Genomic DNA, 144,179 nt, shown 5'->3' with positions numbered 1-144,179 from the left:
ACTGTTTTAAGCCGTGGCATTAAGTTAAAGGATACAACTTTTGGAATCTCGCGTGACTATTCTGCAACCGTTCGTGACGTTCGCCGTAAGCTTCTTCAATTTTCAAAAACAGTTAAAAAGCAGGGTGACCGTGTTCGGCTCGTATTCACCAAACTCTTGATTAACGACGACGCCTATGTTTGGGATGCTGGTAAAGGCGAGGCTGTTCGTTTAAACCACAACGAAAGGCGCGAAGTTACCTCTGAAGCATCTCCCCCCACGAGCGAATGACGTGACAGTTTGTGTAGTCCCATTCCAAATCGTTCACAGCAGTTATCAACACAAAATCGCCTGTCTTTTTGTACCGGTGTTTGTTTTCTGTACACTAACATTAGGAGTGTCTTATCAAAAAATGTCGCCCTTTCTTCTCTTCTTGATTCATGTTGCGCAGCTATACTGGTATTAACAGAAACTTGGTTGAACGACACGATTCCTGATAGCAGCATTCTGGTCAGTGGATCGGACTTCAGCTTTTTTCGCTGTGACAGACTAAACCGAAGGGGATGGGGTGTTCTTATAGCGGTTAAAAGAGACTTCTTTGCCACTCCTATCATATTCAATTCGTTTCTTGAATGTGTTTTTGTTTCCATGACTTGTGACGCGTTTCGTGTAATAATTGCAGTTTTTTACCGCCCTCCTGATATGTCACCCTCATTCACAGCTGAATTTCGTAAAATCCTCGATGAAACTACCATGCGTTTTCCTAATTCAGTTTTATTAATTTTTGGCGATTTCAATTTCCCGAGCATTAACTGGCCTTCACTATCCGTAGCATCCAATGAAATCGAGGCAAACGCTTTTCTTCAGACCTGCCTTGACTTCTCGTTAACTCAATTAACTCCCCAACTCGTTGTACAGTGACGTCTGCAAATATCCTTGACTTAATACTTACCAACCATCCCGACCTTTGTTCCAATATTACTATCTTAGACGGCCTCTCGGATCATTCCATTATAACTCGTAGCATTACTCGTCCCTTGAATTCCAGAAAAACCACCAGCAAAAAAATCAGGTGCTACGCCAGAACCGATTTTGATGCCATGAATACTCAACTGTCTCATTTCTCCGAGCAGTTCTTGAATACTTACCACTCACGCTCCACTGAAGAAAATTGGCTTATTTTTAAAAAAACATTTATCAATATGACTGAGTCCTGCATTCCGGTCTTAACCATTAAAAACAGTTGCGCAGTGCCTTGGTTCACCCGCGCACTGCGCCGCATAAACAACAAGAAAAAGCGCCTTTTCAGGCAAGCAGATAAAAACAGACACTCGGGTTCTTCATTACCGATCACAACTGCTTTCATGGAAGTCACGATGCCTGAAATTGTCATTACTGATGGGGGAATCTTATCTTTACTCAATAAACTTAAAATTTCATCAACATGTGATCATATGGGCATTAACAATACAGTACTAAAAAATACTTCCTTAAGCATTGCTCCAGTACTAGCAGCACTTTTCACTCAGTCATTATCTGAGGGTTCAGTCCCGTATGACTGGCGTATAGGGAAAATTGCACCCTTCTTCAAATCCGGAGTTCGTTCTTCACCACTAAACTACCGACCCATCTCTCTGACTAGCACCATTTGTAAAATTATCGAGCATATCATACATTCTCAAGTTATTAAGTACCTGGAGGATCATAACACCATTTTTAAATTCCAACACGGTTTCCGCAAAGGTTACTCGTGCGAGACCCAATTGGCCGGATTTACTAACGATTTATATACTTCAGTAGACTCCGGGTTGCAAGTCGATGTAGTGTTCTTAGATTTTTCTAAAGCCTTTTATCGCGTTCCTCACCATAGACTACTCCTCAAGCTATCTAAATTTAACCTACATCCCGACGTTCTGGCTTGGATTAAAGATTTCCTCACTTCTAGACTTCAGTTTACATTTTTCAACAATCACTCATCTGCTTTCGCTCATGTAACATCAGGGGTCCCTCAAGGTAGCGTATTAGGCCCATTACTTTTTCTAGTTTACATTAACGACCTTCCCTCGTGTGTATCATCCCGTGTTCGCCTATTTGCTGATGACCTTGTAATTTACCGTACCATTTCTTCTGATTCCGACCGTTGCAGTCTCCAATCTGACCTAGATACTATTAACTCTTGGTGCTTAAGATGGTTGATGCCCCTTAATTTATCCAAAACAAAGCAAATGTCGTTTTCAGGTGGAACCCCCCATTTTGCAACTTCTTATACTATAAGTGAAAATGCAATAGAAGTAACGAACACGTATAAATATCTTGGTCTTCACTTCAGCAATGGTTTAACATGGCACCACCATAATAACGTTATCCTTGCCTCAGCAAACCGCTCTTTAGGACTACTCAGGCGTAATCTAAAACAAGCCCCATCTCATGTAAAAGACTTGCATATGTCACCCTTATTCGTCCAAAAATAGAATATGTCTCTGCAATCTGGGATCCTCATCAATCATATCTTACAAATAACCTCGAGTCATTACAGAACCGCGCTGCTCGCTTGATCTTTTCTGATTATTCTACATTTTCAAGCGTCACAACATTAAAACAGCGAGCTGAACTTGATAAGTTATGCGTTCGTCGCGCTCATGCTCGTCTGTCCCTTTTCCATAAAATCTACTTCCACCCAACACTTCACAGCGATTTCTTTCAGCCTCCATCAGCCATTTTTCCACGCAGGGATCATCCCAACAAAGTTAAGCGTCCACTGTGTCACTCGTCCTTGTATGCACACTCATTCCTGCCCCACACCATATCTGACTGGAACGATTTACCCTCACATATAGCAACTCAAACTGACATTACTAAATTTCAAGAACTGCTTCGCCAACCGTGATGATTTGAATTGTACTGTTTTTTGATATGCATTATTGTGCCCCCACCGCTGTTCTCTTTTTTGCCCTTCATCGTTTTTTCTGTATTCAACTGTACTTAACTAATTCCGTAGAGCAATTTCCTTGTCACCGTCTTGCGCAAGCGCAATCCGTTTATTCGTTCAAATTATTTTTAACACATTGTATTCCTGCCATATTTTGTAGAATTAAATTTGCTTTTCCTTTTCTTTTTTTCTTTTTTTTCCTTCTCGTTCATTTCTATCTTCTTTTTTGAACCCAGGTTTTCTTGTTCTTTTCTACTTTTTTCTATTTTGTCTAATACTGCTTGAACATGTGGTTTCAGTGCGTGTATGCCCCCCCCCTATGTAATACCCTCATTGAGGGCCTTTAGGGGTAATATGAAATAAAATAAAAAATAAATAGAATTTTTAAACATTTGATCTCGACAGCTTGCACAGAGAAAACACTCCTATTTAAACCCTCAGTGATCTGTTTCATTACGCGTTGCAATAAATGATGAACCTGCGGACACATGCAGGCAAAAAGGAAGTGTTTATCGGTGGGTCACGGCCTAGCGAAGTTCCACCATCGTACACACTCCAGCACTTCCCACAAATTGTGTGTCCTCACAGTAACATGCAGAGGATCGGGGCCCTGAGCACTGCTGAGAAAGAGTAGCGGATCAGTGTTTCCAACGCCTTGTGCATAGCTCAAAGTGAAGCTGAGCTTGCCAGCCTGCAGGCAGTGGTAATGTGGGAGAAGCCAATGCCCCTGTACACTGTGAAAAAGTGCCATCTCACATCCCAAACTTCCTTGAAGATAACAAGGTGTGAGCTGGCCCTGCAGACGACCAATGCTGAGGCATCATTTTTACAAAACGCAGTGCAGTGCACCAGGGAGCAAACACAGTGCATTGCCCTGAAAACTGTGTTGCAAGCTGGGTCGAAAAGGTAAATTCACCCAGATTTGGTTGTTCTGGAACAAAACCACTTTATTGCTAGCTTGGGACTGCGTGGCTCATGGCTCGCATGCTGACAGTGGCCTGAATGCTTGCGCATGTGAACAGGTGGTACTGTGAACGCCCTGTTCGGCTGTCAAGCTCCATTGCCCACCGTGTGGTAGCCCGAAGGTTGCCACTGGAGACTCTCGGACACCTACTTCTGACGCCAACAACATTCACCGGATACCCTGTCATGCATGGCAACCAGCTTTATTGCATGCGCGAATATTTTAAGTTTTGTTTGTCCATCTTACAATGCCTCAGGACGAAGAACTGAAGCTGAAGCAAGGATGGTGTTCGAGCACAAGGTCGGTGTGTCAGTTGTTCAGGTATGTGAAAGTTGCTAGACTAGCCACTATAAAGATGACGACACAGAGCAATTGACAAGTGGAATTATGTAACATTTGTTTATAACTGACCTGCCTGATAAAAATACATATGTGTGCATTCATTAATGTTCATTAGGAAGAGAGGAAGGTCCACCAACAGGTGTGAATGGTCTTGCCTAGGGGCGGACATTGGAATGCCTGCTGGTGTGGGGAAAGTGGGATGAGGAGGAAAGACGTCATAGTGGTTGGTTAGAGAGTTTTCTAAAACATTTAGAAGTGCATTTGTGATAATGGGCATTGCATACAATAATGTCACAGCTGCTATAAACTCAGGTTGGGTTGATAATCCACTTGAGGCAGCCGTGGCTGACGGACTCTTCAATGATGGCACAGAAACTGTGTTATTGGAACTAAAATGCCCCTACAAGAGGAGAAACGACACGATCATCAGCCCTGACGAACAAAAAAGCCATGTTGACTACATTGTGTACGAAGGTGGCGAGCTGAAGCTTAAGAAGCGCCACCGCAACTACACGCAAGTCCAGATTGCCATGTATGTCACCAACACCAGAGAATGTTTTTTTGTGTACACCTACCAACAAAGCATAATTGTCGTTGTTGAGCGAGACGAAGTGTTCTTGTCGGGGGCTGCCCTAGGCTCGAGCAATTTTATTTTAATCACTATATCTAAGAGCTCGTTAGCACCTACAAACCAGTGTGCTAAAATTGATATACAGTTGAACCCTTTGCAATAAGCTACCATAAGTGGTGCAATAAGAGTCTTACACCTGTTTATGCTTCTTTTTACTGTAATTATCATTTCATTATTATTTACTGTCCTTATTATGGCCACTCTGTGTACACTCTGCATGTGCATGCTTCTTACTGTTGGCAGTCATGCTTTATTTTGTCTGTGGTTCACCTGCATCCTTGTTTCTGGTTCTCCCAAGTATTATTATATAACAAGCTCTTGTATGTTTAGTGTGGTTATAAAATGTTAATAAAGGTTGACGTATGTCGAGTTGTCTTGCAAACACCAATTTTCATAAAATTCACTTTGGGTATTGCGTATCAATGATAGCTTGCATCTGATACCCACACTGCTTGAGCGTACTGGCTTCTGCCTAACAAAAAGACAACACTCCTAATTTAAAGCATTTATTAACAGAAAATAGTAAAAATAGTGGGATATTCTCATTATAAACAAGAAAAACATGCATTCCCACAATTCCGCTCAATAATGCAGTGCAGTGGAAGCTGCAGTCTATTGGGTTGTTTGACTCGCAACAAACAGGAAAAACATGAACAGGAAAAACATGAAAACAAAAAACAGAAAAAACAAAAAGACAACACTCGTAATTTAAAGCATTTATTAACAGAAAATAGTGTGATATTCACATTATAAACAAGAAAAACATGCATTTCCACAATTTAGCTCAATAATACAGTGCAGTGGAAGCTGCAGTCTACGGAGTTGTTTGAGTACCCTGCACAGTTGCGCAAAATAAATTAATGTTGGAAGGACCAGCTGAAGCACATATAAACTTAAACTTGAAGCTTTGTCTATGTTTACTTTACCAGCAATACCTGCACAATACTGGAGAGCACTGAAAGTTTCCTTAAAGCCAAGGGTGTTATTAAGAAAGTTAAACATTTGTTCGTGTGCCACTGAGTGATGTTTCTTGAGTACTCGTTTCCCTCGTTGGAGGGATAGCCACAACCCACAGATTTTTTAAAGTACCATAGCGAATGATAGTCATAATATTGTATCGTGATTATATCCTTACTCTGGAAGTCATGTGTAGGCTTTCTGATACCCATCATGGTGGAAGCTGAGCTGCTCAGCTGTCGTGCATGATGCTGCAGTGGCTGTTCTGCTAAATGCAAACATCAAATTTAGTTTTGAAGGAGGTACTGTGCTCACGCTAAAAAGCCACAGGTGCCGAAGCAGATGTGGAGGCCACAACAGGCTAGAACGAAACTGAGAAAGTGGCCAGCATGAATCGAATCATTCACAATAAAAGTCAGAATCTAGAAAAACACCACGGGGCACCCATTAAATCAAAACTGGCACCCATTTAATCAAAATGAGATATAAGTTGCCATGCCGTCTCAGGGTAAACAAAAAAAATTTCCCTAAAAAGAAAAGGTCAAGTTAAAAAACTGGCATTGTACGCAATGACGTACCTATGGGGTATTTGAAAACAGCCCCTTTGACTGTAGCAATGTGCTTTCAATTTATGATGGACCTCCACAAACATGGCAGGGCACGCCTTGTTTCCTGTTCGTGCAGCCACGTCCTTATTTAATAAACCTCTCCAGTAGTTTCTGAGTCATGCGACAAGCAGCTAACTGGTAGCCAGTTGCTCCTAGTAAAGCAACAGTCTAACAATGTCCCTGTGACCTGACATTTTAGATGCGACTGCATCTCATTTACTCGCCTTCTCCCTGCATACGGCGTTGTCCGTCCTCACCCCTCCCCCTACACTATAAAAAAATAATAGTTAGCGGCGCCCAGTTTCGATCCCACGACCCTCTGGGCGGAACGCGAGGTGCATGGTGCTCTTCCCACTGCGCCACAAAACCGAGACAGAATCAAGTGCTACGAACGCGCCTTATATCCTTGACTCATTCAAACTACGTCAAGATGCTACTCATACAACGCATGATGGGGCAAAGATTAACACTTGCAATAAAAGAAAAGAAGCTCCCACTTACAGCAACAATGATGGAATAAAGGTCGTTGCGACAGCGAGGCCCCAAGGATACCATTTAGAGAGAATGACCAAGATTGGCCAATAAAACATATTAATCACAAAACATAATAATCATACGCGTTCACGACACGTTTCACGCGATTTCAGAAGCAATACAAGGGAAACACCAAGTGAACCACACGATGCGTCGCATCTACACAGGGTTCCCCTCGCGGGGAGGCGGGCGCAATTTTAAACCTGTTTATGCATAACTACCCACGCGGCACAGAAAGTGTGCCCCAAGACCGGCCCCTCTATGGCCGCTTTCTGGCATGTTCGGCCAGCATCCAGGTTCTGGCAGCCACTGATCATGCGTTGAACGGCCAACATTCGGCAACTCGCGCTGCGGTATTTTTCCGTCCGCCCGTGTCCGGACGCACAACGGCAGCTAACGGGCTGCCAGATATTCAGTTCACTTACGGCTGCCAATGTTGAGAAAGAGAACGGCCGAAGTACGGCCTTAGGGCATCCGTTTTTTCTTCGGGAAGCGGTAATCGGACGAAGCACGGCAAGCGACCGGCCACAGAATATGCGTATTTTTGCGGCAGTTGGTGTTCGAAAGGAGGCCGGCCGTAGCGCGGCTGCCGTGCATTCGTTGTTTCAGCGGTGAACCGCGCGTCCGGCGGTAGAATATTCGTTTTCTTCGGGCAACCAGTGTCATGAAGGATACCGGCCGACGTACGGCCCCAGAAATACGTTTTAGGCCATCGAAATGTCATTTCGAATATAGGCCATCGAAATGTCATTTATTGCCACAAGAAGACTGTGCCACACCGACGGGTGAGCTAAGCCTCGCCAGTCATTGCCGCTACCACGCCTCTGCCGCCGGATTCGTCAACGCATCAGCTCGAGGCTATTCGTCCCCTCAAGAAATGGAGAGCATTGGAGACATCGACCCGGCAGAGATGTCCGATCCGAGATGGAGATGGTTCACCAAAATAACTGCCCTTCAAGGGCGTCGAGCAAGCAGCCACCACGCAGGAGCTAAACCGCCACCATGTCAAGGACTCCCCACCAAAGAAAGGCAAGTACGAGCAAAAGCGCAAGTTATTCTGCTTACAATTAAACTGCGACAAGCAATGTTGCACTATGTTGTTGGTGATAGACGTAGAAGAGACTCGCTCGTGCATTGGTAGGATCAACTTCATGCCCTGAACTACGTTACTTCATGGGATTTTATAAGACTGTCTATTTAAAAAAAAATATTTTAAATTTGCGATAACAACAGAGCCTTGTCACTGACGAAGCCTGGCTGTTAATTTAGGTCCGATGTTTGAAGGTGAGCTTAGCTACTCTTGGGATATGACTCATGTGGTTTAACATTATCGCTAGTATCCTAGCAAACAGGGACTTTGTCAGGGTTTTCTTGCTCAACGCAGATTGTTGAGTTCGCGCACGATTTGGCTCTTACAATAGATAAGCTTAAAGTGGTTGACTGTATATTCTTGGACTGCAAAAAAGCAAATGCTGGTGTTCCATATCACCTTCTGCGTAGTACATTTCATCCTATGAACTGAATGAACGAGTTTTTGCATTGTTATTACTATTGGCCCTATAGCTTTGTTCAAAAGTGCTGTGTAGTTTACCGGACTATAGCGAATGAACGTGATTCCGTATACCTGCAGCTTTATTGGAATTTAATAACATCCTGGTGTGCTGATTCAGAAATGTTTTTGGATGTTAAACAGTGTGTTAGCGGCACCTTTACAAGAAAACCTTCATTCCAATTGAATACGTATAGCGTAAATTATGCTGCTGTGACAACGGCCGTGGAATATAAATACCTAGAGTTTATTTAGGGAGTGGTTAGAGGTTAAATAGGCAGGTTCACACCATGAAAGTTACGGCTGCATATGTTTTTGGCTTTCTGAGACGAAATTTCAGTGAACCTCCATCTAACTGAAAAGAACAACCGTATTTCACTCATGAGCGCTCAATCTTGGAGTACGCATGTGTTTTCGTGGATCCCTACACCAAAGAACTGGTTGATACGCTCGAAAACATACAGAATATGTCAGTGCGATTCGTATTAGGTAATTGGCACGCTCAACTTAGCATGAGAGAAAGTAAAAGTAAACTGAAATGGCAGGACGTGAAAGATCACAGACGAAACCACAGGTTGAACTTTTTTCGTAATATCTATCATTCGAAAACTGGAGTACAAGGGGAGAAGTATGTCCAAGCGCCATTCTACATATCGCAAAGTGGGACCGCTAGCTTAAAGCAAATTATTAACTTTCCTTTAAAGGTTACGCCTTGCGCGATTCATTTTATCTTACATCAATACTGCAGTGTAATCCACGTATGATTGCATTAACTGTTTATATTGACGATTTTCAGCGCGCTTTGTAGAATTATTTTGTTATTTTGTCTCATATTTATTGCTTAGTGTTATGTGTTAACGCCATATGTGCTAAAGCCTCACGATCATTAGGATACTTACGCCGAAATTTGCATGCTTCTCCGTCTAACATTCGTCAAATAGCCTATAAAACATTTGTATTACCACAACTAGAATTCACGTCCTCAGTTTGGTCCCCCTATCAAAAATATTTAGTTGACAAACTAGAAGCCGTACAAAATCGCGCAGCCCGGTTTATATCCAAATCATATGACTTCAGTTCAAGCATAACAAAAATAAAACATAATCTTTCACTCGAACCATTGCATATCCGACGGCAAATCGCGCTTCTATGCATGTTCCACAAATACATTAATCGTGCCAGACCCTCCCCATTATCCACTGTAACCCCTCTTTCCACATCACGCAGATTATTTAATCAACGCAGCTTCACCAGAATCTACGGCACCACAAACTCTTTCAATTCATCTGCTCTCCCACGTGCTATCCGGTTGTGGAACGATCTGACTGATAATATCGTATCGCTGACTAACCCAGAAACATTCCGCCATCAGCTGCACAAGCATTTTTACATGTGAAACCACCAAACAGGAACGCTGGCATTCCTTTCTGTTAGCACCATGATGTTTTCCTTTTTCTTCCTTTTTTTTTTTTGCGGTTGCGGCTACCACACTAGATGTTATTATTGCTTGTTCTTATTGTCTTGCCACTCTTGCTAGCTGTTATCATGTTCTTTTTTTCTTGTTTCACTGACGTGTTGCTGTATTATATATCTAGTTTTTGTATAATTTCTCTTGTTATTTTTTGTTTATCTGCTGTTTTTGCCCCCCTTACCCAATGCCCCCGGGCCTGTAAGGTATTTTAAATAAATAAATAAATAAAAATGTATCTCCTTCTGTAATGCACGCAAAGGCAAGCAGGCATCAAATAAATAAATAAATAAATAAAACAATGAATAAATAAATGAATAAAAATAAATAAATAAATAAATAAATAAATAAATAAATAAACTTCCAGAGGCGCAAGTTTGGCTCCGACGGGTTGAGAACCCTACGCATTCAACCTTGACCAATAAATATATATTGCCCTATTCGTTGCAGTATGCAAGGTTTCCTGTATGCATGCTACCATTGCTATGTTATTGGTTTGAAACAAATTATGTAACTCTAATTTTACGCCTTTCCTTGTGTGAACACAGAGGGATACAACTGCAGCCACCTGGAGCAGGGCGTCATTCGCAACGCGTCTAGAATTTTTTGAACGTAGTATGACATTAGAAGAAAATTAAGTTCTTTTGGACTATTAAGTGGTGTGCACGTATACTCATGAAAACAATATTAAAATAGATTGAAAATGAAAGTACCTGTTCGCTCCTTCTTAGTACAGCCCTGCGCAAGATCATCAGAAAATTTGATCGAGTAGAAAATGTCTTTGCAAGAAAAATGGGCAAAAAGTGGACATACTTTTTTGTGAAGGAGTTATATTAAATGCTCCTGAGTGTTTTGTTGAGAACCAAAACGCCCCCGCACGGGGCACCTTGAGTAATCTTGGTGACGGCACTGGCGATACCGCGGACCCCGAGCCCCCCAACATAAGCTGTGCCCTACCGTGGTGATGTGTTTTTAAGGTGAAGGGTAGAAATCTCTAACGGTGGCCGTCGGAGCCTTGGTCAAGCTCCGGCCGATGGGCTCCCTGTCTGTCTACCAGGCAGGGAGCTCCGGGACCTCTTTGACTACCAGGGTAAGGTCAAAGGAGAAAGTACCCCCGTCTCCCTGCTTTTATACTGATATATGGCTTCCAAATTTTCCAAATCCAAAGATCGGCCCCCTAAAAGGGGCCGCACCGAAGTATCATTTCCTCCGTTGCCAACGACGAGTTTCCCAAAGCCGGACAACTATGCTAGGTTTTTGGTAATCGAATCTAATGATGCGTCGAACCCCCTTGCCACAAAGTCTGTCTTCCTGATCTCCAAATTTCTTGAGGGCATTGTTGGTCAGTCCTACAAAGCCAAAAAACTCAGAACAGGAGAAGTTCTTGTAGAAGTGAATAACAAGCAACAAGCTACAAATCTCTTGACTCAAACTCGCATCGCAGATCTCGACATCAGGGTCACACCCCACCGCAGCCTTAATAGCTCCCAGGGTGTGATCTCCGAGTCAGATCTAATGAATGAAACTGACACCGATCTGTTGGAAGGCCTTAAGGACCAAGGTGTGACAGCAGTGAGGCGTATCATGATTCGTAGAGATAACAAGGAAATCCTAACAAAACATGTAATAATGACTTTTGACCATTCCACAGTTCCTGAATCAGTAAATGCAGGTTTCATTCATTGCCCCGTCAGGCCATACATCCCCAACCCCCGCCGGTGTTTTAAATGCCAGCGGTTTGGGCATGGCACTACCGCCTGCCGTGGTCGACTAACATGCGCCAAGTGCGCACAACACGATCATCCATCAGACAACTGCCCATCGCAAACCCTCATGTGTGCTAACTGCCAAGGGCCCCACGGGGCCTACTCTAGAACATGCGAGAAATTCAAACAGGAGAAGGAGATTATCAAGGTGAAAGTCACTGAGAACCTTACCTTCCCAGAGGCGCGAAAGAGGTTCGCCTCTTTCCCCCTGGGGAGGTACGCCGACGCAGCTCGCCGGGGGGCGGAGCGGCGTCTCGTTTCCACAGGGACCCAGTTCAGCGAGTCTGACCTGGTCCCTCCCCCCCCCCCCCCGGGGTTGCCTCTGGCAGCCCAACCCGCCATCACGCCGCTTGCTTAGGCAGCAGCGGTTTTGGTGGCAACCTCTTCCGTGGGGACCGGTGCCGCTCCCGCCTCTGTCTCCCCATCCTCCAGTGCGTTGGACGGTACCGAGGTGATGGACACCACGGGCCCCGCACCGGTTCCCACCGCCACCGCATCGCCCGTGCCACCTCTGGCGCCCCGGACGCCCTCGGCGGTGGCGGCTCAAACGAAGGGCTCCCGAGGGGGGCCAGGTCCGGGGGGCCCCGTCCGTCGGGTACCCCTCGGACATCCGACGACGACATAGATGTCGGGCCGTTCCTGCTTGCAACGCAGCGCAAGGAACGCGTCCCGACGCCAAAGCCTCCCGACAAGCCAAAAAAGGCGAGAGTCACAGCCCCGAAAGACGACACATAAACAAACACACACACTCCAGTAGCTCTCACACTAAATAATGGGAAGAGAAAACATAATTCAATGGAACTGTAGAGGCCTTCTTAAATATCTTGACAATGTATACGAACTACTGCATGCTAATCAGCCAAGTGTAATGTGTGTTCAGGAAACACATTTGAATTCCAAGCACACAAATTTCTTGAATAGTTACATGGTCTTCAGAAAGGACAGGGATGGCTGCACACACTCTTCTGGCGGTGTGGCCATAATTGCCCGGAAATCCTTAGCCTGCCACCCTGTCACTCTGAACACTATCCTTGAGGCTGTAGCAATACGCTTGATAATATTTAATAGGTTGATAACGGTATGCTCCATATACATTCCTCCTGATGTTTCACTTTTAAGCTCTGACTTCGAGGCGCTGGTTGACCAGCTGCCCGAACCATACATCCTGACAGGCGACCTTAATGCTCACAACACTCTTTGGGGCTCTTCTCGCACGGATGCCCGAGGTCGCCTTATAGAGAAATTCCTTACATCTTCAGGAGCATGCCTTTTAAACAATAAACAGCCTACATACCATAGCATAGGACACAACACATACTCATGCCTTGACTTGGCGATTGGCTCCGCAGTTCTCTTTCCTCTCCTCGAGTGGGCTGTGGGCACTGACCCATACGGTAGTGACCACTTCCCCACCTCACTCACATACATAGGTAAAGGCCCATGCAGTCCATCTTCCCATAATATGTTCAATGAAGCACGAGCTAACTGGAATACATTTACAGAGACATCCAAACTACACCACACATCCATAGGACACCTACACGTCCAAGAAGCTACCCACCTCCTCACGGCGCACATCCTCGACGCCGTCGAAAAGTGTATTCCCCACGCCTCTGGTGCCCCGCGCAATCAGAGGAGGCCGTGGTGGAATGATGACTGTAGGCGGGCGCGAAAGGCCCAGAACAAGGCGTGGGGTATCCTCCGCCGGTACCCCACGTCGGGAAACCTTTTATTGTTCAAAAGGGCTAAGGCGATGGGAAAACGTGTGCGCCGTGAGGCAAAACGAGAGAGTTGGCGCTCATTCGTAACATCCATAAACTCTTACACTGACTCTCGCAAAGTCTGGACACGAATACGCAAACTAAAAGGGCAACAGACACACAGCCTGCCCCTGGTTAGTACAACAGGGGACAAACTGGAAGACCAGGCTAACACACTCGCACAACACTTCGAACACGTGTCCAGTTCAGCACACTACACTAGCACTTTCATTAAACACAAACAATTGGCTGAAAAGAAGTCTTTACTTGACAATGATAAGTCAACCTCCTCTTATAACTCGGTGTTTTCACTTCACGAGCTGAGGACCGCTTTGAGCACTTGTAAACCCTCAGCTCCAGGCCCAGACAACATCACATATACAATGATACAGCACCTGCACTCAGACACTCTTCTAACACTCCTCCACCTATATAACAAGATTTGGCTTTCGGGGCACATTCCTCGCTCTTGGAGGGAGGCCATAGTAGTGGCTTTCCTAAAAGAAGGGAAGGACTCTTCCTCTCCTTCCAGTTACCGGCCCATTGCTTTGACAAGCTGCCTGTGCAAGCTCCTCGAGAAGATGATAAACCGTAGGCTCGTGTACTTTCTTGAGTACAATGGTCTTCTCGAGAGCTGCCAGGCAGGCTTCCGGGCGGGGCGATGCACAAATGATCAACTGGTTTCTCTAGAGGCCTACATAAAGGATGCATTCATTCATAAGCAATACTGTATGACAGTATTTTTTGACATTGAAAAGGCATATGATACAGCATGGCGCTACGGCATTCTTAGAGACCTAAAAGCTTTTGGTATCTCGGGTAACCAGCTGAACACTCTTTGTAGTTACATGTCTTCACGAACATTTCGTGTCAGGGTCGGTTCGGCACTTTCAAATGTTCACGTGCAGGAGAATGGCGTGCCTCAAGGTGGCGTATTGAGCTGCACCTTGTTTATAGCTAAGATGAACTCTCTCCGAAAGGCACTGCCGCCAACCATATCCTGCTTGATGTATGTAGATGACGTTCAAATATCTTTCAAATCATGTAACATATCCATTTGTGAACGTCAGGTCCAGCTTGGGGTAAATAAACTTTCTCGCTGGGCAGATGAAAATGGACTTAAACTTAATCCTTCTAAAAGTACCTGCGTTGTATTCTCAAAAAGGCGGGGCATCCTGCCCGATCCCGACGTAAAACTTTTTGGTGACTCGATTCCAGTAAATAGAGAACACAAGTTTTTGGGTGTGGTGTTTGACGAGAAACTCTCATTCATACCCCACATAAAACGACTTAAACAAAAATGCCTAAAAACAATGAATATTCTAAACGTCTTGTCTCACCAATCGTACGGTGCAGACAAACAACTCCTGCTTCGACTTTATGCCGCGTTGGTAGAGTCACGGTTGGACTACGGAAGCGTTGTGTATGGTTCAGCCACAAAAACAGCACTTAAAATGCTCGACCCAGTGCTTCACTTAGGGCTTCGCCTGTCTTGTGGGGCATTCCGTACCAGTCCTGTCCACAGTCTTTATGCAGAGTGCGACAAATGGTTCTTAGCGTACCAGCGAACTTATGTTGACCTCCTATATGCCTCCAAAATCTCATCAATGAATAACCATCCCTTTAAACCGGTTTTTAATGATACGTCCACAACTAAACTCTTTTTAAACCGCCCATCCATTGCTGTTCCTTTCTCGCAGAGAGTGAGGGACGAGGTGACTATTCATGACGTCTCCATCTTAAACACATTCAAATCATCTCACACTGATCTTGTAGCACCATGGCATCTTCGTCCTGTGGCATGTGACTTGTCTTTCGTACAATACAATAAGAACAGGACACCAAGAATTGGGATTTTGCAGCATTTCATGCATCTGCAGAATAAATACAGGGCTGCAGAGTTTTTCAGCGATGCATCTAAAACGTCCACTGCGGTGTCTTGTGCTGCGCATGGGCCCAATTTTGAAGCATGTAGAACAATGAATGTTAATACAAGTATTTTTACGGCAGAGGCATATGGCATATTTCTGGTTGTAAGTCACATAGTTGAACATCATATTCCTACATCCGTCATTTATACAGATTCGTTGAGCGTCGTCCGTGCATTATCATTCGGAAAGTCATCAAAAAACCATGTCATTAATCTTGTCTTCAAAACGATTATGCTAGCTTATTCTTCAAACCTTGGGGTGACTGTGTGTTGGGTGCCAGGCCACTCTCGCATTGGCGGTAATGAAGTGGCGGATGAAATGGCCGCCAATGCTGCACTCCGAAACACAGTCGACATGGCAACACTACCTTACACAGACCTCAAGCCACACATTAGACAACAACTCCGTAAAACTTGGCAAGCAGACTGGAGCGAACAGACAGACAACAAACTACACGTAATAAAACCACACTTGGGACAATACACTACTGACTCATACAACAGGCACATTGAAGTTACCTTAGCTAGGTTACGGATAGGCCATACGCATGTAACGCACTCGCACCTGCTCACGGGATCTCCAAGACACCTGTGTAGCAGGTGTGGGGAGGGCCTATCCGTAGTCCACATACTCATACAATGCAAGGCACTTGACACAACACGACACAAACACTTCAGAGGACTCTACAGACAACATATTCCCCTACACCCATCGCTGTTTCTAGGTGACGATGCCATGGTTTCTGTGAAACGCGTTTTTAAATATTTGTCAGATGTTAAGTTTTTAAACCTCATTTCCTATCATGCGTAATCACATCTGGCCCTATACACCAGCCATCACCATTATCTTTATTGATCTTACTATGTGCAGTTTACACATTTTATACCTACCTTTTGTGGTAATCACTTGCTTTCATTAAATAACTTCTCTGGCGCTCTTTGCCCTCGTCGGCCTTGCGCCATTAAACACCAACCATCATCATCGAGAACCAAAACGCTTCGTAAAGGCATTCACGCCGGTTTTATATACATCAAAATTGGTCAAGGAACTGTTATAAATATAGTTGATATAGTCATAGCATGAAAGTGTTCCGGAATATTGCCCTAAAAGAAATTGTCTAAAAGCGGCGCAATTTATCTCTCTGAAATTCAACCCACTATAGTATGCGCCCTCCGCCGCCCCCCCCCCTCCTCTTTCCCCGTTTATTACAGGTAAGCCGCCCCACAGAGGATATCAGGACCTGGACAATACATCTATTCAAGCTCTACAAACAACTGAATATTTTCTGTGTTCGGCAGTAAAAGAGGCACAGCAATTAACGGAATGACAATTTGTGAGCACTGTTTAATAAATGCATTTTGCTGTCAACTGAGGCTGGTAATTAGGCAAGGCTGCGCTGAAAGCTTGACGGCTGGTGGTTGCGCGCGAGCCCACTTTGATGTGGCTGCATTGGACCCAAAATGCTAGGTTTGTGCTGCTTCTGCACTGCGCGAATGAGTCATCTGCTTGCGCGACATGCAGTAACCGGCCTCAGTACAGTTAACGTACTGTGGCTGAACTCCAATGCCCGTAGCACGGCCGTATTTCCGGTAGCTTTAGTCCGGCTGGAGTCCGACGACCGCATCTCGGCTGTCCTCCGGCGGCCGTACCTCGGCCGCACACGGGTGGCTTTAGAATGGCCACAGCCCTACGGCTGGAATCTGGCCGTATGACCGTAAGCCGGTCGACTGGCCGACGGACACTGGCCGTTGGACAGCCATGGGAGTACGGCCGTATACGGCCAAAAGGCCCACATTTGGACATGGGCCGAACATGGCTGCCTGAAAACGGCCGGACAGAAAATCACCGGCCAAAGTACACCGGCCTGTTTTAGGCCGAACAACCCTGTGCTGCCTGGGTACAGTGTTCGATTGAAATGTATTTACAATACAGTAAAGTCTTGTTAATTTGAACCACAATGAAAAGCCATCTCAGTTTGAACTAATGCAAATCGAGAATAACTACAATACACCGAGATTACAAAATAGTAGGACATGTAAAACATTTGATGCTTGAAAATACCCATAAATGCATTGCAGTCTGCCTTTCGTCCGTAAAAGTGACGGCCTGCACTTTTTTTCTCTAACAAGCAAATGTAGCAGAAGGCCTCGTCTTCACTTGAAAACTGAAGGAGATGAGTAACTTTCATTCAACTCAACTTCTAAGCGAATGGCTGTGCTAATGCTTTGCCCTTAGTGACAGGTTTTGAGTTTGATTTAAAAAAATGTCATATCGCAGCGCACCACACAGCACACTGCATTCACATCCACATTGTGCGCATCCACATTGTGGTGCACAGTTCGAATTATCCAAGGGGGAACCTACTTTTGTTTGAATAAACAGGCTTTCTTATACATGGACTTCTATGGCGCTTAGCCAGACCAAGTCGTCCGCTTTGAATGATCCATAAACCCGAATTATTGAAATGCAAATCAACAAGCTTTTACTGTAGTAAGTGTTGCACACGCCTACTGTGGCGGCTTAGTGGATAAGGCATGCTATCTGCTTTTTCGGTAACAGTGGAAAGCGAAAACATCCGTGTGTCCAGATTTCATTGCACGTTAAAGATCCTCACATGGTCAAAATTAATTTGGAGCCCTCCACTACAGCCCTTTTCACAGCTCAGGTGCAGCTTCGGCATATAGAACAACTGCAATCAATGAATCAAGTTTTGCACATGAACAAAGAAGCTGCTTGAAGAGTAAAATAGGCTTTCTGTATACAGGCTGCTTTCAAAATTTGTGCACAGTCTATATTTTCGTGCTCAGAAGAAAAAAAATACTGCTATCACTGTGGGAACGACTCTCCTCTTACATTTAGGGCTAGTCAAAGAGCAATGATGTTATGAGTTGATGATGCGAGGCTGGAGGTTGGCCAAAACACAGCACATATGAAAAATGTCCCCCATAGCAGGGATGAGCGTAATCGGCACCCTGTGCTTCAAGATGTCAAACGACTTAATTCTATCAATCACACTCTCCACATGGATGCGCACAGATGCAATGGCATAGATTTGTTCCATTTGCTCTGGTGTGAATGGGACCCCAGTTCCTGAAGAAAAAGGCGGCATAATCAAAACAACTTCCTTGTCAGCCAGAGTTGGTCGAACACCAGGAAAACCTTTGTCGGCAAGTACTTTGTCACCAGGTTCAACCAAATACAGGAAACCAGAGTCTACAGTGATGTGGATGTCTGAACATCATCCACAGTATGACTTCGACTTGAAAACAATTATGCCATTCGGGGCGATGGAGACCAGAAATTTTTGGGGCATAGCACCCTTTGTATGGCGAAAAAAGCACATGCTGTTGCCTGATTCCTGGTGGTGTCTCGGTTTTAATTTCGGTGCAGTCTATTATTAAAGTGCAGTCAGGGAAATGTGCCTGGAAACAGGCTGGCTGAGTTAGTTTGATGTCACACACAGGGAGTTTATAAATCCAATTTTCGGTGACTGCTGCCAGTGTGTGCAGAACCGATTAGAAGGTACGGATGACTGTGGTTTCATGGACGTCAAAGAACTGAAAATGCACTAAATGGCAAGCCTAGCTTCAACTTCATTAAAGAACTGAAAATGCACTAATTGGCAAGCCTAGCTTCAACTTTATTAAGAAGATGAGGAGCTTGTTCTCGACTGAGACATCTGAGCTCCTTTCCCGTACCTCAGGTAATAAACGCAGCAGAATGGGAACACATTGTGGTCCACGCCAGCCACACTGCGAAATGCATCAAGATTGTGCATCAGGCTCTTAAAGCCAGCAAAGAAGCACGTTCTGCTGTTGGGACCGACTGCTGTAGCTATTCTCACCAGCTGTTCAGGCAAAATGTCGGTACCAGGTGACATGGGTGGGATCTCAGCTGTACCCTGAGTGGCGCACGCTCCAGGCCCCTCATCTCCACCGACTGCTTCGCTGGGTGAGTAAGCACCATGCACTCTGGGGTCTCCCTCTCGAAGAGGACACTCAGTGCCTAACCCCGCACGGGGCACCTTGAGCAATCTTGGTGACGGTACTGGCGATACCGCGGATCCCGAGCCCCCAAACATACGCTGGATCCAACCGTGGCAATGTGTTTATAGGTGGAGGGTTAGAAACCACGAACGGTGGCCGTCGGAGCCCAGGTCAAGCTCCGGCGGATGGGCTCCCTGTCTGTTCACCAGGCAGGGAGCTCCGGGACCTCTTTGGCTACCAGGGTAAGGTCAAAGGAGAAAGTACCCCCGTCTCCCTGCTTTTATACTATGCTTTATGGTATTGTCTAAAACCCCCCCCAACCGTGATCGGCCCCCTAAAAGGGGCCGCACCGAAGTATCGTTTCCCCCATTGCCATCTTTGACATTTCCTGAACCAGATCATTACTCTAGATTTCTTGTCATGGAGTCCCTGAATCCAACCCACCCTCTTGCATTTCAGTCAGTCTTCTTGATCGCCAAGTATCTTGAAGCCATAATAGGAAAATCATATCAGGCCAAAAAACAAAGAACTGGTGAACTCCTCATCGAGGTACATGACAAGCAGCAGTCCACAAAGCTTCTAGCTCAGACTAGACTGGCTGATCTAGACATCCGGGTCACACCCCATCGGAGCCTCAACAGCTCGCAGGGTGTGATATCCGAGACAGACCTCCTGAACGAAACGGATGCGGATCTCCTTGCCGGCTTGAAGGATCAGGGCGTCACCGCCGTGAGACGCATCACAATCCGCAGAGACGACAACGAGATTCCCACCAAGCACATTATCTTGACCTTTGACCGCGCAGTTCTCCCACAACACATAAATGCAGGTTTCATCCGGTGCTCAATACGTCCCTACATCCCGAACCCGCGGCGCTGTTTTAAGTGCCAGCGGTTCGGGCACGGTACGAACTCTTGCCGTGGCCGAACGACGTGTGCGAAATGCGCGGCGAATGATCATCCAAGCGATAATTGTCCATCCAATACCCTGTCTTGTGTGAACTGTGGCGGGCCGCATGCAGCGTACTCCCGCAAGTGTGAAAAGTTCCAACTCGAAAAAAAGATCATAAACATTAAGGTAACCGAGAACATCACCTTTCCAGAGGCGAGAAAGAGGTTCGCCTCTTTCCCTCTGGGGAGGTATGCCGACGCAGCTCGCCGGGGGGCGGAGCGGCGTCTGGTGTCCACAGGGACCCAGTTCAGCGAGTCTGACCTGGTCCCGCCCCCGCCCCCCGCTGGGTTGCCTCACGCAGCCCAACCCGGCACCACGCCGCTTGCTGAGGCAGCAGCGGTTGTGGCGCAAACCACTTCTGTCGGGACCGGTGCTGCTCCCGCCTCTGTCTCCCCCTCCTCCCGTGCGTTGGAGGGTACCGAGGTGATGGACACCACGGGCCCCGCACCGGTTCCCACCGCCGCCGCACCGCCCGTGCCACCTCTGGCGCCCCGGACGCCCTCGGCGGTGGCGGCTCAAACGAAGGGCTCCCGAGTGGGGGCCAAGTCCGGGGGGCCCGGTCCATCGGGCACCCCTCGGACATCCGACGACGACATGGATGTCGGGCCGTTCCTGCCTGCAACGCAGCGCAAGGAACGCGTCCCGACGCCAAAGCCTCCCGACAAGCCAAAAAAGGCGAGAGTCACAGCCCCGAAAGACGACACATAAACAAACACACACACTCCAGTAGCTCTCACACTAAATAATGGGAAGAGAAAACATAATTCAATGGAACTGTAGAGGCCTTCTTAAAAATCTTGACGATGTATACGAACTACTGCATGCTAATCAGCCAAGTGTAATGTGTGTTCAGGAAACACATTTGAATTCCAAGCACACAAATTTCTTGAATAGTTACATGGTCTTCAGAAAGGACAGGGATGGCTGCACACACTCTTCTGGCGGTGTGGCTATAATTGCCCGGAAATCCTTAGCCTGCCACCCTGTCACTCTGAACACTGTCCTTGAGGCTGTAGCAATTCGAACGATATTATTTAATAGGTTGATAACGGTATGCTCCGTCTACATTCCTCCTGATCATGCACTTTCGAGCTCTGACTTCGAGGCTTTGGTTGACCAGCTGCCCGAACCATACATTCTTACAGGCGACCTTAATGCTCACAACTCTCTTTGGGGCTCTTCTCGCACGGATGCCCGAGGTCGCCTGATAGAGAAATTTCTTACATCTTCAGGAGCATGCCTTTTCAACAGTAAACAGCCTACATACCATAACATAGGACACAACACATACTCATATCTTGACTTGGCGATTGGCTCTGCAGTTCTCTTTCCTCTTCTCGAGTGGGGTGTGGGCACGGACCCATATGGCAGTGACCACTTCCCCACCTCACTAACATACATAGGTAAAGGCCCATGCAGTCCATCTTCCCATAATAGGTTCAATGAAGCACGAGCTAACTGGAATACATTTACAGAGACATCCAAACTACACCACACATCCATAGGACACCTACACGTTGAAGAAGCTACCCAACTGCTCACGGCGCACATCCTCGACGCCGCCGAAAAGTCCATTCCCCACGCCTCTGGTGCCCCGCGCAACCAGCGGAGGCCGTGGTGGAATGAGGACTGCAGGCGGGCGCGAGAGGCCCAGAACAAGGCGTGGGGTGTCCTTCGTCGGTACCCCACGTCGGGTAACCTCATTTTGTTCAAACGGGCCAAGGCGTTAGGAAAACGTGTGCGCCGTGAGGCAAAACGAGAGAGTTGGCACACCTTCTTGACATCCATAAACTCTTACACAGACACACACAAAGTCTGGACACGAATACGAAAACTAAAAGGACAACAGACTCACAGCCTTCCCCTGGTTAGTACAACAGGGGACACACTGGAAGCCCAGGCTAACACACTTGCACAACACTTCGAACACGTGTCCAGTTCAGCACACTACACAAACACTTTCATGAAACACAAAACATCTGTAGAAAAGAAGTCCCTGCGTGATCACAACAAGTCGCACACTTCTTACAATTGTCCTTTTTCAATTCATGAGCTGAAGGTTGCTCTCAGCACATGTAAGCCTTCAGCTCCAGGTGCAGACAAAATCACATACACCATGATACAACACCTACACCCAGACACTCTTGAAACACTCCTACATCTATACAACAACATATGGCTTTCGGGGCACATTCCTCGCTCATGGAGGGAGGCCATAGTGGTGGCTTTCTTGAAGGAAGGAAAGGACCCTTCCTCTCCCGCCAGTTATCGTCCCATTGCCCTGACAAGCTGCCTGTGTAAGCTCTTTGAGAAGATGATAAACAGGAGACTCGTGTACTTCTTAGAGTACAATGGTCTTCTCGAGAGCTGCCAGGCAGGCTTCAGGGCGGGGCGATCTACAAATGACCAACTTGTCGCTCTTGAGTCATACATAAAGGACGCTTTCATTCACAAACAGTTTTGCACAACGGTGTTTTTTGACCTTGAGAAGGCATATGACACCGCCTGGCGCTACGGGATCCTCAGTGACCTGAAGTCATTTGGTGTCTCAGGAAACATGATGAACATTCTTGCTAGTTATTTGTCCGAAAGAACTTTTCGTGTGAGAGTTGGTAGCGCACTCTCAAGGGTTCATGTACAAGAAAACGGCGTTCCGCAAGGTGGAGTTTTAAGCTGCACTCTTTTCATAGTTAAAATGAACTCCCTTGGGAAGGCATTGCCACCTACAATTTCTTATTCCATGTATGTAGACGACGTCCAGGTATCTTTTAAGTCATGCAATATGTCCATCTGTGAGCGTCAAGTCCAGCTCGCTGTCAAAAAACTTGCCAGCTGGGCAGACAAGAATGGGTTTCAACTTAATCCAGAAAAAAGCACCTGTGTTGTCTTCTCCAGGAGGCGTGGGATCCATCCGGACCCAGACATTACACTTAATGGCGTTTCGCTTCCTGTGAGGAAGGAACACAAGTTTTTAGGAGTGGTGTTGGATGAAAAACTTACATTCATACCTCACATTAGGCAATTGAAACATAAATGTCTAAAGGCTCTCAACATTCTTAAAATCTTGTCCCACCAGTCTTATGGAACGGACAAGAAACTCCTCTTGCGTATTTTCACAAGCCTAGTGGGGTCCCGATTGGACTATGGAAGCGTCATTTATGGGTCTGCAACAAAAACGGCACTGAAAATGCTCGACCCAGTGCTGCATCTGGGTCTTCGCCTTGCATGTGGTGCTTTTCGCACTAGCCCAGTCGAGAGCCTCTACGCCGAGTGTGATAAATGGTCCCTATATCACCAGAGGATTTACATGGATTTGTTGTATGCCTCGAAAATCATGGCCCTGACTAACCACCCTTTTAATTCCACCATTAATAACACATCCTCACAACAACTGTTCTTAAATCGTCCATCCATCTCTCTGCCCTTTTCACTTAGGGTAAGAGAGGAAGCCTCTGAGCATGAGGTACCCTTTTTAGACATTCACAAGACACCCATCACTGATTTTATACCACCATGGAATCTGCGCCCTGTGCTCTGTGACCTGTCTTTTACGCATCTTGATAAGAACAGGGCACCAAGAATTGCGATTCAGCAGCATTTCATGTATCTGCAGGATAAATACAGGGCTGCAGAGTTTTTCACTGATGCTTCCAAAACGTTCACTGCGGTGTCTTGTGCTGCTCATGGACCCAATTTTGAAGGAGGTAGAGCCATGAATGCAAAGACAAGTATTTTTTCGGCAGAAGCATATGGCATCTTTCTGGCTGTAAATCACATAGTTGAACATAGTATTCCTAAATCTATCATCTATACAGATTCGCTGAGCGTCGTCCATGCATTATCATCCGGAAAGTCATCGAAAAACCGTGTAGTTAACCTTCTCTTGAAATCAATTATGCTGGCGTATTCTTCAAACCTTGAGGTGACTGTGTGTTGGGTGCCAGGCCACTCTGGCATCGGCGGAAATGAACTGGCGGATGAAATGGCCGCCAATGCTGAACTCCGAAACACAGTAAACATAACAACACTTCCTTACACAGACCTCAAGCCACACATAAGACAGCAACTCCGTAAAACGTGGCAAGCTCACTGGAGCGAACAGACAGACAACAAACTACACGTAATAAAACCACACTTGGGACAATACACTACTGACTCACACAACAGGCACATTGAAGTTACCTTAGCTAGATTACGGATAGGCCATACACATGTGACGCACTCGCACCTGCTCACGGGTTCTCCAAGACCCCTGTGTAGCAGGTGTGGGGAGGGCCTATCCGTAGTCCACATACTCATACAATGCAAGGAACTTGACACAACACGACACAAACACTTCAGAGAACTCTACAGACAACATATTCCCCTACACCCGTCTCTGTTTCTAGGTGACGATGCCATGGTTTCTGTAAAACGCGTTTTTAAATACTTGTCAGATGTTAAGTTTTTAAACCTCATTTCCTATCATGCATAATCACATCTGGCCCTATACACCAGCCATCACCATTATCTTTTTTGATCTTACTATGTCCGGTTTACTTTTTTATACCTACCTTTTGTGGTAATCACTTGTTTTCATTAAATAACTTCTCTGGCGCTCTTTGCCCTCGTCGGCCTTGCGCCATTAAAACACCAACCATCATCATCATCACTCAGTGCCTAAGGCGTTGCGCTGCTGAACACAAGGTCGCGGGTTCGCTTCCCGGCCGCGGCGGCCGCTTTTCTCATGGAGGCGAAAAGCAAAAACGCCCGTGTGTACGAGATTTCGGCGCACGATAAAGATCCCCAGGTGGTCAAAATTAATCCGGAGCCCTCCACTACGGCGCGCCTCATCGCCTGCGTTGCGTCGGCGCGTTAAACCCTACAATCAATCAATCGAAGAGGACACACTGTACCGCTCGTTGAAGCCACTGGTTCACCCTCCTCGTAAAGCTAAAAAAATACAGAAAGCGGAAAATAAATGTCAGCTACAACCCCATCTAATTCCACAAAAGCAAAACCGCAGGTCTAACATCTGTTGAAGGAATGTGTTTAAATCATTGAGCCAAAAAAATCACCTCAGTGTCGCTGTTAGGTCTTGGTCATGCTGATTTTTTAGCCAAATTTTCCACCACAGTTGTGCTCATAGTTTTGCTGTGATTGCGAACAGGGCAAAAGTACAGTAAAGAGGATGGTTAAATCCTCTTGCTCAATGATTGAAACACAAGTAGCATCGAAAAAAAAAACCTGAAACCAAAGCTTTGACCTCAGTTGTATTGGCTTTAGACGGCATGACCTTAGTGTGTTGCCACACCAAGTACTGGTGCTGGAGTGGCTTTGTTAAGTACATATTTAGGGCATTATTTTTTTCAGGCTGCTACAGCGATACATCCCATGCTGACACACAAAAGGATTGATATGCTGCCCAAACACCATACAACACAATTCGCCTGCCCTGTCAGGAAAACACGCATATTTTTCTTGCATATTTATAATTACCTTTGACGTCGGCGAAGCTTCCAGGGTGTCAACTGTGTCAGGTGACGGCACATCCAGAGACCTTTTCTGCCATCTGAAAGTAGATTGTGCAATGTTTTCAGCATTGCTTGATGCACAAAGTCTGCGAAAGCTTACAGAAAAACAGGCTGATAGCAAAATAAAAAAAATCTGGACAAAACAATAGGGTGAATGGCCACGATAGAAATATCCAGGAGAAGGTGGTAGCTAATAACAGCTGGTTTATGGTTAAATGTCTGGCCGGTCTCAGTTGGTCTCAGCTGGTTACGTAGCCTTCACTAGCAAGAGGTTGCAGAGCTGTGAGCGCACATGAAGGGTTATTCACGCGAAATAAATAAAGAAATAAACCTAGAACGGCGGCGGCAGAAAAGTGAGCAAAAATGCTCAGCTGTCATCTCGTCACGGCACTGGGAATTACGGGGGAAGTAGGTGCATGAGATCAGCAATAAAACATGGAAATCACCATACGGATGCTACATCGTTCAAAGACGCTAACACTTCCCTTTCGAATCGCTCCATACCAATTTTCGAATCAAGAGGGGGTGGACGCTTGTACGCCTGCGGAAAAATTGTTGGGACGTACGCTGGGTGAGTCGGGCAGTCGTTATTCGCATTGCCGACAAAATGCCGGCTGCAGATCCTGGAGTTGTCTTTGGGAACCCAGGGCTTCCAAACCGCCCTGTTCGAGATAACGGAACAATAAGGCACAACAGGAACAATTATCATGATCGCCGAATTCCCTTACTCTTTGCGCTTAACAGCCTGTGCCCAGCGCTCCCGTCGGTCCTTATTCGATGGAAATCTGTCGAGCTTCACCCTCTTGCTCGTGGCAGCTGACGACGCAACAGTACCGTCGATTACGGCGCTTCGAAGGTGGGGCCGTGCCGCCGGTGTCAGCTGGGCTGGTTGCGCTGCTCGCGTCCGCCTCTGCATGCTCCCGCTGAAGCTACTTCTCGCAGTTACCCCAGGCTACGAGAGCAACGTTCTATGCTACTTTCAAACTGTTCTTTTGTCGGCCGTACGCAGGGAGGAAGAATTAGTTATCGTCAGGAAGCGAAATCACCTGACCTAACGAAAGATAAACTATAGATAAACGGTAGGTTACTGACCTAGCGACGCACGTCGCGACAATAGCGGCAGCTCGCTCAAATGAGAGCCGATAAATATGCTGTTTTGAAATAATATTGTTTTGTTTAGGCTCTGGAACTACTTCACGGACTAGTTCACTCAGTATATGATCATATAAACGTAACAAATGTGATTAAAGTAACTGCAATCAAGTTTCGGTTTAGCCTGCCATTGAAAATACATGGAGGGCGGCGCGGGTCGTCTGCTCTTGTACTACCCAGAGGCGTCAGCCGCTAGGGGCGCTGCATGTCGCCAAAAGTCCAGCGCAGGAGGCCTATTACGGAGAAGTTGGGAGGGAATGTGCAGCCGCGTTTACATCAATGCGACAGTAGAGCGTCACATTTCCTATCGGATCACTAGTAATGCGATGCGCTAGCGTTCACATGTAGCGCATTACCCCTGGTGCGATAATGGCGCCATACGGTGTCGCAAATCGAAGGCAAAGCAGTCTTTCCGGCGCTTCCGGAGCCGCGGGGTCTCCCGCTTTTTTTCGCGGCTCGCATGGTTTGGCCCCTCAATTAAGATATTTTTAAACGCAAAGCTGCGCTCGCATGCCCTACTGTTGTTGTCGATGTGGACGAACTTTGACATCCTTCTCCACACTGTCGCTTGCATACAGCATCAGGAGCGTCGCCGCCAGATATGGTTAGCTTACTGTAAAGTGTTCACGCAGCGGGAGTAGCGACGAGTTCGACCGTCAAGAAGTGGGCTTTTGTGCAAGGTGAGAACATAGATTTGCCCTCGCAGAGGTACGAAGAAAATTAATGCTAGTAAGCTGAGTTGGATTGTTGTTGCATCATAACTCAGTCATCCCAGGTGCGGTGGTTATCCAAGTACCTCGCATATTACCGTGCCTCAAAAGGGTCTCTGCGCAGTTCGAGACTTGTTATTGTAAGTGAATCACTGTCTCAATTCTAGCCTGAAGCAAATGTGGCTTTATGCATGTACAGCCTCCCAAATGTTTAATAATATAGCGGGAGCGACGACCAATCGGCATGTCAGCGCCTTATCACGGTGTTCACCGGCAAAATAGCAGAGAGTACACTCACGCGCATCTATTGTGGAAGAGTCGTCTGTTCCGCTGTTCTCCTCAGGGCAATACACGCCCTGTTTTTCTTATCTTGCAAGGTAGTTTCGCTACCGCCAAAGGTAGTTAATAAGAACGTGGGGCACATGTTTTTATTTTTATAAGATTTGTTATTTATTGCATTATACTGCGCAGTGGCCTAAGGCCGTTCCGGTCAGAAAACCTTTCCTGTTCTACTTGCATTTATCTTTTGAGTGGCATTTCTCACGCTCTGCTTGAAGATAATTTTTTTGTTCTGAAATTGTGCTGCAGCGATATTACAACGGCGATGGTTCCAGAACCCAGGTACACCATGGTCACTTCTTTTTTTCTGCAGGAATGCTACCGCAAATGCAAAAGAAGAAAACTGTGTGGATGAAGACGCGTTCTGCAGACTGGTGAGATAATATTGTTACATAAGAGTTCACCGATGCTGATTGGAACCAGAACTTCAGGATGAGTCGTGGTTCATTCAACGAACTAGTCGCACTGATGGCACCATTTATGTCGCCCAAAGAGTACAGTGTGCGACAACCAATTTCATTAAAAAGAAAGAGTGGCAATAGCTTTGTACAAAATGGCGAGTTGTAAATACCGAGTCGTTGCGAATCAGTTCGGTGTTCATAAAAGCAGTGTAAAAAATGTGTTTACATGTTATGCGGTACACTTGTGGAGCATTATCTCAAGGAACTCACAAGGCTGGCTGCCTTTCTCACAAGAAGCGGCAGCTATAGCAAATAATTTCGAAATGAGATGCCACCTGCCAAAGACGTTTGGGGTCATTGATGGCTCACATATTCCTATCAAGGCACCCAAGAAGGGATATTGTGACTTTGTGAATAGGAAGATGTGGACTTCGTACAACATGCAAGCAATAGTGGATGACCGAGGTCGGTAAGCATGAGTTTAGTAGCATTTGAACCAGATGCAGTCCTTGAAGCTCATTCTACAAAAAAGCTAGTCCTTAGTTACGCGTTGTGATTTCTATGCATGTGCATGTCTTGCTGTGAGCGGTGTAAAGCATTACGAGGTAAGGATGAATAGAACATCGTAATCATCACACTTAATGAACTTCTGCTTTTTCATATTTCGCAGTGGGACATGCAACATGCCTGGTAGTTCTGCCGATGCCACGGTACTTAGGCTCTCTTCTCTCTCCCCAAAGAAGTGACCAACTGCTGCCAAAAGAAGAAAACGTTTTCCAAGGCCGACCAGTTCCTTTCATGCTGCTGAGGGATCCGGCATATCCTTCTCTGCCATGGATACTTAAAGGCTACACATCATCCCAGGGAAACCTGTCTAGGAAACAAGAATCGTTTAATGTGTACCATAGTAGTGGACGCAATGTTGTGGAAGTCTTTTCTAGAGTGTTAAAAGGGCCCTGGCGTGTAACCTTGAAGCAAGCCGATATCCGCTATACGTTTATGGCAAAATTCATACTTGCATCATGCATATTGCAGAATATTTGTGAGGAGAGGGGAGACACTGTTGCTGATGTTTGGATAGCAGATGGGAGACTCTGAGCAAAATTTGTTTCAGCAGCCTGCGACCAGACCTGCCAGCCCAACATCTGCTTGTGGGCGGCCGGACTTTTTGTGTGATTACTCAGCCCAATATTTGCCAATGCCATCTCCAACTTGGTGAATGTTCATGGTATTTTCACCAACCGATAAATAAAGGAAATGCACGAAAGTACAAGTTTATTGGACAACTTGACAGCATTTTCTGTGCTTGTGAGCTCACTTTGTGCCTGGACACATTCTTTCTGTTCGAAAATAAAACAAAGTTCGGTGTCGTACAGGATTAAGTGTCACGTACGTCTGCTGGCATGTTTAGAGACTCTTTGGAATATCCGAACCGTTTTGCACAATGAAGTGGACTTGCTGCAGAAGAGGGCTGGCGGTGGCGTTGCTTCGCTCCTTATGTTGAATATATGGCTGGGGTGTTTGTCCAAAAGACCATGTGGCATTTTCTCACATCTGTGGAATTCCAAATGCTGGTGATGGCTGCACGAATGTCTGCGGAGGTTTACTGATTAGTTGCGCTAACATGCTTTGTGTTCCTTGCAGAAACGAGGCAGTTATTTGCGTCATTGCTCCTTTTAAAAACTCATTACTTTCCTTCAATATTTCTTTTTGCTGATCGAACATCAAGTTAGGATTGTACTGAAGGATTTCAGCATTTCTCCTGCGCTGTTCTTGTCAGAGGTCAGCAAGCTCAGTATTTTCCCCACCTTGGCCGCTTTGTTGGTGGCATGCACCTGGTCCTCTTGTTGCTTGCTGCACAGAATAAAGCCACAATTGTGAATGATAAAAGTTTATCCTAAAAAATAAATGAAAATTTAAATTTCGCCTCTAGGTTTCTTCCAACAAAGGATGACTTTTTTCCATGTTACTTTTACAAACGGGAACAAAGGCGAGAAGCGGATACCAAAATTAACTACCGCAATGTGATGTATCTGTTCTGGTTTACGGATGTATGACAGTTGTACACTCGTTGGCGAATGACACATTCTAGGTTTTGCATTATCTGCTTTGTAAAACCACCGGCTTGTATGGATTCAGCTAAGCATATTATTGCAAAGCTTTAACTCTGGGCTCTACATGAGAAAGTAGATGCAATGCAACCCAAGCATAGCCTTCAAACCTGTCATTTAGTTCATCATATGCGCAAAGAAATTATGAAAATTCGTATTAAGAAAAAAATGTAAAAAAACACCGCTTACAAGTTGCACTGCCTTGAGACGAGTAGGAGGGGCTGCGTTCAGGCGACCGGCTGGTGTCGTCGGGGGAATGGGCTCTGCCTTCAAGTTCAGGCGAGGAGTGCTGGGCATCACTTATTTCTGCAATGAAGCATAAAATGCCTTAGCGAACCAGTAAAAAACAGTGAATCCTACTATAACAAGTTCTGAGAGACAATTTCGAAAAAGCGAAGGTTCGATGAAATCAAGAAAAGCAGTCGGCAGAACCCACCTTCCGTTAGGTGTTGGCGCCAATGCAATTAGCATGCAGACGGTTGGCATGTTTTCATGTGATATTTTCCTTTTATATTGCGATACTATCGGTGCTGTCGTGTCCGTCATGTTTAATTTATTAAATTCATAAATAAAAAGGTCTATGGCACGATTTAAACAAAGCCCCTGTAGCACAGAAGTAACCACTAGGCTGCGGGCCCTTGCAACAACACGTTTTCAGCAAACGCTTTGCGCGTTTTCTGAGCGCCGACGCTACCGCTACTCTAAATTCCTATACCATAGATGTGCGACGCCTCCTGCGTCGCGCCAAAATGTCGCACCCTCTTCGCATAAAGCAATTATCCTCGAAGTTGTTGCGCCGTGCGGGAGCAAGCGCGAATCAAACGAGAGCCTCCACAGCGCTGCAAGTGGCGTCACTGCCGTTGCAGAATGTGTAACCGCCTAGCAGTTTTCGCAGTGATAGTAGTCGCTTCGAAAATATAATTCGTTCTTTATTTGCACTAACGACTCCTTTTTACGGCTCTGCAGCCTCCGTGGGAAATATGAACAAAGAAAGGTGTTCTGTTCGTTATTCCTTTACGCCGTTGTTTCATTATTACTTTACACCGAAGGGCGCGAAAACAATAAATTTACTTACCTGTTGTTGGGCTGTTCGCAGCATCGTTGACAGAGTCACTATCTACGCCGTATTCTTGGGCTTCAACCATAGGGCGGTGGGCAAAGACCACACTCATTTCATTGTACCAGCGCCACTTCGATGGCGCCGCACCACTCAGCTTCTGCAGCTCCCTTTCCTACACTACGCAGAAAAGAACGATATTTCAAGCCCGACTACTAAGCGGGCCATGTCGTCCGTGAGGTCTGTGAACTCGCTACGTAAGAAATAAACAGCAATACCTCCTTTGTTGTACTTCTCTTTCAAATTCTTCCAGTGCGTCCTGAGCTGTTGCCACATCCAAGTATATCCTAGACGACACATTTCATCTTCAACGCGCATGAAATGGAGTTGGTTGCGCTGACGCCGTTAGCCTAGCAGCTCGCCTATTCTCATGGAAATAATTATGGCAAGAAACGCTATTAGAGGTAATTTTTAACTTGCAGTGGTGCAGGTCAGTGCACTGCAGTGCGGCCCAGTGCAGTAAGGTCATGACGTCACGCTTCACAAGGTGCTTATCCAATCAAATTATACGAACCGTCGTCTGCAGGAACAGCAGACGACGATAATAACATTGCGCCACCGCAGACATTTTTCAATACAGTAAAGAGAATGAAACCATTTTAAAATTGTTTTTTGGTTGTAGTTAACAACATATATCCACAAAACACACAGTCACAGACCTCACCCTCATCGTGCGTTATAAAAAACCGAATGTGTCATCTCAGAGAGCAAACACGGATGCTGTGAGAGCCCTCGCCGCAGAACTTCTCGCAGACAGTTCTTCGTCTGACGAAGAGTCGGGCTCCACAACAGCCATGCTAATGCATTACCTGTGCATGATGCTCTACAGGGTGCAACGCAACCGAGTGCCCTTGTACGTGGAAAGGCTGGTACCGGGATATATAGACTTTGAATTCCAGCGACATTTCTGGCTACCGCGCGACGCGGCCAAGCACCTCATCGAACGGTTCGCGGCGGCTCCTTTTTACCCCAAGGCAGTGCATGGAAGACCGCGAATGTCGCCCGAAAAAACATTTTTGATTGGGCTGACGTATTTGGCCACGCAGATGACGATGAACCATATCGCCGACAAGTTTGATGTGGCCAAGTCATTGGTACAGAACAGCCTCAACCGTCTGCTGGACTTCTTCTTCAGCATTTCAGAGGAAGTTATCCGCTGGGTGACAGAGACCGAGCGCGAGCCCAGCTTTCAGGCTTTCGGGACCATGGCAAAGATGAAAAGCGGCAAGCAGGGATTGCCGAACGTCATCGGCTGCATCGATGGCTGCCACATCGAAATACCGAAGCCAGCGGTGTCCGAACACTCCTACTACAACCGCAAGAATTACCTCTCGATATTTCTGCAGGGAATACGTAACGAACGGAAAGAGTTCATCGAAGTGTTCGCCGGCTATCCCGGATCTGCGCATGAAGCCCCGGTCCTCAAGAAACGTTTCTTTGATGAGGATGCTGCTGCCAAGTGTGAAGGTAAGCGCTAAATATTGCTCTGTTGAATTGAAGAAAAGGGTAGAAAGCAAGACCACTAAGTTGCGTACGTGCGTGGGTGCGTGCGTAAGTTCGCGTACATATGTGACGAGGGTTCTCGCAAAATGAACGTACATCAAGCACATGACAGTCCTCTCCGCCCGATCGGGAAAAATGGGGCACAGTTCAAGAGGGGAAAGCCTATGTGTATAGCAACCGAGAAGAAACTCATATTTTTTATTGTGGAACCACAAATCGGCTGAATGTAATTCTATACTTAGAAATTCAGTTTCTAGCTCACTTTTACCTAGATTGAGATATCGTTCCGGCTTGCAGCTATTACTTCTAGTGAGTACTGTTCAGTCCAGCTGTAAAAAAACTCTGCACGGTAGACATATTCGTCTCTAGCTAGACTAATATTATTTCTAATTTCAAGCTGTAGATTCCAGCTAGAAATTGTAAATGTAGACAGAAATGAAGCTGGAAAGTATTATGTGTTGCTACGAATGCGCTTCCCATTTTCACAGGGGCAACATGGGAAAACTTGACGGAAGCATGAGACGCCCCCTTTGTAAATTGACTACATTGACATCTGTTTTTTTATAGCCAGTAAGGCTAAACAAATGTATGTTGGTTGGGCTAAACAAAATGCCATGTCTGTGTTTTTATTTTGTTGCAACACTGAGGTCACGCGTCTCCAGCTTATTTTGGTTTTCTTGCATGGTTAATAAGCATGCATGCATGTCGCTCAAAGCTCCATTATCTTTGGTTTAGGCACTCACACACTGAATGAGCCCCAGCCTCCGTAAGCCTTTCTTATAAGGAGGGGCTAAGCAGGCTAGAGTTTATCTAACTGTTCGATAAACTGTTTGCAAATATCCTAATGGTAATATCAACCTTTTTCTCTGAGTAGAAAGAAATAAACTAAACATATTTGTCAAGTAAGTGCCAAACGTAGGTCTTGTTAAAACTATACTATCGTACTGGTTAGTGTTTGTGTGTGTGTAATCCTCCTCAGCACTGTGTCAGTGCTTTGGCACGCTAAATTGCTTTTGCTCAAGACATGCCCTGACGTGGAAGAGTTGGTGTTAGGTTGAATGTTTTGTTTCCAGCTGCTTGCTCACCGTCCTCCTAGCTTCATTGTTCCCTGAATACTAATTCGAAAGCACAGCTTGCTAATGTTCAACAGTGTGTTGCACGTACAGTGCAAGGTTCTATGTAACAAAAGCATAACAACATTTTCTTTTCTTTTTAAACATGGGTACAGGAGCGATATATGCAGAATGATTAACACAGTGGGGTGTTTAGAAGGTTTTCCTTGCGCGCAACATTGATGAGGGTCATTACACTGATTCGTTCATTTTTGGCATTCGGCTTCCAGAAATGTTTATACATATACTGCAGTTTCATTCGTGATGTGCTTGCACATGTGTAACGCAGGTGGCTACCTCCTTGGGGAATCAGTGTACCCTCTGCTGCCCTGGCTCCTTCTCCTGTACAAAAGTACAACAAAAGGGTTCGCACAGCACGAAGAGGACTTCAACAGGCAGCACAGCCAGCAAAGGCTCACCACTGAGGGTGCCTTTGGTCTCCTGAAGAATCGTTTCCGGAGGCTCCTCTACGTCAACCCCCTATCCATCAAGCAAGCCGTCCTTACCATCATTGGGAGCTGCGTGCTGCACAACCCGTGCATACGCACCAGTGACAACACCGAGCTCCCCAGAGCAGGGCTGGATGTTCCTCTTCCTGACGACAACAGCGACCTTCAGCCTGTGCGGGAGACCTCAGGGACGAAATAGCTCTGCGTTTGTAAGTTCCACTCAAACCACCCCGCTCTACGCACGCAGTATTGTACACAGCATCGTGCGTACACGTAGCAAACCACTGCGTTGAGCAGTGGGAGGGTCGGTTGACCAGCTCCAACCCGGATCACCAACAACATCTGGTAGACCGGGCGAGACAGGCCGCCAAGACCCAGGGCTTCCTGGACTAAGGAGGTCCCCCACCTGGCGGTCAACCCAACAACATTGACTGCTCAATTAAATGTTTATTCCTCCTCCTCATCACTTCTAGTCATTTTGGACAAGACAAATCACTGCGCTGTATGCATCCTTTGTACACGCATGGTGCTAGGAGTGATTGTCATGTTTAGTGCCTTACACAACAAAAGTCTGTTTTCCATCAGTTCTAGCAGAGCCCGTCAATGCTTTTCAGGACGTGAAACTTCGCCGTCAAGCCATTGGAGAGCTTCGTACGCTGCCCAGGGAGGCCGCGCCGCAGCGCTGGCGTTTATGGGAGGGCAGCCGGCGAAGCGGTCGGAGGGGAGTGCGGCGAGTAGTAGCAGACGCTCCTTGTGGTGTTAGCAGGGCTCGTTCGCTTGACCTGTCGCGTAAAGCTGAAATGGTTCGATTGCTTTATCAGTGCTGAAAAGTGCTCTGTGAACGATCATGCCACGTACTTGCTGCGTGCCTGGCTGCAGTTCTGGCTACAGAGGAAACGACGAGAAGGCATCGCTATTTCGCTTTCCTTCGGACGCCGAGCAATCCGCGAAGTGGAAACAAGTCATTCCCCGGCAGGAAGTTTCCGGATTTTGTTTCAACTCACCCCACGCTCGTGTTTGTGAAAAAACTTCGGCACTGCTGACGTCCTTGGTATGCCGAGTGCGTCGTGAATGCAGGAGTCGTATCACTGCGACGTGAGTTACCAAAGCTGCGAGCAGGAGCGGTTCCAAGTATATTTGAAGCCCTCCCCGCATATCTTCCGAAGCGGGAAGCTCGCCCCAGGTTTTTGATGCGGCAGCCGCCTACGAAACGACGCCGTGTCTCGCCAGATATCCGCAGAACAGGGGACACATCGAAAAACTGCAACCTAAGAACAGCGAACGCAAGTTTACGTGTGAATGAAGGTAAGTTTCTCTGAAGTTGCCACTTTTGTGCAGTGTCAGCAGAATTTACAGTTATAAATTGTAAATACAACGGCTCGTTTTAAGATCATACCTTTTTAACATTGCAGAGGATGAACAGGTAACACACACAAGCGTGGATAAAGCCTGCCAAACAGAGAAGCCAGTGCCTTCATACGAATTAAAAACGTTGAGGGCGCAACTTCGAAGCACGAAGCGTGAGCTTCAACAGTGTCAATTTCAGATTGCGAAAATGGCAAGTCGGACAAAAAAACTGAGCGTATTGGAGGGGAGGTTTCAGAAACTGTCTAATCGCGAGAAACTGATCTTCGACCAGTGCCTAATAAAGGCACACACTACGTCAGCGAAGGCGGCTCGGTACGTTTCAACACGTGGCCCCGCAAACGAGCCTGATTGTACACCAACTATGCTTGCTTCCGAACATTTTCCGGGTTTTTTTCAATGTGCCTGTAAATGCATTCCCTACAAAGATTAGGGTACTTCTGCACTGTTGCATAAATAGTGTGTGAGAAAGTAGTGGTAACTTTGCGTTTTTGAAGAACATTTTGTCGAAGAAGACGGCCAATCCCTATGGTACGGCTATGTGCAACGAAGAAGAATAGGGGAGGTGCTAAAGGGATTGCGGCGAAGGAGACGGTGTGTTCTGGATTGCTCGGCGGTGATCGTGAGCAAGAGGGCAGCCTGCGGACGGACGCCGCTATCCACTACCGGTTGCGCGACCGTGATTCCCCTGCGACAGCCTAGAAGGCAACGGCCAGGGAACGACAGCACGTACCAGCGCCCCACGACCTGCCCACGTTCGAGGAACTTCCGCCGACGCACCAACGAAGCTCCAGCCAACCTTCACCCTCCCGAACAGCTCATCCAACACGTGAGACTGTTGGAGTTGACCAACTTGACTTCTTAAAACGGGCTCGTGTTTTTTTAAGTTAGCAGCCCTAGTTAGTTTTCTTTTTCCGTCGCCCTTCCACTCCGCGTGTTCTGCCATAACGCAACCCTATAAAGTGTGACTTTTCCAGTTCTTCCCTAACTTGCAGTGGCCTGTGTCGTTATTGTAACGTCCGTAATGCTGGGGATTGTTAGGAGCCTGTATTACATCACATAGTGCCTGCTACAACCAATGCACGAATTCTTTGCACACTGCCTGTTGTAGACTGTGTTGGTTTGTTCTATGGCCGGATCTCACACGTAATGACTTCTCTCATTTTCCCCTTACATAGACTGAATTAGTTGCACTCTGATTGCACGCACATATGCCCTTTGATTATAATTTTGTGTTGTTTGGTTGTTAGATTTTTACCAATGCGGCTGCTCGTTAGCATGTTTGTGATTGCGGCAACCTGCACTTTTTACCCTCAGATACAAGAAGGAATGGCTGTACGATTGCCTGCTAGTGAAAATAAAATCCACCCCTGCGTACACATTCCTCCACGAAAATCAGTATCTCCCCCTGCCACATCCTCGTACTTTTTACGCCTACCTAAGAATCCTGAAAGCTCATTTTGGGTTTGACGAAAATTTGTTCACTGCACACAAAGAGCAGCTGCGACAAGCCCATGAAAGGGAAACGCGAGGTTTGATACTGCTTATTGCATTTATTTTACATTAACTTGAGGTTGGATGTCGACATATATATTTTACTAAAACATTTTTTGCAGGTGTCCTCATGTTTGGTGAGATGAGTGTGAGGAAGAGTGTCCACCCGAAGGAATCGGACATGGCACTTCTGGGGAAGGTCGACTTGGGTGAACACACGAGACCCACCGACCTAGTGAACACACACATACACACACACGCGCGTGCACACACACACTTGCGCTTACACGCACACATATAAATCTGTTTCCCGAGAGGGAACAATTTCAAGTTTCTTACCTGTACCGTAGGCGGAGAGCTGGGATCGCATCGAAGCGGAGCTGCTGCTTCCGTCCGCAACCCATAGTTTGCACGAGGTTCGGGTTAATGCTGTATGCTTCGTTGGCGAAATCCCGCTCACAAACGTAAATGTATCGCCGAGCATCCGACGGCGTAAGTCCGATGAGCCGCAACCAAATTTTCTGCAGCTTTGGTTCTTGAGGCACCAAATGCTTGCTCCGGTCTCTATCGCTGTCTCTACAGCCAACGACGGGACACCGTTTGCGCCCATCCTTTTTCCTTCTCATTTCAAGGGCACAGTGTACTCACGGCAGACTCGCGGGAACGTTCACAGCACAGTACGCGCCGTCGACGGAACCCGGTTTGCTCAAACTAGGGAAACCCATACGCTCGCAAGCACTCGCCCAGACTCGCTGTACGCCATTTTTCGAACAAACGCCAAGCAGGTTGCCAGAGGTTGCGGCGTAGATGTGTTTGGTGCACAGCGCCACCGACGACAGCGGATTGCACGGGAAACGCGAAGGGAAAAGATTTTTTTGCCATTTTGATCATTTTAACTGCGACCTCAACAGCACGGCCCGAGTGACGTGGCTTACCCATGCCAGAGGTGCATAATGAGGAAAATTAAAGGGAGCGCAGTTGCTTTTTAAGCGTCTTTCACAGCGATTTGCGCGGTTACCGCTTCATGTACTCGTGTAATATTTGGCTCAGGTATTCCTGGGGGTGCAATTTATAAGTCGCGCAAGTTTACTTGCACTGCTCAAAAACTGTTGCAGGGTTCCTTTAAGGAAAGACGGGGATAAGAAGGGATTTGAACTAACACACACTTTGGTGTGGCTGAGCCCCTGTATGTACACCGCGCTATGAATGCGAATTCTGAATGTAAGAAAAAATGTAAATTTCTGGACAACCTAGTAATATCGCGTAATGATGTTATAATAACACAACTGCAGTGATATCGCATGGATGTCGAGAAGCAGGTTATATAGAGTGAAACATTGTATGGACACCGCATGAATGTCCAGAAATGACATTGGATATTTTTACCATTTGTGGATATTCTATGGACTTTCGTGGTTTCTGGGAAATTACGAATGCCGTTAGCTCGAGAGTTCGATTAGTTTAGCTCGAATTCTTCTACGAACGCTCTTCTAGTCACACCTCTTTAGCGACGTTCACATTGCTGCGGCGGAATCGCAACAAAGCAAGCTTCGGTCGCAGAAACATCATAAAAGCGCCAGCATGCTGTTTGAAGACCCTTATAAGACACCGCGCCACCAACCTTGGATGGGCTGTCCTTTCGCTGCGTGGCTGGTTGCGATTTACTTCAGTCGCACCCTTGTAACCGCAGCCTGGGTAACGAAAAGCATTCCATATTGCGTGGTTTTTATAGCGTTCATTTCACGCGGCGTGGATTTTCAGAACTCATTTAGAGGTTGCAGCTTCCACGGTGATCGGAGTGTTCGACAAATGAACTGCATCACCTTTTTTTCGGATTTTGAATACAGTAAAACGTACAATAAATACATAGGATCTTTGCGGTACAGCCACAGTGATCAAGAACGTGGACTTGCGTTTTGCGTTTAGAGGAAGCGACGAATGATGTCAATTCACCGTAGCATCTTACTGCGTCACCTGGTGCCTTTGTTGTGAGCCCCACTATGGTCAGAGAAAACTCTACCCAAAGAAAGACTGTCGACGCCCATTCTTCGACGTTGATGATGATGATGATGGTTGGTGTTTTATGGCGCAAGGCCAACGAGGGCAAAGAGCGCCAAAGAAGTTATTGAGTTTTCATCAGACCGTAAGTACTAAAACATGTAACTAAAAGTAAAGGTGATGCAAAACAAAAGACAATGGAGATGGCTGGTGTATAGGGCCAGGGTGATTACACATGATATGACAAGAGCTGCAGAAAGTTTACCTCAGCTAAAAACTTAAAAACACGTTGACTAGAAAACATTGGTTCGTCGGCTAAAAAGTATGATGGGTGCAAAGGAATGTGTTGTCTGTATAATTCAGGGAAATGTTTGTGTCGTGTTGTGTCAAGTGCCTTGCATGTGATTAGTATGTGGACTACGGATAGGCCCTTTCCACACCTGCTACACGTGGGTCCCGAAGTACCAGTGAGCAGGTGGGAGTGCGTCGCATGTGTGTGGCCCATCCGCAGCCTAGCCAGGGCGACTTCAGTGTATCTGTTGTGTGAGTCAGTTATGTAGCGTCCAAGTTGTGGCTTTATTATGTGTAGTTTGTTGTCTGTTTGTTGACTCCAGTGTAATTGCCATGTGTTACGAAGCTGTCGTCTGATGTGTGTCTTTAGGTCGGTGTAAGGTACTGTTGTAACGTCAACTGTAGTCATGAGAGCAGCATCACCAGCCATTTGGTCGGCGGCCTCATTGCCAGGGATTCCACAATGCCCTGGTACCCAGCATATAGTTATTTCAAGATTTGAGGCATATGCAGACATTAGTACCTTGAAAAGAGCATTTATGACATAGTTTTTAGATGACCTTCCTAATGACAGTGCCTGTACAACGCTTTGAGAGTCTGTGTACACAATGGACTTGGGAATTTTATGTTTGATGATGTGGTTTGTAACGAGTAAAATGCCATATGCTTCTGCCGTGTAAATACTGTTATGAAAATTCATTGTTTTGCTTACTCTAAAATTTGGTCCGTGCGCTGCACAAGATACCGTAGAACCAGTTTTCGACGCGTCGCTATAGAATTCTGCGCACCTGTACTTGTCCTGCAGGAAGAGGAAGTGCTGCAGAATTGCATTCTTGGGTACCCTATTTTTTTCTACAAGAGTGAATGACAGGTCGCATGATACAGGACGAAGATGCCATGGTGCGATGAAATTTTGAATGGGTGTCTTGTGCGTGTCTGAAAGAGGGACCGTGAGTGCAGAAGCCTCCTCCCTAACTCTGAGAGAGAAAGGTAAGGAAACGGATGGCCTGTTTAAAAAGAGTTGCAAGTTTGATGTATTGTTCATGATGGGATTAAAAGGATGGTTGGTAAGGGACATAATCTTAGATGCATACAGCAGGTCAACATACTCCCGCTGATGCCCTAGACACCACTTGTCGCACTCGACATAGAGGCTTTCGACAGGGCTAGTGCGGAAAGCGCCGCATGAGAGGCGAAGGCCAAGATGCAGCACTGGGTCGAGCATTCTCAGTGCGGTCTTTGTCGCCGACCCATACACGACACTGCCGTAGTCGAGCCGGGACCCCACCAACGCTGTGTACAGACGCAGCAGGAGTTGTTTGTCGGCCCCATAAGATTGATGCGAGAGAACCTTAAGAATATTCATTGCCTTTAGGCATTTACATTTGAGCTGTTTGACATGAGGAATGAATGTAAGTTTTTCATCGAATAAAATGCCTAAAAACTTGTGCTCCTTGTTCACAGGAATTGGCACATTCGCAAGAGTGATGTCTGGGTCCGGGTGGACCCCACGCTTCCTGGAGAATACAACACACGAGCTCTTTCCGGGATTAATTTTAAAACCATTCTTGTCTGCCCAGCCGGCAAGCTTCTTGACGCCGAGCTGGACTTGACGTTCGCAGATGGACATATTACATGATTTAAAAGATATCTGCACATCATCTACATACATGGAGTAAGAAATTGTAGGCGGCAGTGCCTTCCCAAGGGAGTTCATTTTTACTATGAAGAGAGTGCAGCTTAGAACTCCGCCTTGCGGCACGCCATTTTCTTGCACGTGTACCTTTGACAGTGCAGAACCAACTCTGACGCGAAAGGTTCTCTCCGACAAATAGCTAGCAAGGGTGTTCAACATATTACCAGACACACCGAATGACTTCAGGTCAGTAAGAATCCCATGACGCCAAGCGGTGTCATAGGCCTTTTCTAGGTCGAAAAACACAGTTAAACAGAACTGTTTATGCACGAAGGCATCCTTAATATACGACTCTAGTGCCACAAGTTGATCATTCGTGGATCGCCCCGCCCTGAACCCTGCCTGGCAGCTCTCGAGAAGGCCGTTATACTCCAAAAAGTACACGAGCCTCCGGTTTATCATCTTCTCAAGAAGCTTGCACAGGCAGCTGGTCAGGGCAATGGGTCGATAGCTAGCGGGAGAAGAAGGGTCCTTCCCTTCTTTCAAGAATGCTACAACTATGGCATCCCTCCAAGACTTTGGAATGTGCCCCGAAAGCCATATCTTGTTGAAAAGGTGAAGAAGTGTTACAAGAGTGTCTGTGTGTAAGTTCTGTATCATTGTATATGTAATGTTGTCTGGGCCTGGAGCTGAGGGTTTACACGTGCTCAGAGCAGCCCTCAGCTCATGTAGTGAAAACAGGGAGTTGTACGAAGTCTGTGATTTGTTGTTGTCGTGTAGGGACTTCTTTTCACAAGAGGCTTTATGTTTCAGGAAAGTGTTCGTGTAGTGTGCTGAACTGGACACGTGTTGAAAGTGTTGTGCGAGTGTGTCAGCCTGGTCTTCCAGAGTGTCCCCTGTTGTACTGACCAGGGGCAGGCTGTGTGTCTGTAGTCCTTTGAGTTTGCGTATACGTGTCCATACTTTCCGTGTGTCTGTGTAGGAGTTTATTGATGTTATGAATGTACGCCAACTCTCGTTTTGCCTCACGGCGCACACGTTTTCCTAATGCCTTGGCCCGTTTGAACAAGAGGAGGTTTCCCGACGTGGGGTACCGACGAAGGATACCCCACGCCTTGTTCTGGGCCTCTCGCGCCCGCCTACAGTCCTCATTCCACCACGGCCTCCGCTGGTTGCGCGGGGCACCAGAGACGTGGGGAATGGACTTTTCGGCGGCGTCGAGGATGTGCGCCGTGAGGAGTTGGGTAGCTTCTTCAACGTGTAGGTGTCCTATGGATGTGTGGTGTAGTTTGGATGTCTCTGTGAATGTATTCCAGTTAGCTCGTGCTTCATTGAACCTATTATGGGAAGATGAACTGCTTGGGCCTTTATCTATATATGTAAGTGAGGTGGGGAAGTGGTCACTGCCATATGGGTCAGTTCCCACACCCCACTCGAGAAGAGGAAAGAGAACTGCGGAGCCAATCGCCAAGTCAAGACATGAGTATGTGTTGTGTCCTATGTTATGGTATGTAGGCTGTTTACTGTTGAAAAGACATGCTCCTGAAGATGTAAGGAATTTCTCTATGAGGCGACCTCGGGCATCCGTGCGAGAAGAGCCCCAAAGAGTGTTGTGAGCATTAAGGTCGCCTGTCAGGATGTATGGTTCGGGCAGCTGGTCAACCAGCGCCTCGAAATCAGAGCTTAAAAGTGAAACATCAGGAGGAATGTATATGGAGCATACCGTTATCAACCTATTAAATATTATCGTTCGAATTGCCACAGCCTCCAGGATAGTGTTCAAGGTGACAGGGTGGCATGCTAAGGATTTGCGGGCGATTATGGCCACACCGCCAGAAGAGTGTGTGCAGCCAACCCTGTCCTTTCTGTATACCAGGTAACTATTCAAGAAATTTGTGTTCTTGGAATTCAGGTGTGTTTCCTGAACACACATTACACTTGGCTGATAAGCATGCAGAATCTCATAGACGTCGTCAAGATTATTTAGAAGGCCTCTGCAGTTCCATTGAACGATATTTTCTCTTCCCATTATTATGTATTAGAGCTACTGGAGTGTGACTATTTATGTAGGGTCTTTCGGGGCTTGGATTCTTGGACGGGGTTTTTTTACCTCCTCTGGAGGTTTAGATGGGGGGACCCGTTCCTTCCGCTGCGAAGCAGACAGGAAGGGTCCCACATCCATGTTATCATCTGATTTGGAAGGGGTACCCGGCGTACCGGACCCCCCGGACCTGGCACCCTTTGCGGTGCCCTTCGTTTTGGCCGCGACCGCCGAGGGCGTCAGGAGCGCCCCGGGTGGCACAGGCGGTGCGGCGGAGGTGGGAACTGCTGCGGTTTCCTCCAGCTCCATCTCCTCCGGGCCCTCGCATGTGCTTCGGGCCGGTGGAGAGGAGGAAACAGAGGGTGCAGCAGCATCCCCAACGGACGTGGATGCCACCACAGCCGCTGCTGACTTAGCAGGCGGTGCGGTGGCGGGTTGGGCTGCCAGAGGCAACCCAGGGGGGGGCGGGGGCGGGACCAAGTCCGACTCGCGGTACTGGGTCCCCGCCGAAACAAGACGCCGCTCTGCCCCCCGGCGAGCTGCGTCGGCGTACCTCCCCAGGGGGAAAGAGGCGAACCTCTTTCGCGCCTCTGGGAAGGTAAGATTCTCAGTCACTTTTACCTTGATGATCTCCTTCTCCTGTTTGAATTTCTCACATGTTCTAGAGTAGGCCCCGTGGGGTCCCTTGCAGTTAGCACAGATGAGGGTTTGTGATGGGCAGTTGTCAGATGCGTGATCATGTTGTGCACACTTGGCGCATGTTAGTCGACCACGACAAGCATTAGTGCCATGTCCAAACCGCTGACACTTGTAGCAGCGGCGTGGGTTCGGCACGTAGGGTCGGACCGGACATCTCAGGAAACCCGCGCTGACCGATTCGGGAAGTGTTGAGCGGTCAAATGTCAAGATTATGTGTTTAGTAGGTATTATTTGGTCATTTCGTCGTATCGTGATTCGCCGCACAGCTGTTACGCCCTGATCGCTAAGGCCGTCCAGCAGATCTGCTTCAGTCTCATTTATTAGATATCAGAGATCATGCCCTGGCAGCTATTAAGACTGCGATGGGGCGTGATCTTGATGTCGACATCGACCATGCGCGTTTGCTTCAAGAGGTTACAGGATTGTTGTTTGTTTTGGACTTCAATTAGGTCTTCTCCCGTTGTGAGCTTTTTAGCTTTGTACGATTTGCTTACAAGGCTTTCAAGAAACTTGGAAATGATAAAGACAGACTGGGAAGTGATGGGTTTTGATTTATCCAGGGATTCCATTACCAGAAGGCGCGAGAAATTATCGGGCTTTGGAATGGAGATCGAAGACAGAGGAAAAGATACTTCGGTGCGGCCACTTTTCAGAGACCGATCACGTTTGGGAGGGGGTTTAGAAAATGCCATGACACATTGTAAAGCAGGGAGATGGGGGTACTTTCTTCTTTGACCTTACCCTGGTAGTCAAAGAGGTCCCGGAGCTCCCTGCCTGGTAGACAGGCAGGGAGCCCATCGGCCGGAGCTTGACCAAAGCTCCGACGGCCACCGTTCACGGCTTCTAACCCTTCACCTTTCAACTTCTGGCCACGGTAGGTGACAGCTTAAGTATGGGGGGCTCGGGGTACGCGGTGTCGCCACTCACCGTCACCAAGATTACTCAAGGTGCCCCGTGCGGGGGTTTGTGGTTTCTAACCCTCCACCTTAAAACACATTGCCATGGTTGCATCCAGCTTATATTTGGGGGCTCGGGGTCCGCGGTGTCGCGAACACCGTCACCAAGATTACTCAAGGTGCTCTGTGCGGGGGCTGGTTGATCATGACAGTGTAACAAAGCGTAACCATGTAACGTTTTCGTTCAGTATGTTTTGGAAGGTAGAAGAGAAGTCGTTGGGCCTACAGACGAGCGTAATTTTTTTCTGGTGGACGTCGACGACTACGAGCGTGTCGTGAGAAATGTTTTGGCTCGACAACAGTGAGACGCAGGGAGATTATTCGAGGCCACCATCGTTCACACGACCGCTGTTTTTACCCTTAAATTGTGCATAATAGTGTCTGAGCACTGTTTAGCAGTTTTACATCTGCCACTAACTGCAGAAAGTAAGGAACAAATGTCGGCATACCGGCGGAAGGCGCGAAGGTCCGCTTCACCGTTTATGGTGCCGACGCCGAAGAAAATGGCTCATATTGGCACTTTCAAGCGAACATAGGTGGCGCGACGGGGTATCGAAAAATGGAGGACCGGATGACGATCGGGAAGTCACGTAAGCACGCGCGTCTGGAGGGTGATGATGATGATGGTTGGATGTTTATGGCGCAAGGCCAACTGGGGCAAAGAGCACCAAGACAATAGTCATATATGAGGGGTGAAACCTGAAACACTACGAAAAGTCAGCAAAAACACAAGTAAAATAACAAAACGACAATGAGCATGGCTGGTGTATAGGGCCAGGGAGTGATCACGCGTGGTATGAAATGAGGTCTAAAAATTGAACTTCTTCTAAATATTTAAAAACGCACTTGATAGAAAACATGGGATTGTCAGAGAGGAAAAACGCTGGGTGTAGTGGGACGTGTAGTCTGTATAGCTGTGGGAAGTGTTTGCGTCATGTTGTGTGAAGTGCGTTGCATTGAATGAGTATGTGAACTACAGATAGGGCATCTCCACACCTGCCACACTGGGGTCTTGAAGACCCCGTGAGGAGATACGAGTGTGTGACATGTGTGTGCCCTATCCGTAGCCTAGCAAGGGCAACTTCTGTGTATCTGTTGCGTGTGTCAGTGGTGTATGGTCCCAAGCGTGGTTTTATAACGTGTAACTTGTTATCTGTTTGTTCACTCCAGTGTGTTTGCCATCTGTTGCGAAGTTGGTGTCTGATGTGTGGCTTCATGTCTGTGTATGGCACTGTTGCAATGTCCATAGTATTCAAGAGTGTAGCTGCAGTGGCCATTCGATCTGCAGTTTCGTTCCCGGCAATTCCAGAGTGCCCTGGAACCCAACAGAAAGTTATTTGAAGGTTTGATGCATATGCAGACATGATAGCCTTAAAAACGTGATTGATGACAAAGTTTTTAGAATGCTTTCCTGACGCAAGTGCTTGTACAACGCTAAGAGAGTCCGTGTACACGATGGATTTTACGATTTGATGTTGGACTATGTGATTTATTACCATTAAAATACCGTATGCTTCCGCTGTGAATATACTGCTACAAAAGTTCATTGTTTTACTGACGTTAAAGTTTGGCCCATGCGCAGCACAAGCCACAGCAGTTGCAGTCTTGGACGCATCGCTGTAAAACTCTTCACAGCGGTACTTATGCTGCACAAACAAAAAATGCTGCAGAATCGCAATCCTTGGTGACCTGTTCTTGCTAAACTGCATAAAAGACAGGTCACATGACACAGGGCGGAGATGCCATGGTGGAATTGAATCAATGATGGGCATCTTGTGAATGCCTGAAAACGAGACTTCAAGCTCACAGGCTTCTTCTCGCACTCTTAGATGAAACGGCATGGAGATTGATGGACGATTTAAAAAGAGTTGCTGTGAGGATGCATCATTAATGGTCGGAGTAAAAGGATGATTTGTCATAGACATGATTTTTGAGGCATATAAAACGTCGATGTACACCCTCTGGTGATCTAGGGACCATTTATTGCATTCTACATAGAGACTTTGGACAGGGCTAGTGCGAAAAGCACCACATGCGAGGCGTAGCCCTAAATGCAGCAACGGGTCCAGCATTTTTAGTGCCGTTTTTGTTGTGCACCCATATACAACACTGCCGTAGTCCAAGCGGGATCCCACTAGGGCGCTATAAACCCGCAGAAGGAGTTGCCTGTCTGCACCATATGACTGGTGAGAGAGAACTTTGAGAATATTCATAGTTTTTAGGCATTTTTGCTTAAGATGTTTCAAGTGTGGGACAAATGTTAGCTTGTTATCGAATATTATGCCTAAAAACTTGTGCTCCTTTTTAACAGGAATTGAAACGCCATTCAGAGTAATATCTGGGTCCGGATGGATCCCGCGCTTTTTGGAGAACACAACACAAGAACTTTTTCCTGGGTTGAGTTTAAAACCATTCTTGTCGGCCCAGCTGGCAAGTTTTTTAACACCAAGCTGGACCTGACGTTCACAGATTGACATATTACAAGATTTAAAAGATATCTGTACGTCGTCTACATACATAGAGTAAGAAATGGTAGGTGGCAATGCCTTCCCAAGAGAGTTCATTTTAATTATAAAAAGAGTACAGCTTAGAACTCCACCTTGCGGCACGCCGTTTTCTTGCACATGAATCCTTGACAGTGCGCTACCAACTCTCACGCGAAACGTTCTGTGAGACAGATAACTAGCCAGAGTGTTGAGCATATGGCCCGAAGCACCGAAAGACTTCAGGTCACTGAGGATCCCGTAGCGCCAAGCGGTGTCGTAGGCCTTCTCGAGGTCGAAAAACACAGTTACGACATACTGTTTATGCACGAAGGCATCCTTAATATATGATTCAAGAGCTACGAGTTGATCATTCGTGGATCGCCCCGCCCTGAAGCCTGCCTGGCTGCCCTCGAGAAGACCGTTGTACTCAAGGAAGTACACGAGCCTGCGATTTATCATCTTCTCGAAGAGCTTGCACAGGCAGCTCGTCAGGGCAATAGGACGGTAACTTGAGGGGGACGACGGGTCCTTTCCCTCCTTCAGGAAAGCTACAACTATAGCCTCCTTCCAAGAGTTTGGAATGTGCCCCGAAAGCCAAATCATGTTATATAGGTGTAAGAGTGTTAGAAGAGTGTCTGTGTGTAAGTTCTGTATCATTGTATATGTAATGTTGTCTGGGCCTGGAGCTGAGGGTTTACACGTGCTCAGAGCAGCCCTCAGCTCATGTAGTGAAAACAGGGAGTTGTAAGAAGTCTGTGATTTGTTGTTGTCGTGTAGGGACTTCTTTTCACAACAGGCTTTATGTTTCAGGAAAGTGTTCGTGTAGTGTGCTGAACTGGACACGTGTTGGAAGTGTTGTGCGAGGGTGTCAGCCTGGTCTTCCAGAGTGCCCCCTGTTGTACTGACCAGGGGCAGGCTGTGTGTCTGTTGTCCTTTGAGTTTCCGTATTCTTGTCCATACTTTCCGTGTGTCTGTGTAGGAGTTTATTGATGTTATGAAGGAACGCCAACTCTCTCGTTTTGCCTCACGGCGCACACGTTTTCCTAACGCCTTGGCCCGTTTGTACAAAATGAGGTTACCCGACGTGGGGTACCGACGAAGGACACCCCACGCCTTGTTCTGGGCCTCTCGCGCCCGCCTACAGTCCTCATTCCACCACGGCCTCCGCTGGTTGCGCGGGGCACCAGAGGCGTGGGGAATGGACTTTTCGGCGGCGTCGAGGATGTGCGCCGTGAGCAGTTGGGTAGCTTCTTCAACGTGTAGGTGTCCTATGGATGTGTGGTGTAGTTTGGATGTCTCTGTAAATGTATTCCAGTTAGCTCGTGCTTCATTGAACCTATTATGGGAAGATGGACTGCTTGGGCCTTTGCCTATGTATGTGAGTGAGGTGGGGAAGTGGTCACTGCCATATGGGTCAGTGCCCACACCCCACTCGAGAAGAGGAAAGAGAACTGCAGAGCCAATCGCCAAGTCAAGATATGAGTATGTGTTGTGTCCTATGTTATGGTATGTAGGCTGTTTATTGTTGAAAAGGCATGCTCCTGAAGATGTAAGAAATTTCTCAATCAGGCGACTTTGGGCATCCGTGCGAGAAGAGCCCCAAAGAGAGTTGTGCGCATTAGGGTTGCATGTCAGGATGTACGGTTCAGGCAGCTGCTCGACCAGCGCCTCAAATTCAGAGCTCAAAAGTGCAAGATCAGGAGGAATGTAGATGGAGCATACCTCAGCAACCAGTACTGGAGTAATGGAGCATAAGTGAAATGTTTGTTGTGTATGCACTGCTGTGTAGGAAAATGCACGCCACCACAGCACTCTCGAGGAGGTGCTGGCAAGGCTACCAGTGGTAGAGGAGGGGCAGACAGCTGCGCTGGAGGCGATAGCTGCAGGGTTAAACCTGCAGCTATTAGCCATTGAGGCATAAGGAGTCCTAATGAAGGCCCTTTTGAACGTTGTGCAGGAGCTATGTGCTATAATGCCGCTCATCATGCTGATTACTGCGGCTTACTGCGAAGGGGTGCCGCTAATGCGGTAGTGTGGATTTGCTGGCTTAATGGCTAGTCAGCCAGCTGTTCTGCTCAGCTTGTATGGGCATAGTCTGGAGAAGGCCCGGCAGTGCTACGAAGTGAAAGTAGTCGAGTGCGGTGGCATAGACCCTCTGTTGTTGACGGATGACGAAACTTCGTTGCTTTCGCTGAGCGGGCAGCTTGTACCCAGAGTACCAGTAGGTTCCTGCAAGGACCAAAACTGAGACAAGTTAGAGAGCATGTCATTGTGGTGACCAAGGTAACTATTTTAACCTTTAAGATCTACATTGCAAAAGGAAACGACGTTGGCACACTCCAGTATATGAAGCTGGAGCTAATAGAATGACTGATACATACATTTTGCTTTCATGTGTTTGTTTTACTATCTTGTAGTCGATCTCTCCTTTGGCTATACTATCCATCTTCTGCCGCCTAATTTCCCACACCAGCAGGCGTTCCACCATACACCCCTAGGAGCGACAAACTATGCATGCTGCTGGACTTTCTCAACTTTCTCGTCAGTAAATTAATTGATTTTGCATTTTCTGTGTACTGGGTAAAAGTATGCTCATTTACTAAAGAGGAGCAGTTACTTGGTCATACGTGTTGCATGCGAAATGGTGATGATGATGATGGTTGGGTTTTTATGGCGCAAGGCCGACTAAGGGCAAAGAGCGCCAGAAGGAAGTTTATTTAATGAAGTGAAGTGGTTACAAAAAAAATGTCAACCGGTCATAGTAAAATCAGTTACAGATAATGGTGATGGCTGGTGTATAGGGCCAGATTTGATTATGCGTGATAGAAAATGAGGTTTAAAAACTTAACGTGTGACAAATACTCAAACACACGTTTAACAGAAACAATGGCTTCGTCACCTAGAAACTGCGATGGATGTAGTGGGATATGTTGTCTGTAGAGTTCTCTGAAGTGTTTGTATCGTGTTGTGTGAAGTGCCTTGCATGTGAGTAGTATGTGCACTACGGACCGGGCCTCTCCGCACCTGCTGCACTGGGGTCTAGAAGATCCCGTCAGCAGATACGAGTGCGTTGCATGGGTGTGCCCTATCCGTAATCTGGCCAAGGCGACTTCAGAGTATCTATTGCGTGTGTCGGTGGTGTATGGTCCCGATTGAGGTTTTATTACATGTAACTTGTTGTCTATATGTTCACTCCAGTGTGTTTGCCATGTTTTGCGAAGTTGTTGTCTGATGTGTGGTTTCACGTCGGTGTAGGGTAATGTGGTTATGTCTACTGTATTCGAGAGTGTAGCAGCAGCAGCCATTCGATCCGCTGCTTCGTTCCCGGCAATACCACAGTGGCCAGGGACCCAGCAAAGAACCAGTTCAAATTTGCGTACATACACAGACATAATACCCTTCAATGTTCAATAATGTTCAATGTTATTGTAAACATTATTTGAGAGAAACATTGCAATGTTTTGTATTTTGCTTTTGCTCTTTAACCAGGTCAAGCATTTTCAGGCCCTTTCTGCACCACAACTTGAGCCGTGACGTCTGATTCGGCATGATGGCCTTGTGAAGTCTGCACACTGCACATGAATGGCTGGACTTGAAGCATGCTCACACACAGAAGCGGTGCTGTACTACATAAAAGCAGTGTCAAGATTCAATCATGGTCAAGCGAGCACTGATGTCCAAGACATTTGGCTTCCTGCGAAAATGTGCCACGCACGCCATTTTCAAAAATGGAATTTCCGTCTGCAAAGTGCAAAAGAGCAGTCAGCCTTTAATAAAAAAAGGTGCAACTGGTGGACAAGCCAAGAGAGAAGGAGTTTGCCTCCTTCCGGAAGGAAGCAAGCAGTGCATAGGCAAGGGCAGCCATATTCTCAGTGACTGAAGCCTACAATGACAAATTCATCCCAACGACGGCCAGATACTCTTCAGCTGTACTTGGAGGCCTATCAAGAGATTGTACAAAAGAACGGGATGCAGTAATTGAAGAGTGCCAGAAGTTCTCTGCCAGCTCTGCTATTGAAGATGTAAGTGCTTATGTATCATGAAGAAGCCATCAGTATCACCATTAGTTTTTCAAGTTTACTTGTTAACAGTAGGAAAATAAAGCTACTGGCCAAGAGCATACCAACAGCCTGCTTGGCAGAGTCCTAACTGTTTTATTTCAAATATACCCCTGAAGGCTGAAGTCAGCAACAAAACAGTGCAAGTGATTGGGAACAGTTGTACAATTTTTTGTGCTCCAGCAGAAGCCAAAATAATGGCAGTGAAGAAAATAATTCTTGAAAACAGTTGTTTTAAAGAAGTATAAATGCGTTCTTACACCTTAGAGAGAGAGAGAGAGGGAGAGAGAGAGAGAGAGAGAGAGAGAGAGAGAGAGAGAGAGAGAGAGAGAGAGAGAGAGAGAGAGAGAGAGAGGTGAACATTTATTTACCATAAAGGGAAAGGAGTAAGAGCAGAAGCAGTCAGCCTCCCAAGTCCAGGAGTCTGTGAGCCCGCACTGATTCCAGTGCCCGGTCGATGAGAGCTCGTTGCTCCAGAGGCCAAGCTGCTCAGCGCAGACTCCGAGTGCTCACACGAGATGGGTTCAGGAAGAGTTTAGGGTTGTATGGGCATGAATGCAATAAGTGGCGGGTAGTGAGAGACATGTTGCAAGTGCGGCAGTCGTGTTATAAGGTATTCAAGTGTTTAAAGATTGTTTTTTTAGTATAATAGCCTAACATAAAAATGCAAGAGGTTAGTATGCCAACTCTTTTCACGTGATCTTCGTGTATGAATATGGATGCCAAAGCTGATATTCACGCAGGAAAATTATCTGGTTTTGCATACACTCGGCATGCTTGCTTTGGACTACTATGTTCGGCTTATCCTTCCACATCTGTTCTTGGCTTCCTTCGTTTTAATTAAAACCCTTGCTAGTAAGTGTCGGAAAAAGCGAGCTTGTTGCAGAAATGTTAGAAAAGCGACAATCTTGACAGCAAGAACATGCGCTATAGCTTTGGGTACTTTTTAATGATATGCAGGTCTGCCATGAAGTTGAGAAGGCAACAAAAGATCAAGCCAAATCGACCACGTGGTCTGCTTTCCGAGCAGGAAGAGTGACTGCGTCCAACACTCGAGCTGCATGCCTCACATCACTGACGCAACCGTCTCTTAGGTCTCATCAAAATCTACAAATTTTCGTTCTTCTTTTCACTGCACTTTTGGCCCACTTGCAGTGTCTGTGTTGCTCCACGCCTAGGGAGGGGGTAGTGTGGTCGGCTCCCCCCTGAAGTTTCCAGACTCGGACGTGATGATCCGTAATCAAAGAAACCAAACATGGAAAACAAACAAAACAACAAGAAACCGTCAACCCACCCACAAAGTCAGCCTCCCCCACAGGCTGCGGCCGTACTGGCCTGGTCCCAACCTCTCCCGCAGGCTATGCCTCTGGGGAGCGCGGGGCCCACCTACCTCGACCAACCAATTTCTGAATCAATATGGAAATTTCCCCGGCTACACACAGTGTGACAGTAGGCCGAACCTATCCGCCCCGTCTCTCTGAACACCCTCCGAGTACAGAACACCTTCCCTGGGGCCCAGAACGCACTTCCTCACCAGGACTACTACCCAATACCACTACCACAAGATGAACCGTGGCAGAATACACGACAAGGTATAATTATAATATTTTACGCCATGCCACTGTATGGGAGGCTCGAGCCGTTCGAGGGTGAAGGGTCCACCTGGCCGGTCTACGAGGAACAAGTCGGCATGTTTTTCCGGGCGAACGACACACCCGAGGCAAAACAGCGCAACATCTTCCTGGCCAGCTGCGGGACCCGCGTCTTCACTCTCATGCTCGACCTGCTCAAGCCGGCCACACCGCATGACAAGTCGCTGGGCAAGCTGCTCGCGACGCTACGCTCGCACTTCAGCCCGGCTCCGTCCACGTTAATGGAGCGTTTCTGCTTCAACAACCGGAGCCGCCGAGACGGGGGACTCTCGGGCAGTTCGTCGCAGCGCTGCGAGGGTTGGCGAGCGGCTGTGCCTTCGGGGACCAGCTCGACTCGCTGTTCCGGGACCCTTTTGTCTGCGGCATCAACGACCCTGCCATGCAGACGCGACTCCTGGAGCTTCCCGACCCCGCGCTGGCCGATGCCGTGAAGGCAGCGCTGGCGATGGATGCTGCGGCCAAGGATGCGGGCGAGATAGCACGTGCGGCCGGCTCACCGTTGACGGAGGCGGCAGTGAACAAGATGGCGACACGGCATGGCAGGTGCAGTCACAGCGGTGGTGACCACCCCCCTTCACAGTGCCAGTTCGCGAAAGCGGAGTGCTTTGCTTGCGGAAGAACTGGGCACATTGCTCGGGCGTGCTTAGGGGGGACGACGGCGGATGGACGGAAGCAGCAGCCGGCGTCAAGCACAGGTTCCGCGCCAGCCCACAGGCAAGGAAGTCAGCGCAAGGGTAGGCGGCGCGGGCGTGCGGCAGCAGCTTCGGGTGCAGCGGCTAGGCTTCACGTCGTGGCCGAAGACCCGCAGATTTCCGACATGTGGCACGGGGGCACAGTGCAGCCGTCGGTGCCCCCATGTCACGCTGCACAGCTACTCCGGACAGCTCGCCCAGGTCGAGGGTCAAACCCAGGTCAGTGTTCGGCTTGGCGACAGGGAGGTCACCCTCCCCCGGTACCTGACAAAGGGCCGTCACCGACGCTGCTGGGCCGGAACTGGATCCAGGCGTTGGGCGTGCGGTGGAAGACGTCCCGAGCCTCCTGACCAAGTTCCAGGCCGTTCCAGCCCGGGGTGGGCACATTCACCAGCACGGCGGCAAGCATACATGTCCCAGAGGGAGCCCGGCCCCGGTTTTTCAAGCCGCGCCCGCTGCCGTTCGCCCTGAAGGACAGGGTAACCCAGGAGCTGCAACGGCTGCGAGACGAGATCCTGGTGCCCATCAAATCTTCGGAGTGGGCTGCTCCCATCGTGCCAGTCCTGAAGCAAGACGGCAGTGTAAGGATCTGCTGGGACACCAAGGTCACCATCAACCCAGTCGCTACGGTCGAGAAGTACCCGCTGCCACGTATTGAAGATCTCTGGTCGGCGCTGTCCGGAAGACAGAAGTTCACGAAGCTACACCTCAGAGATGCATACTAGCAGCTGGTGCTCCAGGAGTAGTCCCGGAAGTACGTCACCATATCGACAACGTTGGGACTCTTCCAGTACACGCGCCTACCGTTCGGTGTGGCCTCAGCTCCTGCCATTTTCCTGGTGACCAGTACCGACGACGAGGACCACCTGCAGAACCTACACAAAGTCCTGGCACGATTGCAGGATGCCGGGCTGAAGCTCAAGCTGGAGAAGTGCGTTTTCTTGGCCCCCAGCGTTGAGTACCTGGGCCACGTCATTTCCCAGGCAGGCGTAGCCCCGGCACCCCGCAAGGTTGAGGCTGTGCTCAAGGCGCCCAAGCCCCAGAACAAGAAGGAGCTGCAGAGATACCTGGGCCTCGTAAATTTCTACAGGAGCTTCCTGCCGAATCTGTCGTCGCATCTGCAGCCGCTCCATCTTCTGCTTCGAGTTGGACAGCAGTGGGCCTGGAAGAAGGAGCAGGACTTGGCCTTCCAGCGCAGCAAGGAGCTCATCACTGGGGCTCCGGTGCTGGTGCACTTCGATCCGGCCAAGCCTGTCGTCCTGACTGTAGATGTGTCGCCGTACGGTCATGTCATGTGACATGTCGTTTAACTAGTTAATGCATAGAAAATTCTCGCTACCTATATCTTGTTGGGTGTCTAGTGAAGCAACCAGGAAAAGTCAAGCCCATTTCCATGAAGCTGCATTTTGTGTGCAAATGCAATGCAGGTGTGCACTGGCTGCTCTCCATTACAACGAGAATGCTGGGAGGGAGCAAGCCAGGACCAGTAGTGGAGACCTGCGCTGGAAGGTGAAGAACCCAGGGCCAAGTAGAGAACATCACAGCATCTCTGCCATCGCTGTGCCACCCATATATGGTATGTACCATTCAGTAGAGTGGGTACATTTTAAATGCTTTCTCTAAATGTTTAAAACCAGTTGTGACACGCAGCTACATGCTCAATGTGAAAAATAAGTGAATTGATAGAGCTATAAATTTTAATCACTTTTGTTGATATCACTAGAAAGATCCTTCTTCAACTCTTCGTCATTCTCCTCAACAAAGACTTGCTGACACTCCTTGTGCCAATGACGCTTGGAGGTGCTCCTCTCGCTCCTCTTACTACATTCATTGAACCATGCCTGAAAATGCTATGTTTATGCTAATAAATAATCATTTTCATTTTTTGTAAGCTTGCGTTGCCTTGTGTTTGCAGGCTACATCGAGTGCCTGATGGAAGCTAAGGAGGACCACGTGGACACCAGACAGCATGACAGTCTCTTCACCACAGCCACCACCACTGGCCAGTTCCCTCAGCCCAAAAGAGAAGGAAGTGCTGATTGCCAAAAAGCTCTCTCGCCACAACTTGTCTTAGGTGTTGGTTGGCCAAGTTGGGTAGGGTAAGGTGACAATGCCTCGACTGGTAGACACACTTATTGTGCACAAGGCTATATCATTTAGAACTAGCCGGTGACTGACCGGCGTCATCCATGCTTGGCGTCTCTGCACGGGTCCCCCAAAGCTGCTCAAATTCTTAGGCTTGGTCCCGTGTGACGAAGATCATTCATTCCACCTCGCAGACTTCATTCCTGGCAGGTGTGGCATCAGCAGCGGAGAGAAATGCTTTCCCAGCTGAGGAGTGTAAGTGTGGATATTTGTGGCAACAGACGGTGCAACTGACCGGGGCACAGTGCCAAATACTTGACGTATTCAATCCTCTGTACAAGCCTTGGAATAATTCTGCGCTCGGAGCAAATCCAAGCGGGAGAGGTAATATCAAAAAAGGCATTATGTTCAATAAGCACAAAAGTTGTTTTTGTTCTGATTTTGACCTTACTTTTTTTTGCATTACGTCAACCCACGATTTATAGCAAAGCTTATTTATCATTACCATCTGATCTGCTCTATATGGCACATATATTATGCAACTATCTAACTACTGATAACTTCTTTTCCAGAGTGAAGATGTCAAATCCAGGAACAACACGGAAAAGAAAGGCTTAATCAAAGGTCAAATTCCTGCAATCTTCAGTAATTGCGGTCAAATTCCTCACGACAAGCACTCTGGCACCAAAAAACACCAGAGAAAAACAACACAAAACCCTGCACTGTCTTGATGTCTGGCATGTAGCAAAAGGTACCATAATGTGTTGATACTACTGTGCCATTTTAAACTGATTTCTGTTGCTGTATCATTGCTGGGAATTCAGCAAACTTACATTTTGCTTCAAGGGGCCCTAAAACCAAACTACGAATTTCGTCCTTCATCTTTTGTACTTCATCTTTCGTCCTTAATTATTCCGGTGTAATGGGGCGACTGATTCAGCGCATTATATTCTTTGTGCAAGTGAGGATGGGAATACGTTTTTGCTGCTGTTACATTGTAGGAGTGGAAGAAACTCGAAGCCGCCTCAAGGCGAGCGAGTGAAAGAATCGAATCTATACCCACAACAAGAGAAGGATGCCCATGTAGGGCGCCTATGCACAAACGTGTAGGCACTCAGAGCAGACAGACAGCCATTTTCAAAGCAAGCAGAAAATGCAACAAGCTCCCATAACCCACCTGCAATGCGTAAACGCAGGGATTAGCAGTCGTGCCGGGACGGCTGCCAGTCTGCTCTGAATGCCGACAGTCCAGTTGGGCCGTATTTATAGATGAAGGGGACACCACCAGCGGAGTTGCCAGGAAAGCAGGCGCCACGTTCAGTTAGGGCGATGAGTCGATGGCGGCCCGTGAAGATGGGATGGCCGCAGTGCAACTGCGCACAGCTGATCATAGTATCTCGCTATCCGGTGGTGATATCAGGTCTGGATGAGGTACCCTGTCAGTGCCTGCAATGCGTAAACGCACGGATTAGCAGTCGTGCCAGGACGGCTGCCAGTGCGCTCTGAATGCCAACAGTCCAGTTGGGGCCGCATTTATAGATGAAGGGGACGCCACCAGCGGAGTTGCGGGAAAGAAGGCCCCACGTTCAGTTGAGGTGACGAATCGATGGCGGCACGTGCAGATGGGACGGCCACAGTGCGACTGCGCGTAGCTGATCGTAGTATCTTGCTATCCTGGATGAGGTAGCCTGTCCGGCCTGAATGAGGTACCCTGTCAGCGCCTGCAATGCATAAATGCAGGGATTAGCAGTCGTGCCGGGACGGCTGCCAGTCTGCTCTGAATGGATGCCCTTGCTGTCTCCACCAAAGCGCTGGGAGACAAAACGCCCAGTTCTATTAAAGAACTCACAAAGGTGCTAACAGAAATGTTCAGCACCATCATAGTGGCCATGACAGAGGTTAAAACTAGCATCAGTAGTTTCGAAGAGTCTCTGAAGTTTCACAGTAAGGGCTTTGACGAGTTCAGAGCTGAGCTAAAGGCTGTCCGGCAGGAGTTGAGTGAAGTTAAAAAGCGCAGTCTTGAAGACGAAAGTGAACGTCATCAACTGATGAAGGAACTCAGAGATGCAAAGAAAGAAATTGTAAACCTGAAGCAGTACTCCCGACGGACTAATCTAGAACTTAAAAGAGTACCGTTAAGTGAAAAGGAAGGCCTTGCCTCAGTGTTCCGCTGTGGAATCATGATGTCGATGTGGTGCATCACTTCGCCACAAAAGGGGGCGGGCTGCCCAACATAATCGTCAAATTCAACTATCAAGCTACCCGTGACAAGCTTCATTACACCGCCCTGTTCATTCGTCCATCCTTTGCTCCTCATCCCGCCCTACGAGGAATTCTGCTGCTGGTAATTTCAACCTTCCTCCTACCTTCCTTCAACCTTCCTGGAGAACGACGACTACAGTTCGTCGGTAGCAAAATCGAATAGATTGCCCCAGGATATAAAATCAGCTGTTAACTTTCCCTTAAAATAAAGAAACATTTCCTTGCAATCCTTAATGAGTCTCCGTCACCCCCCTAATAGTAACAAGATCGTTCAACTCTTGTCTACAAGTATCACTACGTCCACCAAAAGTTTACTGCGTAGTTATTACTCATTGCCTTTCTTTTGTGTGCGTATAAAAATTGCATGTTTCTGCTATCTTACCCAAGTTTGAGTATGTGAATACATGTTTGTACAATGCCCTGACCTTTTTTTTTTATATTCGCAATGTTTAGTATCTTGTATTTCGTATCCTGTTACAATGCCTTGTATTGCAACGTTAGACCCTATACTAGCCTTTGGCTAAGGGTCCAAGCAGTTTTTTTTAACTATCATGTTGGAATTGAAAATAAAGTGAAATGAAATGAAATGAAAAAGAGCTAGCTGTACGATGTTAAGCAAATGGACACAAGCCATCATCAACCACATACGCTGGTGTGCAATTGCTATTAAAGGATATGGCGACGTGATTGCTGCAGCGTGGCAAACCATGCTGAATCACCTAATAGGCATACATGAAGGGCACGCTGACCTGTACCAATGGTGCCTTCACAAGCCCTCGGACTTGGAATGGCTCAGTGCTGGTGAGCAGAATTCATTTCAGCTGCTTTAGGCCATAATGTTTGTTAAAGTGTAGTACCAGAAAGGAAGCTCACACTGGACTGCTGAGGTTTGTGACAGGATTAGCCAGCAACACATGTGAAACATAAGTGTTTATAATTGCCGGGAGGGAACTACAGATGCACAGCAATAGAAAACTGAATGAGGCGCACGCTCTTTTCTCATAAACATTTTTCATCTCAACATTATCTTTGATAATGGCAGGCCAAGCCAGCCATTAACAAAGAGCTTTCACCTTTTCCAACTCCCAAAAAGACACATTTTAATCATTGCATCTTATACTAAAACAATAAATTATTGGGACCAGTTCATAAAAGGTCTCTACGTAGGAGGAAATATTTTCGCTGCGGTCAAGCTATTCATTTGCCGTGCAGTTCATAATAGTAGAAAACTTGCACCAATATGCTCATTCAATGTACCCTCTCTCACCCAACTGAAAGTTCTTCACTGATAGCTTTCTTGTTGAGATTTTTTTTTCATACCCTTTTTCTTTCTTTGTGGTTGTATTGGGATGCACCTCAAAAACCTCAAGCTCATTCAACAGGGTCAAGCATTAGCACAAAGCTAGCCATGCTTCCCATTTTCAGATTAGAAAGGGGGGAATATCTGTCTCATAGTGGCCGTGCTGGGGGGGAAATACCAATTGTGAAGAGCAAATGACATGGTGTGGCTTACACACCACTGTAATATTTTTTTAGGAATGGTAGTTGTTAATTCTAAATAAACAATCGGTGTCCAGCTCACAAGAATTCATGCTCGTTTCATTTACTGACATCAGCACTTACGGTATGCAGAAACAAATATGAAGTTGATACCGTTTACTCATGTGGAGCACCATACATTGACAGCATGAGCCCACAGTAGTGGGAACTTATGCTCAATTTTATGACAGAACAGGCACTTCTCGGCAGGGACGCCAGTGAGCTGAGGCCCGACCTGAGGACCCAGACGAGGCTCCTCAACGGGGAAGGACTAGGCAGCCGCTCGGTGGACAACTGGCGGCATTTGTTGCATCAGGGGTGTGGCTGCGGCATGCGCTGGAGCCTCTAAAGCTGTCACCGAATTCAGGTGTGCTGACCTAAGGGGTTCTTCACAAATGCCGCTTTCATAACTCGTGCGGAGTACGCGCGCATCAAGTTTACGCATGGAGGTGCGTCGACTGTGCACCAGTAGTAATATAGATGCATGAACTTTAAAGTTTGTGAAAAGTTTCTAGGCCATGCCAAAGGTTCATAGGTCACACAGAATTAAAAACGCAAGCTAACCTTTTGAGACAAATGTTTCATGCCAGAAATTCGGCAAAGAGCATCTGTTACTGTAATGCAAGAATTCAGCCACACGAGAACACTGAAGTTTTTGCACTTCATTCTTTTTAACCGATTACTTTTGCCATGACGGAGAAAATCTTGTCAGACTACATTTCAGTGCGCATGCACGATATAAGCATACCCCTTTAAACACGTTAATGTTATTTTTCCATGACACGGGCACAGGTGCAGGGGAGTACCACATGCTTGACGGCCTGGATGATGTCGCCGTCAGGGTCATGAACATAGGTGGCGTTGAGTCGGTGGCGGTGGTGGGCCCTCGTACACGGCGAGTCATGGGCCTGCTGCCTTTCCTGTCGCCCAGGTGAGTAACAAGATCAAATGAATAGGTGCATGCATTGAGGCTGCAACAAAAGCTATAGCTGCTTAAAACAATGAAAAAAAAAACATAAAAACTGAAAATGCACACTTGGCAAATAGGGTCTTAAATACTCATGGCCTACAATGCACCTGGAAGTATACGTGACAAGCACGAAATTCCCTATCAATTTTTTGTTAGACATTGAATGGATGGCAAGAAATTTTAAGCAGGAAAAAACCATGGGATCGTATGTTTATATTCTCTTGCTGGAGGCTGATGTTGGTGGTCACACCACTGCCCTGTTCATTGTTTTGCCATTGAAAAGTGAATACTGCTCTGACCACTGATTGGTTTTACTGTTATTGGATGGGGAGGTCATCTTCCAATGTGAAATCAAATGTTCAGAGTTGCATCATGCAGGGGGAAAAAAGATGTAATGGGCAATCGGTTTTTTTCTTGATGCCTATAGAGGCCATTATGCATAAACAAGGATAGTTGCCTCATATACCAAAACTCTGTGTCAAAACGTGGTGCTTGCAGGGAGGGAGGAGGCCATTCATTGCAGCAATGTGCCTGAAAACAGCCATCTGTAATACGTATTACCCCAGAAGCATCAGAGATGTGCACTTCCTGTAAGCATGACATCCATGCCTTAACAAAAATGCAGAGGCTTGCAGTATACAGCACAGATCATTTTTCACCCACAGGCGGCCATACGAGCCAGGGTCTGCCTGATAGCAGCAGCCCAGGGCTCCTCCTGGAGTCTGGAAGTGCTGCAGGGTGAAAACGCGGCTGCGGGCAACTCACCCCCGACCACCCACCAGGTACGAGAGGTAGACATCAGTGTCTGGATTAGTGACAGCGCAGTACATGCCCTAACTGACGTCCCTCTCGAGTAAAGCTGTCCACCCGCCACCACAAGCATCTCCACAGGCTAGCTGCCAGACACTGGCTGACCATGATTACGTCCCAAGCCTGGCCCCACCTCTTTCCCCACCAGTGTCAGAAGGCGAGAGCTTCACGTATGTAATGCTCCCAAATGAAACATGTTAAATGCTTCATGTTGCAAGTTTTTTTTTTTGGTGCTAGACATCTATTCATTGATGGCAGTGCTGTTTCACAGGCAGCGGCAGAGTGACCATGTATGCAAGTTGCATTTTGTAAAACAAATTACTATTCCCCATGGGTGTGTCAAAGGCACTCTGAATTCAGCCGTTATCCTTTATCGCAGTTTGTCCTTCCATATATTACACTTACTCCATGCACTGTGCCCATCTGACCTAACCTCACTTTCATCTGACCTAACTTCCCTTCTCATTTTAAACTGGCAAACCTCGATATAAAAACTACGGGTAACATAAACGCATAAAAATAACCTTTCCATAAATTAACGTTTATCAGTAGCGACTGCCGATTTGCAACCATGAAAAATAAAGTTCACATAAGGAAATGTTCAAAGGCCAGCAGCACCTCATACTCTTGCGGGCGATGGAACTTTTCCAAAACACCTTTTTTTACTGGTTCCCTAGCATATGTTCGGCAATTAATGTGAAACTAAAGGCGTGTATTGCGGGTGGAATGACATCTCATTACTAATGGAGCTGATTTTTATTAAAAGAAAAGACTGTGTTTGCAAATTCTACCACATAAATGAATGTGGTAACACAAACACACCACAAGCTATAAATGCACTTTTGCATTTGCAGTCCTGCAGCCCCCCGGCACCAGCCAGACATGGTGGCCCCTTCTTGCACCAAATACACCACCAAGAAGCAGGCACATATCACCCCCTTCACCGCAAGCTCTGCCAAACCATGGGTTGCCACCCCAGCACCGCATGCCGCCACACCGCCGCAAGCCACCACGCCGCTGCCAATCTCTTGCTCTTACTGTACCAAACTGTCACAGTGGTGCGAGGAGCCCGCACGATGTTATCAATCACCTTGGCAGCAGACCATTGGCGCTTGATCTCAATTCAGCGCCAGCAGCTTGCTGCCGAAGAAGAGTGCAGGGCACCACTTCAGAAACACCTTGAAGCAGGGCGGCAAGAAGCATGCTGTGTTCATAAGTACATACCTGGGCACAGCAGAAAGTTTTGGCTGTAGTTTTCAAGTGTGAATGCGCATTAGACCCGACGTAAACATGAAAGTGTAACAGGAAATCGTGCATATGGAGGCAAGTAGCAGCCACACTCACACTAAAAGTACCAGGCGATGAAATACGCAATTTCACGTAACTGTTGCTCATACCCTTTCGTGCAGTTTGGCTCCTTGTGCTATGTGAAATGGTAAATGTATTATTGCAATGCAGAATACCCAGAAGGATGCCATTTCATTTCCGTGAAGGTTAAAAATTAGAAAGGAGGTTGAATAAAACTTCACATGCTTCTTCGCCTGCATGGTAATGGCAAAATTTGAGCTTTAAAACTGTGAAAAAATAAGTGCTTTCTATTGCGCCGTTCGAAAAAAGGGTTGGCAAGGGTTGTGTGCACTACAGACACTGTTCAGCACTGTATTGCAAAAATGGGAATTCTGGGGGGACGAACGTGCGTTGGGAGTAGCAGGAATGCCTTTGTACGTCTTCACCTTCGTGGGTCGGCAGCAACGAAATGGGCGAGTGAACGACGCTGCTTTGCCCTGCGTGCTCATGAAGTAAAAAACACGGTGGTTGTGCGAATATAAAATGCTCAACATGAGTGCACCCACTGTGAGCCTGTCAGGGGCAGATGCGTGGACGAGCGACGCAGGTATGAAGGCAGGCGTGAAAGAAGCAAAACTGCTGCTCACCATTGAGCAAACCAAACTGGAGCGGGCGAAGGCTGAGCTAGAGATGATGAAATTGCATTCCCAGGGGTTGGCACTGGATTATATAAAATAGGTTCATTCGTTTCGTGGACGGTTCCATATTGTTGAGCAATGTCCTGCCGCATATGCCAAAGGACGAAACATTAGTACTGGTTGGTTTGATGCAATAAAATTGCTGTTTAACTCTCTCAAGGTCCCTGAAGAGGCCAGGCCCGTAAGGCTAATGCCTTACCTGACCGACAGAGTTAGAGCTTTGATAATGACATGCGGGGTGAAGGAGACGCTGCCTTAGTGAGTTGAAGTCATTGATGCGGAGGTAACTCCATCTGCGCTTCGCTGAGTACAGACAAATGTTTTGAGTTGGCAAAAAAGGCTATGACGCATCTTGGCGCGGAAGCTTCACCGCCACTTCTCCTATTACGTTAATAACAGGGGTATTCAGAAAGTGGATGATCTGATAGCCGGTTGTGGCCGACAAACTGAAGGCAGCGCTGCCCAAGATGCTGGGCGACAGGTGGCACTCCAGGAGAGCAAACAATGGTTGCGCTTTGATGAGCTAGCACAGGTCGCGGAGGCAGCAGAAGCAAGTCAAGAGCCCCGTACACCGTATCTGCCGCCGATCTCTAACACCCTGAACGATTGGCGATGGAGAGGACAAAGATCTGGTGGTACTGAAATGGCAATGTTCAGTACTCTGTACATGACAGTAAATACCCGCCCCGAGATTACATAAAACATGATAGAGGGCCAATGGCTAAGGCCCTAGATCCACGCCAATGCTTCCGCTGCAGCTGATGCGGCCATCTCATAAGAGAGTACCAGGAGACAGATCCTAAACTGGTTGTACAAGTGGTAGCAAGCTCGGTTACCCTGACAAATTCAATCAACGGTGTTGGTAGGCCAAAGACTAATGCTCGACGAGTGAAGTCATCCCCGACTGGAGACGCATGGGTGATGTCAGAACGGTCACACATTTGGGCTTGCATATACTCAAGCTGACATAACTGTAGTGAGAAAGTCACTCCTTAACGTGCAATGCCCCGACATTCGGGGGACAGTGATCACAAAGGGAGCCTTCGGGCGCAGCGTAGAAGGGGCTAGCGTACGCTAGCCTTCGGGTGCTAGCGTACGTGCCATTCAGACTGGACAAACAAGGCTCGCATGCCTCACTGCTTTGTGCAGTTACTGACAAACTGACGAGGGGGGTAGGGTTCCTGCTGAGAGTGATCACATCTGCTGGTGAAACACAGGGACACGGAAACAGTTGGGGAGCAGCAACTTGTTACTGAGAAGCCGACGATGAATTTAGCAGCCAGAGTAGACCAAGGAAGTGAGCAGCACAAAGAACCAAATCCAGTAAGCGTTCCAACAGAACAGTTGGGAGAGGAAAGTGTGAGAGCCTTATGGCAGCACACGCAGGGCAATGAGCTGCTGCAATCGAGCGGCGTTCATTCCTCTGTGTAGTACGTTTTGTTCTTTCGGGTATTTGTTGTGTTATACATATATATGTCTTCCTTGTTTTTCTGTGACCACTGCTTTTGCGAGTTTTGTGATGCCATTGTTACTAGTGTCATGTGTTTTCGTTGTGCATGCGGTTTTCCTTTTCAATTGTTGTCATTGTTTACGCATATTACCTTACCCGAAGCTGTAAAGAAAATGAAGGGGAAAGCTTCTGCAAAAGAAAAAGGGTGAAAGAGGACGGTGTCAAGGTTTTGCGTGCCAGGACATAGCAGGCAGGGTAGGTGAGGGGGCAGAAGTGGCGACGAGAGACGAGGAGCGAGATAATTGAGGCTCTTCACTTTTCGTACCGATTCATGTTCTGGCCTTGGCTCGCGGGGGAAAGGTCAAACTGACCAAATTCTAAGGAAATGATTTTGCTCGCCCTGCGTACCACTCATTGCCGTTATTTTATTGTTTTGTTTGTTATTTTGGGGTGGGGAAGAAGGAGTTGCTGGCTTGAGGTGGTGACAGCAGTAGGAGTCGAGAGGCGGACGTCGACAGAGGCCGGCCCGGCATTTGGAAAGTGTTGAGAGTTAAGTATGCACCCGCCGCCTTTGTTCTGCATACAAGCTAAGTGTGAATTAGAATAAACAGCGTTTCAGTCTCGTCCATGTAGCCACTGAAACAGCCTGATGAGTCCCAGTGTTCCCTAACAGGTTGTTCCCTGACAAAACCCGAAGAAAATTAACTGACTCACCACATCCGAGAAAACATTAAAAGCCTTGTGTGTAGTGTCCACAGTATCACCTCTTCAGCTCCTAAATCAAGGCCTCAAAAAAATTTCCCATAGTTCTTATTTTTTACTTTTTTTTGCAGGCATAGCATGGAACTGCTTGCATTAGTGGCCCACTGGTACTTCTTATACCCCAACAACGGCAGTCCAGGGGAACACTGCCGTCACACCTACATTTATCAAGGTTCCCAGCTGGAGGAGTGTGGACAGCCCGACTTTTCAATCTCCGGTTGCCACCATCAATGGTACTGCTCTTCTCTTCCTTCCTCAATCCTCTGGCACCAGGCTTTCTCTTGACAGCTCACCCAATTAAACCTTTCAGCCATAAAGCATGCCTCAATGACGACATGAAGCTCTACAACTACCATTTGTCTAAAGCAAGACAAATTGTTGAGAATGCTTTCGGGAGGATGAAAGCCAGGTTTCGATACTGCATGAAGAGACTGGAGTGCAAACTGGACACAGCTGAGGCAGTCATGCGTGCTTGCTGTGTGCTAAACAACATCTGCGACGAGAACGGTGAGTACATCATTTCAGGTGGAAAACAGTGATACAAGGAAACCTGCACATTGTTGCAATCTTGCAACCTCACTACTAATACCTTCACTGTTATACCTGGATCGGTGGTTGAATGTGCTGCCTCTGCCACCAGCACCTAAGCACCTCACACTTGGCCTCGGCGTCCAGCGCGAGAAACACGTTGTAATTGGGGTCGCCAACCTCGTTGTAGTACACGTATTTGCGCACATTTACGAACGAGCGCGAATTGGCCAGCGCTTCCTGGATCGAGTAAGTCGTGGGCAACAGCCACGGAGTGCTGGTGACAAATGTGAGATACTTTAGACCGTCTCTCTTATTGCGCAGATCCCTCGGATTAAACAGATCCACCACTGCGGACGGACTCGAGCACACCTTAGCCGTGGCCAGGCACTTGCCAGACAGAGAGGAGGCGATGCACAGACCTGCTCCACAGGCCAGGTCATCGAGTAATTCGTGCGTCCATCGAGGATTTTCTTCCGTTATGGGTGTAGTAACGAATTCGTCCGGGACAGCATGTCGCGGCGACGCGTATTTGTCTCTCAACGCGACTCTCGTTACGCCTTCTTCGACGACCACCTTTATTAGACAATAAAGCGCCGGAAACACGTAGGCATCGTCTCGCTCCAATTGCTCCGCGTTGTCGCGCATAAACTGTTTGATCGCGGTTGAAGCTGCAGAGCGCCACGACGAAAGCGAACGTGTTGTACACGTAAAGTGTAACGCCTGAAAGTTGTACCCAACCATTTATTTATGAAATTTTTATTATTAACGCTGGTCTGCTGCTTTCGGTTTGCAGTAGCCACACCGCCATCGGTTAACCTATGTATTACGCACTACAAATATTATTCGCTCAACGAGACAACAAATGCCTTGGGAGATGTCATTAGAGCTATATTTGGCAGAAACGTGCAAACGTCCTTTTTTTATCGTTTACCCCCCGCATCCGCCAAGTGCACGATCGTGACATCAGCGGACATGCACGCAGCCGCGAAGACGCTCAAGAGTTTGGATTCGTACGACTTGGATATGCAGCTAAAATTATCCAGCGTCACAAAGACAACAATCCAAGACGCCATCGTGCTCGCGAATATAGTTAAACGAGTTAAGGATGAAATGTATCACGCCATGCGCGACATTGACCTTAGTCACATTGACGTGACTAATTCGGATAAATTTAACACCGAACGCATGCTGGTAAACCCCCACCTGCGAACAATATAGTCTACTGGATCAAGTTGCTATGTTTATCAAATCGGTATGGAATGTATAATCAGCACGTCGCCAGACACGACAGGAGTCTGCAGTTCGACCTAGCCAATATGCAAATAGAAAGTATCAGGCGAGCCACGCATTACATTAGCTTTGTGACACATTGTCGTGGCGCCGGCGGCGGCCCCCCGTGTGTTCGGGTTCATCGCCTTCTGTTAACCTCGGTTAGAGGTGACGGGTTATGTTCTTTTTTTTACAAATCGGTCCCGGCAAACATAACAACATTAGAAAGGATACAGTCATACGGCGTGCCGTTTGACAATAGGAAGTATGTGCCCCGCCAAAACATTTGTCGCGCCATTGTCATTGCGCGACGGAGAAGATCCCGCGCGGCAGCTGCGGCGCAGCGGTTGATTTATCGCTACGATCCGTTTGTCACGCGCCTCACCAGACGGCAGTACATTAGGCTGTTTGGGGGCGGTGCAGCGGACCTTATTATGCCGATAACCTTGCGCTCCGCATTTGTCGGTCGCCCGTAAAACATGTCTTTATCATTTTTTATGCGCGCGCCCGCCCCCGCTTGCTGTTTATGCATGCACGATAAACGCCGCCGCTCATTTCGCAGCAGACGTAGAGAGGAGGCAGGCGCCGCCGCTACTATCTTTTCTTAAAGAGGTCCGCCCGCTCAGTTATCAGACCAGACGCAGTGTCATGCAAGTACTACGAGTGCGGAAGCGCATAGTGGACACCGGCGTGCCAGCTGATTCACATCTCTCCACTGGAAACAACCGTGTGTACAAGCATATTTCTTCGGATGACAGATATCATTATTACCACATGGAGCCAAGAAACGAGGAAAGAGATGAATGCAGTATACTACCGGAACACGTGTACCGCGACTCAATGAAGCGCATGGCCGACGTGTACGAAGCTGCCCGACGCCTGGAGGATGATCAGAAGAAGAGAGAATGCTATCAGCGCTTCGTGTGGTGCGTGCTGCTGACTGCGATCGTGGCCATCGGGACCAGTCTCATCTACTACATCATCACCAATCATCACTCTGACAACACTGCCGGTGCCTCTTCCAAGGACGTCAAGCTGGCTCAACCGATTCTTCCGCGCGGAGGGGTCCCGCTGGAAAAGTTTTGGACGGACGCCGTGAGCAAGCTCATCGACACCAGATCCTACATGAACCCAATGTATTCTCTTCCGACCGGCCCAACCGTCAACGATGGTGTGGAACTTGTGGACGTGTACCTGTATTGCGAGCTGTTGCGCATGCCGTGTACGTACGCGAACGAATTGGTGGGAATGGCCATTTACGAATTTAATTCTCTTTACGCTTGTACCTACAATGTGAGATTTGAGTTGCTGCAGCCTCGGCGGCAGCCGCGAGGAGTAAAGAGAAATCGCTCCACCGAAGAGTATTATTACGAGCCTACCATTGCGGGCTTTGATCGCATGCGCGCAAAGCAGTTGAGGATAGTTCCCAGAGTCGGCGGCGTGTGGACGATCAACAGGAACGAGTCGCTATTGAAGTATCCGCGATCGTTGGTACGGGCTCCTCACCAACCCACGGTGAGGTACGGTTACATTTTTCCGGATCAGGTGCAACAGGACCCGACCGTGGTGGTAGAGACTATTGGCAATACCAAGGACCGCACTGTTACTTACTACGAAGTTCCGTTCGAGACTGTAATTGGCAGAACTACGCTGGACAATATTCATAGAATAATATTAGAGGGAGTGTTGATGCGGCATGCTTCGCTCCATAACAAGAGTAACAGCGCAGCGAGCAGGGCGTGCGATCGAGACAGAAAGCAGGAAGAAGTGCTGCGGGTGGAAATGTTGTTGCGATCGGATTATTATTACGTGGAAGGGTTGACCGAAATGCTGGGTCACATGCGTTCCGACATTTTGAAGTCGTACAGCTTTTTGACTTGGGTGAACGAACAGTTGTTTGCAAATTATGTGAAACTGGCCGACATAGCTCACAACCGTTCGCAGCTGGCCCAGTATTTTCGCAACGGGGAATCGCCGTTGACGACTGTACAGCAGTATAAGTCGTGGCTGCCGTTTGGAACGATGGTTCCCACTAGGTACTGGCAGGACATTGCCGGAATCGGCGTGCCCAAGCCGCACTACAATTCTACGATAGCCTTTGGCGTACCCGGCAGTTCCACGCATATGCACATATTGGTGGTCAAGGAATTTGGCAAGTGCGCGTTTGACGTGGACGAGATATTGCCGCCTTACCCCTGGATAAAGCGATACTTTATCAATGCCCGCAGCGAGGAACGCGGCCTTAGCTTTGTAACGAGTGCGCGGAACGTCAATATTACGCTCCACTTTTTAGGAAGCGTTGAAAGTGGTGTGACTATGCAGGACCGCGTGGAGGATCAATTGTTTGCAGTCAATTACGATTACATTGTACAGGTGAGAAAGGAAAACAACGTGACCGTGGTGAAATTTTTCGAGGACCTGGACACGATGTTGAAGTACGTGTGCGCGTTGCAAGACGATCCTTCCGATATGTATCTCGTTTAAACGTCCGTTGTTTTGATGCAAAAATAAATTGGCGCCATCACTGGCGTCTGTAGGCACACAGGTCGAGCTGAGAGACCTGGTGTCAGCGGTACGGCCCCCTCCTGTCCCAGAGGCTGGGCTGCCCCAACGCCCGGCACTGACTCGGTCCACGCAGGTGGACCGAGTGGACCGATCAGCGCACTGCTCACTCCCGCAGCCCTCTACACAAGTCGGGCCAGATGCCGTTGTACCGGCTGCCGATGGGGTGAAGGAGGCTTCGGGGCTAACACGCAGCTCAGCGGGTTCTGCCCCGGCTGCACGGTCGGCTCCCCCTTCTCGGGGGACGGTCGACACGCCCCAGAAGAAGGCGCCGCCGGGAAGTGGCACTGCCGCAGGTGCGGCTCCTGCACGGCAACGGCCTGGGGAACCCCCCGACCCTCGAAGGGTACCGAAGGGCCGCGGGAAGCCTGGGCGTCCTGCAGGCGACAGTAGGAACGAGGGAGAGGAGGAGATGGACGTGACTTCACCCATACCTCCTTGAATACAAAAGAGCAAACCCGAAAAGACTGGTATGGTGCGGGTAATACAGTGGAACTGTCGTGGGCTATTGTGTAACATAGATGACATTCACGAATTGTTGGAGAAGTCCCAACCATCTATTGTCTGTCTTCAGGAAACTCATTTATCTCCTGTGCACAATAATCCTTTCAGAAAATACAATCTCCACCGCAAAGACAGGACAAACTCGCTTGTATCTGCTGGAGGAGTGGCAATCGTCACTCCCCAGTCGATCCCAACGAACAAACTGAAGCTTCAAACCACTTTGGAGGCAGTAGCCATAAGAACGCACATTGGAATAGCCCTCACGATTTGCTCCCTGTATATTCCACCAACCGCTCCAGTGACCCAGAACGATCTGTCCAGACTCATAGATGAGTTGCCTGAGCTCGGTCTCAATCTCCGCGTCGGAGCAGTGGAAAAGCTCGGACTCGGAGATCACGCCTTTAGATAAGTTTAGCGATCGGTGCGTTGTCACTGTCACGTTCGTGTTGTCGATTTTTGCAAGTTGCACGATTTTTTCACTCTGCTCTCTGGTGTGTACTTCTACCAGTACATCTCCATTCTGGAGTTTCCTGGCGTTGTAGTTTGTCCCGACTAGCTGATTGAGGGCCTTGGCAATTGCAAAGGGAGACTTTGTCTGCATGGGCTCCTCTACTCCTTGAACCACAAAAATTCGCGAGAAGTTGTCACCGTTTTTTTTTTTTTGCAGCAGGTGCTGGGAGATGACTTCGGTCCGGGCCCTTTTCAGGGACCGATCAAGAGGTGTCTTATTTTTAGCCATGTGGATAGCTGGTGTTTTTCGGTGGCCACGCTGGCTGCCCACCACGGAGCCCAACCAGGGGAGCGTGCAGGTAGTCACGCTAGCCATACGTGGCCACTATAACTTTATGAAAAGTGGTCTAGGTAGGCCATTTTACACAAAGTTAACCCTTGCCGCCTGAGGGTAAAAGGGAAAAAACAGGAAAAGAGTAGGTGGCAGGACAGGCATGGAAAGATGACAGAAAAAGAGAGAGAGTGAGGGAGATAGGAAAAGGCGACTGGCTGCTTTCCCCAGGGCGGGTCAATCCTGGGGTACCGTCTGCAGGAAGCGGGGGCCAAAGTGGCGTGTTGCCGCCACCAGGGGGCCGTAAAGGTCCAAAACAACCCTGGCTTTGGCTCAGCCACCAGGATGCCCTTTTCCCTGGACACGGCTAAGCCACGCACAGCCGGGCGTGGGTGGGTCCAACCCACATGGGCTCGGGGTCCGCGGTGTCGCCACTACCGTCACCTTAAATAGACAAGGTGCCCCTGCGGGCCATGCATGACTGTGATGACACCAAGCGCAACATTGTGTAGACGGGCCAGGTACAGGTGCACGAACCTGACGTGACGGCAGTGTGCGCGGAAAAGGTCAAGCACTTGGTCAAAGCCGCCGGCTTTTAGCCCGAGCAAGTGGACGACACTGACAGCGTGGAATGCATTCATGGAACAGATGTATACAAACTATTCAGCGTTAGGACAAATACTGAAGCGGCCATCTGAAATATGTGACAATGCATTGCGAGATCAGCACACAGAAAATGCTTTCCTAAAAATGCGACACGAGAAGGAATCCCAACATTTCAGCAAAACCCTTCAATCACAATTCTGTAATCCTTTTTCGCCTAGGCCCTTCACTTTGGCCTAAGCTTAATTCGAAGTGGGGAAGTGTGGTAAGGCGACTGAAGTACGTACATAGCTGCAAACAACCTGTTCGTAAGTTGGAACATGCATAACATTATGTGGTAAAAAGTACAGCTCAGTCAAACATGCCATACATAGACCCGACAACAGAAGATCACAGCTGGGAGAAATTAAAGCAAGGAATAAAATGAAACTGAAGCACAACAGAAGCTGGTGAGGGGGAACAGCTGAGGACAAAACTAAGCATTAAGTGACATGTGACAGGGGCCGCTTGAAGCTTGTGGAAGATGACACGATGTTGAAAAGGACATGAACTGGCTCATAGTAATGATTGCAGAGAGAAGCGCGATGCTGAGCTATGTACCGCAGCAGCCGAGGTCCCTAAGAACCTCACCAGGTTGGCACTTGGCTTGCCGCATTACATGCTCATGTTGCAATTCATTTGGACACGATCCTGCCGAACCACTTATCTCATGTTGAGCAATCAATTCTAGGCGTGCATTCAAGTAACACGGTAAAAGAAGCATAATAAGGTTGGACAATCAGCTACATCGGGGAGATACAATTCAGCAGCATTTAGCCTACATCACTGGAAGTCGGATGTCCTTTATATAGTGGGATTGTTGTGGATTGATGGGAGATGGGAGATCAATATCCCGTGCTCCGGGATATTGATCTCCCCGGCACAGAAACAGAGATCATGGAACTCATTGAGACCCCCATCACCATCCTACGGGCCACCTTACGAGGCTCCTCAATGTTTCTTACATTCCAGGGCCCAAAGGCGCCCAACACCGTTTACATCCGCGGCGTGCGGGTCCGCGTCCAACGTCTGGACCCCCGCCCTGTCCAATGCGAAAGATGCGGCCGCTACAATCACCTCACGTCAGCGTGCCGAGGCGGGCCACGATGCGGCAACTGCGGCGGCTCGCACTTAACTCCCTCCTGCACCGAACATACGCAGAAATGTGCGAACTGCGGGGGCAACCACCATTTCTTGTCCCCCAAATGCAGGCTGTGGAGACGAGAGCGGGCCATAGCCACTCGGGCCGCTTCCGAAAAGTTGCCGCTCGGCGAGGCAAGACGCCAGTATTTCGCCCCAAACAACCACCGCCGCACACAGCCAGGTCTTGAAAGCGCCTCGCCCAACCACCCATCCCGCCCTCCTCCCAACACACAAACCCCCCCCCCCCCTTCCCCCCCGCCCAGCCAACATCCCCTGATCACACCCAAATCCTTTCCACAGCCGCCGACACGCTGTACGTGGCGATCGCGATCCTCCCACATGGCGACTACTAACAACATCACCCCCGAGAGGCTGCCCCAGCCGCACATCCTACAATGGAACTGCCGCCCCCTACGGCGGAGGCACGACAATTTCCACCTCTACCTGCAGCGCAATCAAACTATTGATATTGTCGCAAAGCCGAGGTCTGTTGATGTCTGTTCGTTTTGAGCTCAGTGCTCACCGCCAAGGCTCTTGCTTCCAAGTGCTTTGTGTGAGAACGGTTCAGACGCGGCGATGCCCTGGCCTCCTTTTTTCTGAGAAACAGCTCCGGCGCGTGTGCGCTCGGACTGACCGGAGTACGCGACTGTTGCGGGGAGCGAGCTATCGGCCCGTCTCGGGTTACCGCACTACAGTGGCGTCTCCGACCCCCCGTTGCGTCTACGCGGGCCGCACTGTGCTCCGAACCCTCAGTCTGGTTCAAACGACCACCTGTCTTTTCCCCTTTCGAGTTTGTATGCACTACTATATTCCCACCAGTAATTCTTTTGCCGGAAACGCGCGCCTTCGAGTTTGAACTTTGTGTCTTCTGTGATTGGTTCCTTTTTCCTTCAAAAAATGTGGCTGATTGGAGCTAAGAAGCGTCTCGCCGATTGGCTGCAGAAAGCCTTGTTCCATTAGGTCCGCACGCTCCAGAATGCACTTTTTCCCCCAATACGTCCCCCACCGGATTGCTTGAAGCGAATATAACGCGGCTCCGCTGGCTATTGCGGGGGCGGCAGCTGCACCAGGGGAGCCACTTGCTGCCGGTCGTCGGGGCCAGACGCCGGGAGCCCTTTGCCCGCCAACTTTGTTTCGTTAAGTACTCTTGATTGCCTGTTTTCTCCTATTTTCATGTATCAGTTGTAACGTTTTGCCTCTATGTTTTAAATCGAAGTGTCAATAATTAAACAAGTTAACCTTTTGAACCTCTAAAATCTTCCAGTGCTTCATCACCGAACTCATCCTTCAACAGTAGCGGTGCTGGACCAAATTACGCCGTTACAAGTGGTGGAGTGTGCGCGGTATCGACCACCCCACTCTACCATCATGAGCTCCTCATCCCCCTCTTCGAAGGTTAACTTGTTTAATCGAACACACGAAGGAAACCAAAACTGTTGCCTTCGTTGTCCTGCTCGACATCCGAAAAGCATTCCACTGCCTGCCACACGAGGCCATCCTGAATGCCGTCCGCGGATGCGCCATTTCGGGCAGAATGCGCGCATACCTAGAGGCTTTTCTCCGCGGGAGACAACTCCGTGTGAGTCTCGGGTACGACCAGCTCGGCCCTCCCCATCACCGCAGGAGCCCTCCAGGGCAGCGTCCTATCTCCTAGCCTTTTCAACCTCGCCCTGGCCTCACTCCCCGCCGACCTGCCCACCTCCACTGAAAACCCGGTGCACGTCAGCACGTACGCCGACGATGTGGCAATCTGGTGCACGGCGGGCACCAGAACGTACTCTCGGGCCCGCGCGACAACGCAGCTTGCCCTGAACGCGGTGGTTCAACATCTCACACGCCTCGGCCTACAAGTGTCCTGCGAAAAAACCACAGCGCTGGTGTTCCACCCCAGAGCCAGCGCAACGCGGAACACACCACCGCTGCGCATCGGAGACACAGACCTCCCGTGGCAGCACACAGCCCGCTAGCTGGGCATCACGCTCGACAGGCGCATCGCCTGGCTGCCACTGGTGCAGCGCCTAAGGGCCCACCTGGTCGTGGTGCAACACGCCGTCAGGGCAATGGTCGCCAGAGGCAGGGGCTGCTCGCAGGAGTGGGCCCTCCGCATTTACGACGCTGCGGGGGTGTCCCACCTGCTCTACGTGCTGCCGTTCGTGGCTCTAAACATTACTAATTGGCGCAAGATCGAAACAGACCACACAGCAGCGATCCACCTCCGCCTCGACATGCCCCGCAGCTCCAGGGTCGTCGCCACGCTCACGGAGGGGAACGCGTGGCCGGCACAACTCCGCGTACAGCAAGCGGGCCTGAACTGCATTTACCGCCTCGCCCGCAAGCCCGACGGAGCCGTGCTACTACGACGCTTACAATCACGACCTACTGTTGTCAGATGGTGGAGGGATTGGCACCAATGTGCTGCACCCCGGAGCAGCAAAACTCAACCAACCATCATCATTCAACTCCGATAATGCCACTCAGGGTGGGGTCCCCCCCCGGAGCGAGCGGGAATCTTTTGATTTAGAGTGGCGGCCCTTCCCTCTGGGCGCAAGGATGGCGGTGTGAATGCCCATCACCGTCGCCGGCAGACTTGCGGCCGCCCACAGAGACCTGACAGGTCAAGCGCAGCCTCCCCCAGCCGCCACCCCCTCCCCCCGCACCACGCAAGCAACATCGATGTCCGAATCGGCCTACCGGGCGTCTGAGGGAAGCGCCGCGACCCCCCTCCCCCAGGCACTCCGCTTCGGCGCACTGGAGGTCATCGACTCGGGCGGCGCGGGGCATATGGAATTATACACGGACGGCGCAGTGCTCCCCGGCCCGCCGGCCAGCGCAGCGGCGGCGTGCGTCGCCCCCCAGATCAACATGGCCAAGCAATGTGGCCTGCCCTTTCCAGCCAGCACCACCACCGCCGAGATAGCAGGCCTCCATCTAGCGGCTGACCTTGCTGCAGACCTCCGCCCGCCAAGGGTCACAATATTCTGTGACAGCAAAGCCGCCCTGCAACATCTACAACAGCCCCACAAGCACGCACCCACTGTCGCAGCTCTGCACGCCAAACTGACACACCTGGCCTCGGGGGGCTGTGAGGTGTGTGTCCAATGGGTGCCCACGCGTGTGGGCATCGCCGGAAATGAGGCGGCGGACCGCCTGGCAAAGGCAGCCCACTCAGGTGATACACCCATCACCACAGCGGTGAGCCAGATAGACGAGGCAGGCAGCCTAATCACAGAGGAAATTATCAGGAGGCATCTAGACACCCGGGTCGCCGCACGCAACGCCCCAGCTCGCATCCCCAGGAAGTTTGGACACCAGGAGGCCGCGCTCCTGAGCAGGCTTCGCACGGGCTGCGCCATGACAAACGCGCGGCTGCAGCTTTACAAGAAGCGCGACAGCCCCGTCCGCCCCCACTGCGGGCTCTACAAGTCGATGGCCCACTGCCTCGGCGCGTGCACTACCTATAACTCGGAGTGCGGCCGGCTGCAGCAGGCATACGCGCGCAAAGGAGGGCATGCTGTTCAAAGGAGGACATGCTGTTCCCTCCTCGCCTACCTCAACGAGACCGGCCTGGCCGTGCGCCTCTGAAGCAACCCCATCGCCTCACCCCTCCCACTCTGTGGTTTCCCCGAGCTGCTGGGACCATACTTTTCTTTCTGTTTTTTTTTTTAATTTTTCTTTGTTTTTCTGTAGGACCACCCGTCCCGCTGGGTTTCATTCAGGCCCCTGTACGCACCCATGGCGTAGTGGCCGGTGGGGTGGAGGCGCTCGAATAGACGCTTCCTGCCGCATTCCCCGTCTTTGGCCCACTCCTCTAGCCGCCGCCGCTCCTTCCACTTCGCCTTCACGGCACCCTCCACGCTCGGCGCCTCTCTCTGCGTGCATTTGCGCTGCAGCTGCCGCCCCACCCGAATTCTCGAATTCACACTCTAACCTGACCTTAATTTTCTTTTTCGTCTAGTATTTCCCGCTATCCCCTCCTTTTTACACCCCTTCCCCCACCCCTGGGCCTGATAAGGTGTCGGCACCCACACACCAGACAGTTTCGGACCCCTTTCCCTCCCTCTTCCCTCCCCCCCACCCCCCCCCCCCCCCCCCTCAAAACCTCATCGCATCGCACACGTTTCTGTCTGGCGATTGCTACTCCATCGGACTCTCGAGCACAGTTTCGTAAACATGAAACACCAATTTTAAATTTAAGTTAGTGTTGAGTTTGAATCCAATTTTTCTAGGCTGCGAATATTTGGTGTTAATGAGTGCCATCCAGATTCTTCATAACGCCCGTGCAGCTTCATTGGATCATAATTGCTGCCATCGTGCTTTAGAGAGGTATAGTGGTGCATTTGTGTGTGATATATAACTGCGCCAGAGCGATTCATGCTGGCTTCGAGACTAACACTAACTGGCTTTTCTCTTGATCTCTGCATGCCACTTGGTGCAACATAATTGGTTTCCCCCCCGGGCAGTAACCATCAGTAAACATCTGAACAACGTTCTATGAGTTTTGGGAAACTTGTTAGCTGGTAGTAATGTTATTGAGTACATTTAATTTTCAGACCGCTTCTGCACAACAGAGCGTGACTGCGTCCTACGGAACAAAAGAGCAGCTTCATGTCTTCTGCACTGCTGCGACATCAGGCCTTGCGTTTTCAGGATTCGACTCCCCAAACCCCGTCGTCCGCCAGAGCCCCCCTAACGACGGGAAATGACCAAGCAATTACAATCGTGCACTGCGGAGCACCAATGAGGGCTGAAGCTGAACATACGCCACACGAGGTAAGTTTCAGCTCCCAGTGGAGGACTGAAGAGCTGAAACTCAAGGGAGAAGCTTCAAACCCAACTCCACATGTAAGTCGCACAGTTGAGGCGTGGACACCAGTCGTGCGCTATAACTGCAAAAAGGGGGGTCACTTTGCAAATAGTTGCAAAATGGGCTCGGTGTATATTACCACGGAATATTCTGAAGAGAGTGTGTGCCTTTAGAAGCCGCATACAGAAGATGCTATCGAACGGCAAAAAAAAAAAAAAAAAAAGAGGGTGTTGCATGACTCATGGATGTTGCTCGCCTGAGTTGCATTGCTCATCAAGACTTCACCAGGGAGTGTGCTTGGATTTGATGCATAGCTTGGAAGAAAAGTGCATGTCTGCTGATTGAAAAAGTAGCTCTCTCCAGCAGGTGCTTCAAGCCTGCCTTGTGATCGACAAGGTCAGGAACGGGCTTGGCAACGGGCCCATCTGGAACAAACACCACAACGAAGCCTTCACCAACTGCGTGTCCTTTCAGTGAACTGCCCACTGAAGCAGCGGTGTCAGTACACTTGCCTGAGCACTTCTGCCTATTTTGTAAAACGACTGCTGAACTTCTTAAAGGAAGAAGACGTTTCATGACGAAGCCATGTGCATGATGCAGCAGCGCTGAAAGGCTTGTTTACTCTACGAGAAGATGAAACCTGCGTGGTCAGTAGAGCCACCCATGTAACAGGCAGAGAGGGTAGTGGTAGAACCAACAGCCACTCAGGATAGTGGCATGCCGGTTCTGTGGGCAGATCACGATTCACAAGAGGGAAGCATAAAATCTGCTGGATGGCACGTTGAGGGTTTTGAATATGCGGAAGGCTCAGTTTTACCTCCCATGTCAGACCCTTGATAGCAACTTCCCCAAGTTGAAAAGGAGACACTCATCACCGAGCAGAGGGCAGGTTTGTCCCTGAAAAGTTCTGATCATGTAAAAGAGGGGACAGCAAAAAAGAACGCTTCGTTTTTTTTTTTTTACTTTATGAATCATCGAAGGTCACAGAGGCCAAGTGCCCCATGTACAATCGTCTAGTGCCTAGTACCAAAAAAGTACCAACGACACCTCCTTCATCTCGCACATGGCAATGCATGGGTCGATTACTACGAGGTCATGAAGACAAAAACTAGACTATCTCATTAGTACTACTGGCCAGGCTGTTGGAAAGACAAAGAGGAATTTGTTAAATCTTGCGACACGTGCCAGAAGGTAGACAAATCCACCAACAAATGGAAGGCACCCGGGGTGTTGGTTTTTGTGGTAGGGTGTAGGTTGCTTTCTCTGCATAGCACATACAGCTCTAGACTTGGGGAATTCAATTGTTTAAGGGGGACCACAAGGTAGTGCACAGGGTTTGAGTGTGGACCGGCTAAAATGAACAGATGTTTCATTGGAGCATCTAAGGACCACATGGATACCAAATCCAGGCAAGCTCCACACACTACAGAGTGACCAAAGAGACATTCTGGAGATCGGTCCAGGTAGCCTAGAAATAAACCTGTCTGGCAAGCCCAGTTTGTTTGGAAGGTGAGGATGGACACCTCGAAGACTTGAGGCAAAAAGGGTAGAGCATTGTGAATCCACTGGTCATTCTGAGGGAAGGAGAAGAAACAAATGCATGGGCCCTGACTCTGACTCAACGGAACAACCAAGTCATTCGCATCCAATACAAATTTCCCCTCAGTGGGCACGGCAACTGACCAAAGACCTGCTGGTGGGTATCACAGTGTTGTAGAGCTTGAATTCAGCTAAACTCACAGGGCGACCTTATAACTCACACAAATGATTGGCATAGCCCCGTTCGACGCAAGAATTTCAAAACTGGCAACAGCCATCACTCAGTCAATCGTCGTTCGAGAGCCCCAGAGTCCTGCACAAGTATGGGCGGGCTGTCAACTGCAATCAAGACCGCAGTTTCTAGTGCAAAGGCTGCTGTTCTACTCATGAAATTTTGAGCTGATGTTGCACCATTCTCCACAAGCCAACTGCATCACTGTTTGAAAACTACAAATTGTTACCATCACCAACGGTGATGCAACGGCCACATGCAATTTATAATACATTGTGGGTGGCGCGCTGTGGGCTGCGTGAGGCTAACGCTGGCCTCACATGATATGACTGCACAAGAGGACCTCCCCCAGCTTCTCTCATCTCCAACATGGATACCGGGCTAAGTACTTTCTGTGCATGTGCTTCTGCCACCAATGATTTTCTGCTGCTTAAAGGGAAACTTAAGCAGTTCTCAATCTGCTGAATGCACAGAAATTTGGAAGCACCGACCTTAAATAACATACCTACGAGGTGTTTTTCTTTTGTTGTTGTTGTTGTTGATAGTAGTTCTCTCCAGCACGCGCTTCAAGCATGCCTAGTGACCGACAAGACCAGAAATGGGCTTGGCAACGAGCCCATCTGGAACAATAACCACAGCGACGCCTTCGCCAACTGCGTGTCAATGCGTGCCAACTGCGTAATAAGCGAATAAACGAGCACCAACACCATGCCCCCGCGACGCACACACGCAGAGGAGGAGGACGGCAGGAGAGTGAAAGGGGTCATGGTAACATCATCACAAGGTGCAACCGGGAGCACACCCCTGCCGCTGGTGTGCTCAGTGTGCCGTCCTTTCCCCGTGCCCTCTGCTGTTCTCAACGCGGGGGCTGGCAGCAGTAGCATCATCGCGGCTACAGCGGGGAAGAGTTTGCACTACACGACGACGTTGAGCGTGACCTGTTCCTGTAGAACCACCCAACAGCAGCAGCACCAAGTCGTGACACCTGTCTCTGCAGCCATCGTCACAACCATCCCCAACGCCACCATGGGGGTGTACGTGCCAACGCGTTGTCTCCGCTGTGGGGTCACAGTGTTCAACCGCTGTGCTGGTGCACAGTTGAACTCGACCGACCTCACCACAGTGGAGACGTTGTTCATGGAGACGGTGGCTGCAACCACAACACCGGAGAGACAGGTAATCGACTTAGTCACGTCAGCCATGCCAAACGTCAGAAACATGTATCTGGGGGAGAGGTCGAAGGTGGTGGACTCTGTCATCGTAAAGTTTGTTGCTCGGTTCAAACACTTGCACAACCTCGTCACGTTGCTTCCGCGGTATAGTTCACGGGTTTCGCGTACCAACTTTCTGCAGTCAGTAATTGCGGCCTGTCCGGAACTTCACCGCGTGTGCTTGACGAGGCGTTGGGACAGGAGGGACCCACAGTGCTTTACTTACGGTGTTGTTCCTCCACCCACCAAAAGCGATTACGTTGTGTCACGTGTGCGCTGGGGTGTTGACGAGCCGTCAACCTCTTCTGCTGCTGCTGCTGCGCCATTCACACCTGCATACGCAGCTGCATTTTCGAGGTGTCTCATGTCGTCTTCACATCCTCCCCATGCCACAGAGGGTCTCTACATGTTTAAACATTAGTGATCCATTTGCTGTTTTCCTTTTTCTGAGTGATTTTTGAGTTTGTAAAAATGCATTGTTTATAAGGAAAAACAACGTGCCAAAAGCCTTGTCGTTTTGTGAAAAATAAATCATGTTTTTTCTGAACATACCTTTTACGTGTTCATCATCTCTCTCTTTTTTATGACCGACCGAGCGAAAAAGAAAAGTGACCACACTTCGGGTAAAACCACAAAGTAGAAAATATTTTATTTTTTTGCCCTTTGAAAAAAAAAATGTGGAACATTTTGGCTAGGAAAAATGATATTAGAAATATGTGAACGTCATATAATAACATTTGTTTGGGGGGGATAAGACTACCTTAGACGAAGACGACGCGCAGCATTATCGTCATGTCTTGCGGACCTATTACCAAGCACTACGACACGTACTTTGAGATGCCAATCGTTGGCTCTACCTTATCCGGTCCACTTGCCAAACACGTTGCCAACATCGCCAATCGTATGAAGAACGAAGGTCTGCTATGCATGGCGGTGCAAGAAGACAAAGTATCAGTTGAATTTGCACGCATTCGCTTCAAAGTCTTCGATCGCAAGTCTTTCGACAAGTATGCCATCCCGATAGGCATGACCCACGTCATCTCTCGAGTTGTCAAGACGTACCTAGATAACTGGCACATGCAACGAACCAAGCGGTTGTACAGGAACGCTTCGCTCGATTTTGTCTGCACCGGAGACCTGATAGTGAAGCGAGATTACGAAGACGACCGGATGCCCTTGCTGCCGCATAACGTGTACCTGACCCTGAGTCCCGTCAACCGTAACGCGTTTGTCGCGTTCTACGAGGGCCTCGTTTCCACCATTCAAGACATTGCCTTCAACGTCATCCTTGTGAGGAACACGGAAGCCGACAAAGTCAACCTCAACATCATGCCGGTGAATGGCAACCTCGAGGGCACCGGATGGATGCTGGACGTTGAAGCCAGGCCGAATCCGACGGTTCTACTGGGCATGATGAGCAGTGCGAGTGAAAAGTTGGACAAAGATATAGTGTACAACTTTATAGAATTGGCCAACTACACCGAAATTGTGAACGGCGACACTGCGTACTACAAGTCGCAATGCAGTAATTACGTGATACAGGTGGGAGAGAGGATGTTGGGCATGATTAACCGCATCCTGTCTCCTTTGGCGGAGCGCGAACTCGACTTTGGCTCCATCATGACCAGCGTCTTCAGGAGGCTGGATCGAAACATTGTGGGCTCCGTGACTCCGCAATACTCCGAAGTCTACGACGTGGCTCACCAAGCAAACCAGTGCGGACTGTACGACGATTACGTTGCACGCAGACACTAAAACTTGATGGCAAAAAATAAATGTTTTTTTGTGTTTTGAGCAAGTATGGCTGATGTGAATCCCAATAATTCGTTCAAACGGCGAAATGGCAAACTCTATGCTCTCTCCACTGCCATGCTCGCTCGTCATTACGGGATACCTTCCACCTCAATGTGTTCCGATGTATTTTTAAAGGCCATCGGGCAAATGAACAACTATCTGAACGCCCTATTCAAGGTTAATACTACTTCGATAATACACGACCAGGATGGCGGTTATAACAATTTATTTGTGCTAATGGAAAAGCACGCCAATGTCAACTTCCTGTGCGACAGAGGCAGTTCTCTAATGTTGCGAAACGTTTCTCTTTTCATATTTCTTACCCTCATTCAAAGCGGTGTGCACGGTAGAGTATTACGGGGCATAGAATATCCGCGCATTTCTTCGGACGATGACGGAACAGCCCCCACTTGTAAGGACCTAGTGAGAGGTTCCGCTGCCGCTGCAAAAAAAAGACGCCGAGATAACATACTACCGAACATTTCGGACCTTCGCTGTAAACTTCCCATTGTCGGCCCTCTGCCATCAGGATCGGGAGACGTCGATCTCATCGTCTATTTCTTCAAGAACAGGGCTTACATCGCGTATCATAATGACAAATACAACTCCGTGTTCATATTTACCGACGCCGTCGTGGACGTGTTGCAAATGGGTATTGGTCACATTGACTGTCCCATAAGCTCGTTGCGAATGCGCAAGAGCCTGAAAAATTCACATGGGCTGACCCCCCCCTGTCGAGAAGGATGATGATGATGATGATGATGATGATGATGAGGATGATGATGATAATGATGATGATGATAACATTCCAATTCCTCACCGAATGACCGCGTTTACCGCTTTGCTGCACGAGTCCATACAACACGTGCACAGGATCATCTATTTACTGTCGCGTAAATTGGGCGTCCAACACTGGGCCGCTCCTCCTCGCGATTTAAAGACGATCGCGGCTTGGAACGAAATCCTGCACTTTACCGGCGCTTACATCGAACCACATTGTCCTAGCCAACTGGAGCACGCCGAGTATGCGCGGAGAGAGGCCATGACGCAAACCGAGAGAATCGCGGAGGACATGGAAAAGATGAAGGTGCAGAGCAAACACATCCCGGTGGACTCGTTCAATTTCACCACGATGTCGGCCAACTACTCGATTGGAAACATGCTTGTGGACGACTGGTTCGATAACGAGTCTCCGCGATATACGAGTACGCACGTCCTGTACGCAGATTTATGCCACACTCCGTCAGTGAAAGTGAAAGACGACGACACGCATAATTACGCCTCCGCGGTCAGGATCGAAGAGGATTACAAGTCTGCCAATTATGACATCAGCGGTTGCACGTACGCACCGCACGGATTGCGAGTAACAATCTCCACAAACGGCATTTCCTGCGAGAGCATCATCTACGACGTGGAATGCAACGATCCGCGGCGCATGCTGGGTAAGGTTGCGCTGTACCTGTTTTTCGCCATGCACGCGCATCACGTGCGGTCGCTGGACTTGCGAACCAAGGGCAACGTGGTGATTCTGGAGCACGACACTAGCGACACGATACCACACACGCTACTGGACGTGCTACTCGGTCGCGGCCTCAGATTGTGCACTCAGATATCGGTCCTCACCGGCGATCTGGAAACGGTTGTCTCCGCGTGCGCCGCGAGTTTGGCAACCACGGTAAGGCTACTCGAAGTCGAGGCGAGAGGCGACTTTCGCATAAGCGGGCCCGACGCGTACTGCGCCGCTCCGTACGCATGCTCTGAACTCGAAATTCGCGTGACATCGCTGCAGCTATCCCAACTGCGGTGGAACTGGTTCGACAGACTGTCCAAGCGACTCCCTCCAAACCAAGCTCGCATACACGTGGTAAAGACAAACGACCCAGCTTGCCTGCTGGAAGTGGAAAGAGTGACAAACGCAATCGCATTCGGCTGCGTGCCCGACGAACTGCGCGAGATTGCCATCACTACCAAGTATCAGAACATTGTAAACATTCACAGCGTGTGCAAACTACTATTTCCACCAAACAACAACACCACTTTCAGCAAGTTGAAAGTGCTGAAACTCCACGGATTTATATGGAGCGAAGAAGGAGGAGAAGACGGGTTCACGTTCTTCGAGCGTACGCCAAATCTGCAGGTGTGCTCCTTTAGGTGCAAAGACAGAAAATTCGGGGGCGAAAGCGACGCCGCCTTCCTCGCCGACCTCGTGGGCAAGAGGCTGCCGCGCAGCGTCACTGAACTGTGGATAGACGCCATACCCCCCGAAGGTAGGCCCAATTTTTTCGAGGCGGTCTCCGGCTCCGGCTTGCGCACCGTGCACTGCTCGCTGAGCAAACATTTATACGCCGACATGGATCCCCCCCAGCTGCGCAAACGTTTTTCCGTCGAGCCCAAGGGAGACGAGTGTGGCTACGATTTATTCAATGCCACGAGCGGAACGTTCACGTGCTACTCGGAAACAACGGCGCTCCTCGAAGGCACGGGACTGACCTCTCTGTACGTGATAATGGACGAAGAGGACGATTTTAGCGATAACGCGATGTACTGCCTGTACAATTCGGTTTTCAGAAGCAACGCCATCTTGCCCAACTTGACGTCTCTGACCATTCGGTTTGGCAAAGCTAAAAGGATGAACATGTGGGACTCTTACTTTGTAATGGACAGGCACGACATTGGCGTTTCTCGATACGATGACGACAAGTGGGTCGTTGAGTGTGACAGGCTAACTGAATGCGAATTCACCCAAGAGCTGGTAAATTCTTCGACACTCCACGAGCAGCTGCGCGAATTGCGCCTGCTCTTTACGCACAAGAACGTGGACAATGCCAGGCGCGTAGGCGAATGGGTTGCCAAACGCGCCGAGCGCCTGTGCTCGTTTGCCTTCTGGTCGCTAAACGACGATTGCACAAACGAGCTCTGCGATGCAATAATGGAAGCTGGAGGGCCGTGTCCGAACCTCACCCGCATATCCACCTGCGTTACCTCCGCTACCTTCAAATCCACCTCTGCGCTGTACAATTCGGTTGCGCTGAACAAGGCGGAACTTATTCACGCGCTAAACCTTACCCTCGAGGTTTGCACGGGCAACGAGTCTCGCGGCGAAGACAAAGACTGGAAGTGGATCGCGTTTCTCGCGTACAGGCAGCATCCTCATTTCCTGCAAATGTTGAGGGAAAATTTAATCGAGTATGACGGGGCCAACGACCTCATTGATTTCGTGAACGGGCGTTTCGGACCATCCTTTAGTGAATTTATGTACGGATTAAATAACATTTCTAGCAGCAGCAGCAGCAGCAGCATCCAAAGCAACGACCCTCTCATCGCTCAGCTCATAGGAACCGGTTACAGTCCCGTGTGGGCCGAAATTTCCAAACACCTGGACTTGGGAAAAACTTTGCGAGTGGCCATACTGAATGATATGCTCACCTCAAATCCGCCGCCGCCGCCGCTGCTGCTACTGCCGCCGCCGAAATCGAAAGACTTGAAGGGCCTCATGTGTTGCATGCACACGTCGAGCAGCGATAATAGCATACCCATCGAACCTCACATAGTCGCGGAGCGAGAAACTTTAGATGCAATAAACAATTTACTTGTCAATAAACAATTAAGTGCACGTGATTGCAAGTACAATCACGTGCACTTGCAACATACAGGCGGTGCAAATTGTATAACCGAGCTCATGCGTGTTCGTCGTCGGTACCGGCGTTCTTCCGGCCCATACAGAGAGAAGACGGAGAATTGGGTGTGAACACGCAACGCGTCAGTACAAACATGGACAAATCGGTATCCGATATTTTGTCCCGAACTGACACGACTCGATTAGTTTCCGTAGTAATGCAACTTGTAAGAGAGCCTGTATACCGCAAACACATATGAAAGCACATTTTCTACAAAGCATAAGATAACGCTACATATCCCAACCGTAACACGTACATATAGATAAAGCGCGACACAAAAGATTGGAGATGGATGGACTCTTACCGACACCTTGTAAGGCCAAAGGAGAAAGTGAGAAAGTCGTTAGGGCCTCGCCTTTTTATATTATCCCACGGGGACAAACAACAGGTGGTTTTTTTATTATTCAAACCGAAAAAGATAGATAATGCATACCACAGCAGAACAAATAGATGTCAGTGACACATCCTAGTCACACGTAGGCGTCTGGGGAGATGAAAAAAAAAAGACGCTCGCTGGCGCCAGCGATAACGTAACCTCCAAAACTTACTGACTCACATATTGTTATCGCTATACTAAACGTGCAACGACCGACTCACGACACGACGGGGGGGGGGGGGAAGAGAAAGTTAGCGACCGGTGATAACGTCACACACATAGTGGTGGTTGGTGTTTGCGCCGGGGGTTTTCGAGATATAAGTCGAGAGCCGAGACGAGAATATTCACTCGATGAGTGCTCACTCAACATGATGTGGTAAGTTTGTACTGCATTTTAATTTTTAAATTGTCTACAAAGATATGGAGAACGGAAGTATTTAAGCCAACATTTTGCGCGTTTGCAGAGTATGCAGAGTGGCCATCCGAAACATTGGCAATACCCGGCAGCACGTCAAGAGCGGCAGCAGCCGCAGCAGCAGCAACAGCAGCAGCAGCACTACTACTACTATCCTGCGCCGGTGACGGCGGCTGCGGCGCAGCAGCAGCAGCCGCAGTTTTATCGACATCCTGGGCTTCAATATCAGCAGCAGTCGGCGCCGCCGCATCTGAATATTTTTGCCGCCGCTGCAGCAGCGGCGGCTGCAGTCGTTTGGTCCCAACAGCAGCAGCACCATCCCCATCACCACTATCACCCCCACTACTTGGAGGCTCACGAGCGGCATCGGCAGCAGCAGCAGTATTTGGTCCCCCCGCAGCAGCAATTTATTCCCTCGTATACTACTACACCTGCACCGCCGCCGCTGCCTCCAGCAAGTTCGCCAACAAGTACAGATATTTTACAGAGCGTTATACGCTTGTGTGATTTGCCAACCGAACCGCAGGCGACATCGCCACAGGTTGAGGACGACTTTCAAGAGTTTGCAGAACGGGCTACAATTGCGGCGCAGTGTTCCAACAGTCCAGAGTGGGTTTTCGAAGACAATTGGGAATCGTTAGCCACTATGCAACCCACGGCGGCGGCAACGGAACAACAGCAGCAGACACGCGAGAACGGCGAGGAAGCGGTGGCCGCCCTGCCGCCGCCCAAGCAGACTGCAGAGGAAGCAAAGGCTACCGAAAAGGAATTGAGCCACCGCGAGGAAGCAGTCGCCATTGCTGCAGGAATTCGCCGTCAACAGCCCAAGCTGTCTATAGCTAAGCAGACTGTATTGAATGCCGCACCATTGAGTACATTCGAGAATGAATTGAGTCGCGAGGACAAGCGCATGCAAAAGGATCTGTGCGCTATATGGTCACAAGAAGAAGAGAAAAAGGCGAAGGACGCATCTTCTTCTTCGTGTAGAGACATTGTCAGTCAGGTCATAGACGACTACGAGAAGGAAAAAGAAGCACCGCCTGCTCCCCCTCCCGCTCCAGCTCCTACTGACGACGCTGCTGTGGCGAAAACAACAACAACCAAGAAGAAGATTGTCAAGAAAAAGATAATACGAAAGGCTACTGCACCGGGTGATATGGCTAGTGAAACGCCGGCGCCGGTAGTAAAGAAGAAGGTCCTGAGGAAAAAAGTGGCTGTGATGAAAAAGGCGGCCGAACCAGTAAAGAAACGTACGGTTGTTCTCAGGAAAAAAAAAGTTGTGGTAAAAAGAAACGCCGCCGTCGCACCAAAAAAGAATGGAGCTGCAGCAGAAGAGCCGCCTGCCAAGCCGCCGCCTGATGTTGTGGAGAAGCCGCCAGAGAAGGAGGAAGAAGAAGTGTTGGAGCAAACAGATGAATTGGAAAATGAATTGATTGAAGCTGCGCAAGAGTCCGAGAAGCAGCAGCAGCAGACCCTCCCACCAGAGAAGGATGAAAAAGAGCCGGAGCCTCCTCCTCCAGCGCCGTCGGAGGACGAGGAAATGCCAGTAGTGAAACCACCACCACCACCAGCAGCAGCCAAGCCCAAGCCCAAGCCGAAACGGAAACGTGGACACCGCGGCGGCAAGCGCTCGTCATCTGCTGCAATCATAGTGGCACTTTCACAGAATGATGACCGCAGAAAGCCTCCCACGGACGAGGCGATGGCCGACTACAGGCAAAACATGACCTACATCGACCCAAACAGAGACAGCGACACGTTCTTGCGTGAATACAAGGCTTTCATGAGGAACATTCCAGTGGAATATCGGACCCGAGCCGACACACTGTTTAAAAAGTTTATATTGCATCACGTCGTGGACCCCGATACCGGAGTGCTGCCCGATGAACCGGCCGTAGACTCGCTCAATCATCACATCGTGAGCAAGACGGTAATTCCAGCGCTGAAGCAGCTGTTGCAAGTCGTCCCGGATGCCGCTGGAGACGTGCCCAAGATGATGAAGGCTGCGCTCGTGGAACGGGCCCAACCTACTGTGCAAGGCACCCTTGCTCACATTGCCATTGTTCAGGGCATCTTTGAGCAGAGCGACGAATACGTGACGCTCAGTTTGTTTGATCGGCTGGTGCTCGCCTACTTGCGCATGGTTGCCAAGGTGCACGGACTGCACACCAAGGACGACATTCAACGAGCGGCCAACCAGCAATTTGCACAGTTCTTCGGAACCAACGATTTGCTCGATCATCGCGTTCGCCGCAAGCACGAGCACAAGGCAAAGGAGCGCGAGAAGCGACAGACAAAGAAGACCGCCGCCGCCGCCGCTGAGAAAATAGAAACGAAACAAGAAGAAGCCGCCACAAACAACGAGAGCAAAGAAGAGAGTACGGAAGAGGAAGGGGTTGTTGCCGCATTTGTGGGTAACAAGAAAGAAAGAAAGAGGCTCAAGTGGTTCAACAAACAACGCGAGAAAAAGAAACAGAAGGTTGCGGAACAGCGGCGCGCTTCGTGCAAGCAGCTGGCCGCAAAGATGAAACAGACGCGAGAAAATCGGGCTCGTGAAATGGAAGAATGGGCGCAGCAGAGGCGTAAAAACGATCCCTCGTACGTGACAGCTGACAAGGCCATATTCGCCGGCTGTTTCGACCCGGACTCTGGCAACGTGGTTTGCCTGCTGCCACCGAAAAAGTACGTGTCGCGCAAGGTGGAGCGAGCTCGTTTGGGCCACTGCGCCAACCCCAATGCTCCGTCTGACCACCATTACGTGTACACTCTGAATGGCCGCTTCGAATTCACGTTTGCGGCCATCAAGACCGTGCTCAATGGTCTGTTCAACCGCATCAAGGGGTGGCTCGCTCCGGTGATGGCTCTGATGCCGGACAAGGGCTACGCCAAGACTTTCCAGGAGCTGTACTCTCGCATGTGCGTGCGCGCGGCAGAATGCAGGGGCTACGTCGATCTAGTGTGGGAGTGGATATTTCCCACAGTGGACGACTGCATGAAGCGGTTTGCCTCCCCGAACGAAGAAGCCGCCGGCGCCGCCGCGAGTTCTTCGCCGCCGCAAGCAGCGGACGAGGCGACGAAAAATAAAAGGCGCAAGAAGCGCAGTAACGGAGGAAAGAATGTTGCTGCGGACCACCACCACCAGGATGCCGCCAAGAAAAAGAAAAGAGCCAAGAACGACGAGGTGCTGCAGAGCATGACGAAGAAGCAGGTGGCCTACGTGTTTTCCGCCGCGCTGACCTTTCGCGGCAGTTACGAAGACTACTGCACCAAGAAGAGCGCAGTGATGCTCCACATCAACCGCGACCACTGGACGGCCGTGTGCAGCCGCTTTGCAGACGTGTTGAAGCGCGTAGAGGCGTCTGCAAACGTGGACAACACGTTCATCTACTATCTGTGCAAGAGGATAGTGTGGGGGTCGGCCACGCCCGAAGACGGAGACACGCTGGGCAACGTCATCTTGGGCGGCCACACGGATGCGTACACGCTGCCGTCCCCGGTGGGGGGAGTCGAGTCTTCGGTGTACGAGCACCCGGACGTTTCCGAGACGGCGATGCATCGGTTGTTTCGCGAAATGTTTCCGCACCAGCACCTCATTGACTCTGTGACCGAGCTCAACCCCGACATGTTCTCCACGATCATGGACCCCAGCGTCAATCTGTCCGAGAGCTCGAGGAAGCTCATTGCGCACGGAGTCGTGCACTTTTGGGTGTCCATCGTGGCGTACTACATGAGCTTCAGAGCAATGTATAGCAACAGACTGTTGCCGCCTCCCCCCCCGCCACAAGAAGAAGCGATGGAAGAGGAATTGGTCGTGGTGCAGAAAAAGGAGAGGGTGATGACTATTCGAAACCGAAAGAAGGACGAGGAGCGCAAGCAGAGCGAAATCAACAGTGCGATAGCTACGCTGGCCAAACACGACGTCATCGTGCCACAGAAGACGCCGAGAAAGCGCAAGTCGTCCGTGAACAGCAGCAGCACGACTGAAGACAGCAGCAGCGTAGTAGCACTGGGTTCGCCCGCTGACCAACGCACTTGCGTCATTGTGTTTTGGTGCGGCAGCGAAGGAGGGGCATCTGCCGTGTAGCTGGACAGGCTGTATCACGCCCTGTCGATCGTGCTGAGGCTACACGCCGGTCACGGGGACGTGAACCAGCGCTTCAAGATGCCGTTTGCCAGCAACGTGTTCCTGTACGATGTGTACGAAGTAGCGAGCTCGCGCATTAATCTGTTGGACACTATGAGCACGAAGATGGAGTACAACACGCTGCACCTGGTGTTTTGTCACTCCAAGGATGCAAACCGGCCCCCGACTGTCGTCTTGCCAGAAGTGAACTCGAAGCAGCGGACGCCGGGCAAGCGGTCAGTGTCGTTCATTCGAGTGTCTGCACCCCACAAGGTCGGCGAAGACACCGGCAAAATGATGTTTGTCGACGACAAAAAGGACAGGACGAGAAAGATTTCGCACGATGCCCGAGAAGAATACTACATCTCGAAGGAGGCTGCCGCCCACCCCATCGGGGTGATTGTTGACAAGGGCAAGAATAGCGTCGCCACGCATCAGTTTACCGACTACATATGCCCCTTGGCCATTCTAAATATGATCAGGAGAAGATGCGGCGACATGATTGCCAGTGACTCGCTGAGGATGGAGATGCTGTGGCAAAATTATTTTGTCACGAGCAGCGGGGACGTTGGCGAGGACACCATCACAATGACTACCCTTGGTCGCAACATTTTGCGCATCACTCGCTTTTTCGACGGCCACACTTCGGACAAGGTCGGCGTGTACATGAGGGCGCACAAAAATGCAATCTCGGCAACCGTGGCTGCTCTGGGTGCCGCCGTTGAGCAGCACTCGGAAGAGAAACAAGACATCGAGGAAATGCAATGCTGCAGCAGCGCAAACGAAGAGGAGGACGATGAAGTTGTGTTGAAGAAGCACTGCCGCAAACGCCGTCAAAAAAAATCTACAAGGAATGCTTTCATCCCCGGTCTAGACTGTGAAGAAGACGACGAGGTTGAAGTCGAAGAAGACACTCCCCCACAGAAGAAGACGAAAAAGATGAGTGAAGAGGTCAACCAAAAAAATGACTTCCCAAATAAACGAAGGTGCACGTCAGAAAAAATCTGTGAAAAGGAAGACAGTAGTGACAGCACTCCAGTTGAAACAACAACTGAGGAGGAAGCAGCAGCAGCAGCACCTGCAGAAGAAGAAGCAGCAGCAGCAGCTAGCAGCAGTAGCAGCTCAAGTGAATCAGAAGTAGAAGAAGAAGAAGGAAAAAAAATGGAGCGTGTTGAGAGTGACCGCGCCGTTCCCAAGGAGATTGTCAGGGAATATGTGATTTCCGATTATGCTCCGCCACTGAACGAGGAGCAAAGGAAGAAGAAGCAGCAGCAGCAGAACAAGGCCAATATGGATAACTGCGATGAAGTCCCTCCTGCTGAAACGAAGGACGACAGCACCCCAGAAGCCACTTCGTAAATAAAATCTCTCTCCCGTTTTTGACAAAGATGAGAGTGCGGTGTTTATCAAGATGCTTGAAGAACTATCACAGTCATTAGACGCCATCCTCGAGGATATAAACGCGCAGGAAAGCGAGTTGGAGGAAGAAAAAGATGATGACACGGCGGAGGAACAGTGTATCGAAGCCATCATCAGTGCTCTCACCGAAGTTATACGCATCAGAAGACGCAAGAGACAAGCAGCGGCCGGCGGTGATATGCCCGTCAGACGCAACCTAATGCGTGACTTCGAGGCGTGCAGTCCAACTACTACCTGTAGCAGCATCGACGGCGTGTCTAAAGTGGAACCTCCTCCTCCTCCGCGGCGACCAGTGAAGCCGCCAAGAACAACGTCCATCGACATCACCAAAGTCAAGAGAAGATTGACGTTTGAATGATAAAGGCCCCCAAGAACAACAACGAGATTGACTATTGAATAAACATCACTTTATTTTTTGTTTTTCACTCAGAATCTGACGAGTTGTTGGTGTGCTCATTTAACATGTTGCTCGCATTGTACACATAATTTTCGTGTAGAGTTTTGGATCTATGCATCAAAGATTTCCCGCTGCTGTTGCTTGTAGTGGTAGATGGGGCGCCACCGTTTACTTGACTTTCGTAAAAGGTGCGCAGAATGCCAACTACGCGAGCAAAGGAGTCGTGATTGTTTTCGTTTACGCGGAAAGAGATGCAAGTGTCTATGGCGCACAGGACGTACACGTGAATATCCTTGATTGGGTCGTAGTGGGAAACGCAAGGCAGATTAGCGGCCAGGTTGGTAAATCTTCCGTATCCGCTGTATGCAAGTTCGTCTTGCTGGTGGTGGTGTGGCGGAGTCCCGCGAACATCGCTGACAAGCGAAGTAAAGAAACTTCGCAGGAACGAGCTGAAAGGATTAGACGATTTAGTTGCTGCTGCCGCAGCTGCTGCCTTTCGGGCCTTGATGCGGTTGATGGATCCGTTTTCCACTGTTGCCGCGGCGTTTTCAACAATGTTGACGAAATGGCGAGCCGGGACGCGGTCTGCAATGCAGCTGTACCAGTCGTCTTGCTCGTTGTCGGGCGTACCGTTGGGGTCCCTGCACACTATTGCATACATGGCCACATGGGGCTCGAGACGCTTGGCCAACCCGCTGTGATTCTTCATTTTTGTGTGTGTCACTGAATTAAAAGAGGTGAGGAGTTTGAAAAGGCTAAGTGGTTATATTTTTCTTCGGTACGCCCCCCAGCCACGGTGCGTATCTGGCTGCGTATAATTGAGTATCGTATAGCCGAAACGCAGAAATTTCAGGGTCGTGCGAAAACGTTATAGATAGGTTGTCCTCGGCTCCTTCTGTTCGAATGGATGCCGGACACTCGTTGACGCTATAGTAATCCACACCGCTGGTGTTCCAGGTCACTTCTGGAATGTTGGGTAGTGTAGCCTCGCCGGCAGCGCCTCTAGCTGTAGGAGGGAATAGTCTAAGTAGAGTTGCATTATCAGCTTCGTCACTCGTACTCAATACATTTGTTAGACGTGTCTCGGTGGTGTCGGCATTATATACCGCGCGATTCCATATTGTTTTGGCAGCTTCGATATTGGGAACGAGAATGTCGACTAACTTTAGCACAAATTCACCACTCTGTACAACCGCGGTCACTTTATCTTGGTTGGTAGTACTGGTAATTGCTTCGTTGAATAATTTAGTCTGTAAATCATTACTACCTTTTCCTATATTGGCGACAACTTTGTTACTATTGGTATCACAAGAAAAAAGAAAATTAAGTGCGTTCCTCCAATGTAGCGCATTATCGGCGTTGAGAATTTTTCCGAGTTTCTCGCAGACAGACGTCAGTGTAGCTTCTTCGTAATTTGGTATTTCGGCACTTTTAACTTTTACTTCACGAACTATACCTTCCCAGACGGCTTGCTTAAAACATCCCAGTTTGGCGAGCAGTGCAATGATGGGAGGGATCGAATTATGCGCTTTTACTGAATGCTGTTGTATTAGAGCATTCACGTTGTCCGGGGGATCGAGGTCATTGAGTGTTGTAGCAGCATATAGAAAGAGACATCCCGCGTTGTACACTTGATCGGTGTATACGTATTTCAACGCAATTGGATTCTTCAACCACCTGTTGCTAAATAGAATTTCGGCCAAATTGTGTTGCTGTTGGTTCACGAGGAACTCCCACACCGAACCGATGTCGTTGCGATTTTGAAAAATGCGCTGTACGATTTCAACGGGAATCTTTATCGCCGGATACGCGCAACACGCAACACAAGCAGGTAACAATTCGTGCCAGTAATCGGCAATACTTAACTGCGGCTGTCCAAATAAAATCGGTACCGGCGTTATCCTACCCGAAGATTCCCTTATTATCTTTGCTGGTTTCGGAAACCAATACCCGAGGCCATTTTCGAGTGCCTCTTCATCCAAAGTCTTCTTGGTTTGAGTGTTACGTTTCAATCGACCTTCTTCGTACACATATTTATCTTTGTTGTAATACAAATAGTCGGGCGTATTTGTCAATCTAGACCGTAAGGAAAACAGCCAAGCTTCCAATAATTCTTTCGTTTCAGCCGTTGTCGTCGCCGCCGACATATTTTTTTTGCTATCGTAAAAAAAATTGCAGTGCTAGGTATCGTAAAAAAGTGCAAAGACAAGTTACGGGTGTAGTCGTAAACCAGTGTGTGCATGCATAATGTAGCTCCGTCAGCGTGGGGGGGGGGTCGTAAACTTATCTGCGGAGGGCACTGTATTCTTATCAGAGGGGAGCTGATAATGCTCCTCCCTCCGCCGCTAGGGGGCGCGCTCCAGGTGTGTCGTAAAGTCTGTTTTTGTGGCATATCTCACCGCAGTTGGGGGGTCGTAACCTTTTCTGCAGGTGGTAAAAAAGAAAGGCGTGTCGAGCGGGCGTGTAATATGATATCTCAAAGTATCCTAAAGGCGCCACCCTGCTGGCTCCGCCCCCAAGTCGGGCGAAATATAAACCCCACGTTTAAGGGGTTAGCTTTCACACACCCGGGCCTTGCGGGATCACTCTACAGTCGCCTGATTTTTGTGCTGTTTTTTTTTCATCTCTTTGAGGGTGCGCGTTACTTTGGGCTTTTTTTTGCATGCTTTGCATTGTGTATAATTTTTACATGTGTGTTTTTTCTTCTTTTTTCCAGCTGCTGATGGATCCAAGACCGGAGGTTAACATGACTCAGGTCACTGAACCTATCGTGGTGCTGGACTCGTCAAATGATTCATCAATCCTGGAACTTGGTGGTGAGTTATACAATACACATTTTAAGTGAATAATTTGCTAATGCGATTTTTTTCTCTTTTTTCCAGTCACCGAGCCACCCGAGGCAATTGGTAAGTGCGGCAAGAAAAGGGGGGAGGGAGTTTGCACGTACTCAATACATCACTTTTTCTGCACAGCTGGGCCTTCCACCGCACCGGCTGACGCTGACGTCACCACCACCATTCCGTCAAAGTTTGCCATGCACTTGGCGCATCTGAACGAAATGGCAGGATGCTCGCAACTGGTGAGTGCATTTGCGCAATATCTCCAAACTATAATCGCGATTGATGTTCCTATCATACATCCGGCAATTACGTCCTCTTTGTGATGCTTGTGGTCGGCAATTCGGCTTACCGCTATGAGTAGGGCCCAAGTAAAGAGTAGAATTTGAATCACAAATGATATGACTTGGCGTTGTCTCACTTGCAAGTACACTATTAAAAATGTGGCTGTGTATGCGGCGAGGGACGAATGACCGGACGGGAAGGATAGGCGCAAATTTTTCATAACGTGGTCGTCCGCCGGCGTATCGTTTGTACACGTGTAGCTTCCGCCGAAAAGCAATTGGGTGCTATTGCATTCGCGGGGCATGCACACCGGCAGAAAGTGAGGCCTGGGTCTTCCTATCGTGTATTTCAATAGTTCTGTTATAAATATCGTCAGGACGGCTCCGGTGAGAAATTTCAGGCAGTAGAAATGTGCTTCCAACCACCATTTTTTCCGTTTCAAGGCAGATATTACGGCGATTATCACGGGAGGTACTCCGAAGCAGGTCAGCATTAGTTTGATGCTGGATACCGTGCTGTCTTTGTAGGGCAAATTAATGGTTGGGTCGTTGCACGATATAATCCAGGCATTCGTGATTGGTCCACGTAGGCTTCCAAATCCAAAGTGGCAAACTAGCGAGAGTAAAACGTGAGGAATGTGGTGGTATATAAAAGTAAATCAAGGCATTATTTTCCCCCCTTTTCAGAATCGTAACTGCCACATCTTCAATGAAGGGTCGAATGTGTTTATCTTCACGTTCGACATCGGCGAAAACGAAGTCGTTCGCTTGTATCCCGGGAGCCCCTCGGTCGTCGTCGTTGACCCCGAGAGGAGGAACATCTCCGGCAGTGTACCCCTCCAGCTACTGCTAAGACACGCCAAGGAAGTTTGCATTGAAGGAACCGACCCCGCCTTCGTCATGCAAGATGACAAGGCTTCGTTTGGGTCGACCGCTTCCAAATACATTGTACACCAGTACATCAGGAATCGCGTTTGCAGTGGCTATTTAAGGGATTCACTGATGACCATGGCGTGGGCACAGTTGCGCGCGGGTGTAACGTCCAGCGAGGCCGTCTTGCGTACGACACTGTTTCCAGACTACGAGTTCACAACTTATGAGAGAGCTGTGGAGGCCGTAAGGAACAGTGCTGACCATCTCATTGAGGATGCTATAGAAGAATGTCAGAGAGGTCCAAACGGAGAGGTGTATTTGAGAGTGTATACTTATTACACTTTGCTGAGGTTGTACGTGTGCGAGCTCATCCTGAAATATCACATTGACTTTGAGTCCGTCAAATTGACTGACTTGGACGATGCGTTTTGGCAGGGAGAAAGGGCGTTTGCCTCTAAGATGGTGTTCCCAATGAGGGAAGCTGCTCGTGTGTACGGGGACGTTTCCATTCGAAAAGGTGAGGTGGCAGATTTGTTGCACACCCTAGTGAGCGCTACTATGGCGAGGCCGACGCGTTTGCGCAGCAGCAGCAGCAGCAGCGAGGAGGGGGCCGACGATGAGAGCCGAGTAGTGACTGAGAGGGTCGTTGATGCGGTCTTGAAGACGTGTTTCAAATTGGCCAATATAAAGAAAGTTACTATGAAGAACTTGCTGCTCGTGTCGGGTAATCTCATGCGGAGCAGCACGGCGTGGGGTACCCTGGACGCCTTGACCATTGCCAACTGTTTCCTAGGCGGGCATTCTCTCAGTAACGTACTTGCCTTCGGCCTAAAGAAGAGCGTGGGTGTCATTGAGCTGTGGGACGCGCCTCGCTGCATGTATAGCGCGGAGTTTGAGCGAGCGCTCCGGGACAGCACTCAGGACCACGAAAAAAGTCTACTGCATTTCGGCTTCAACTTCTCTGTGGCTAGCGAGGCGCGCATGCTATTGGACGCACTGCCGCCGCAATCCACCGATGATCTGAAGGTCCGTTTCCCCAGTGAGGTCAATCGCGTAAAGGAGGTGTTTTTCAAGTACGTTGCCAGCCACGTGCTCACTCTGGTGAGCATTCGCAGCACTCTGCACATTAGCTCTGGGTGCGCGGACGTGCAGCTGCTGACGTCTACGTTGCATCAACACCCGAGCAAGAAGCAAATGAAGAGGCTAATGCGGGTCGAATGTAGCAGCACCGACGGCAGCAGCAGTGATGTGCCCGTGTACTTGAGGAGTGAGCGCGTGGCTTGCAGGCTGGCCAGACTTTACGGCAGGGTGCACGAGCTGATTGGCATTAACTTGACCGGGGACGAGGCGTTCATGGATATTGATTACACCGAGCAGAACGACAGGTTTCACATTACGGGACCCCAAACCCCAGTCGATGTGCCGTTTAGGTACGTGTACCAGGTCAGCATAGAGTTCAAATCCAGCCCCCAACAACTGAGCGGCAAACACCAGCATGTTTGCGTCGTGGGCACGTCTTGCACCACCGGACAAGTCTACGTGACCGTTTTCACTCGTATGATGTGCAAGGACAGGAAGGAGCTGTGCAACTTGGTCGACGTAATTGGCCCCGATGGCCTTAGGGCGGTCAGGAGTGGCAAGGCAGATTTGGTGCTGCGCCTGCGCGAGTGCAACGGACTCATGCTCCCAAAAGGGATGGGACTGAACGACATTTATTTCAAGAGATTCAAAGAGTATGTTAGTAATGCCACTAGCATCGAGGTACAGTTCGTGGAGCGATTCAACCATGACAGTAACCGAGACAACAAGGCGGCCGCGCTTTTGCTTTGCCTGGGCAAGATGGCTAGAAACAAGCTGGACGAGCTCAAAATCGAGTGTTTGTACTCTCAAAAGCAAACTGTGACCGCGTTCATGACGGGCGCCACGCGGGAAAACATTTTCACTGCCTTTCGCGGAGTCACGGTAGACTCGCTGATTACACGGAGAGTGGGTTGCTGACGAGGCCATCAGATCGAGACTGAGCCAGGAGTTGGGAGTGCTGTTCATAAACAGGGAGGGTACATTTCCAATCGCCAAGGACTTTCTGAGCGCTCTGTGCTACGCCACGAACGATGCACTCCCGACAGACTTGCGCGAGTTGCGAGAGTTTGTGCGCTCCAGCTGCAGGGTGAAGAGCATGGGAGTTGCAAAGGTCGTGGCTAGGCACGCTTGCACTTACAGTCCGTTGGGCATTCCCATGCTAGAGCTGGCCATGGGGGCCTTGTGTAAGGATGATGTGGTGGTGCCCGTCGAGCCCATTGCTATAGGCACCGAGTTCATTGGCAAACAACAGCTGGCCACGTACACCTCGCTTCCAGCTTTGGCAGTTTTCATTTCTGAGGAAGAAAGGCGCGCGGTAGCTATGGAGAGGCTAGAGCATGACACCTCACTTTCGCGATGGGTTGTTCCTCACCAGCACTTTGATGTCAATGCAATGTGCACTTTCCGCGTTAAGAGGAAGTGTGACGCCACTGAATCCTCCGTCAAGCGCTTCAAGAATGAATAGACCACTTTCTTCAATATAGGCTCCTTTTTTTTCCTTCTTGCTTACAGCAGCAGCAGCCGCAACGGCAGCAGCAACAGCAGCAGCAGCAGCAGCAGCAGTAGCAACAGCAGCGCGCCAGTAACATTAGACATTTCAAAAAAAATATGAAGAGGCTATATATTAAAAATTTTGGAAAGGAGAGAAAGAGAAAATTATGGATAAATGCTAAAAATCGGTCGCGTTTGGGGGGTAGAAAAAGGTCGCCGGAGGAAGCAGCAGCAGCAGATGATGATGACGAGGAGTTTATTTCCGGTGGCTGCGGGGTCACTGGCGAGATGATCGTGAACGACAGAGTCAGGGCAGCTCACGTTGCTGCGTGTAAGGTGGCGTCAACCGTTGATGCGACCATTAGGATGACTATTGACAACGCTTCTACAACCAGGTTCGAGTTGAACGCTTCCCACTTCGTGCGCCTGACCGATGGCTCGATCCAAAGGTACTGTTACCTCCCCGAGACGCAGACGTACTTCAGGTGCGGCGTAATTGACAACTTTGTCGATAGCGTTTTCGTCCTGGAGCTGTTGCAGTTGCCCCTCATCGTAGACGCTGTCAAACTTGACTATTGCTTGCAAAACATGCAGGGGGGTCCAATTGACATGATCTACCTGAATGGCAAGTGTAGCGAGAGCGATTACGACATCAATGCCGCCAAAAAGTTGGCCGCGTCCAGAGTCACGAGCAGCTCGATTTTGACGAGTTTGCGCAGACTAAACGTGGACAGTTACCCGAATCCCGACAAGATCACTAGTCTGATTGCAGACGCGATACTGCCGGACATGTGCACGAGGGAGCTCGAGAGGCGAGAAAGAGTTCGGCAATCCAAACTCCCCGTAATCTTGGTCGGATGCGGGCCCTTTACCCAGCCGGGAGTAATGTCCGACTTGGACATTAACTTCACTTTTTCTCTGTGGGGAACCGAGGTGGAGAGTTTGATCAAAGACTCGCGAGAACACGTAAACACTGACATGATGGCCATCAGGTTTGACAATTTTTTGCACGCCTTGTTGAAGAATTACAACAAGCTCACGCTGAAAATGGCCGACTTTAACGCGTTGGCAGTCCAGTATATACAGGACGAGGTTCCCCATTACGAGGATCAGGTGGTAGAACCGCTGCACTTGGCCAAACTGGGCAAAAAAGCGTTGTGCTTCTCCGAGGTTAACTTTGCGGAGTTGGCGCGGCGAGCCAGGTGCGAAACGATGGAACTGCAGGAGCAGCACTTGCACTTCACCAAAGACGAGACGGATTTCAGGGCCTTTAAGGAGACACTGGTGAACAGATTCAGCGATGAATTTGACACCGAGAAGGAGCGCAAATGCATAGACGCTAAAACAGTGTGCGCGCTACTTAAGGTAATGAAGTACGTTCACTCTCCACACGTGGTGAAGCTCGAGTTCGAGTCGTGCATTTTCGGCGGCTCGTACGGCGCTCTGGACGAGCTTGTCTTGAGCGATAACGTTACCTTGAAGAGCATGACGCTGAATAGGTGTGCATTCCCCTCTACCGCCGCGTTCGCCTTGCTGTTGGGCATGATTTCTTGCGAGTCCATTTTCATCGATAACATGAGCTTGGCCTACTTTTTGGATTTGGACGTGTGCGCCAACATTAACCCCAACATAGTGGAGTGTAGGTGGACAAAGAACAGGAACCCCATGGTTCTGTTTGCCACTGCCAATGCCAAATCCGAGCTCTTCCCACAGTGCAAGGCGTACAGGGGAATCAGGTACATGGAGGAGCAACTGCTATACCCGTATTTGGTTGCCTGCATGATGACCCGCTATGCGGTGATTAAGGATCGCAGTCACAGAGTGGATCCCATCATGCTGACGAACATTGCCAAGTGCATTCCAGTCGGCGCGTCTTTCCCCATTGACTTGGGTGTTGCCATGGACAGGGTAAAGCAGCAGCCCAACAGCAAATGTAGCAAATTATTGGATGAGGTTTGGGTAGTGAAGAACACCTCCTCGTTTACTATTCAAGACGAGATTCACATGGTGTACGGGGCACAGAAAAATGAGCGGGTTGTAGAACTCGTCGAGAGCAGCAAGCCCGACCGCGCCGCCGTTTGCTACCATTTCTTTGTCAACTTTGGCGGTCCGGACAACATGTACGTGACCGGCAGCAAGCCAGAGCTCTACAACATTGATCCGCGCGAGTTTTCACAGATTCACCCAAACAGAGTAACTCTGCTTAACTAGCACACTTGGATGTTTCCCAACTGTCAAGTGATTGTGCAAGAAATGCTGCGTGATGCGCGAGACGTGCGCATTGCAACCACGGAAAGGGGGCTCTTTGAGACCGGAGCGTTGGAAGTGGTCTGCGACTGCATCGCAGCGTGCAAGCTAATTGGCAGGATCTCTTTCAATGTGTATAACGAGGAAGAGGCATACCAGAGCGTTCTAGAGAGTCGCGTGCACAAGCTGCTGGAAACGATGAACACGGGGTGTTTGTACACGATAGACGCGTATTTTAACGGGAGACCGACGCTGTCTCGCGATATAATGGATCTGCAGCGCGTGTACAACCGGATACCTTCAGTCATCTCTGTTGAAGGCACGGTACCGACCAGTAAGCCCTTCATGAGCACGGTGTTAAATTACTTGGCCGGTTGCAGAGGTAGTTGCGAGTGTGACATGTCAGAGCCTCTCCTGCGCACCATAAAGGAAGTGCTGTACTTTTACCACGGTGAGGGAGATACCTGGTACTACAGGTACTTAGACGAGCTTTCCAACGGAGAGTACTCCCCTCTCTGGAAGGATGCCATGCTAAATTGTACCATGGCACTCACAGACACGGTTGACGTTTGCAACGGCCTCATCTATGGCATGATGTTTAACATTGAGTGTGGAGAGTATGAAATGTTGGATGTCCTCCGCAGAGTGTGTCCCAAAGCGACATATGCGGATTTGCGCGGTGTGTTTCGCCTGTCAAATGTGATGAACATTGTACAGAAGTTGCTTGTTGGCTGTGAAATGTAAAAAATGTACAGAACTTGTTATACTCGGTGAAATTAAGAACGGCGCGGCCCGCAAAAAAGCCAAACCCCCGGATTTAAGTTGTAACGAGTAGTAGTACCAGAAGTGTGGTGTAGTTGTATTATATAATATATATTGTAACGAGTAGTAGTAGTATCAGAAATGTAAAATATATGGAGTGTGGTGTGTGTAGTTTGTATATTAGCCTTGTGAAGATGTAAAAATGGCTTAGTATGTGGACAATAAAAGATCATCGCTCTCTTACAAAACGTTTATTTATTTCTTCCTAATCCCGTTTGAATGGGTAAAAGTATGCACAGAGACAGGTCTTGCATTCACCGCATAACTCTTCTTGTTCTTCTTCTTCGTCGTCGTGTATGTATCTCAATTTGGGCGTTTTCGAGTAAAGACAGCCACCCAATACCACGTTACTAAACGTGCGTTCGTCTTCAACAAAGGCGCGCGCAATTGTAGAAAGCGATGCAGGATCGGTTTGCGCTGGCCTATACAATTCGCCCCGCTCGTTCACTATTATGATGTGGTCATCCTCGTCTAACATGCAACATTTTTCCCCATTGATTAAACAAAGTAAATTGTTTATGGCATCTAAAGTTTCTCGCTCCGCGACTATATGAGATTCGATGGGTATGCTATTATCGCTACTCGACGTGTGAACGCAACACATTAGGCCCTTCAACTCTTCCGGTTGCGGTTGCGGCAGCGGAGGCGGGGGTGGATCATTATTATTTGAGGGGGGATTGAGCATGTCAGTCACTATGGCCACTCGCAAAGTTTTGCCCAAGTCCAGGTGTTTGGAAATTGCGGCCCACACGGTACTGTAACCGGTTCCTATGAGCTGAGCGATGAGAGGATCGTTACTTTGGATGCTGCTGCTTTGACCGGCGGTGGAAATGTTATTTAATCCGTACACAAATTCACTAACGGATGGTCCGCAACGCCTGTTCACGAAATCAATGAGGTCGTTGGCCCCGTCATACTCGATTAAATTTTCCCTCAACATTTGCAGAAAATGAGGATGGTGCCTGTATGCGAGAAACGCGATCCACTTCCAGTCTTTGTCTTCGCCCGGCGACTCGTTGCCCGTGCAAACCTCGATGGTAAGGTTGAGCGCGTGAATAATTATTGCCTTGTTCAGCGCAACCGAATTGTACAGCGCAGAGGTGGATTTGAAGGTAGCGGAGGTAACGCAAGTGGATATGCGAGTGAGGTTCAGACACGGCCCTCCAGCTTCCATTATTGCATCGCAGAGCTCGTTCGTGCAATCGTCATTTAGGGACCAGAAGGCAAACGAGCACAGGCGCTCGGCGCGTTTGGCAACCCATTCGCCTACACGCCTGGCAGTGACCACATGCTTGTGCGTAAAGAGCAGGCGCAATTCGCGCAGCTGCTCGTGGAGTGTCGAATTTACCAGCTCTTGGGTGAATTCGTATTCCGTTAGCCTGTCACACTGAACGACCCACTTGTTGTCGTCGGATCGAGAAACGCCAATGTCGTGCCTGTCCACTACAAATGACGAGTCCCACATGTTCATCCTTTTCGCTTTGCCAAACCGAATGGTCAGAGACGTCAAGTTGGGCAAGACGGTGTTGTTTCTGAAAACGGAATTGTACAGGCAGTGCATCGCGTCCTCCCTAAAATCGTCCTCTTCGTCCATGATCACGTACAGAGTGGTCAGTCCCGTGCCTTCGAGGAGCGCCGTTGTTTCCGAGTAGCACGTGAACGTTCCACTCGTGCCATTGAATAAATTGTAGCCACACTCGTCTCCCTTGGGCTCGACGGCAAAACGTTTGCGCATCTGGGGGGGATCCAAGTCGGCGTATAAATGTTTGCTCAGTGCGCAGTGCACGGTGCACAAGGCGGAGGCGGATACCGCATCGAAAAATTTGGGCCTGCCTTCAGGGGGTATGACGTCTATCCACAATTCAGTGACGCTGCGCGGCAGCCTCTTGCCCACGAGGTCAGCGAGGAACGCGGCATCGCTTCCGCCGCCGAAATCTCTGTCTTTGCACCTAAACGAGCACACCTGCAGATTTGGCGTACGCTCGAAGAACGTAAACCCGTCTCCTCTGCGCAGCTGGAGTTTCAACTAACGGCCCTTGAGGTGACCGTTTATGATGACCACCTAACCCCGGCACTCGCAAAGATTCTGGCGCGGTGGAGCGAGACCCGTCCGGACTGTGTCGTTGTCCTAAAGTTCCTTGCAAGTGCTACCTTTGCGGCGTCGTCAGCGTGCAGTGGTGTTTCGGTCGACTGTTCCAAGATCGCACACCTTGCCCTGCACGTTGACGACATGTCAGCAAAGTTTGCTACCGCCCTCGGTGCCGCCCTGAACCTCCGACCCTCCCTCAGTCTACAAATCCACGCAAAGTCATGGCGGCTGACGGACGCGGGGAACCTGCTACTGTTCAAGAATGAGCCACGGCAGGTCACGCTCAACACCCCGTTCGTCAAACGTGTGGCCAACTTCCTCGCAAGTCTCCCCGCTGGATGCCGTGAATTGGTGCTGCCACAGTTCGGGAGCCGCACGCCCACCCCCGACCTCTTCTCCCAGCTCACGGCGGCAAAGGGGGACCGCGATGAGAATTTCCAGAGGGTCACGGTGGGGGAGTGCAAGGTGACCAAGGACGGTGGGATGGCGAGTACTACTCTGCACTCGCTACTCGCCATCACGGCAGATGTTCTCTGCATAGAGCAGAGATTTCCTGCCGCCACCGTACCTTTCCCCGTGCCCTCTGCTGTTCTCAACGCGGGGGCTGGCAGCAGTAGCACCGTCGCGGCTACAGCGGGGAAGACTCTGGACTACACGACCACGTTGAGCGTGACCTGCTGTTGCAGAAACACCCAGCAGCAGCAGCACCAAGTCGTGACCCCCGTCACTGCAGCCATCGTAGCAACCATCCCCAACGCCACCATGGGGGTGTACGTGCCCACGCGCTGTCTTCGCTGTGGCGTCGTAGTGTTCAACCGGTGTGCTGCTGCACAGTTGAACTCTGTCGACTTCGCCACGGTGGAGACGTTGTACGTGGAGACGGTGGCTGCAACCACTACCTCTGAAAAACAGGTAATCGACTTGGTGACGTCAGCCATGCCTAACGTGAAGAACATGTATCTGGGGGAGAGTTCAAAGGTGGTGGACGGAGTAATTGTAAAGTTTGTTGGGCGGTTTAAACAGCTGAATAGCCTCGTAACATTGCTGCCGCGCTACAGTTCATGGGCGTCACGTAACAACTTTCTCCACTCAGTAACTGCGGCCTGCCCTGAACTGCACCGCGTGTGTTTGACGAGGCGGTGGGACAGGAGGGACGCACAGTGCTTCACCTATGGCGTTGTCCCTCCACCCACCAAAAATGACTATGTAGTGTCACGAGTGCGCTGGGGGTCTGTGTCTGTTGTTGATGAGCCGTCTACCTCTGCTGCTGCGCCGCCGCCAACAACACACACAACATTCACACCGGCGTACGCAGCTGCTTTTTCAAGGTGTCTGATGTCTTGTTCTCATCCTCCCCATGCCACAGAGCAGGAAATGTGCAGGAAATGCAACGTACACCTCTGTTTCACTCCAGGAAAGGATTGCATGTACAAATTCCACACTAACCAGTAAGAAGCATGCAGTGAAGCCTACCTTATGACTCGTGCCTAGTGTTGCCCACAGGCAACAAAGCCGTATTTTAGGAACTATAAGCAGAATAATTTTTCTTTTTATGAGATATGCTTATTCATGTTGCAACAATTGTAAATATGTAAGAAATAAATGTTTTTTGCAATTATTTTATTGTCTCGTCAATAAAGGGTTAAAGAACGTCGAGCTGGAATTCTTTCCAGCCAACTGCACCTCCCTCATTCAGCCCCTCGACCAGGGAATAATTCATAGCGTGAAGTGCTCGTATCGCAAGCGCCTCATTGAAAAGATGCTCTTCAACCTGCAACTGAAGAGAGAGACGAAAATCGACGTTTTCACGGCGGTTGAAATGCTCGCCATTTCGTGGCAGGTGACCAAAAGGTGCTGTGGCCGGCTGCAGTCTCCCCGCGTGCGCCTTGCGAGTCGCGAAGAAGGAATCCCTCGCCTGCCTCTGCTGCTGCTATGTTTCTGCCGAACACGTACCACTTCAGGGCGCTCAGGCTGTTCGTGACAATTCTCGGACAACAGTGACACAGGCCTACCCGAAGCCCGAAGGATCGACGCATGGAATCAGCTCTGCTGCCAAAACGCCGTTGTGAAGGCCTAAGGAATTGAGAGAACCTATTAAAGGTAGAACTTGCTCACGGTACATGGACACAACGGTTTCTGACACCCCTGCCATGTGAAGTAGCTGAAGTGATAGCGAGAACGTCAAAGCCAGCCTGCTGAAAAAACACAGGCTTTCAGCCGAAGCTTTCCACCAACATTCTAGAAGCTCAAGCAAAAACAACAGCGATGGCTATCGGGATTTCGCGTATGGCCTTAAGACTAACCTTTTAGAGTGGCTTAAAGCAGCAGGGGTCTACAAAAGCCGTGATAGAGTTGTCGAGTGCGGTTGCCTTGAGCAATTTTATCAAAGCATCCCTCAAACGGTGAAGCTGTGTTTCAAGACAGGGAAAATGTCGGCACAGTTAAAAGAGCTGCAGAGCTAGCAGAAGAGCATGCTACGTGCAGAAGGTTGAGCACGGATGAGGGTGCATCACACCCTAGAAACGCGACACGGAGTCATGTGCCTGGCAGAAAGAACCTCCCTGCTAGAAGTTCTGAGCAGGCGGAGGCACCAAAAAGTCTGCTGGAAAAGTGTGAAGATCTGCCGAAGAGAAAGGGCGCAGACACAGCAGTAAAAGAGAGTTTGAGGCTAGTAGGCCATTCACTGCCACAGCTGGAATGATGTCGGGCACTTTGCAGCCAAATGCACAAAGCCTAGAGTAGCATTCTCATGCATCGATGATAACGGGCAGGCCAAATAAAGACGTTGTTTCTCTCTCTCTAGAGCTCGTTAGGCCATACCAATGGGAAAACTTGCACTATGCTTTGGGATAGCACCGCAATGACGGACGCTGTCCATCCGTCCTATGTTGCAGTGGGGGAAGTCACATGAATAAAGCAGGCGGTGGAGGAACACAGCATGCCTCTGCCAATGGCTCGGGTGAGGATCTGCAGGCCATTTAGAGAACTCATCACTGAAGCCAGTCTTGAAGGCCACCTCACTTCAATACCCGTACCTCTTCTCAAATCGATCAGATCAATTACTAAATAAGAAGGCCAGAAACTCGGAAATGGAGTGGTACAAGCTTTACAAGGTCTAAAACTAACCAGGTCGTCTCTCAGCTGGGTCAGATTCCCGAAAAAAAAAAAGTTCCTGCATTTTCGCAGTCGCAAGAGCTTAAGTGTAACAAAGAGAGACCGATTCCCAATTGTCGAAGTTCCAGATGGCACCACCTGACGCCGAGATCCTGGAGGAATTCGGCACCTATGCAATCACCCGTGAGGACATGGAGGCCGAGGAAGCGCTCTTCGCCTACCAAGGCTTCGATCCCGTCCACATCGTCCGCAAGCTCCAGGAGAAGGGCGGAGCAAATTCACTCGGGACGTCAAGTCGATGATTGTGCTTGCCCTGACAAGGGGCACCAAGGTCACGAAGATCATCGGGAAGGTCAGCGATGCCAGCAAGACCCGGCTGGAAGAGCTGAAGGACCGCTACAGCCTGGTAGACCAGGCGAAGACTCGTGATGACATCACCACCGCTAGGGTTGCCGCCTCCCTGCCCTCCTGGACCATCCGAGTGGCTGCAATGCTGGGTGATGCCCTGCCCATGAGCCCCCGCAAGTTCCTTGAAGAGTCCAGGCTGGAGATCCCCGCCCCTTTCCATAGGGGCAATTTCCCGCATGGAAAGGGGCGGCTCTCCATACAGCGTTCGACTCAGTCAGCCATTGCACTCTCCTGACGTCTCTTGAGGAGGAGGGGGGGGGGGGAGGGGGGGGGCGGGCGCATGGTAACTACGTGGCCGCAGTCAGGGATTTGTACTCAGTCCAGACCGCTACATTTTCATCTAGAGGGGAGTCGGACGACCGACAAGTTTACATTCAGAGGGGCATTAAGCAAGGGGATCCACTACCACCCTTCTTATTTAATCTCTGTTTGGACCCTCTGATACACGAGTTAAACTCGTCGGGATTTGGGTAACACTGCAACGGTGAGACTGTGTCTGCTCTAGCCTATGCTGACGACATTGGCGCCCTCTGGTGGTGCGCCCGTGCACTGTGTGCGCTTGTGTTGTATTTAGGTTGTACTAGATGTCGTTGCGGTGGGACGCACGTGAGGGGAATGCTCCAATCACGTGAGTATGCGTGTGTGGTTGTGCCGTCCTGGTGTGAAATAAATCATTCTTTGTCTGGGGTTGAAGCAGTGAGGTCGCACTCTTCTTGCGGGTTGTGCGCGAGCCGGCGCGGTGCGCCTTCGCTCCCGTCGCTGCTGAGGTCGCTCGCCGTTGCCCACGACACAACACTTGTCGCCTCCACTCTCGAGGAACTGCAGGAGACCCTAAGGATTGCACAAGATCATTTCAAAATACTCGGTTTAGCATTGAACAATAAGAAAACCGTGTACTTTGGGTGGACGTACGACTACCACCGGGAAAAATGGTTCGACTACGGCATCCCGGGGCTTCGTCTCGGTGGTGCTGTGGCTGCTCCGGTTGCCCAGAATGTACCCATCTGGTATTTGGGAGTCTATTTTTACATCAACAAACCACCGCGGGTTTCAGTTGATCTCATTCAGCCAGAATTAGAACTTGTCAGATCTTTTCAACTGAAACCCTTCCAAAAGCTGCACTGAATCAACACGTTGATCCCAAAATTGCTACACGCGTCCTCCGGCTCTCTTGCAGTTCAACAGGTCGGAAAGAAGAACGACCTCGAGATGAGGCAGGTGATTAAGAAGCTGCTACACCTGCCCGCCAGGTTTCTGGACATCACGATTCATCTCCCTCATAGAGCAAATGGCCTGCGGGCGCTGGAGCTGGCACGTGCTGCGGCGGAATGCCAACTCAAGGCTTTCGCTAGGCTTCAGCGCCTAAATTCTTCCACCGTCGACGCCATGGGGCTTCGATGGAGTGCCGTGGGGCCCTGAGCGACAGCTTGGGAGTGCCTCACGGTATCTCTGGTGCGGCGGAGCTCCTCGCAGCAATCGACGGGGCTCGGAAGGAACATTGGAGACAGTGGAAGGCCTGGTATTCAAACTCTTTGCCTTCGCGGGGGACCGTTTGGGTAACAGGTGGCTTCGGCCGGGTGCGGGCCACATGGGCGATGGTGATAAGATGAAGGTAACTCAGGCTGCGCACCAACCTGTTCCCAACGAGAACCATCTCCGACAAGCATGCGGCCGACCCCAGAGCTCGTCTCTGCAGGCGGTGCGGCCAGAAGGAGGAGACAGCTTCCACATACTCCAGGAGTGCACTTTTGTCCAGGCTCCGCGGAGCTCTCGTCACAATTACATCGAATCACAGATCATCGCAAAGCTACGGAAACATCATCCCAGTGCGACCGTCTTGAGCAAACGACTCATCACGGACAGGGATGGCGTCAGGCTTCGGCCCAACATCGTTCTTGACCTCCCCGAAAGGGGTATACGTTTTGGATGTAGCCGTTGCCTGGGACGCGAACACTGGTTCCCTCGAGCACGTGAACACCGGCAAGTGAACCAAGTATGCCTCACTCATTTCTGCACTTGGTCCCAAGCCCGTCTCGGTCTTGGGTTTGACTTTCGGCGCCCGCGGGCGCGTGTGTGCTGGAACGAGGAGGGCTGCCAAGGAAATCGGATTAACGGACGGGGATATTGGCTGGCTTGCAGCCCGCACAATGGTGGGCAGTCTCAGCTGCCTCAACCGCTTTGCAAAATTGATAACCGTTTATGTGGGGGGTGATTCCTTGGTAAACACCTCGCAAAGGCACAGTTGCTTTAGTTCTTTTCCAAGCCACTCGCACATTTTGCCTATGTAATACCTGCAGCTTTTTCAGCGCGGCCACTTTTGTGGACCAGCCATATTGGCCTTTACAGCCCCTTTTGGGTCTTTTGCCTTCTTTTACCTCATTCACCCCATTGTTCTGTTTATTTTACCTAACACTACTTTTACTTTTTTTTGTTATTGATCACTGTTTTTTTCCCCCACTTTTTCTGTCTCTTGCTATACCTCTCCTATATCGCAATAACTCCATCTTCATGAATCACGTGACTATTCATTGTCTGGGGGAGGGGAACGGCTTTTTTTTTTGTGCCTAAAATTTCCTGACATGACTTCTATCTACTCCGTGGTAGATCCACAGCTCCTTCCAGCCCTGAGAGGCCAGGTTTGGGGAAGAAAGGGTAATTGATTATACCGAGGTCGCTTGCCAAATGCATTGTCGGCCAACCCCAAGCCACCACTCCGCCTATTTTGTCCCGTTCTGTGTTCTAGTGTTCTTGCATGTTCAGTTGCTTTTGGTTGTGTGTGTGTGTGTTTTTTTTTTATTTTGTTTCTAGTTTTTCCACTGGGAGGAGTACCACCATGGTGGGATGGGCACCTCCTGAAGATAAACAAAAATTTCTGCTCAACTGCGGGGGCCCCCAACCTGGGTGCCCCCAACCGCCACGGCGCCTCGTGCTCGCGGCATCAACCAGAGCCAGTCTCCCACCGCCACCTTCGGTTGACATTTAAGATCACTGCCAAACCGGAAAATAAAACGTGAAAAGCCAGAGATGCACAAGCCAACCTGCCATTGGAAGCAGTTGAGGACGAAAAAGAAATGACAGCGACATGGTAAAAAGCGCACTAAAACGAGGACACAAGAAAAAGGCGGTGACACAGGACGAGCGCTAGTGAGCTTTTTTACCATGTCGAAGTCCCATCACCAACTAGCCCAAATTTCTGCCCTGAATATAAATGACAGGCTGTCAAAGTCAGGTAGATACCCAAGGCTATGAGCAAACAGAGACTTCGATCACTGAGCCGGTAAACAAAGCCACCAGGACGCAAAACAGCTACCAAAACAAAAACAAAATAACACTACCAGGACCCAAAAGGCAAAATCGGCACTTGATCGGTTGGTCGTGCCTAAAAGATACAGAGAGGACATCTTGTGTCTCTGCCACGGCAGTGGCTCGTCAGAACATCTTGGAATCAATAAAACAAAGGAGCAGCTATTAATGAAATAAATAATATTGGCCAGGATGTTTCAAAGATGCGGAACACTATGCGAAATCATGCGATACCTGCCGGCGTGTGGGCAAGCCAGGGAAGACATGGTAGGCTCCGCTGATAATTGTGCCAGTAATCTTGGAACCTTTCCGTCGACACAATAGGTCCTTTGACCAAGACTAAGTCAGGCTACAAGTACCTGCTAACTACGCTGTGTCCAGCCACAAAGTTTCCCGAAGCCATTCCATTGAAAGAATTGAGCTCCTCAGAAATCGTTGAAGCTCTTCTGTCGGTGTTGTACCCCAGCAAGGGAGTAATGAAAGCCCTGAAAGACTATGAAGAGCACTTTACGGCCATCAACGCTTGGTGCATGGGCAAAATAATCACGATGAAGTTGCCGCTTCGTTTACTTACAGCATATCTAATAAGTAAGGTACACCGCTGCAGCCTGTGAGTATGCGAGGAGCACGAGGACGGTATATACAGAATGCTCACCGAGAGGTATGCAAGAATGAGGCAGTGCATCTACCTTCAGCAGTTTCCAGCCGGAAGTTCCAACAGGCATGGAAGCAAAACTTGTGCTGGCGTCAACCTTTCATGAGAAATGGACACACTAAGATAAGCTGTATGCTTAAAATGTTTTGGCTCACGTGCGCATGCTTTTTACTCAACCCGCCGATCCCAGAGCTCGTCTCTGCCGGCGGCGTGGCACGAAGGAAGAGACGGCCTTCCACATACTCCAGGAGTGCACGTTTGGCCAGGCTCCATGCTGCTCGCGTCAAAACTACATCGAGTCACAGATTATTGCGAAGCTCCGGAGCCGTCACCCCGATGCGACCGTCACAAGTGAACAGGGACACGGACAGGGATGGTGTTAGGATTCGGCCTGACATCATTCTTCACCTGCCCGAAAGGGTATACGTTTTGGATGTGGTTGTAGCTTGGGATGCGAACGCCGGCTCCCTCGAGCACGTGAACGCCGGACAAAGAACCAAGTACGCTTCCCTTACTTCTGTACTTGGTCCCAAGCCCCCCCCCCCCCCCCCACCACGTCCAGGGAAAAGGATCCCCTTTTCCCTGGACACGGCTAAGCCACGCACAGCCTAAAGCGTGGGTGGGTCCAACCCACATGGGCTCGGGGTCCACAGTGTCGCCACTACCGTCACCTTGAACGTACAAGGTGCCCCTGCGGGGATCAGTGGTGAGGTTCGCTCCAACGTTTTATCTTTCATGGCAGCTAATCCACACGCTAGCACGCGTACCGTGAGTGCACAGCTCGGTGGGTCGAACTCAACTGCCTGGAGGATTTTGAATACAGCTGGACTTCACCACTATCATGTGCAGTTGCATCAATCCCTGCATAGTCAAGAGACCTCCAAAACAGACTAGACTAAACATAGATGCACAAACCACGATTTATTTTTTTCTGTTCAAATGTATCCACTCCAAATTCGACAGCCCGAAACTAGTGAGCTTCTGCTAATTTAAGGGCGCCAATGCAAGCACTCCGTCCCCACTTGTGCTTTGGTGTAACGACCACAGATGCTGTCACCTGTATGCCGCATGCAACGTGTGTATAATCATGACTTTCGTGAATCCTCAGACCACTTTTCAGGCAATATGAAGTCTTTCAAACGTGCTCCTAAAAGTGCAAGTATACGAAGTTCTTCATGCCCCCTCAGTACGGTACATAAGGGATCAAGAGCTCCTGTTTTTGTTTGTATGCGTGTGCGCGTCCTCATGCGTGCTGTCCATACATTTCAATGTGCTTTGCATGTATTTCACAACATCTGTTTCCTCCAGCATGATACGACTATTCGAATGTTTAGAACATGAGTGCTCGCAGGTGCCTGTACTTTTTCATGAACCCTATCTTCGTGCATGCTAATGTACCCAACCGCAATGTTCATATCTTACTCGTATAATTTGTGTGCCAGTGTGTTTATGTGTGTGTTTGTGTGTGCGTGCGTGCAAGTGTGTGCGTGAGTGTGTGCTTGTGTGTGCGTGTGGTGCTACACTGTACTTCGTGATTTACTGCACTTCACAACCAGTATCCCTATTTCATTGTTTCTTCTGTGTCGCCCTGTACTTCTAGTGTACCACCCAAGAAAGGCCTAGCGCTGTTTTGGGCACTCCCAAATAAACAAATAAATAAATGAATAATGGGAGCTGCTGTCGCTAAGAGATTCTCAGCTGCATATGCTGAGAATAACGCAAGTCCCTCTTGCAGCTACCATGAAATAGGTCAAATGGATGTTCATGGCAAAAGTAGAACTAGCAGCAAAGCCACTGATGATGCTGATGAAAGTGAGCCAGAAATTAAAGCTGCACACGGTACAAGCACAAGTGAAGGAGCAAATGACAAAGCCTCAGAAAGTCACAGAAGCATTGAGGAAAATGAAGGTGATGTTGGTGACTATGCCTCAGAATGTGACGGAAGCGACGAGGAAACTGAGAGCGATGCCGAGACAGAATCCACAGATGACCTCAACAAGTACTTCAAAAAACTTTCTGAGGAGACCTTGCTGCACCAGTCAACAACGAGAGCAGAACTTCTGGTTTTAGGCTATGTTGTGAATGCTGAGCGGACCAGGGCTCAAGTCAGAGGGCTGTTGATTCTTATCAGTTCTCTTTATAAAAGAGATATAGTTCCAAGAACAACTTACTCTTCTAGAAAATTCTGGAAAAAGAAGGATGCCATTCAGCTACAGCCTTTTTGTCAAGCTTGCAAAGATTACCTCGGCGCTTCACACGAACTGATGAAGTCACTTGCGACTCGTACGGCACAGAAAAACATTCCAGAGCTCGGTACATTCAGGGCGCTTTTTTGCTGTTTGACCAAAAGCAACAAATTACAGACCTATTAAGGCAGGTCACTAGCATTCTGCTTGAAAACCTGGAGAAGTTGGTGTCCCAGGCTCAGATTCCAGCAATGTACTCCCGCACTAGCGAGAGCAAGTTATATCGAAGTGTCGGAATCAACAAAATATGACATGCAGTGATTCTTCAACTTTGACTGTCAGGACTGATAAGGAAACCATATTTGAATCCAGCAAATGCTCACTCGGGTAAAGTGAACTAGAAGGGCTAGTGGACTTACTCAGCCGCCCAAGCCATGCATTGCAATGGCCGTTCTCATGTCGACAAATTTCGTTTCTCCTGGAGTCCGCAGGGTGGCGCCGCTGATCCATACAATGGAAGCAACGCCGTGCTGGTAGTGTTGTGTCGTGCCAACGTCATGAGAGTTTGCGTCACTTCGCTTGCCAATGTGCGTGTGTAATTCCGAAAATAAGATGCCGTAGACGTCGCGGGTACGTAGTGTGCTTGTTATAGCGAAGTTACGTCGTTCGAGATGCCACCACGCCGGCAAAACCATTGCTATGCACCCGGATGCCAAACGGGCTACGTTCACGTGAAGGGTGCTATGAAGCCGTCTCCATCGCCCCGAAGGATTTAGAGTTGCGCAAAAAGTGGCAAAAGAATCTCCATCGGGCAGTCAAATTCTTGAAGATACGAGTGCTATTTGCGAACGTCATTTTGAGCCTGGTTGCGTAGTTCGGCACTGTGTGCATACCGTCAACGGCGAAGAGATACGCACCGAGCGCGGGAAGCCAGCACTCAGAAGTGACGCAGTCCCTGCAATTCTACCGAATTCGCCCGCGTACTTGACAAAAAAAAAAAAAAAAAAAAAACGGTGCATGAAAGGGCCCCTCGAAAAAGGAAGGCAGAAAATAGCGGGACGCCGGCGAAGCACATGCTTCGTTCTGGTAGGGAAGTTGACGTGTCGGCACCGGCTACACTGATGCCGCTGCTGCTGCTGGTTGCCGAGCAAGGATCGGAGGCATGGTGTTCGTTCTAAATTTACTGTGTACATGCGTTGCTTGTAAATAAATATTGCACAATTTTTTTTTCACAGATGAAGATTCTTTCCTTAATCGAAGCAAATCTGTCAGCAGACTCTTTTGGGTTCGCAACTGTCGGTGATGGTGGCTATTTTGAATGCAATCTTTGCAGGCATGGTGAAGTACAAGTGCAGGGACCAGCCAGCTGCTGGTAGGACACACTCTGGCATCATACCGGCAATGTTGGAAGCTGTTCGTGTGGATGCAGTTGTCGGCAGACTTAACGGGCCATCACCTCTAACAAAACTGATATTCTCAACCTAGTGCAGGGCTTCCCCCCAATTGCATGCACTGCGTCTTGGAGAGTGTAACCAAGCAGCTCACGAATTTGCGGCTCCCATGCACCAGTTGTGGTGGTTATATTGGGAAACAAAGTAATGTTCAGATCGCAGGGTGTCAGCTATTGAGCCAACTGTAACTTTTTCAACGCATGGACAGCCACCAGCTGCAGTTCATATAGAAAAGCCATGCTACCGGCTGCTGTTTTAAAGCCTTTCTGATTTGTTAACAGAAGCCTATGTGGTGTACCATGCCCCTTTCATTAAGGCTATGTTTTTCCTGCCAAAAGATGTTGTAGTGGAAAGGGAAATTGCTTAAGCTGAGAAGCTTCTACGACTTTAAATGTCCATGCCTTGCAGCCCCTCCCCAAGGCAACACGGATATTTGGCCCACTTTGGGCCATGCCTACATTTCCTTTACAATAGGGGAATGGCCAAGCACTACAGCTTGTTTCGACATCTATGTTCCACTGCAAATTGCAGAAAGATGCTTAGTGATGCAAACGTATCAGGCACCTTGCACAGAGTTGGACATTTCAGCAAACATATCATCTGCAAGGAAAGACCTCCACAACCAATATAAAAATGTTTCCAAACATCTGTGCTTGGACTGCTGCAGTCACTTCTTCCGGTGCCTAAATGCCTGGCGGCATTTTTTCATGGTTTATTTTAGGTTCATCCCCAATGTGTGCGAATACTTCCGTGCCCAGATTGGCAGTATTGTTGTCCACACTGCTGTCTACTCGGTGCCCAGAACTTGTTCCTGTGCTATGTGAAAATGTCAGATGGGTGTTACTGTTACGTTCTCAGTATTTATGCTTTTAAGGGCAGCATTCACTTCCACTGTCAAGAACTTGTTACAACACCCCTTGCATGGGATGTATCGCCTGTTTTGATTTGTCAGCATCCACCACTGTCCAAAAACCACAGGCTATTTCGTTCTGACGACACTTCTCAACAGGCAAGGCAAGAGAGAAACTGGCTGTCTGAATGTGAATGCTGAATCATGAACCAAAGCTATATTAGGGCTCTGAGGCATGCCAGAGTGGATGGCACTAGATTAATTTAGACCCCATGGGATCTGTAATGTATGCTGATGACACAGGATAATTGTTTTTCACTTCCAGCACAAAAGTCTATGTACATGTAAGGAAAATGCACCACGTAGTTTTACGGTAACTGTTTTAAATTTATGAACCGGCGGTACACCTAGGCTATAAAGCCCCTCCAAGGAAGGAGGCTACGTAATACTTTAGACCACCTGAGGATCTGTAACTTGCGCTGACACATCAATGCACACGCATTTTGTAGCAAGGACCTGTGATGCCTTCGGCATTGCTCTGATTGTAGTAAAGGATGTTTCCAATGCAATCCTCAAATCGAAGGACAGGAAGACTGTGCAATCCTCAAATGAAAGGACAGGAAGACTTTATTCAAGCATTATACTTCCTGGCTAATAATGCCATTGAGCAGGATTGTTCCAGGGCGAACACCCTACTGCTGCAACTGCATCCAATGAAGAGAACAGTAAAAGTAATATCTAAGAAGGTTCATTGAGTACCATGAAAGGGTGCAGGCTACTTTACAGAAAGTGGTACAAGTTCAAAGCTCTCTCAGTGGTACCAGCAAGACAGCCATAAAAGGATATGAGAAAGTATTAAAGAAGTTCGAAACTTCACAAGGTGTCAACTTTTCAATAGCCCTGTTTGGCCTATGCGAGAAATTAGCGACGATGCTGCAATGGCCAGTTTACCACGTAGAAGCAAAAGAAGCAGCAGAGGCTCCTTGTGACCACTTGGCAAGGCTACAGTCCGACACCTCCTTTCACATCCTACGCCAGCAGACAAACCCAACAGCAGGAGAGTAAGGCCTAAAGGCACCTCATGTGCCCAGAGTTTCACAGCCGCCCAGAAAGCTTCAATTCTCATACAGGCCTGAGAATCCTGCAGCGCCTGATGGCAAGTCAGCAAAGCGAAAAAAAAAAAGTTTTTGCCGCAACTGATCGTATTAACAGCGAGATCCAACGGCGATTTCAACAGTCCGGCATGGAGCGGCTGATTAGCCACGAGCGCATTTTCATTGATGCTGCTGAAGGTCGAAACTTTGCGACGAACGACCTAAATGAGCTTTTAGGAGCACATGCTGCAGATTTTGACATCAGGTTTTCAGCACAACATGTACTTCTCCCACTGAGTGACAAGAGTCCGGCAGCAAGTGAATGCATCTTACGGATTCTGCAAGGAAAGTCTGCAAATATGCGCATGATGGACCAGGTTGTTCGGTACCTGCAGCTCCTATTTTCTGTGCCTGCGTCAGCTGCGTCACGAGAGCAGCAATCGTTCAGTGCTCGGAGCCGAATCAAACTTTTTCGCGCAATCGACTGATGCAGAGGACACTGACACATCTATTCCTCCATGTGCACAATAGAGCTGCGGGACTGTACTTGGATGCCATTATCAAAGAGTTTGTGTCTATAATGGCAGAACGAACAGCAACCTTTGGTCTTTTTTGACAATCTCTCCTGCCCAATGCCCTCTTGTAGCGCCAGCCGTTAGGCTTGCCGACCTGCGATAATAGCTTTGCACCTACTGCCTACATTCTTGTCAACTTGCAACACATTTGTGTACTCGAGTCAGATCACGTCTGCTTCACTGCGACAGCCAATGCAAAAATATTGAAAATTATTTTCGGCAGCTTTCGAATCCATTTTGTCATTTGCACAGTTCATGCATGTTTTCGGTACTTCTGAAAATTCCAACCATTTTAAAAGTGTATATAGATGCAAAATAAGCAATCACAATAGTGCACGCCGCTACCACGTTTGTGTGCCGTGCAAGTTGCGGGTGCAAGCCTGCCTCGGACAGATCCCAGCATGGCGCAGGGCGACCGGCGCAAGGGCGCCTTGCTGTTGGTGATTCATACTTCAGTGACTACAAAAGTTGGGCGTAGCGACTTGCCTCAGCAGGCAGAAGCCGCAGCCAAGATCTCCTCTCCCCTCCCTCTCAGACTGAACGGGCGTCACTGCTAGTGACTTCTAACGAACTCTAAAAAGAGTGTTGTGTGTCTCAGTACTATGTTCGTGCCGTGTGCACAAAAGCTTGGGGAAAAGCCACAAAGCCATTACGGTGAGAGTATAAAAACCGCCCTTCCAGTGGATAGTTGGTCCATATTGGAGCAAGGAATCAATGCTGTCACTCTGATCAAGTCCTGTACAGTAACCTCGCCCAGAACAGTATTGTTCTTGTATTCTCTTGCCACACAGTAAACCATTAAAGTTTGCCTTTGGCTTTTTGCCGTCGTCACCAAGGCAGCAACCTTTGCTAGCCACTCTTCACAACGCTAGCTCACAACGGAGGCAAAAGAGCACGGTTCGGGGATTCCTTCCCGAATGCAACAGCGAGGATGCAAATATGTAAAATGTAATACGGATAAAAGGAATTAAAGCGTTAATAATTGATTTCATGAAAATTATACTATTCATTAAAATAAAGTATAATACAAGTAAAAAAATATTGTGAGACAATAAGAACAAACATACAACCCCCCCCCCCACACACACACACTACCAAATAAAACATTCTGGAGTCCCTGAACAGGCTACAGCCACTGCTGCCATTACGTGCAGCTCCTGCATAGCTCTGCGCGCACAGAGCGGAGTCCTTGCCTGACTGTGACTCCACGTGCTCCCCGTGATGGCCAGTCTGGGGACTGCTTCCGAGCCCCTCCATCCAAAGAGGCCAGCATCAGGGGCTGGCATGCAGGCAGCTGTCTGGCTCCCCACACACATATCCTAGAACATGTCAAAAACAAAGCAATAGTTCACTCCATGCTGTCAATGGTAGTATATTACAAAGGGGGGAGGGGGAATAAACTGTCACACGAAGGAAATGTGAAAGCGTTCTGCGCAAAATTATTAAACATCCGCTCTCTCCTGCCCCCTCACTGTTGTCTCCTAGTAATGAGGCAGCTTGGAAACCAATTTTGCTTTCACTATAACTCTGGTGAATGAAAAAAAAAAAAAAAAACAGCAAACTAACGAAAAGGACGTAATAACAAGGTAGCTGCAGTGCTTATTTTTTCCTCAATTCTTTTTATTTTGCTCGGCTAAGAGCACGGGTGGCAATACTGGTGCAGCTCCGGATAAAAACTACATTCAAAGAAACGTTACACGATCCCAGGCTTGTTATGAGATAAGTTCCACAAAGTATGCCGACATACACTGCCTTGTTACTTTCATCCACACTGAACACAGAGCCACAAAGGGACCAGCTCTAGATGTGTGCAAGCAGTTTTGTTTACACACTTTGAAGTCCTACCTATGTAAAGCCCGATGCAGTTATGTTTAGGCTTCATTTCGGTGTCACTTGACATGAAATTCTAATTTGAAAGGGTACCAGTAATTATAGAAGAGTACTGTCCCAAAATTTACAGTCTCAGATGTGAATAGCCTCCTTTGCATGAGGATGCACTTTCTAGGAAATTTTTATTTTAGTCAGTCTGTCACATATAAATCACATTTTTTTTTTATGCGTAAGGAACGGAGCTCGGCAGCCAAACGGTTGACATCATGCACACTAACAGCGTGTCGCAACAGGAGCGGCGCACACGTCAGGGTAAGCCGTGAGGGCAAGACCTGACTGCCCACGCCAATTGATGAGGGCACCTAGAGAAGCCATGTCCAAGTATCAAGAGCAGCTAATTCTCCCTGCCAAGAGAGGTTCGGGCCTGCCATACAACCAATATTTTACAGCCACTTTTACTAGTGCCATAGAATGAAAGCTCAAAGCACACTTTTCACTTCTTTGCTTGAATCCGCAAGCTTTGTTTTCTCGAAGAGCTCCATTGTGACAAGTGATAACAAGCTGTGGCAGGCACTTGTGCCAGTTCTTCGTTGCCACCAGAGCCATGTAGCTGATGGCCCCACCGGCACTTTGTTCATGTGCACCACAGCTACCTAGAACCGGTGGTTGCTTGAGGCTGTTGTGTGGAGACGCTTGGCCACCCATCCGGCTCGCCTGAATGAATGGTACCGACTGTCATAGAACACACTTGATACAAGCCTCAGAAGTTGTGGCCAACTGTGGCTCATTTCTCTTTTTGTTTTTTACATTTTGAATTTTGAATATATTGATACTGAAAACCGGAGAAATGTGAGGAAACATTCGTCAAATTTGGGAAAATTTCTTTTCTGGCACATATTCAACCCCTACATTGTGCATTGCTGTGCTCGTGAAAGTATCAAATACAAGGCATTCGCTAGTACAAATCATCGCAGTTTATTTCAGAAAGTTCAATCGGAACAGTTTTTTGTTTAAGCAGAGGAAAAAATTTATGAATTTCAACACCGACATTTCACCAAGCTTTCCACAGAGCGTCTTCGCTGCACGGCATGCGCCTGCCTTCATGAAATACGCCCAAGACAGTGGCTTCGCGCTGCAAGAATACTTCGAGAGAGAGAGAGAGAGAGAGAGAGAGAGAGAGAGAGAGAGAGAGAGAGAGAGAGAGAGAGAGAGATTTTTTCAGTGGCCCTGGTGGTGGCGCGCCCGTTCTACGATTACATGTGGACAACGGCTGGCTGGACATGAGTAGTGCAATCAGTGTATCTCATTCCCGCTAACACGTACAAATAAATCTGTTCAACGCGATGACTCGGTCAATGTTCGCTTCCTAATGTTCGGTATACACAGGAGAAACCACGCATACGTCTATCTACCTCTTTCCAGAGAAGCCCAATTTTGTAAAGAACAGCACGCGTACCAAATTGCATGACAAGGCAGTACAGGCCAGATCACTAGCATGTTTCACGTTCCGATGATGGCTTGAGTACAGCGACTTTGCTTCATTGCAAAGAAAACGGAATCCCACTGCCTGCGAGTTTCAAGCGGCCATGGATGGAGCAGGTTATTCCGTGCAAGAGAGTCGTTTCACGACTTCAGTGCCTGATGCCAGCGGTGAGTGGCTCTAATATCAGTAGCGTATCAGTTTTTAGATAAACTTTCGGCTCACCCGCTTCATCCTCGCTATTACGTATGCGCGTACTCCTTGCAGTTGCGTTTAGGTGGCTTATTGCAATACGAGACTGCCAAATAAAATATGTGCCTACTTGGCACGAACAAAAACTTACAGCCAGAAGTAATATTCAGTTTTCTTTCATTGCTTTGAGGATGAATAGAAGTGTAACATTGTAAATAGTGCTCCTTTGGTTTGATTTCAGAAAATGGACTTTCTGCTTGCTCCCTTGGTCCAAGAGACTGCCCCAAGAGAATGCAGACAAAACAGTACGTGATGAATGAACGCGAACTTCCGGAATCAGACCGTCGCCTGCTGACTATGCAATCAGGGCAAACAGAAGGCATTTCAACGGTATGTGGGCATCACTACATGGTGTATGTCAAGAGGGACACAACGTTGCTAGCGCCTAAAAGCTGTTGCAATCCTTTCTTGGAGCATGACGCAAACCGCCGCGGAACTTCAGTGATCACAACGACCCTAACCGACCTTGATCCTCGTCTGAGGCTCATCCCGAGAAACCGGCTGTGCCAGAAGTGTAATCGACGCTGCTACAAAACGCTAAAAACAGAGGATTCCGGATCTCTCGCCAGAGAAACTGGTGCCAGCAAAAGTGACACAGAAGCAGCAAGCCAAGATGCCGAGGAGGGCCACATAGCCAGCGGTGAGAGCTCGGTGACGAGAAGTCGTCGGCAGACGGACCGAAGTTAGTCTGCTAAAAGGAAGTTTCGTCATATTCACGAAGGGATAGACTGAGGATGCAGACCTTAGGCTTGCCCAACCATCCAGCTCTTCAGCTCAAATTAACACTGAATTTAATGTAGTCGACTATGCGTCACTGATGCAAGATCTCAAGGCAACGTATAATTGCAAACACGAGAGAGAAAAAAAAATCCAAATTCTGTCACCAAGATCGTGGTCCCATAAAAAATTATGGATTTTTTCGGGGCACCGGAGCGACACGCACGTGACGCCGTTAAGCTCAGATCAGAAAGCGGTGTTCTTAGCGTACCTCCACGGAGAAGAAGCCGCCCTTTGAGCGAAGAAATAAAGGAAGCTGTGAGGAAATTTTACGAAGACGACGCAGTTTCCCATTGTCTACCAGGGAAAAAAGATGTTGTTCGCAGTCACCAGAAGCGCCTACTTTCGATGAACCTGCAAGAGCTGCACGAGGAGTGGAAGAAGACCTCTCAATTTAAATGTGGATTCTCTTCCTTCGCCAGCCTGTGTCCTCCACATAGCGTGTTAGCCGGCGGATCTGGCACACACACAATTTGTCTGTGCCTCAAGCATCAAAATATCAAGCTCATACTTCACGCCGCTGGCATCAACACAACAACCGAAGAAATCCTGACGAAGACCTTGTGCGACCTAGACAACGAAGCATGCGTGGTGAACAAGTGTGCCAGTTGCACAGGCAACAGTGGTGTCGAGCTGGAAATACGGAACGCACCCGCTTTTAGCTCCAGGAACATAGATAATTTCCATGTGCAACAAACAGTGGGTCAGCGGCGCACAATGTAAATTGGAAACGATTATCCTGCCACCGGAAGAATTTTGTGACCGATTGTTGTCTATGCTATGTGCCCTGAAGGCGCACCACTATGTCAGCTAGCGGCAGGCGCAATATTTACGCGACTTAAAAAAACACCTCAAGAAAGACGAAGCCATTGTGCTTGAGGACTTCTCAGAAAACTATACACTTTTCTGGTTCAAGATGCCATACAGTCCTATCATTGGGTAAACACGCAATGCACAGTGCACCCATTCGTCGTATGTTTCCGCTCAGAGGACAACGTACTTGATGTCTTTGTAAAATCATTTGTGGCAATATATGACTGCCTTGAGCACATCACTGCTGCTGTATCAGCCTTTCAGGCCGAACTACTAGGACTATTGGCGAAGGACTTGCCTTCTGTGAGAAAAATTTATTACTTCTCAGACGGTGCTTCATCCCTATATAAAAATAAGAAGAGCTTCCTTAACCTCTGCTTTCACGAAAGCGACTTCCATCTCTCTGCTGAGTGGAATTTTTTCGCTACTTCATATGGCAAGAGCACATGTGACGGCGTTGGTGGGGACCATCAGCTGTTTCTGCAGGCAGAAAAGAACATCATCGGAATTACGGTGCTTTGAGTGCCAGATAGCGCTGTGCAAGATAGAAAAGTCAAACTTGCAGAAAGGTTCGAAAAAGCGCTTTCTATCAAAGGCACACGATCCTTCCACCACTTTGAGCCGTCATCCCTTTCCACTCTCCAGGCTGGGCTATCTTCGTACTCGACTACAGTGCATGTCCGTGTCTCCAAAGAGTTGTCGTGAGGAGCTTTGCTGCCAACTTTGTTTTTTTACTAAAATGAAATATGTTCTAAAGAACAGGATGGATACTGTTACCCTCTAGAAACACGTGTCCCGGTCGTTTTTTGTTCCAACAGCTCCTTGGTGACACGCAGAGAAGAGGCTTTGTCAAACAGCGAGGTGAAATGTTGGTGTTGAAATTCAAAAATATTTTTCTCTGCTTAAACAAAAACTGTTTCAATTAAACTTTCTGAAATAAACTGTGATGATTTGTACTAGCGAATGCCTTGTATTTGATATTTTTACGAGCACAATAATGCGCAATTTAGGGGTGAATATGGGCCAGAAAGGAAATGTTTCAAAATTTGACAAATGTTTGCTCGCACATTTCTCATTTTTTCAGTGACAATATATTTTTAACGAGTTGTCCACAATGATGATATTTAGAAAGAAATGATTCATTGGCTTAGAGAGTGTGCTTGTATTCGCTAAAAAAGTTTGAAAATGCGCAATATTGAGCATTTTCGGAATGGTGTAACGAGAACAAAAACAAGCAAAAATCTTAGAAAAACGCAGTGCAGGGCAGTCCAGGGCTTTTTTAACATGATGTCCAGCGAAAATGATGACGATTCGAAAAGAATTGATTTTTTTGTTTTTTTTTTTTGCCAGACCAACTTTGCTTAAACCGTCGAGATAGAAAAGCGGCTAGAAAAAGAAAAAAAAATTTTTGGACAAAAATACTTCGAGGGAGCATTCCAGACTATGTAAGGATGAGCCACAGTTTTTACTGAAAAAATCCGTGATGGTCGACTTTACGGCTGGGACGTTTGGCATGGAATGACCCAGTAGCTTTAGCGTGAACAAAAAAAATATGGCGAAGACCCTGAGCAGCCCGAAAACACTGAGTGCTCAAGAGTGCGTGCTTCCCGGCAACTGCCGAGTGTCCCCAGCTCGCGCACTGGCTTTAAAGGAGCCATGAAGACAAAATACAAGTTGGGTTTATTAGAAAGACTGCTTAACCCCGATAATAATGATACCAATATCATCGCAATCTCCGAACAAATAACAGAGAGATTAAAGAAAACGTGTGAAGCCGTCGCGACCCCCTAGCCAATTTCCCGCAATTTTCTATGATGTCACAGAACATTGTGCGATTGGCGGCCGCCTAATTGACCTGTCGCGACGACACGTGACTGGACGTCTGTAATGGGGCCTCTAGTTCCATTTGACCACATCACTTAAATGCTAACGTGCAGTTAGTGCAATGATAATTATGTTTTATTGTCGGCCTGTATGACGTCGTTCTTGCTCATAACACGTCACTGTGGCGCAAAATTTGAAGGTTTTTAAATACTTCTTGCTTTTTTTTTTTTGTTAGAAAAACATCTTTTGTGGCTGTAATGGAGCTGAGTGAGATACTGAATCCTAGTTTTTTCAAATTAAATGAAGTTGTATTTTCTCTTCATGGCTCCTTTAAGACAAAAAAACAACTGGAGAAAACCCTGAGCAGCACCTCCCATTGCCTAGCAACCGACAACACCACAGCTCACACAACACCTGTTCCACGGAACCTCGACAAGATTCCAGGAATGCTGCAAAATGTGTCGTGTACACATGCGCCGCCGTTGCGCCCCCACTGCTGCACATGTAGAGCTTGGCATCAGGAAGATGGCGATATCGATGCATATGACGATGACTACTACTAGCCCAGCGCAAGGCGACGACGGAACATGAAAATGAACAACTTCAAACTTGTACAAATGCATGGTGATGTGTCCTTCAGTGTTCACTTGGAACGAAATCCTGCAGCTTCGCTATGGTTCAAGCCTTGCAAGACTTAGTGCAACCTTCACCAGCCTTTTTGTTTTGTTGTGCATGTTTTCAGTTTGCGCTTTGATTTTTCTCTCTTCTGAACTAGAGCTGAAGTAGTCGCAACAAGCGCCTGACCCTTAATAGCGACTGAAGACATATTGCATACATGTGAGCACAGAAGGGCAGGCACTGGCCACTGGAATGCTTACACTTTTGGTTGCATCAACCCAAAAGTGTAGCCCATTTACGCACGGCATTGTTGTCTTTGTCATTTGTTGTCATTTTTGTTGTCTTTGTTTGCGCTGCCTCAATTCTGCTATGGTCATTTTTTAGTAAACTTTTGTTATTTTAACAGAAGTTGCTACTGATGCAGCAGCCCAGTACTTCTGTGACGTCAGGCGAAAATTAGGTCTGCAGTCGCCTTGAAAAAGCTGCCGATGAAGAAATAAAACCAAAGCACATCGCTGCCACAATGTGCATAGGGCTGTGTAGAACCCTAGTCCTGCGACTGCAATACAAGCCACGTACAATGACTTGGCTAAGACCATAGCCCATGCAAAAAAAAAAAAAACGAACAAAAAAGTTACCGGGTGGAGCGACTGCCACTTTCAGCTAAAGACAGTTTCCAGATTGCTTTTTTTTTTTCCAGATCCCCAGCACCTGAACACACAGTTGTGAAGTTTAGGGAGAAAATAAAATATTAATTACCTGATTAACATTACCAGTTAACATAGAATAAGCAGTAATGTGAGATTAGGATCGGTTACATTTTGTGTTCTCCGGTCAACCGGCACCCCACATTTCTACATGCAGCACCCACACTCCCACCCCTGCAGGACGACCGGACCCTTGAAAGGAAAGGTGCAAGAAAAAAGCCCATTCACATCCGAGTATTCACAACAGACTTAATAGGTATGACGCAGGTAACGAATAGAAACCACCAAAACACCTTTTTGGAGTAGAGTGACCCAATAGGACTCGTCACTGTTTTTGAATGTTTGGACATGCTACCACACTTCACAGGGAAGGTTGGCTATTTATTCTTATCCACGCTCTTTACATGTCATGGCTACAGGGACGACAGCATTTGGCTTTTATGCAGTACTCCAGCATCTAGAACCAGGTAATGCAGACGATTATTATTATTTTCTTCCAACCTTCCTTCTGTCAATACCCTAAAGGCCAATCATGCTTGCAGGCTTGGCCTACAGAACAAAAGCTGTTTTCATGGAGCAGTTCTGGTGAGCGACGCAAGAAGTGTAACTCAATGGTGTAGTAAACAGGTGTGCAGGCGACAGCCCCACCAAAATCTCTCAGTGTTGCACCCCCTTTTTTTTTTTATGGCATGCTATCACTGAAGGCTTGCCTATAGGGACCGGTCACTGCTCAGAGGGCACGACGAATAAGTACACCTCGCGCCGCCCCGCAGAAGCCTGAGCTAATTTTGGGTCGGTGAGAACCAGACGGCGAGCGCGCGTTCATATATTCTGCACCTCTCGGTTGTTTCTTTTCGTGATTCTGCAATTGTTTTTGAAAGCTGTCTCGTGCTTGAAAACTGTTCTAGCAAATAGTTTCCTCATGTCTGAAGTGCTTCTGTGCGAGTTCCGGACTATTACGGGGCTGAATATACTGCCGGCCTCGCGTGCGCGAGAAGTTACAGAGATTGTACGTTCCCGTGCGTGCGTACGCCCTGAAAGAAATTGATGGAACAGACATTATTGCGAAGTCCCATTCTCAGCCAGGGAAGCTTATTTACAGTGCCAACTCAGGTCAGTATTAATTTTTTCTTGTACCAAAGCCTAATAAAGTGACGCCAGCATACACAACAGCGCTCCACGACTAAAGCGTGTTTGTGTTGTTTCCTGTGTTTGCGCAACCACACTACAGTTACTTTTTCGGTTGCCCTTCTTCAGCTCGGTTGGGTTTGTCATGAATTAACAACGGATTCCAAACGTTATTAGCTGATGCCAAAGTAAACGTAGTTCCACACAGTTGGAAATCTGCTGCAGAGAGGCAGTTGTCTTTACGAAGATTCCGTATAGTTTCGGCTTCCATCTTGTGAGTAATGTTAGAGTCTTAGTGGGTAATTGTGATACAGTTTGTTCAGGCCAGTCAGAATTCTCCAAAAAAGTATTTCTTCCTCCTCCCCATCCTTTGCTTAAGCATTATAACCAAAATTTCACAGTACACAAAACGCATTACAGAAGTCAGCGAGAGTGAATGCAACCTTGCCTTTGATAGCTTTCCACGCTCTTGCTTGGAATGCGTGGCAGAACTCTGTACACTTCGGGGAGCAAAGTAGGGCAGTAAGCGGGATGCCTACTGATCGTCTTGACATTGCCTTTGGCATCACCCGCGAAGTGCGGTGAACATATTCTTGTGGCGCCTTTTCCATCCATTCGGTGCCGTGAATGTCGCTAAACAAAGGTTACTGCTGATAAAACAATAGTGGCAGAAGCCCTAATACCTTGTGTTATGCAAATACTACGACGGCATGCGATTCATCGCAGCGCGGAACACTGAAAGCAACCGTTTTAGTATTACGGCCCTTCGTGTCTGCGCTGCGCATAAACAGTCATTGTACTCATAATTTTACTCCTTCCACTGACAAAAAATGTCATGGCTTTCTTGCTGCTAAAATCCATTTCTTGCAACGCTTATTCTCCATGGCTGCCCAAGAAACCTGTATAGAACGATGGCAGGCTGCCTTTCGCGATTGTGGCAGTCCTTCACGCAGCATTTTGATCCCTTCAACCCTGCAACTTGCAATTATAACTATGTTTCTTAAAAAACTTCCGCCACACAACGCGAAACCACACGCAGCACGCGTGTTTTCCCGTGCGCTGAATGGCCGGTTGCGACATCTAACGACCCAGAGTTGATAATCGGTGGCGAGAGGCGGCGCTGCAGTCGCACACAAACTTCAGTGTCCGGTGCCTATAGAGGAGAAACCAGCAGAACACACAGAGGAACAAGCGTGTTTAAATTACTACAAACTGGGGTGTCCTGCCCCGCGCTACAGAGCACCTACTAACATACCGCAGTGTGCAAGCTTTGCCGTGGAATAAGCAGTCCATGCTTGAGCCCCTATATTCACAACGGCATTCACAATTTGCATAAACAACACAAGGGACATCATAGCTGAATCTGCGGACTCCAGCAGCCGAGGTAGTATGCGGGTTTTCAAAGACACCTTGACCAACGTCACATCTGACATCTGATGCGCTGACAAAATCCCGCTCTGAAACACTCCCCCCCCCATTCCGCAAACAACACGAACAAACCGCGTTAAGGCGGTGATTTGAGCTAGATGGCGCATGATCACGTTAATTCAAAATGGCATTACTAAACAAGCCAAGAAAAGGCACCACACGGCACTGTTGTCTTTTATACTTGAGGCTGACATAATACAAAAAGCAAAAGATAGCGCGAGCAGGGCGTCTATCAATGGACCTCTCCCTGTATGTAAACAACGTGACGTCACGAAGCGCACGTGCGCGACGGGTGGCGCCTGCTGGCGGCCTGGAAGTGCGGTGGCGGTTGGCAGAACGCGCCTGCGCCGACAGCCCGGCCTGACCGCGCGGCGCCCGGAAGGAACGATGTGCCGTTGGTTCGGGCCGTCACTGGCCGCCTACATTGCAGGTGGGGGTCTAGCTATCCGAGCTGTGACCGCCGCACCTCTATGTAGCTTTCCAAATCTACAACCTCCGCAACACTTTCGTTTACCGCAAGGTCAACTGAAGGGCGACGCTTTCGGATAATCAGTGCGCGACAGATCAGCCTAAACGAGTCATTCTGAAGGTTGGTGCTGTTGTGACGCATTCCAGGGATGTTTTTTAAGATTCTTTGTGTTCGGACACATACCAAGGAAACCTTATTCATTGTTGCTTTCGAGGTCCGTTTAAGCTAAGCGTGGTGCCTCAGGCAGCGTATACGCTCCCTGTTTTTGGTCCCTTTGCGTCGCCCGGAGATAGTGGCGTAGACACGATTTCCTGTCGAGGGGAATAAGGAAAGGCAAAGCATGAAAGAATTAAAAAGTAAAATAGGCAGCAACGAAACAAAAATATGAAGAGCAAAAGCCAAAAATTATTCCAATAAAAATATCGTGATGATGTCATTCCCTACGTGATTGACCGATTGTTTTGTTACCTTTTTTCCCCAGTGAAATCGCAAAATGATTCAACGTCATTGTCAGAGTTACATAGCAGCCACATATGGTTAGTGCGTATAGCTTGCAACAGCGCATAAAAATAATTTTCGGTAGTCATTATTTCATGATAGTTAAAGTTAGTGTCCTTGTACGCCCGCTGCATACGCCAGCGTCGGAAGGCCACAACAAAAGAATACATTCACCGAGTTTGTTCGCTTAGGGCAAAGACATTTTTCGAGTCGCTTGAGCGGCCCATCTCGTGCCGAAGGCCCGATGCTACATGTGAGCACGGCAAGCATCTATGTTTTGCCGCATCCTCAAGGCAGAATATAATTGATCAAGGTAAAAATGTATTGCACTTACAAGCAATGAATTTCGTTCGTCTTGAACAGATCCCCCCATAAGACCAAACTTGTCGTTGTCGATCTGTCGGCAGGCGGCTATCGCAGATCCCTCGTCGAAACACTTATTTCACGTCGCCTAAGAAGGTTGCGTTTTTAATACACTACTCTACCTCCTCAAAACATGACAATATTTTGCAGCAAGAAAATTTCCCTCTGCCCCCCACCCCCGGCACTATTTCACTTGACCAATTTCTGCTGGTACTGCATGATAGCAGATGGTTGGTAAACCGCATCATTTCATGGCACGAATCAGCGCGGACTGCCAATGTAGACGGTATGACTGTGCTTTAGAGAACAGCAGAAGTTCGAGAATGGGAAATCTTGCTATGAGTAAGAGCAGACCATGTCGCTGCTTTGGCTGCCAGCCTCTTCGGCACATTGCGCGCATCCACAATACACGCCGAATTTATCTCTTTGGTGACTCCGAAAAGTCTGATGCCGCTGATTCTGCTCTCAAGATTTACGTAGCCAAGAGCACAGCAGCCCACCGGCACCAGAAAAGCGAACACATAAACAAAAACTCCACTTTTGCGCGCTTCTAATGCAGCCTCACTACATACGCCCCGTGCGCCGGTCCGAATGTTTTGCCAACCACCCTCCCGGCCACACCCAGCACGTGCGCTTTCCGTGACGTCACGGCCTCCGCGTAACGCACCCCGGGAGAGGTCCATTTCCGAAGAAAGTTTTTTATCGTTATCTGGACTGCCTGATAACCCACGTTCCAGTGAGAATGACTCCCTTGAAGTCACCAGCGTTACTTGCCACGTGCATGCCCTTTTTGTACTTAAAATGCGTGTTTTTACGTGTCCATTTTCCTCTCCCCCTTCTTGGTATATTGAGAGCAGCTTGCGATGCAAACCTTCAGTTGTTACAGCAGCGCCGTGTGTTGACTTGTCTTGTCCTCCTTAGCAGCATTGTTTTGAATTATCGCGATAATGAAAAAGCCCTGTTTCGTAACATTTGCAAGGCGTCAAGCCAGAGCGCAGGAACCAAGCACTCGCGTAGAGAAAAGTTTCCGCATTTCAGCAACGGCGTACGTATGACATTCCCGACGAAGAGCGTCCAAAACCCGCGTCTCATTGCTTGTCTTGGCCCGGCAGCCAATGAAGCCAAAGTTACCTCCAACCAGAGACGGCGTTTCACAGAAGTCGCACGCAACCGCGTTCGCCCAGCTATATCACATACCTGCTCCTTCGAACGCTTCGCGTCCAACTCCGAATGTGGCCATGTAGTCCAGCGTCATAGCCGCAGCCGTGCGTGCCTCCCTGCGCGCACTTATCACGTGGCGAGCAAATAAAGATAGTTCCCTGGCAGGAGCACTTGTGTCTGTTCGAGCACTCTACTCGCACGGCCGGGGCGGAGCAAGCAGTTCGCCGTGCTTCGTTTGGTCCGGCCGTCCGGTATCCGCATGCGGGGCTGCGAGTGAGCCGGCATCCCACCAAGAAGTAGCAGGAAACTGTTGAATACGCTAAGGCCAGCCAACACGGCTGTCACAGCTGTCACCACAGTGGAAATTGTAGAACTTTCGCGGGGTTGAACCGTCTTGGAGACGGCTCAAGCACGTTTTTGTTTCTTGCTCACACCCCGCGGTTATGGCGGTTGTTATGGCGAGCGTGATATCACGTATTCGAACATTTGAACCACTCAAACGTTTTTTGAGTCTCAAATATCCCTCAGTATTTTTGTCCTGAATTTTTTTTATTGCTAAAACAATAAATTTGCGAAGATAGGAGATTCCGGCGTAGGTAAAGGTTAGCGTCTTCTTTACATTTCTAATGCCTGTTGCGTTTTTCGCTGTGACTCCACTACCGCTCGGTGGCGCTAGCTTCCAAAACGGGTTTCCAAAGGACGGAAGGCTAGACTTGATGCCTACATCGAAGAGCCAATGCATAGCCAATGCATAGAGGTGGCGAAGATGCAAATCCGACCTTTGTGGTTAGCCTTTCTGGACATTAAAGCGGTGTATGATAATGTAGACAGGGAGCGGCTATTGAGTATCCTGGAGGACGAAGGAGGGGGGGGGGGGGGGGGGGGCAGCTTACAACCAAGGGCAAATAGTGTGGGAGGGGATAGCCTACAAGGCAAAGGCTGCTGCACCCCGGGGATCCTTTCCAAGGTAAATATAACTGGTAGCGAAGCTTCCATAGAAGCCCATGCGTTCAGAAAATGGCGGCTCTTAAGCTGCTCATGGGGCTTAGCGCCATCTGTGTGAGGAGAGAACACTTCCGGCGGAACAAAAAAATAAACAGGATGTGACGCAAGATCCGGTCAGAAAGTGACGTCATTTTGGTGGCAGCGGGAAAATTTGACTTCAAAATAGCCTTAGCAGGACTCTCTGATCGCTGAGGGCTCATGTCATTGCCATCTGACGCAAGTTGGCGAGCCCTTGGCGTGTGTGCTTCAAGTCAACGCCAACTTATACTCGTGACTAGAGAAACGCACTTTAGCATACTGTCGTATGATTCATCTCGGGGTTTATAAAAGCATCTTGCATCTTCTCTGGACCTTTATTCTGTATTCATGCCTTCCACTGCTGTATAAAAGCAATCAGTTGTTTATTTTGATTGCAGCGGGTGGCAAACGTACCCCCCCCCCCCCCCCGACCAGAATTTTTTTTCTGCCTTGGGATACAGAGCCCAAAATGACACTTGACCACTCTCCCCGGCCCCCCTTTTATATAAAAAACGTGCCCACTCCTTTCCCCGATACCAATTTCGACCAACGCCACTGCTAAGTTTAATTGCGTCGCACATAGGCGTGCGTGCCTTAAGTATAGATCAAGGTTATATAATGCTTGCAGTTTGTGTACTTCTGTTCTAAGAGAAGAAATAACGCATAGTCATGCTATAATCAAGACATTTGAATTTTATTCCAGGATGAACATAAAACAAATTTACCACACTGCACAAAATGAGCACGTATACAATAAGTACAAAATGTTCGTGGGCACTACATGCATTATGATTTTCCTTACGCGCCGAAAAATTGACTTTACCCGTAACACAAAGCATTATATCCCCCTTCCCATCCCTGCCCAAAGGAATTTCTTGTGATAGCCTTCTCGCGAAGAGTTTCTGAGCAATGAAAGCGTCAACAGCAGAACTACTTCGAAACAAGAGATACGAACTAGGCACTGCATCTTGACGTAGAAAACCGGGCCGCAGGAATGCCGATTCACGAAAGTGCAGCGAGCACACTGCAGCTGTCCCGGCGTCTTATCAAGTAGACAAGGGTTTCTACAGAAGTTCACTCAGCATTCACGCCTGCAATGTCCTGGTTGCATTATTAGGCAAGTGTCGCAACAGATAAGCAAAAGAGGAAAAATGGATCAATGCAAAAGAAAGCGACGGCAGTATGTAAAAGCATATAGCAGGAAAGATCTGGCAGCAGTGCAGCACGGAGCAGCACAACACAGTACTGCGATGGAAATACTGCTTGCGCATACAAGTGCGGAAAGCAACGAGCACTACAAGCGTTGTAATGCAATAGAGAATGATGATGATGGTTTGATTTTATTGGCGCAAGGCCGACACGGGCAAAGAGCGCCAAACATAAAGTTATTTGATGAGGAGACAACACGAAATAAAATCAGTTAAAAACTATGAGTACGGCTGGTGTAAAGGGCCAGGGTGAAGAACAAGAGTGGTTAAAAAATAAATAAGGTGGCTGGTGTATAGGACCAGGGGTAAAGCTATGGGTGGTATGAGATGAGTTGTAAAAAGTGAACTTCTGATAGGAACTTAAACGTGCGCTGAACAGAAAACACGGCATCATCTCCTAAGAAGTATGATGGGTGTGGTGGAATATGTCGTGTGTGTAGTTGAGGGAAGTGTTTGCGTCGTGTAGTGTCGAGTGCCTTACATATTCTATGAGGATGTGGATCACGGATAGGGCCTCTCCGCACCTGCTGCACAGAGGTCTTGGAGATCCAGTGAGCAGGTGCGAGTGCGTTGCGTGAGTGTGCCCTATCCGTAATCTAGCCAAGGCGACTTCAGTGTAGCGTGTGTCGGTGGTGTATGGTCCCAAGTGTGGTTTTATTACGTGTAACTTGTTGTCGGTTTGTTCGCTCCAGTGTGTTTGCCATGTTTTGCGAAGTTGTTGTCTGATGTGTGGTTTCACGTCGGTGTAGGGTAATGTGGTTATGTCTACTGTATTCGAGAGTGTAGCAGCAGCGGCCATTCGATCCGCTGCTTCATTCCCGGCTATACCACAGTGGCCAGGGACCCAGCAAAGGACTAGTTCAAATTTGTGGACATACACAGACATAATACCCTTGACTATTAGATTTACAACGTGATATTTTGAAGACTTTGTTATCGACAACGCCCGCACGACACTGAGGGAGTCTGTATATATAATGGATTGTGGGATGTGACTTTGAAGTATCTGCCGTAAAGATACTGGTATTACTGTTAAGAGTTCTAGTGACATTAAAGGGACCCAGAAAAGCCTTTTGTAAAAGTTCCAAAAGGCCTGTATTGTCACGTAGCACCAATATAGCGATACAATGCCGTTGGAATTATTGATCTACATTCAGTATTAGCTGCGCCAGAAGCAATTAAATGCACCTCTCCCCACTTGCCGATCGACTCCTCCTCCCTCTCTGCCTCCTTCAAAGCAGCTAGCTACATTCCTGCGCCTAGGCTCGCGTCAATCACTGCGGACCCGCCTTTGCCTCGGGATCGCGCAGGAAGGAGGAAGAGCAGCCGGAAGCCAATGGCAGTGACGCCGCCGGCGGCCGACCTTGCCGGCGATTGGGCGAATCAGGGGGCGCCTTCGCCGTTACGTCAGCAGCGATCGCCGTTGCGTCACCCGCGGTCGTCGTTGCGTCAGCCGCGGTCGGCTCGCTGCGGCGTCGCGCTCATCGGCTGAGAAAGGCGATCTTCAAAAATTGTTTACAAATTATCTGTACAACGTATGGGGCTCACACTTGGCTCAAAAATCCCCCGTTATGTGTTCTACCACCTGAATGCATTTGATTGCCACCTTCACAAAGCTTTTCGGGGTCCCTTTAAGGCCGGGCCCATGCGCCGCGCAGGACACAGAGGTGGCAGTTTTAGAGGCGTCCGTATAAAATTCAGAAAATTGATACTTCTGCTGCAAATACAAGAAGTGCTGCAGAATTGCACATGTGGGAGCTCGGTTTTTATCTACATGTGTGAAGGATGTGTCGCATGATACAGGGCGGAGATGCCATGGTGCTATAAAATCTGTTTGAGAACTTTGTATGGTGTCTAAAAAGGAGACGGAAAGCTTTGACGCTTCCTCTCTAACTCTGTAAGAGAAGGGCGCAGAGAACGATGGTCGGTTTAGGAGTAGTGCAGTCATAGACGTATCATAAAAAGCCGATTTAAAAGGATGGTGTGGCATAGATGAAATTTTAAAAGCAAAAAGGAGATCTGTGTATGCTCGCTGACGTTGTAGGTTCCACTTATTACACTCCACATAGAGGCTTTCGACCGGGCTAGTCCGGAAGGCGCCACATGCCAACCGGAACCCCAGATGAAGCACTGGGTCCAGCATTTTGAGGGATGTCTTACTTGCTGACCCATAAACAACGCTTCCATAGTCTAATCGTGAACCTATCAGGCTGGTAAAAACACGCAAAAGAAGTTGTTTGTCAGCCCCATATGAAGAGTGGGAGAGAACCTTGAGTATATTCATGGCCTTTAAGCATTTATGTTTAAGTTGTTTTATGTGCGGAATGAACGAGAGCTTTTCGTCAAGGACTACACCTAAAAACTTGTGTTCATTTCTGACTGGAATTGAGACACCATTGAGTTTGATGTCTGGATCCGGCCGAATGCCGCGCCTTTTCGAAAACAAAACACAAGTACACTTCACTGGATTAAATTTAAAACCGTTGCTATCTGCCCAGCCAGCTAGATTGTTAACACCAAGCTGGACTTGGCGCTCGCAGATAGACAGGTTACAAGACTTAAAGGATAATTGCACGTCGTCTACATAGATTGAGCAGGAAATGGTTGGTGGCAGAGCCTTTCGAAGAGAGTTCATTTTTACAATAAACAACGTGCAACTCAAAACTCCACCTTGCGGAACATCGTTTTCCTGCACATGAACTCTAGAGAGTGCAGTTCCAACTCGCACGCGAAACGTTCTTTCAGAGAGGTAACTGGCAAGCGTGTTCCACATGTTACCCGACATACCAAAGGAATTCAAATCGCTGAGGATGCCGTACCGCCAAGCAGTGTCGTACGCCTTTTCAAGATCAAAGAATACTGTCATACAGTACTGCTTATGGAAGTAAGCATCTTTAATATATGACGCTAACGCAACGAGTTGATCGTTCGTAGATCGCCCCACCCTAAAGCCTGCCTGACAGCTCTCGAGAAGACCGTTTTACTCTAAGAAGTAGGGCAGGGCAGGAGCAAATCGCTGTCCTCTGTTAGCAAATTAGCAGACACATGTGGCTGCCTGCAGCCTGCTGCGATGTGGCCTGGTTGATGGCATTTATAACAGGTCAACGGCCGTTTTTCTTCAAACTTGGAACTCTTCGGTTCGCTCGGGTTGACCGTGTGTGCTTGGGCGGAAACGTTGTCGGGTTTCCCTTGGTTGCTTTCTCTCACTCCTTTCTGAAATTTCTTGAAAGCTCCCGACGGTTGCTTTCGCAGGTCTTCCGAACTTTCCATCCTACGGGAACAGTACTCGTCAGCCAGACTAGCTGCCATTTGCAACGTTTCGACGTTTGGCTTGTCCTAAATCCACAGGCGCATTTGCTCCGGAATCGATGCATAAAATTGCTCCAGCGCAATCAGTTCGATCACACGTTGCTTGTCCTCGTATGCGTTGGCGCTTTTAAGCCATTCTTCTAACAAGCTCATGGATTTGTAGCCGAACTCGGAGTACGACTCCCCTTGACTACGCCTTGTGTTACGATACTTCATCCTCAGGGCTTCTGTAGACAAGCTGTACCTTTTCCTGAGCTGAAGCTTCACTTTTTCGTAATCACTTGCATCTTCATCTGTCATTCTCGCGACTATGTCGGCCGCTTCGTTGGGAAGCAATGTCAACAGGCGTTGCGACCAGGTCTCTTTACCAAGTGCTGCCCTACTACACGTTCTCTCGAAGTTGACGAGATACAAAGTAATGTCACTGCCAGCCTTGAAAGGTTGCATGTATCCGCGCATGTCGAAGCTATCATTGCGTTCAAGGTTCTGCAGTTGCATCTCTTTCAGCTTCAGTTCTACCTCTCGCTCTTTCAATTGCAGGGAGACTGCCTTCCAACATTCCTCTACTTCGTCATCTTTCGCTCCGCATTTGGATATTGCCTCGATAATTTCAGGCTTACGCATCGACTTCTGCACTGTGATGCCTAACTCTTCAGCGAGCAACACAAGGTTGGGTTTCGTTAGCGACGTGAGAATCATGACTGCAGATAACAAAAGTGTCACACTTACACGTACTACTTAAATTAAATCTAGCAAAGTCAAAAATCCTCTACTACCGAGAAAACGTCGTTAATGCTCCCAATGAAGTCAAACAAGCCGTGCTCTCACCAAACGGACGCCAAGGGCCGCCGCCGACGCACGCTCCATACCGCCGCCACCGCTGCCACCAGCTGTTACGTATTCGGCGGCTGGACGACCGACGGGTGCCGAGGAACAGACGACGCAAGCAGTGCCAGGAAGACAATCCCGTTTATTCACTCAGCGACGCGCTTTTTGTGCGCTGTCGAACCAATCAGAGGGTGGCAAAAACAAACAAAAAAGAGGAGCTGATATCGCGGCAAGCAGGCAGGCTTATCAGAGAGCCAGACGAAAGAGCATGGCAGGCTCAGCGAATGTTACAACGAGTCTCCTGTTTATCATCTTCTCGAAGAGCTTACACAGGCAGCTTGTCAGGGCAATGGGGCGATAACTGGCGGGAGAGGAAGGGTCCTTCCCTTCCTTAAGGAAAGCCACTACTATGGCCTCCCTCCAAGAGCGTGGGAAGTGACCCGAAATAAATATTTTATTGCACAGGTGAAGAAGTGTTTCAAGTGTGTCTGCATGTAAGTGTTGTATCATTGTGTATGAAATCCTGTCTGCACCTGGAGCTGAAGGTTTACAAGTACCGAGTGCGACCTTCAGCTCATGAAGTGAAAAGGGGGTGTTATAGGATGAGTTCGACTTATTAGTGTCTCGCAAGGACTTCTTCTCAGATGATGCTTTGTGTTTAATGAAAGTGTTGGTGTAGTGTGCCGAACTGGACACGTGTTCGAAGTGTTGTGCAAGTGTGTTAGCCTGGTCTTCCAGTGTGTCCCCTGTTGTACTAACCAGGGGCAGGCTGTGTGTCTGTTGTCCTTTTAGTTTTCGTATTCGTGTCCAGACTTTGTGTGTGTCAGTGTATGAGTTGATGGAAGTGAGGAAGGTGCGCCAACTCTCCCTTTTCGCCTCACGACGCACTCGCTTCCCAAAAGCCTTTGCCCGTTTAAAAGAAATGAGGTTATGTGACGTGGGGTACCGGCGAAGGACACCCCACGCCTTGTTCTGGGCCTCTCGCGCCCGCCTGCAGTCCTCGTTCCACCAGGGCATCCTTGGGGTGCGGGACCCACTGGAGGCCTGGGGAATGGACTTTTCGGCAGCATCGAGGATGTGCGCCGTGACGAGTTGGGCGGCTTCCTCAACGTGTAGGTGTTTTATGGATGTGTGGTGTAGTTGAGATGTTTGTGTGAATGTGCTCCAGTTTGCTTTTGATTCATTAAACCTTTTATGGGAAGATGGACTGCTTGGGCCTGTACCTATATACGTTAATGAAGTGGGGAAATGGTCACTACCATATGGGTCCGTGCCCACACCCCACTCAAGACATGGAAAGAGAACTGCGGAACCAATAGCCAAGTCAAGATGCGAGTATGTATTGTGTCCTAAGTTATGGTATGTAGGCTGTTTTTTGTAGAAAAGGCATGCTCCGGAGGATGTAAGAAACTTCTCTATCAGGCGACCTCGGGCATCCGTTCTGGAGGAGCCCCAAAGAGAGTTGTGCGCATTAAGGTCGCCTGTTAGTATGTATGGTTCGGGAAGCTGGTCGACCAGCGCCTCGAAATCAGAGCTCGAAAGTGCATGATCAGGAGGAATGTAGATGGAGCATACCGTTATCAACCTGTTAAATGTTATCGTACGGATCGCTACAGCCTCGAGGACAGTGTTTAAAGAGAGAGGGTGGCATTGTAATGATTTCAAGGCGATAATGGCCACACCTCCTGAAGAGTGGGTGCAGCCAACCCGGTATTTTCTGAATACCATGTACCTATTTAAGAAATTTGTTTGTTTAGAATTGAGGTGGGTTTCCTGCAGACACATGATACTTGGCTGACTGGCATGCAGAATCTCATACACATCGTCAAGATTTTTAAGGAGGCCTCTGCAGTTCCATTGAATGATGTTTTCTGTTCCCATTATTTAAATTTAAGAATGACTGGAGTGTGTGTGTTCGTGTGTGTTCATGTGTCGTCTTTCGGGGCTGTTACTCTGGGATTGGGCTTTTTGGGCCTGTCTGTAGGCTTGGAAGTCGGTGGCCGCTCCTTGCGCTGCATTGCAGGCAGGAACGGCCCGACATCCATCTCATCGTCGGATGTCCGAGGGGTGCCCGACGGACCGGGCCCCCCAGACTTGGCCCCCCCTCGGGAGCCCTTCGTTTGAGACGCCACCGCCGAGGGCGTCCGGGGTGCCAGAGGTGGCACGGGCGGTGCGGTGGCGGTGGGAGCCGGTGCGGGGCCCGTGGTGTCCATCACCTCGGTACCCTCCAACGCACTGGAGGATGGGGAGACAGAGGCGGGAGCGGCACCGGTCCCGACGGAAGACGTTGCCACCACAACCGCTGCTGCCTCAGCAAGCGGCGTGGTGGCGGGTTGGGCTGCCAGAGGCAACCCAGGGGGGGGGGGGGGGCGAGAGAGGGACGAGGTCAGCCTCGCTGAACTGGGTCCCTGTGGACACCAGACGCCGCTCCACCCCCCGACGAGCCGCGTCGGCGTACCTCCCCAGGGGGAAAGAGGCGAACCTCTTTCGCGCCTCTGGGAAGGTGATGTTGTCAGTTACCTTTATGTTGATTATCTTTTTTTCCAGTTGGAATTTTTCACACTTGCGGGAGTACGCTGCATGCGGACCGCCGCAGTTCACACAACAGAGGGTGTCGGATGGACAGTTGTCAGTCGGATGATCATGCCCCGCGCATTTTGCACACGTCGTTCGGCCACGGCAAGAGTTTGTACAATGCCCGAACCGCTGACACTTAAAACAGCGCCGCGGATTCGGGATGTACGGACGGATGGAGCAACGGATAAAACCTGCATGTATGTGTTGTGGAAGAACTGCGCGGCCAAAAGTCAAGATAATGTGCTTAGTGGGAATCTCCCTGTCGTCTCTGCGGATAGTGATGCGTGTCACAGCAGTGACGCCCTGATCCTTCAAGCCGGCAAGGAGATCCGCATCTGTTTCATTCAGGAGATCTGTTTCGGATATCACACCCTGCGAGCTGTTGAGGCTCCGATGGGGTGTGACCCTGATGTCGAGATCAGCCAGTCTAGTCTGAGGTAGAAGCTTTGCAGACTGCTGCTTGTCATTTATTTCGATTAGGAGTTCACCAGACCTTTGTTTTTTGCACTTATACGATTTTCCTACTATGGCTTCAAGATACTTGGCAATCAAGAAGACTGACTGAGATGCAAGAGGGTGGGTTGGATTGATGGATTCCATGACAAGAAATCGAGAAAAATTATCTGGTTCAGGAAATGTCAAAGATGGCAATGAAGGAAAAGATACTTCGGTGCGGCCCCTTTTCAGGGACCGATCACGTTTGGGGGGGGGGGGTTATAGAATGCCATACATCATAGTATAGAAGCAGGGGACGGGGGTACTTTCTTCTCAAACCTTACCCTGATAGCCTGAGAGGTCCCGGAGCTCCCTGCCTGGTAAACAGACAGGGAGCCCGTCCGCCGGAGCTTGACCTGGGTTCCGACGGCCACCGTTTGAGGCTTCTACCCTTCACCTTTAAACACATCACCACGGTAGGTTACAGTTTATGTTGGGGGCTCGGGGTCCGCGGTTTTGCCAACACCATCACCATGAATACTCAAGGTGCCCCGTGCGGGGAATGCAATAGAGAAGACACTGAGATAGACAATTAAAGCGATTCGTTTAAATTCGAGTGGTACTACGCCGAGAAGTCCTAGAATAATTGACACAACTTTCTCTGAGCCAGCCTGAGGTGAAATCAAGAGATAACTGTGACATAACAAAGCTGTAGACCCATTTTTTTCGAAGCACCACCACGTCCCCTTACACAACCCCCGTGCACATATTAACAGTACAATAGTTTCGCGTTACCTGTGGAAATCAGAAGAAAATGGTGCAGTAAAACGCCAGGTGTACGGGAGTTGCTGTTGCAACTTGTACAGCACATCGTTGCTGTAGGTACCGACGAAAGCGCTCCGCTCCAACCGTTGGCAGCATGGTCCCGTAGTTCACCGTGCCTGCCGGGCACGGTACTACACGTGTTCACAGACGTTACAACGCACCTCGCAACTCCACGCACAGCAAAAATTAAGTGCACACCAAATTAACAAGGAAAAAAATTCCCCGCATTTCCCCGAGGGGAAGAATGTGAAAGTGCGAATGCACGAGTTGAATTTGCGCGTTTCGGTAATGTTCGCGAAAGAGAGATCACACACACACACACAACTACAAAGAAAGAAAGATGCATTTATTCACAGACACCTATTTGTGTTGTCGTTGTACTTGATTGCTAGAGCGGATCTCAGCTTTGAAATTTCGTGTCAGTACTCCTTTAAGCGGGTGCATTAGCCCTTCTCACGCCCGATTCCTGGCCAATCCCCCACGTGGGTATGTGCCATGTCAGCGGCCAGGCAGCGCGCGCCCATCTCCCCCCGTTGCCAAGGAAAACGAGGAGCGCGCGCACCCGCAGCTGTTGCTATGCGGACGGCGGCGGACGCTTCAGGCTCGCTTAATAAGTGCATTCGCACTTAAAACGAATGCAAATGCGCACCACCAAAACACGCGAGGGGCGTTTCCTAGCAGACGAACTTTAGGAGCGCCTTTCCGATCACTACAAAGACTGCATCACAAAGCAATGACATGTGCCATTCTTCAGAGGGCGCTACAAAAAAAAAGGTTTTTGAGAATGAACGGCATTTTCATAAATTATTTATATACTGTGCCTAGATAATGTGATTCAGAAATAAATATAGTTCGGAAAATATAATTGTCCTTTTATTGTTGAACAAAAATTGGTTTTTTGTTACTAGTGTTTGTTCCCTCCTCCCCTAGTCGCGCTTCAATCGCCACTCCCATAAGGGACGCCCTGTCCGGCCAACAACAGATCGAGGTCGTGACGTCACAGTTAAAAGTCACGTGGCAAAGGCGTTTTCGTCACTTCCTGGGCCGTGGGCTTTTTTTTTGTTTTTACTTTTATCACAAAGGCATGCGCATAGCATCAAGAAGCCATGCACCGCGGTCAGAAGTTTCACCCAAGGCTTCAGCCAAAGCATTTGGAGGCGATTGCCAAAGGCACTGTGTGTGAGCGACGGTCGCTTCGCCGCTTTTTTTATTGTTGTTATTGCGTCATTTTGCCCCTGGGAATTTGTTCTGTGCCCGAGTTGGTTTCTTTCAACGTAGATGATACCCGCGTGATATGTTGAAGTGTATCGTCGAAGTCTCCCTCGGCGTCGTGTTCTGCTTCTTTGAGCCAGCTCACGAATGAAGCCGTCACCTTGAGCCCTCGCAGGTGAAACGGCGACAACACCGATCTTTTCCTGAAGAATCTAGGACGAAGTGTGACACCACTAGTTGTGCGCGCCCATATCCTACAAGAAAACAAGTCACGTTGCCGTCAGCAACAACATGCAGCAAAAGAGTTCACCAAGCGAGGATATGCCGTGCTGTGATGCAGCGAATTCAGTGATGTGGAAATGATTGTGTGCATTGGGGTGCCACGCTGGACGTACCACATTCGGCTTGTTATTGCGGTGACAGGTAAATGCGCAAACGAGGCGTGGTCGAGCTCACCGTGTTCCGGTACATCTATGAATTCCACAGTGACAGAGAGAGAGAGAGAGAGAGAGAGAGAGAGAGAGAGAGAGAGCCTTTAATGAAAGCTGAAGAGGTCAGTCCCATTAACGAAGAATTTGTTTTATGGTAAAGGCGAGATTAGCCATTGCACTTAGCTTGCTATCGCCCTTGATGTCTGCGCTCT

At 48.8% G+C, this 144,179-nt stretch overlaps 1 protein-coding gene and 1 long non-coding RNA gene across 5 annotated transcripts; both read right to left on the bottom strand.

The window, feature by feature from the left end:
* Nucleotides 1-29,724: 29,724 nt before the first annotated feature.
* Nucleotides 29,725-32,686, bottom strand: LOC144167209 (uncharacterized). Its single transcript, XR_013321887.1, has 3 exons — nucleotides 31,657-32,686; nucleotides 30,771-30,887; nucleotides 29,725-30,324 (listed from the first exon to the last, which is right to left on the bottom strand). It is a non-coding gene; the product is annotated as an uncharacterized LOC144167209 (long non-coding RNA).
* Nucleotides 32,687-49,434: 16,748 nt separating this feature from the next.
* Nucleotides 49,435-138,731, bottom strand: LOC144169019 (uncharacterized). 4 transcript variants are annotated; one of them, XR_013322342.1, is made up of 4 exons: nucleotides 132,156-132,580; nucleotides 119,965-120,090; nucleotides 52,158-60,936; nucleotides 49,438-51,669 (listed from the first exon to the last, which is right to left on the bottom strand). XR_013322342.1 is itself a non-coding variant. In XM_077698015.1 (3 exons), exon 3 carries the CDS (start codon nucleotides 55,429-55,431, stop codon nucleotides 55,006-55,008), a length of 426 nt encoding a protein of 141 aa, XP_077554141.1. In that variant the 5' UTR covers nucleotides 55,432-60,936; nucleotides 119,965-120,090; nucleotides 132,156-132,580; the 3' UTR covers nucleotides 49,435-55,005. The 4 variants fall into 4 exon arrangements, 2 of the variants coding, with proteins under 2 accessions (XP_077554141.1, XP_077554142.1); XR_013322343.1 differs by lacking the exon at nucleotides 49,438-51,669 and adding an exon at nucleotides 138,488-138,731 and having other exon boundaries at nucleotides 60,664-60,936; nucleotides 132,156-132,386; XM_077698015.1 differs by having other exon boundaries at nucleotides 49,435-60,936.
* Nucleotides 138,732-144,179: the final 5,448 nt, after the last annotated feature.

Source organism: Haemaphysalis longicornis, unplaced genomic scaffold, assembly GCF_048455015.1.
Source record: "Haemaphysalis longicornis isolate Haplotype H1 unplaced genomic scaffold, Haemaphysalis longicornis Haplotype H1 scaffold_2, whole genome shotgun sequence".
NCBI lineage: Eukaryota > Metazoa > Arthropoda > Arachnida > Ixodida > Ixodidae > Haemaphysalis > Haemaphysalis longicornis.
The sequence above is the reverse complement of the archived record's forward strand: the minus strand, read 5'-3'. Positions and strand labels throughout refer to the sequence as shown.

What these genes read in the sequence shown, in the direction of transcription:
- LOC144169019 (XM_077698015.1), bottom strand. Translation starts at nt 55,431, where the DNA reads ATGTCACATGACATGACCGTACGGCGACACATCTACAGTCAGGACGAC.